Consider the following 144,179-nt stretch of genomic DNA (forward strand, 5'->3'; position numbering starts at 1 on the left):
AATAATAGTAGAGAAAACGATTTCAGCTTTTATTTCTTTCATCACATTCCCAGCGGGTCAGAAGTTTACACACTCAAATGTCACTGGGATGTCACACATTTTCTATAGGATTGAGGCCAGGGCTTTGTGATGGCCACTCCAGTACCTTGACTTTGTTGTCCTTAAGCCATTTTGCCACAACTTAGGAAGTATGCTTGAGGTCATTGTCCATTTGGAAGACCCATTTGCAACCAAGCTTCAACTTCCTGACTGACGTCTTGAGATGTTGCTTCAATATATCCACAATTTTCCGCCTCATGATGCCATCTATTTTGTGAAGTGCACCAGTCCCTCCTGCAGCAAAGCACCCCCACAACATGATGCTGCCAACCCCGTGATTCACGGTTGGGATGGTGTTCTTCGGCTTGCAAGCCTCCCCCTTTTTCCTCCAAACATAACGATGGTCGTTTTGGCCAAACAGTTCTATTTTTGTTTCATCAGACCAGAGGACATTTCTCCAAAAGGTACGATCTTTGTCCCCATGTGCAGTTGCAAACCGTAGTCTGTCTTTTTTATGGCGGTTTTGGAGCAGTGGCCTCTGCCTTGCTGAGCGGCCTTTCAGGATATGTCAATATAGGACTTGTTTTACTGTGGATATAAAGACTTTTGTACCCGTTTCCTCCAGCATCTTCACAGGGGATTGATTTGCACCAAAGTACATTAATCCCTAGGAGACAGAACATGTCTCCTTCCTGAGTGGTGTGACAGCTGCGTGGTCCCACAGTGTTTATACTTGCATACTATTGTTTGTACAGATGAACGTGGTACCTTCAGGCGTTTGGAAATTGCTCCCAAGGATGGACCAGACTTGTGGAGGTCTACAGTTTTTTTTTCCCGAAGCTGATTTCTTTTGATTTTACCATGATGTCAAGCAAAGAGGCACCGAGTTTGAAGGTAGGCCTTGAAATACATCCACAGGTACACTTCCAATTGTCTCAAATGATGTCAATTAGCCTATCAGAAGCTTCTAAAGCCATAACATAATTTTCTGGAATTTTCCAAGCTGTTTAAAAGGCACAGTCAACTTAGTGTATGTAAACACAATCACACTGCACACTGCCCACTGCCCTAACCCATCTGGACAAGAGGAATACCTATGTGAGAATGCTGTTCATCGACTACAGCTCAGCATTTAACACCATAGTACCCTCCAAACTCGTCATCAAGCTCGAGAGCCTGGGTCTCGACGCCGCCCTGTGCAACTGGGTACTGGACTTCCTGACGGGCCGCCCCCAGGTGGTGAGGGTAGGTAACAACATCTCCACCCCGCTGATCCTCAACACTGGGGCCCCACAAGGGTGCGTTCTGAGCCCTCTCCTGTACTCCCTGTTCACCCACGACTGCGTGGCCATGCACGCCTCCAACTCAAATCATCAAGTTTGCGGACGATAGTACAGTGGTAGGCTTGATTACCAACAGCGACGAGACGGCCTACAGGGAGGAGGTGAGGGCCCTCGGAGTGTGGTGTCAGGAAACTAACCTCACACGCAACGTCAACAAAACAAAAGAGATGATCTTGGACTTCAGGAAACAGCAGAGGGAGCACCCTCCTATCCACATCGACGGGACAGTAGTGGAGTTAAGTTCCTCGGCGTACACATCGCGGACAAACTGAATTGGTCCACCCACACAGACAGCGTTGTGAAGAAGGCGCAGCAGCGGCTACATATTCTTTATCCCTTTACACTTGTGTGTATAAGGTAGTAGTTTTGGAATTGTTAGGTTAGATTACTCGTTGGTTATTACTGCATTGTCGGAACTAGAAGCACAAGCATTTCGCTACACTCGCATTAACATGCTAACCATGTGTATGTGACAAATACATTTGATTTGACTTGAACTTCTGACCCACTGGAATTGTAATACAGTAAATTATAAGTTAAAGAATCTGTCTGTAAACAATTGTTGGAAAAATGACTTGTGTCATGCACAAAGTAGATGTCCTAACCAACTTGCCAAAACTATAGTTTGTTAACAATAAATTTGTGGAATGGTTGAAAAAAAAACAGTTTTAATGACTCCAACCTAAGCGTATGTAAACTTCTGACTTCAGCTGTACATCCACGAAGCAGAAACCCTTTACAATTGTGCAAAAACTGCAAAAATGTTCCTACGTTTGGTAGTGGTAGTCGAACGAGCGAGTTGTAGTAGTTTGTCATTTGTAGCTAGTGAGGTAATACCCACAAAGACGACTCATTTGTGGCCCAAAAACGATAAGCTAGCTTTGAAATTGGAATGGTTTGTCTGGTTGAAGTGAGCAGATTGGAGTATGGGAACCATAAGCACGTCTACTGTACAAGGTGCTCAAAACCAGGTGCTGTGCCAAGCGTGAATGTGAACCCTGCAACCTATATTTCCTACCGATATACCAGTACAACACGAGTGTAAATTCAATGTGGATTTACTTCACTATATTGCTATTGGATTAGCTAGCAGACTCTCCCTCCCAATGCCTCTCCTCGGCTCTTCTTTCATGTTGGTAGCTAAACTCTGCCATCAAATGGGTAAGTCTCCACTCTCTCTACTTAGCTGGATTTTTTTGTTGTTGTGTTCCATTTGTGTCTTTGTAGAGCCATTTTTTTTGTGAAAGGTACTACGCAGCGTACAGACCCCCCTTGCGCACTCAACGTCGTCAAGTTTCCTTGTAGGCCTATTTGGCGGAGAAACTGAAGCCAGCTGTATAGCTTACTGGCAGTTTCTGTTTATGAGTCTTTTATTAAAGAACGTGAAACAATGTTTGATTCTTTTCATTAAAATAATGCATAGCAATAGCCTATGATTAAAGGGCTATACTGGGCTCTCACCATCATTATTCACATCATTACAATTTAATCTAGTCACAATTATCAGCTTTGGTACTGACATCAGTGAGCAGGATTTCTGAGTGAGGAGAGACATGGGTAGGCCTACTAACAAAAATTATGAAATTAGAGCTACTGAAATCCAATGTTTATATATCCTCCAACATTTTAACAGTCTAATAAATCCATTTAATATAAGACATCACAAAATCATCCCTGAAGACCATGGGCTGACAGAGATCCTATTTGCGGGTCTGAAAAATGTTTACGTTTTCTAAAATAATTTCCTGCAATTCTACATGTCTTCATTCATGTAAAATTACATTTGTATTTTTTAATACCACAAATTACAAGATAAAACTAAAGACCCATGTCTTAAACACAATCAATAGCATAGGCCAATGAAAAGCTGCCAGGTCACCAATGACACAAGTCAGTATTCAGCCAGCAAAGAGTGGATACACTGAGTGTAGGCTTACAACATGAAGAGGAAATTATAGTCCACCAAATTTCCAGTGGCACTCACTTATCCAAGGTCCCAGTGACATCCCTGACAAGTAATGGAACCCGAATTTAAAACTCTGTGCTTCAAAAAAATATTCTGCCGCACGAAGGCTACACCTACAGACAGGAACGACAGACCACAAATAAGTCCTTCTGGAAGTGCACCGAATGACGCTTTCAAACGCAGAGGTCGCGAAACCCCGTCAATGAGTTTTGCTGGATACCCGGTTCTTTCAGCGTCCGGAACATCAACTGGAGGAGCACCGAACATACTTTCAGGCAACATGGGTAGGTGAGAAGGTCGAACGCATTGGAAGAAAGCCAATGTTACCAAAAGGTATATCTTGTTTACCATAACAATGGCTTTATTATTCTTAATGACAGCATGCCCAAGGCCAATAACACAGTTGATAATCTGCTTCTCTATTTTATATTTTCAGAATTATAGAACTGCTATGATGCTGGCTGCAAGACTTGGCGAAGACCAACAACGGCGAGGAGGACTGGCATAACATTTACTTGGCGCTATCCACCCCACCATTTGAAAGTTCATCGAGGCATTGCAACGACAGCATCAGAAATGAAATGAGAATGGAGCAGCAACTTTCCACCGCAAGCAACAGAATTAAAAAATAATAAATCAAATCAAATGTATTTGTCACATACACATGGTTAGCAGATGTTAACGCGAGTGTAGCGAAATGCTTGTGCTTCTAGTTCCGACAAAGCAGTAATAACCAACGAGTAATCTAACCTAACAATTCCAAAACTACTACCTTATACACACACACAAGTGTAAAGGGATAAAGAATATGTACATAAAGATATATGAATGAGTGATGGTACAGAACGGCATAGGCAAGATGCAGTAGATGATATCGAGTACAGTATATACATATGAGATGAGTAATGTAGGGTATGTAAAATTATATTAAGCAGCATTGTTTAAAGTGGCTAGTGATATATCTTTACATCAATTTCCATCAATTCACATTATTAAAGTGGCTGGAGTTGAGTCAGTGTGTTGGCAGCAGCCACTCAATGTTAGTGATGGCTGTTTAACAGTCTGATGGCCTTGAGATAGAAGCTACTTTTCTGTCTCTCGGTCCCTGTACTGACCTCGCCTTCTGGATGATAGCGGGGTGAACAGGCAGTGGCTCGGGTGGTTGTTGTCCTTGATGATCTTTATGGCCTTCCTGTGACATCGGGTGGTGTAGGTGTCCTGGAGGGCAGGCAGTTTGCCCCCGGTGATGCGTTGTGCAGACCTCACTACCCTCTGGAGAGCCTTACGGTTGTGGGTGGAGCAGTTGCCGTACCAGGCGGTGATACAGCCTGACAGGATGCTCTCGATTGTGCATCTGTAGAAGTTTGAGTGCTTTTGGTGACAAGACACATTTCCTCAGCCTCCTGAGGTTGAAGACGCGCTGCTGCGCCTTCTTCACGACGCTGTCTGTGTGGGTGGACCAATTCAGTTTGTCCGTGATGTGTACGCCGAGGAACTTAAAACTTACTACCCTCTCCACTACTGTCCCATCAATGTGGATAGGGGGTGCTCCCTCTGCTGTTTCCTGAAGTCCACAATCATGTCCTATGTTTTGTTGACGTTGAGTGTGAGGTTATTTTCCTGACACCACACTCCGAGGGCCCTCACCTTCTCCCTGTAGGCCGTCTCGTTGAACAGCATTCTCACATAGGTATTCCTCTTGTACAGATGGGTTAGGGCAGTGTGCAGTGTGGTTGAGACTGCATCGTCTGTGGACCTATTTGGGTGGTAAGCAAACTGGAGTGGGTCTAGGGTGTCAGGCAGGGTGGAGGTGATATGGTCCTTGACTAGTCTCAAAGCACTTCATGATGACGGAAGTGAGTGCTACGGGGCGGTAGTCGTTTAGCTCAGTTACCTTAGCTTTCTTGGGAACAGGGACAATGGTGGGCCTCTTGAAGCATGTGGGAACAGCAGACTGGGATAAGGATTGATTGAATACAGTATGTCCGTAAACACACCAGCCAGCTGGTCTGCGCATGCTCTGAGGACGCGGCTGGGGATGCCGTCTGGGCCGGCAGCCTTGTGAAGGTTAACACGTTTAAATGTTTTACTCACGTCAGCTGCAGTGAAGGAGAGTCCGCAGGTTTTGGTTGTGGGTCGTGTCAGTGGCACTGTATTGTCCTCAAAGCGGGCAAAAAAGTTATTTAGTCTGCCTGGGAGCAAGACATCCTGGTCCGTGACAGGGCTGGTTTTCTTTTTGAAATCCGTGATTGACTGTCGACCCTGCCACATACCTCTTGTGTCAGAGCCGTTAAATTGTGACTCTACTGTCTCCATACTGACGCTTAGCTTGTTTGATTGCCTTGCGGAGTGAATAGCTACACGGTTTGTATTCGGTCATCTTTCCCTGGTTAAAAGCAGTGGTTCGCGCTTTCAGTTTCACACGAATGCTGCCATCAATCCACAGTTTCTGGTTTGTGAATGTTTTAATCATTGCTATGGGAATGACATTGTCAATGCACTTTCTAATGAACTCACTTACCGAATCAGCGTATTCGTCAATGTTGTTGTTGGAAGCAATGCGGAACATATCCCAGTCCACGTGACCGAAGCAGTCTTGAAGCGTGCAATCAGATTGGTCGGACCAGCGTTGGTCGGACCAGCGTTGAACAGACCTGAGCGCGGGAGCTTCTTGTTTTAGTTTCTGTCTGTAGGCAGGGAGCAACAAAATGGAGTCGTGGTCAGCTTTTCCGAAAGGAGGGCGGGGGAGGGCCTTATATGCGTCTCGGAAGTTAGAATAGCAATGATCCAAGGTTTTACCAGCCCTGGTTGCGCAATCGATATGCTGATACAATTTAGGGAGTCTTGTTTTCAGATTAGCCTTGTTAAAATCCCCAGCTACAATGAATGCAGCCTCAGGATATGTGGTTTCCAGTTTGAAAAGAGTCAAATAAAGTTTGTTCAGGGCCATCGATGTGTCTGTTTGGGGGGCAATATATACGGCTGTGATTATAATCGAAGGGAATTCCCTTGGTAGATAATGCGGTCGACATTTGATTGTGAGGAATTCTAAGTCAGGTGAACAGAAGGGCTTGAGTTCCTGTATGTTGTTGTGATCACACCACGTCTCGTTAATCATAAGGCATACGCCCCCGCCCCTCTTCTTACCAGAAAGATGTTTGTTTCTGTCGGCACGATGAGTGAAGAAACCAGCTGGCTGCACCGATTCCGTTAGCGTCTCTCGAGTGAGCCATGTTTCCGTGAAGCAAAACATTTTTACAGTCTCTGATGTCTCTCTGGAATGCTACCCTTGCTCAGATTTCATCAACCTTGTTGTCAAGAGACTGGACATTGGCGAGTACTATGCTAGGGAGTGGTGCGCGATGTGCCCGTCTCCGGAGCCTGATCAGAAGACCGCTTCGTTTGCCTCTTTTACGACGTTGTTGTTTTGGGTCGCCGGCTGGGATCCGATCCATTGTCCTGGGTGGAAGGCAGAACACAGGATCCGCTTCGGGAAAGTCATATTCCTGGTCGTACTGATGGTGAGTTGACGTTGCTCTTATATTTAGTAGTTCTTCCCGACTGTATGTAATGAAACCTAAGATTACCTGGTACCAATGTAAGAAATAACACGTAAAAAAAATAAAAATAAAAAAAACTGCATAGTTTCCTAGGAATGCGAAGCGAGGCGGCCATCTCTGTTGGTGCCGGAAGAAGGATCTGAAGTCACTGGTTCAGAAGTACACCACAACTAAACAGCTGGAGTCTTACCTGAAGAGCGTTGCCTACACTTTCAAGTTGCAGTTGTGAATTCTCCAAAATTTATCTGAGAAATCTTTGCACCAAGCCTACTTGGACAATTCTTCAATTTCAACCCTTTCAATAACTCCAATATCCTTATAAGAACATCCAGAACATTCAGCATATTCTTGGACAATTTATTCTGAATTTGTTTTTATGGCGCTGCATTGTCATGTAGCCTACTCTTATTTGTTCGTATTTTTTTGTTATTTTAAATAAATGTTTTAGGCATACTTATTTTTTCCCCATAATTTGGGGTATTGTGCTAAGCTTTTTTGTTGATAAAGGTTTTATAGTGAATGGTTGGTGTTAATGGGTGATGTACACATTTGATAAAAGCGGAAAATACATTATTCCAAACTAAAACACACTGTAGAAACAAGATACTGTCTATTTTTAGCCTTCAGCCATATGAACAAATTTATCGGACACATTATTTGAAAATGTGTTAGATGGCAGTTATGCATTTCCAAAATGTTGGTTTACTTTAATGTAGCTGTAAGCTTGGTGTTGATAGCAATTAGTTAACTCACTCAGTGCTAATGTAACATTAACAGGTTGGTAGGGCTAACGTTAGCAGGCTAGCAACCATGCAAGGTGATTTGTAAATGTAAATTCCTAAAGTATTTGCTTGTAAGTTGGCAGAACATTGTATTGAAACCAATAGTCATGAGTACCTACGATTTGGTTTAATTTAAAGTTATACATTTTACGTTATTTCTGTTGGAGTTTACATTGTGGGGAATAGGCTGGCTTGCAAGGTCCTCCATATTGCGTCACACCCTGCAAATGTTATTTCAGGCATGACGTCAGCATTCTTTGGTATTCTGATCAGTTTTATGTAATAACTCGAAAAAATAATTGGAGGTGTAACTTTACATTGGGACTTTGATACGGATTGTGATGAAAATCCATATGTTATGTTTATGCTAACTACCGTTTAAGACAAACCACACTGCAGATGTGCAAAGTATGAGATGGAAAGATTGAGAGCATGCCACAGAGAGAGAATGTGAGGGGCTCACAACTGTCTCTGACATGTTTAAACATATCAGCTACTGCAAAGCAAGTTAGTTACTGAACTCTAGAAGAAAAGACAACACAGTAATAAACAGAATACACCATCTTGTCGTGTGAACAGTATGTTTAAAAATAAGTCTTAACCTGAACCAGTTCCACAACATAGCGAAGTGTTGAACAACTTCACTCTGAATGTTACACATCCAACATTATGCTTTCAGCTAACTGGCTTCATGAAATGCAGATTCACATTTTCAATGTGTCAAGATCATCTCCTCCATACTTTGGGTGTGGAACAGACTGTCGAAAGTCAAGGAAAACCTATTTGACACAATATTTGCAAGAAAGCGATCCAAGGGCAAACCTAGCTTGGAATGCTGTACAAAAATAACAAGCAGGAGGGAAATGTTGCTTCTTAGCGAACGTTACTTAAGTCTCAACGCACAACCCTTGTAGCTAAGTAAACAAACAAGTACAAAGACGAAGGTGGAGAAGATGGCATCCCAATTGCTTTTCCACTGGAGCTATTAAAACAGTGAAATTATTAGATGGTGCTAGCTAACTACTGTACAGCAGCCATTACTCCTGGCGCAAAAACATGGCCATTGAATTGCCTGTTTAGCGCCAGCTATGTAGTTAGATAATTGAGTTAACTTGTTGGCAAGATGCAGCTAATGACAGCATGGAAGCTATGGATTTAGCTAGCTAGCTGACATTATCACGTCTTGATGGTAGCTAACTTATTGTAACTAGCTAGCTAACTTAACGTTTGTGGATTGATCCATCTCACAAGGAGCATAACTTTACTCCAAATCCAGTCACGATTGATGATGTCAATGTATCCCTCTTATTGGTTAAAGCAAGGCAATTTGAAGCGGGGAACATCGGATAAGCATAACGATAAACAAAAACCACACAACGAAAATACTCACCCATACTGTCCTTCAATGTGGCCAGGACCGTCTCGCTATATGAGATGTTTGGAATCTGCTATCCGGTTGCTTGAGTTATATAGCAGCTTGAATGCTAGCTACTGTATGTGTATTTAATTCAATACCGATAATCAAGTTTAGCACACCGTTACTTAAGCCATTCGTCTTTGCTTGAATAGCCAACCAAACCTATCTTTGTAGCTAACGATATCAAGATTACTGTACAGGAAGTTATCCCGAAAGTCTCCACCTTTCTTAGACTTGCCCGAAACTACGCCTGCCACACACATACAAAACAGAAGGAAACTCCGCGATATTTAGAAAGGAGAGTCCCGCGAGAGGAAGTTGGACTGCCATTCGTTCATTAGCCGAGAGCATGAACAGTGTAATGGTTTGGGGATCAAAGAAGTCCATCTCTTGAATCAGTGTTGAGCGTCAACGGTGGCCATTAGTTTCCTGGTGAACATTCGTTTTGACATTTGCATCATCAGACGACAATCGGTCCATGGGGGCGACATGGGACCATGGAGCCTATCTTGATCATATTGTAGGGAATTCGGGGGTAGCCCTGACCGGACCAGAGTCCAGCGAATATAATGGTCATTCCACGCTTTCATTGTATTACATAGGTAACTAAGATATTTTATTGTATAATATTTGTTTCTTATAAATACATAGTTGAGCTTGTGAATGGCACTGTGTGATAAACCTAAATATCCACGTAGTGTCCCATACCACGTTTTGAGTGAGAGAGAGGTGTGTGTTGTGGGGGGTACACACCTTGGTGCTCTGGCCAAAAAGCCAAATGTCCCATTTCATAATTCCCCTGTTTAATTGACCAAATAATGGCATGTGAGGCTTATGATGAGTTATTTTAGGGGCCAATTCGCAGACTGACTCTCTCTGTGTGTATGTGCATCCTACATGCCATGAATCATTGTTAGTGTGTGTTTGTTCTACATCAAACTCAGTAGGGTTCTCCCCAGCTGTTCTGACAAAATGTAATTTTCACATTAAATGCACAACATCTTTGCATCATATACTGTGCAGGGGAGCAGATGTATCAGCCTACTATCAATGTACTGAGACATGCAGAGTTTATGCTTTTCAAACATCTATTTTGTTGATATCATTTGAACTGCTAAAGCTCACAGTTTTCCTCTATAAGTGTAACGGATGTGAAACGGCTAGCTAGTTAGCGGTGGTGCGTGCTAAATTGCGTTTCAATCGCTGACGTCACTTGCTCTGAGACCTTGAAGTAGTGGTGCCCCTTGCTCTGCAAGGGCCGCCGCTTTTGTGGAGCGAGGGGTAACGATGCTTCGTGGGTTACTGTTGTTGATGTGTGCAGAGTCCCTGGTTTGCGCCCGGGTATGGGCGATGGGACGGTCTAAAGTTATACTGTTGCATAGGCTGCATTATGATTAGGGCTTGGTTTTTTTCCTGAACACATTACTTGACGAGGAAAAAGTTGGGGACCTATACTATAGCAAATTGTTATAATAACTATATAAATTGTATACCTCTGCTGATAGGCTATGACTAGGGCCCAGGTTTCTCCTTGTCAGTTCATATGCCCAGGAAAAATTGCTGGTCCTAAATTCCGATGAAGAGTTGGTCCAGTGAGTCCCATCTGTCTCCCTTGTCCACTCTTAGCAGAGAAATCCATGTTTGGCCTATCTGTACTACATGCAGTGTCACTTTAAAAGGAAGTACAGAGTGCAAATTCGCTTGAGTGGGTCCATTTGAGAAGAGTATCAATATCCTATAGAAAGCAGCGTAAACACAAATTGTATTCAAATGAATCTAACCACAGAAATGCTAAACATGGAGGGACACCAGGGCCGGCTCAGACTGGGGAATAGAGATCTAGTTTATAGTAGAGTAGAGAATGAAGATTCAGTACCGTCACTTTGATCTCTTATTGGTATGTTTTATGGTTCATTCAGTCAAATAAATACACACACTAAACATTTACAGTAATACTGCAATGGCAAGCAAAGTACCAACTATTTTCAGTTACTGTATATTGAAACTGTATACTGGGAATATATGTTATATTATTAATGCAACCACTGTCAGAAAACAATGGACTTTAATTTGCTGGTTGCTGGCTTTTATACTATAGCCTATGTCTCTGATCAGTGAACATTGACACTTAGTGAGATGTGCTGCCACCTTGTGTTGAAAATCCTAGCATTGACACAGAGTGTAATACAGTATAAACGCAACATGTAATGTGTTGGTCCAATGTTTCATGAGCTGAAATAAAAGATTCCAGAAAGGTTCCATATGAATAAAAAGCTTATTTCTCTCAAATGTTGTACACAAATTTGTTTAAATCCCTGTTAGTGAGCATGTATCCTTTGCCAAGATAATCCATCCACCTGACAGGTGTGGCATATCAAGAAGCTGATTAAACAGCATGAACATTACACAGGTGTACCTTGTGCTGGGGACAATAAAAGGCCACCATAAAATGTGCAATTTCGTCACACAACACAATGCCACAGATGTCTCAAGTTTTGAGGGAGCATGCAATTGGCATGCTGACTGCAGCATTGTCCACCAGAGTTGTTGCCAGAGAATGTAATGTTAATTTCTCTACCATAAGTCGCCTCCGTTGTTTTACATAATTTTGCAGTATGTCCAACCGGCCTCACAACCGGAGACCACGTGTAACCACGCCAGCCCAGGACCTCCACATCTGGAGAAGTGTGCTCTTCACGGATTAATCCTGGTTTCAACTGTACCGGGAAGTTGGCAGACAGTGTGCATGGCGTTGTGTCAGCGAGTGGTTTTCTGATGTCAACGTTGTGAACAGAGTGCCCCATGGTGGTAGTGGGGTTATGGTATGGGCAGGCAGGCATAAGCTACGGACAACAAACAAAATCGCATTTTATTCGATGGCAATTTTAATGCAGATACCATGATGAGATCCTGAGGCCCATTGACTTGCCATTCATCCGCCGGCATGACCTCATGTTTCAGCATGATAATGCAGAGCCCCATGTCACAAGGATCTGTACACAATTCCCAGAAGCTGAAAATGTCCTGGTTCTTCCATGGCCTGCATACTCATTTCACCCATTGAACATGTTTGGGATGCTCTAGAATGACGTGTATGGCAGCGTGTTCCAATTCCCGTCAATATCCAGCAACTTCGCACAGTCATTGAAGAGGAGTGGGACAACAGTCCACAGGCCACAATCAACAGCCTGATCAACTCTATGCAAAGGAGATGTGTTACGCTGCATGAGGAAAATGGTGGTCACACCAGATACTGACAGGTTTTCTGATCCACACCCCTACCTTATTTTTGTAAGGTATCTGTGACCAACAGATGCATATCTGTATTCCTAATCATGTGAAATCCATAGATTTTTGTTTTTTCGCAGAGGCTAGTGGAATTAATGCATTTATTTCAAATGACTGATTTCTTTATTTGAACTGTAACCTAGTAAAATCTTTGAAATTGTTACAAGTTGTGTTTATATTTTTGTTCAGTGTATTTAAGCTAATAGTAAAATAGTCAATCCTACTGTCTTGTCAGGTAGGTGCAAAGCATCAGGAGTCAAGCAGGATTCAGGTGCAAAACTGAGGTGAATAAAACTAGATAAAACAAATGTATAGACTATTGGATGTTGCCAAACCTTGACATAGAGGTATACTTACAAAATAACAAACAATAATCTAAATTGCCAAATCATAACTGTGAAACTACAACCAGTTAGAAAGTCAGATATTGCAGTTTCCTAGGTCCGATTAGCACGTGAATGCGGCATCTAGAGTGTGGAGTTTGGTGCCAAGTGAGGCAAATGTCACACTAATTTTAGACGTAGCTTAAGCTACTCTCCCTTGCCTTTAGTAGGCCTATTTATCACAAATTCATAAAGGCCTATAATCCATTTATTTTAGAAACATATCACACAAGCTAATACAATAGCCAACAATAGACTACTTAAATAAACATAGAATACACAGAGCTTGATTATAGATGATAGAGCAGTTACAGTAGGCTAAATAAAGTTTTTTTAAACTTCAGAAGACAGTCAAGACACATCCACTCGTCCGGTTGTAACAGACCAAGATGACCAGCAGAGGTCCAACTTAACGTTCCTATTGCAGCAGTTGGCTTGTGGAACAGAGTCTGAGAAAGATAGACACAAACAGCGGAGTAGACCTATGCTGAATAGAACTGCCTCTAAGTTTAGTAGGCAATTTATATTAGATATCTATAAGGCATTTCAAAATGTCTAACTGTATTGTAGCTAGTGGATGGTCAAATACTTTAATGGTCAAATACTTTAATATATTATGTTATCAATATCAAGAAGGTTGATGAAGATCAGCCTATCATTTCAATTCCTAAAATTGTCATGCATTCTCTCCCAAAACATCTCAAGGCCGCACGTTCATTTAATTCTAAAACATCAGTAACAAATATAAAAACAATATATTTAAAAGTCTCGGACTGCAATATATTATTAATGTAAAGTACCCACTGGGCACAGACGTCAATTCAAAGTCGATTCCACATTCCATGTCATTTCATTGAAATTATGTGGAAACAACGTAGATTCAACCAGTTGATTCAACCACATCCCATGCCCTTCTGGTGTAGCCTAAATCCCCAGTGAATGTCAAACATATTTTTTATCCCACATGTACCAGATGAGTGAATTAAGCGGACTCTGTTAAAACGTGCCAACTAGCATTTTTCACTAGATATTTGCCCTACTTCCTGGTCACATCTCAACAGATACTGAACACCCAGCAGTCCCCATAACATTATTTTATACTTGATTAAAACATTTGATTTGAGCGAGACACTTCTCACCTTCCTATATCTGGTTATATTTAAAACAATCTAGTGACATTTCATCTGAGGGCAACAGAGATGCCCCTAAGGCGAAGGGAAGGAAATCCATGTTGAATGTCACGTCACAGCTTGATTGCACAGGAATGTTGGCCAGGCAGGCGAATCCCCAGACAGTCTCTGGAACTATATCTGCCTTTTCTATCCATCTGCTGAGTCACTATCCCACTTACATAGTGGCATGTGAGGGCTTTTTCCCATTTCATCCCTTTGTCTCCCCCTCCACGCACACATCAGATATAGTGTTGTGCTCCTCGATCCGCTGGCTCTATTCGGAGTCACTGTCTGAAGGCAAAGCACAATATCCTGCATCACTGATGCTGGACCATTGCTTTTCCACTGACACACATGAATTGAATGGCTCATTCAGCTGTGTAGTAGTCTCATGGTAATAATGGTTTGGGGATTAAACAGAGAATTCCCATTCTTAAAATGTGCAGAGTCCGCATGACTGTGCCAATATGAACCCAATCCCACTGTTTGTGTGATATGCAAAAATATGTGCAAATCCCCTATCACAAAACAGAAAGTATGGGTTAAGGCTACCATTCGGTAGTGGATCTTTTAGCTTTTTAAAAATCACAGAACAGCATGCCAAAATAGGGTAACATCCCATCCCTGTGCTCGACAATGGACTAATTGTCCATTAATTGACATTGTGAGCAAGGAGTAAAACATAGGGAAATTGTATGTGATTTGCCCTAGTTTAAATAGGGCTTGGGGTGGCAGAGTTAAAGGTCCAATGCAGCTCTTTTTATCTCAATTTAAAATAATGTATGGGTAACAATTAAGCACCTTACTGTGTTTTCAATTAAAATGGTAAAAATAACATAACATATTAGCAAAGAGCAATTTCTCAAGCAACAGAGTGGTCTGTGTAGGGAGGGGAAAACTGAAAACTAGCTGTTATTGGCAGAGAGGTTTGGAACTCTTTCTTATTGGTCTATTAACTAATTTTCCGCCTGGTGATGTCATCAGGCAAGCCAAAACTCCATCCCATCAAAACAGGCTGAAATTTCAGGCGGTCTTTTCAAACAGCTCTTACACTAAAAGGGCATTATCATAATTTTCACAAATTCACAGCATTATTCCAACCTCACAGTGTGGAAATATATATAAAACACAGAAAATATCACGTTTTTGACTGCACTGGGCCTTTAAAGCCCACTGGACATATTTAAAGGTATACCTCGGGATTTTGGCAATTTACCCTTTATTTACTTCCCCAGAGTCAGATGAACTTGTGGATACCATTTGTATGTCTCTTCCTGCAGTTTGAAGTTGCTAACTAGTGTTAGCTCAATTGCTAACTATCGTTAGCACAATGACTTGCTAACTATGACTTGCTAACTCTATACTTCAACAGCTGTTACCATTGACATCCAGTCATTGTGCTAACGTTAGATACATTCAGATTTGTCTATTGTATTACCTATAATCTACATAGCTTCATCAACATGAAATGTAACCTCAGTTTGAGCCTCAGAGTTATTTTTTATGCTGGTGTATTTGAAAGTAAAGGACACCAGACATATGAAGCCGACATACTGTATTTCCATTTGTCTCCCAATGTAAATGCAATTTCTTCCTGGAAACCGAGTCAACTGCGTTTGGTTTGGGCGAGCGGAGCGCCAGTACCGAGTTTCGTTGGTGACGTCTGTCGCCAGTACCCGCCCTATTCAGTCATCGCCCTGGCTTTGCTGCATAGACCGCACAGGAACCTGGACCAAAGGAGGCAGAATTTCAGTTTCTTATCCATTATCGCTATGGGAATTATACAATTCTTTCAGAACCAATCTCTCATCTCATACTATCTGAAGCTAGTCCACCCTCGCCATACAGACTATAAAAAACTGCCGGTTGAAGGAACACCAGCAGTAGATTGTTGGTATTGCTTCATAGCCAGTAGTGTTTCTAGAATATGTGTCCTGCTCATGCAGGAATGATGTACCACCCTGTGCGATGAGAAGTAGCCAAACATTTGCTCAGAACTGGAAAATGTCAGTGCTCTGTATGTCTGTGGCGGTAAGTACAAGGCACCTTTGTCTATTATTTTATTCTTATTATAGGAGTAACGTTACTCCCCGGCAGGTTCTCGATTTAAAGAGACATCGCCTATTTTTGCGTTTGTCCCGATTTAAACTTGCCGGTATGTGCAATTAGTCAAGTTAATATATTGTTAACTTTGATTATTCATGTATTGTACAGGTAATCTTATATAATAGGCTACTATATATATATATATATATAAAAACATATCTATTGTCAGAACAGAATGGAAGGATGGAGAACAATAGCACAAATATGACTATTGTTTGCCCAATGAGAATGGCACAAATATGCATCATATTGCAGGTTACCTGTAAATGGTAATAATTTCTTGTTATTAGCTAGCATGAATTCATTGTACACTAATTTACTGTAAAATATTTATGATATATAATATCATCTTAAGAAGCCCTGTATTCAAACAGCTATCATGGGACTCTACCCCTATGAGATCATATATGTACTGAAAACATCCCATACAAAGACTTCAGGTTCACATACAAAGACTTCAGGCTTTGTTTCTCCATGCTGGAGAAAAACATAGGGAAAACATTGACTACATTTGAAATACTGTAGTGGATGTTGACCCACCCTGCCTCCATCCAATTTAACATGTATATTTAAGTAATGTTTTCATTTATACATAGATCCATGTATTTTGGCCTTATTGACATTTCGGAATGGACTCAGAACTTACAGTGCAGGGCAATGTTTATATGAGCATTATACCAACATATCAGCCAGAGAGAACATACCAAATATAAATCTATGCATGTTTACTTACCAATTTATAAAAAATATATATTTATTTGTATTATCTGGCCAAATCCTGATAGTAGGGTGGTATCTAACCTTCTTTACAGATAATGTAGTCCATCATCCACTACAATCAATGATTAACATTTAAGCAGTAAATGGGGTGTCCTTATCTCCTAGCATCACCATGGAACAGATATTTTAACAAAATTATATTTTCCATTCAAATATTACAATGCATGTCAGTCAGTTCTGTGTTTGGGCCCCTCTGTGCATCTTCTCTCAGGCGAAGTCCACTGGTTGTTTGTGATGCGTTGTTGGCAGTACATTGTGACATTAGGAAGAATATTCTTCACTGGCCCATGAAGGAGGAGGCTCCACTGGCTTTTGTCAGTGATAAATGAGGCATGATTGCATCCTAACAGACTCACTTTTCCTCTAAGTTTAGTTGCATGATGATGTTGCAACAGGTGCTGGTTTGGTTGTGTGTTATCTGTTATTGTAATGGCTTATGGAAATCTCAATGATGTTCAAGATACACACATAGTTACTTTTGCACTGTTGTGGCAAACATCCATATCTTCCATGTACAACAGCACAGTTAGGCTGTGAGCTAGATGTTGTGGATGATACTAGAGGCTCTGACAACAACACTGGAATGCAGCATGTTGCGGCACATGTATGTACTGTATATGCGGTTATTTTAAGATAATGTCAGGAAATTTAACATAAAATAAATACACCTGCCAAATGGCAGTGTGTCTGTCCATTTCCCATTTCTCAGTGAAAGATTTCTGATGAATGCTTTCACATTCCCTTTGTGTGTGCTCAGAGATATGCTTGCCTATGCAGTATGGCAAAATGTTGAGGTGTTACCTAACACGTGGACAGGCATATACACACACACAATCACAGGGGTTGTCATCATGTGCACTCGACCCCTAGAACTTAGGCACATAACTGACAGTATACTTATGGATCTGGGTGTGCCATCTTGTCACAGATGTCTCATGCAGAAAATGTGAAGATGGATCACATCATCCTCTCACAGTAAGGATGAGAAATTGTTGAAACCGATAGATGGTTCGTTCTGGTTCAATATGTCACTGAACCATGCTGATTGAAAACCATTGCCCAAACGCCTAAGCATTTTCTTTGTGTTACTGTTGGGTGCATGATGTGCAAAGAGGCCCTGTACAAAGGGGTTGTGTGCGTCTTGGGGCAGGCGTGTTGTTGTTGGAGGTTGAATTACAGAGTGTTCAGGCAGGCAGTGCAGATTTTGCTGAGTCTGGCTGTCTCCAGGAACCAGCCCTGCAACCAGCAGCAGCACTGCAGTGACACGGCATAAACGGGCTGGCCCATCCTTTCCTCTGTCCTCCAGCCAGGGAGGTAGCATCCTGATATCACTATCACTAACCTCCTGGGGTTCAGCTCGAAACATATGAGTCACAGAACTAGTGATGCTATGGTTTTAGCTTTTCTTTTCAGTATTAATAATGTCCTATCAACAGCTGTGTAGCCTATCCATCATGTATCAAATGTATTAGATTTAGAGGATACGATTGAATAGATATCTACAAACAAGATTATACTACAGTATGTATCCTCCTTCTTTTTGTATCCTGCATGGCAGGTATGAAATGCTGAAGAGGCTTGAGGTAGATTCAGAGTGATAGAGGTAGTTATCAGTGATTCATGGCCACTCACAGGCGGTGAGGTGTGGTGTTGATGGGCAGTCTCTCTCCGACAGCAGCAGTCTCCTGACAGGATGCCAGCAGTGCGTTTTTTCAAACAGGAGATGCAGGGACACGAGCCTGCTCTCTTATCTGAGCTAGAAGGGAGGGACATTCACTCGCTTTCCTCGCACGCTCTCCCTCTCGCACACGCACACACACACACACCGCTGTTCAGGCCACCAAACCAATGTACCTTCATTGTGTCACATGTTGAATATTACCAGTTGCACACTTGCTTTTTATTGGGTAAATATGTGATGTGGCTGGAGCTGGAACATTTTGTTCCTCATGATCATCATCAACAGGCAGAGTGTGTCGGCTAAAAATGAGATGGTTTGAGTAATGATGTTGCCCTTAATTACCCCTAATCTTCAAATGTGCTTTCCTTCTCAAGGGGTCGATTTTCACATGATGATTTTACATAACCGAATGAAACTCAGAAGATTCTACAAAAAATGTAGTCCTGAGACCACTGTTACTGATTAGTAATGAGTCCTGGGAAGTGGACAGACTCCTTAGGGCCCCTGGTCTGTAAAGGGGAATTTGTCCAGTCATCAGCAGAATTTGATGACTGTCTCCTCCAGTGCCTGACTTCAAATATGCATGGCATTGTTTTAGAAATGCAATTAAGACCAGGGTTTGTAGAGGTGGTTGCGTATCGCAGCACAGACGTTGCATGCATCAAATCAAATTTTATTTGTCACATACACATGGTTAGCAGATTTTAATGTGAGTGTAGCGAAATGCTTGTGCTTCTAGTTCCGACAATTCAGTAATAACCAACGAGTAATCCAACCTAACAATTCCACAACTACTACCTTATACACACAAGTGTAAAGGGATAAAGAATATGTACATAAAGATATATGAATGAGTGATGGTACAGAATGGCATAGGCAAGATGCAGTAGATGTTATCAAGTACAGTACAGTGGGGGACAAAAGTATTTAGTCAGCCACCAATTGTGCAAGTTCTCCCACTTAAAAAGATGAGAGAGGCCTGTAATGTTCATCATAGGTACACTTCAACTATGACAGACAATATTTGATGTGGTTAGCAGCTATCTGATAGTAAAATAAGTAAAAATATAAGTAAAATACCTAAAAAATAAGTAAAATACCTATCCAGGCGTTTTAAGATCTGGCCTGCGTCAGCAATGCCTGGGCAGAGCAACACGCCCCATGTGTTATAGCAATCTGGTGTCTGATGGCACAGTCAATGATGTGGCATGCAACCATTGGTTGCATCCTGTCGGGCTGTATCACCGCCTGGTACAGCAACTGCTCAACCCACAACCGTAAGGCTCTCCAGAGGGTAGTGAGGTCTGCACAACGCATCACCGGGGGCAGACTACCTGCCCTCCAGGACACCTAGACCACCCGATGTCACAGGAAGGCCATAAAGATCATCAAGGACAACAACCACCCGAGCCACTGCCTGTTCACCCCGCTATCATCCAGAAGGCGAGGTCAGTACAGGTGCATCAAAGCAGGGACCGAGAGATTGAAAAACAGCTTTTATCTCAAGGCCATCAGACTGTTAAAACAGCCACCACTAACATTGAGTGGCTGCTTCCAACATACTGACTCAACTCCAGCTCACTTTAATAATGGAAATTGATGTCAAAAATGTACCACTAGCCACATTAAACAATGCTACTTAATATAATGTTTACATACCCTACATTACACATCTCATATGTACATGTATATACTGTACTCTATATCACTGCATCTACTGCATCTTGCCATCTTTATGTAATACATGTATCACTAGCCACTTTAAACTATGCTACTTTTATGTTTACATACCCTACATTACTCATCTCATATGTATATACAGTGGGGCAAAAAACTATTTAGTCAGCCACCAATTGTGCAAGTTCTCCCACTTAAAAAGATGAGAGTCATGTAATTTTCATCATAGGTACACTTCAACTATGACAGACAAAATGAGAAAAACAATTCCGGAAAATCACATTGTAGGATTTTTAATGAATATATTTGCAAATTATGGTGGAAAATAAGTATTTGGTCACCTACAAACAAGCAAGATTTCTGGCTCTCACAGACCTGTAACTTCTTCTTTAAGAGGCTCCTCTGTCCTTATCAGTATAAAAGACACCTGTCCACAACCTCAAACAGTCACACTCCAAACTCCACTATGGCCAAGACCAAAGAGCTTTCAAAGGACACCAGAAACAAAATTGTAGACCTGCACCAGGCTGGGAAGACTGAAATAGGTAAGCAGCTTGGTTTGAAGAAATCAACTGTGGGAGCAATTATTAGGAAATGGAAGACATACAAGACCACTGATAATCTCCCTCCATCTGGGGCTCCACGCAAGATCTCACCTCGTGGGGTCAAAATGATCACAAGAACGGTGAGCAAAAATCCCAGAACCACACGGGGGGACCTAGTGAATGACCTGCAGAGAGCTGGGACCAAATAACAAAGCCTACCATCAGTAACTACGCCGCCAGGGACTCAAATCCTGCAGTGCCAGACGTGTCCCCCTGCTTAAGCCAGTACATGTCCAGGCCCGTCTGAAGTTTGCTAGAGAGCATTTGGATGATCCAGAAGACGATTGGGAGAATGTCATATGGTCAGATGAAACCAAAATATAACTTTTTGGTAAAAACTCAACTCGTCGTGTTTGGAGGACAAAGAATGCTGAGTTGCATCCAAAGAACACCATACCTACTGTGAAGCATGGGGGTGGAAAGATCATGCTTTGGGGCTGTTTTTCTGCAGAGGGACCAGGACGACTGATCCGTGTAAAGGAAAGAATGAATGGGGCCATGTATTGTGAGATTTTGAGTGAAAACCTCCTTCCATCAGCAAGGGCATTGAAGATGAAACGTGGCTGGGTTTTTCAGCATGACAATGATCCCAAACACACCGCCCGGGCAATGAAGGAGTGGCTTCGTAAGAAGCATTTCAAGGTCCTGGAGTGGCCTAGCCAGTCTCCAGATTTCAACCCCATAGAACATCTTTGGAGGGAGTTGAAAGTCCATGTTGCCCAGCAACAGCCCCAAAACATCACTGCTCTAGAGGAGATCTGCATGGAGGAATGGGCCAAAATACCAGCAACAGTGTGTGAAAACCTTGTGAAGACGTACAGAAAACGTTTGACCTCTGTTATTGCCAACAAAGGGTATATAGCAAAGTATTGAGATACACTTTTGTTATTGACCAAATACTTATTTTCCTCCATAATTTGCAAATAAATTCATTAAAAATCCTACAATGTGATTTTATGGATTTTTTTTTCTCATTTTGTCTGTCATAGTTGAAGTGTATCTATGATGAAAATTACAGGCCTCATCTTTTTAAGTGGGAGAACTTGCACAATTGGTGGCTGACTAAATAGTTTTTTGCCCCACTGTATATACATATGAGATGAGTAATGTAGGGTATGTAAACATAAAAGTGGCATAGTTTAAAGTGGCTAGTGATACATGTATTACATAAAGATGGCAAGATGCAGTAGATGCAGTGATATAGAGTACAGTATATACATGTACATATGAGATGTGTAATGTAGGGTATGTAAACATTATATTAAGTAGCATTGTTTAATGTGGCTAGTGGTACATTTTTGACATCAATTTCCATTATTAAAGTGAGCTGGAGTTGAGTCAGTATGTTGGAAGCAGCCACTCAATGTTAGTGGTGGCTGTTTAACAGTCTGATGGCCTTGAGATAAAAGCTGTTTTTCAATCTCTCGGTCCCTGCTTTGATGCACCTGTACTGACCTCGCCTTCTGGATGATAGCGGGGTGAACAGGCAGTGGCTCGGGTGGTTGTTGTCCTTGATGATCTTTATGGCCTTCCTGTGACATCGGGTGGTCTAGGTGTCCTGGAGGGCAGGTAGTCTGCCCCCGGTGATGCGTTGTGCAGACCTCACTACCCTCTGGAGAGCCTTACGGTTGTGGGTTGAGCAGTTGCTGTACCAGGCGGTGATACAGCCCGACAGGATGCAACCAATGGTTGCATGCCACATCATTGACTGTGCCATCAGACACCAGATTGCTATAACACATGGGGCGTGTTGCTCTGCCCAGGCATTGCTGACGCAGGCCAGATCTTAAAACGCCTGGATAGGTATTTTACTTATTTTTTAGGTATTTTACTTATATTTTTACTTATTTTACTATCAGATAGCTGCTAACCACATCAAATATTGTCTGTCATAGTTGAAGTGTACCTATGATGAACATTACAGGCCTCTCTCATCTTTTTAAGTGGGAGAACTTGCACAATTGGTGGCTGACTAAATACTTTTGTCCCCCACTGTACTGTACTTGATACCATCTACTGCATCTTGCCTATGCCATTCTGTACCATCACTCATTCATATATCTTTATGTACATATTCTTTATCCCTTTACACTTGTGTGTATAAGGTATTAGTTGTGGAATTGTTAGGTTGGATTACTCGTTGGTTATTACTGAATTGTCGGAACTAGAAGCACAAGCATTTCGCTACACTCACATTAAAATCTGCTAACCATGTGTATGTGACAAATAAAATTTGATTTGATGCATGCAACGTCTGTGCTGCGATACGCAACCACCTCTACAAACCCTGGTCTTAATTGCATTTCTAAAACAATGCCATGCATATTTGAAGTCAGGCACTGGAGGAGACAGTCATCAAATTATGCTGATGACTGGACAAATTCCCCTTTACAGACCAGGGGCCCTAAGGAGTCTGTCCACTTCGGCACAGTAGACGGCACAGTAGATTGTGTGGCATTGGTCAATTCATGCGACGTCTGAGCAAGGAAACGCAACCTTGATGTGGTTAGCTGATACATAAATGACCTATCCAGGCATGGTAAGATCTGCCATGCGTCAGCAACGCCTGGGTAAAGGAATGTGCCCATGATTAGGTGCAATTGCGCAACAAATGGTTGTTTCTGAAGGGAGGCCCAGACTTTGAAAACGCCTGAATTAGGGCATTCTCATTTCTCTGTGAGGTCTACTGCAGTGTGTAAACCATTAAAAGCACTCTGGATTTGCCTCCCAACTTTTAACAGGGCATGTACAGAAAGTGATGATGCAGCTTCCCTTGCTCTCCCTGCCTATCAGCGGTTATTGCCTCCAACATCATATTTCTGTGACAAATTGGCACCCTGGCCAAAGAATTTAGAAAAAAAATTGTCACATCCCAGCCAGCTCCACATTTAAGAGGAAATAAAACATGCATTAGGGCTAGACTGGATGTACTGTAAATGCAGTGAAAGGATTGTAGGAGGGCTGTTGTGGATGCGGATGGCATTTCACTGGCATGGAACACATTCAAGCCATAATCACTTCAGAATGGCAGCGTTTACTGGTCTTGAAAGAATTCCCTTCAGCGAAAGTCAAACAGAAGGTCATCACACATCAACAGAACATTGGATACTCTGTTTTTTCACCAGATAACAAGTTGAGGAAGTTCCTCAATGTGCTGTTTAGAACATCAGCCAAGTTGTGGTACCGGTAATTTGAATGGATTTTCAAGTGCTTGCTATTGAGAATCTAACATATCTTCATGTCCCTTGGATGGATGTCCTTACCATACGGTGAATTCAGAAAGTATTCAGACTCCTTGACTTTCTCCACATTTTCTTATGTTACAGTCTTATTCTAAAATTGATTATATCGTTTTCCCCCCTCATCAATCTACACACAATACCCCATAATGACAAAGCAAAAACTGTTTTTTCAAAATGTTTGCCAAAAAATGAAAATATTACATTTACATAAGTATTCAGACCCTTTACTCAGTACTTTGTTGAAGCACCTTTGGCAGCGATTACAACCTTGAGTCTTCTTGGGTATGGCCCTACAAGCTTGGAACACCTGTATTTGAGGAGTTTCTCCCATTCTTCTCTGCAGATCCTCTCAAACTCTGTCAGGTTGGATGGGAAGCGTCTCTGCACAGCTATTTTTAGGTCTCTCCATAGATGTTAGATCGGGTTCAAATCCGGGCTCTGGCTGGGCAACTCAAGGACATTCAGAGACTTGTCCCAAAGCCACTCCTGCGTTGTCTTGGCTGTGTGCTTAGGGTGGTTGTCCTATTGGAAGGTCAAACTTCACCCCAGTCTGAGGTCCTGAGCGCTCTGCAGTCAGGCCAAAGAGTTCAATATTGGTTTCATCAGACCAGAGAATCTTGTTTCTCATGGTCTGAGAGTCTTTAGGTGCCTTTTGGCAAACTCCAAGCAGGCTGTCATGTACCTTTTACCGAGGAGTGGCTTCCATCTGGCCACTCTAGCATAAAGGCCTGATTGATAGAGTGCTGCAGAGATGGTTGTCCTTCTGGAAGGTTCTCCCATTTCCAAAGAGGAACTCTGGAGCTCTGTCAGAGTGACCGTCGGGTTCTTGGTCACCTCACTGACCAAGGCCCTTCTCATCCGATTGCTCAGTTTGGCCAGGCAGCCTGCTCTAGGGGGAGTATTGGTGTTTCCCAACTTTTTCTATTTAAGAATGATGGAGGCCACTGTGTTCTTGGGGACCTTCAATGATGCAGACATTTTTTGGCACCCTTCTCCAGATCTGTGCCTCGACACAATCCTGTCTCGGAGCTCTATGGACAATTCCTTTGACCCCATTGCTTGGTTTTTGCTCTGACATGCACTGTCAACTGTGGGACCTTTTATAGACAGGTTTTTGCCTTTCCAAATCATGTCCAATCAATTGAATTTAACATAGGTGGATCAATGGAAACAGGATGCACCTGAACTCAATTTCGTGTCTCATAGTAAAGGGTCTGAAAACTTATGTAAATAATGTATTTCTTGTTTTTATTTTTAATACATTTGGAAACATTTCTAAGAACATGTTTTCACTTTGTCATAATGTGGTATTGTGTGTAGATTGTTGAGGAAAAAACAATTTAATCCATGTTCGAATAATGCTGTAACGTAACAAAATGTGGAAAAAGTCAAGGTGTCTGAATACTTTCCGAATGCACTGTAAATATTAAAATAACTAAATACAACCATGTTGAGCTCGACTTGATTAAAAATAGACTGATATATATTTAGTCTCTTTACAAAGTTATTTCAAATTCATTTTTTGGGACTATTATAGGTTGTAGCAACAACACCAAAAGACTGATGACAACAGAAAAACTTAACATTCTATTAGTACTAATGGAATTATATTGATTGTAGACATAATATACTTATCCATAGTCCCAGTCGGTATTAGATAGAACATCGCGTACCTGCCCGCCTCTGGGAAAAACAATCTGTGGTTACATAGGTTAACCCACAGTAAAAACTTGACATTTTTCAAACCCAATTTTCTTGTTGTCTACTTGTTTTAGTGTATTACAAAACTATATTTAAGAAAAGTACAAGATGTTTAAAGATTACTTTTCAACATTGCCTTCTCCAGAGCATTCTCACTGCATAGAAAACGTAATATTGTAGGGCTTACCTCACTCATGGCCCTTTTTATGACGGTGCTAGCAGTTACGTGAGTGCTAGCTAGCTACGGACCGGAACATTAATTAAGCTAGTCAAGACCAACAACACAAACAAACGGACTATACAGCTACAAGTGGTGAGTGGAGGTACAAATGGACTATACTAGTATAACAAGTTAAATGTCTTACCTGTGACGAAATGTTTTCCAAACACATAGCTACGTGTAGCCTCCTTCAACACCAGGTCCCCACATTTCCCACGCCAAATATCCTAAAGCCACAGGGCTCTTCTTGCAGTCTGTATTCCCCTACATGGGAGAATTACGAACCATAGGGTTGGGATTTTTGACCTGGTTACATGTACATTGACCACAACAGCAGCTTTTTTGCATTTTTTGTTATTTCTGTATAACAAAAAATCGACAATGAAGTTGTAGTCGTAGGAGAATTTCTTATTATTACGTGAATATTGACTCGGAGTACTCCATAGTGGTGGCATCGTTAGAGCATGACACATGACCTATCCTCTGTCACATTGCAGTAAGTGAGAAAGCCTGTAGGTGGCTTAGCATTACACAGAACTCAAACTGGCTGCGCAGATGCGCTATCGTGCATACATTTATTTTGTCCCCCTACACCAAACGCGATCACGACACGCAGGTTAAAATATCAAAACAAACTCTGAACCAGTTACATTAATTTGGGGACAGTTTGAAAAGCATTAAACATGTATGGTAATTTAGCTAGTTAGCTTGCACTTGCTAGCTAATTTTGTCCTATTTAGCTAGCTTGCTGTTGCTAGCTAATTTGTCCTGGGATATAAACATTGAGTTGTTATTTTACCTGAAATGCACAAGGTCCTCTACTCTGACAATTAATCCACACATAAAACGTCCAACCGGATCGTTTCTAGTCATCTCTCCTCCTTCCAGACTTTTTCATCATTGAACTTATACGGTGATCGGCATCTAAACTTTCATATTATTACCACCAAGACCGGCAACAGTTCGTCTTTCAACCACCCACGTGGGTATAACCAATGAGGAGGTGGCACGTGGGTACCTGCTTCTATGAACCAATGAGGAGATGGGAGAGGCAGGACTTTCAACGTGATCTGCGTCAGAAATAGAAAGGAGTTATATTTTAGCCCTGCATCGCAGACACTCGTTGGCGAGCGTGAGCAGTGTGGGTGCAATACTTGAATAACATGGATTTCTACATTTATTTTGCGACGCTTGTGCACGCGACGTATCCGGCCTGGTCAGCATGTTAGGGTTGAGAATGTGTTGACTCACTGCAAATGTTTCTGACTCACTGTCCTTTAACTACAGAGAGTTTGGGGGTTTCTAGGGGTGACTTCACACATCCATTTATTTGGTAAATGAGCTGCGGCCTGGGTCTCTACCTGCGACTCTATGTGTTGCCATCTTTTCGGCAGTACAGTGTCTAAGCTCAACACTGTCTCTGTTGTCATTTCTTTCTGTTCTCAGCTACTGTACAGTGTGGTTGGTGAGGCCTCTAGCCAGCCTCTGACACCCAGCCCTGGCACTGAGATAGTGGCCCTGTCTGCCCGCCACTACTACCACACAGACCAAAGCACGGGCAGTCAACTGGTCTGTGACAAGTGCCCCGCAGGAACTTTCGTGTCCAGGCACTGCAACCAGACCAACGTGAGGGAGTGCAGCCGCTGTGGCGAGGGCACATTCACGCGCGGAGAGAACGGGGTTCAGCAATGCCACCGCTGCAGGAGGCCCTGCCGCGCCCCCCTCATTGAGAAGTTCCCCTGCACGGCCACCATGGACCGGGTCTGCAACTGCCCCCCGGACACCTTCGCCAAGGGGGACACCTGCACTCCCCACTTCCTGTGCCCTGTGGGCTCAGGGGTGAAGAAAAGGGGCAGCGAGGTGGAGGATGTGAGCTGTAAGGTGTGCGCGCGAGGGAGCTTCTCGGATGTGGTTTCCAGTGTATTGAGGTGCAGGACACACACAGACTGTCTGGCCCAGGGTCTGCCCCTACTGACAATAGGCACCAGAGAGACAGACAACATCTGTGGACCTGCTTCTCCCAACTCCCCCACCCTCCCGGGACCTGCACAGTCTGCCTTCATCCAGGAGCCCTCCTATTCCTCAGCTGGCCCAGTACACAAAGGTAAGGAATTTGAGTATCACTCTAGACATCGCCTCAAGTGGGTTGTTTCATGTAGAAACTCAAGGGGAAGCCCAGACTGTAGAACAGGCTTGTGTTCCTCAACAAAATGTCCCCACATGGTTGTTATTCTCCCTATGTAGTCAGTCATATCAAACATTGACCTGGCCAACAGGTACTGTACAGTGATAAAGTGACATGTTTGATCTTGTCACAGACAACACTGCTTTGGTGGAAAACATGTTGTTGTTTCCATTCAATCCCAAACTCTTCACTTGCTTGTTCTCACTCTTGTCCACAAAGGTCATGTCTGTACATTTGTTCTGTAATTGCTTATCGAGGGGAAAGTGGAATAAACTGGGTAAACGGCTGCCCTTTTACTTAGACACATCACACGCTTAGGAAGACCAGGGGAAGCCATTAAGGCTATACATTCAACAGAGAGATAGGTTCCTTTGTAGTGGCTGTTGTTTTTTCTTCCCAACAGCCAAGTGTTATGTAGCCTAAAAGGTCATGTTGAAAAATATCACAAAGGTTTCTCATCGGAAACACATATAAGCATTGAAGTGAAACGTTACTCTTTTTTTCTACTAACCAAATATTAGGTTGTCTATAATATAGACTACAGTGGGGCAAAAAAGTATTTAGTCAGCCACCAATTGTGCAAGTTCTCCCACTTAAAAAGATGAGAGAGGTCTGTAATTTTCATCATAGGTACACTTCAACTATGACAGACAAAATGAGAAAAAAAATCCAGAAAATCACATTGTAGGATTTTTAATGAATTTATTTGCAAATTAAGGTGGAAAATAAGTATTTGGTCAATAACAAAAGTTTATCTCAATACTTTGTTATATACACTTTGTATTAATGGCACCTGTTTGAACTTATCAGTATAAAAGACACCTGTCCACAACCTCAAACAGTCACACTCAAAACTCCACTATGGCCAAGACCAAAGAGCTGTCAAATGACACCAGAAACAAAATTGTAGACCTGCACCAGGCTGGGAAGACTGAATCTGCAATAGGTAAGCAGCTTGGTTTGAAGAAATCAACTGTGGGAGCAATTATTAGAAAATGGAAGATACAAGACCACTGATAATCTTCCTCGATCTGGGGCTCCACGCAAGATCTCACCCCGTGGGGTCAAAATGATCACAAGAACGGTGAGCAAAAATCCCAGAACCACACGGGGGGACCTAGTGAATGACCTGCAGAGAGCTGGGACCAAAGTAACAAAGCCTACCATCAGTAACACACTACGCCGCCAGGGACTCAAATCCTGCAGTGCCAGACGTGTCCCCCTGCTTAAGCCAGTACATGTCCAGGCCCATCTGAAGTTTGCTAGAGAGCATTTGGATGATCCAGAAGAAGATTGGGAGAATGTCATATGGTCAGATGAAACCAAAATATAACTTTTTGGTAAAAACTCAACTTGTCGTGTTTGGAGGATAAAGAATGCTGAGTTGCATCCAAAGAACACCATACCTACTGTGAAGCATGGGGGTGGAAACATCATGCTTTGGGGCTGTTTTTCTGCAGAGGGACCAGGACGACTGATCCGTGTAAAGGAAAGAATGAATGGGGCCATGTATTGTGAGATTTTGAGTGAAAACCTCCTTCCATCAGCAAGGGCATTGAAGATGAAACGTGGCTGGGTCTCTCAGCATGACAATGATCCCAAAAACACCGCCCGGGCAACGAAGGAGTGGCTTCGTAAGAAGCATTTCAATGTCCTGGAGTGGCCTAGCCAGTCTCCAGATCTCAACCCCATAGAAAATCTTTGGAGGGAGTTGAAAGTCCGTGTTGCCCAGCAACAGCCCCAAAACATCACTGCTCTAGAGGAGATCTGCATGGAGGAATGGGCCAAAATACCAGCAACAGTGTGTGAAAACCTTGTGAAGACTTACAGAATACGTTTGACCTCTGTCATTGCCAACAAAATGTATATAACAAAGTATTGAGATAAACTTTTGTTATTGACCAAATACTTATTTTCCACCATAATTTGCAAATAAAATCATTAAAAATCCTACAATGTGATTTTCTGGATTTTTTTTCTCATTTTGTCTGTCATAGTTGAAGTGTACCTATGATGAAAATTACAGGCCTCTCTCATCTTTTTAAGTGAGAGGTCTTGCACAATTGGTGGTTGACTAATCTTTTTTTTGCCCCACTGTATATGTCTTAGCTAGCTAGCTAACATTAGTGTTAGCTAGCTGGCTAACTTTAGCTGGCTCGCTCCCTAGCTGACATAATTATTTGTATTCCAGAGCTGTTTCTCGTTTGCTTTTCTAGTTAAAGCCTATTGTTAGCTAGCTAACATTGAACCTTGTTGGTTAGCTCCCAGCACTGTGGCATTGTTGGAACTGTTCATTGTTGTTTAACTAGCTAACGTTAGCTGGCTGGTTCGTTAGCTAACTTTACGTGATGTGTGTACAACACACGTTGAATATGGCCAGTGTCAGGAAAAGTCTGCCAAAAAGTGTAATGAAATTCTTGCCAGCAGAGCTGGTTAGGCTGTTTTCATGTTATCCAGAGGTAAACAAATCATCGGCCAGAGCGTCAAGTGTGTGCTCCGAGAGCGAAGCGAGATGGGTGGGGCTAAAGCTTAAGAAGGTGTGAACGATGCTGAATGGGTGTAGACAAAGAAGAGCTCTTCACTAGATACCAAAACACTCAAAGGCCATTTTCTCAAAAGTGAGTTTACAAGTTGATCAACTTTCAATGCAGAATTACTTTCCCATTGTCCCTTTGTAGCTCTGAGTCTCTACTTTTATCCAATGTAAAAAACAACATTTCAGATTTTGCTACACACTGTAAGACCGAATCCAGGTGGTGAGTCACATACTATGTGAAAAATGTTAAACAGTTTTTTGGGGGTCAGAGAAGACACTACTCATTCCCAAAAGTAGTTACTCATTGAAAATGTTACTATGGAAACATACACTACGGTTCAAAAGTTTGGGGTCACTTGGAAATGTCCTTGTTTTTGAAAGAAAAGCACATTTTTTGTCCATTAAAATAACATCAAATTGATCAGAAATACAGTGTAGACATTGTTAATGTTGTAAATGACTATTGTAGCTGGGTACGGCTGATTTGTAATGGAATATCTACATAGGGGGCCAGAGTCCCATTTATCAGAAACCATCACTCCTGTGTTCCAATGGCACGTTGTGCTAGCAAATCCAAATCTATCATTTTAAATGGCTAATTGATCATTAGAAAATCCTTTTGCAGTTATGTTAGCACAGCTGAAAACTATTGTAATGATTAAAGAAGTAATACAACTGGCCTTCTTTGGACTAGTTGAGTATCTAGAGCATCAGCATTTGTGTGTTTGATTACAGGTTGAAAATTGCCAGAAACAAAGACTTTCTTCTGAAATTCATCTATCTATTCTTGTTCTGAGAAATGAAGGCTATTCCATGTGAGAAACTGCCAAGAAACTGAAGATATCGTACAACGCTGTGTACCACTCCCTTCACAGAACAGCGCAAACTGTCTCTAACCAGAATAGAAAGAGGAGTGGGAGGCCCCGGTGCACAAATGAGCAAGAGGACAAGCACATTAGAGTGTCTAGTTTGAGAAACCGATGCCTCACAAGTCCTCAACTGTCAGCTTGATTAAATAGTACCCGCAAAACACCAGTCTCAACGTCATTAGTGAAGAGGCGACTCCAGAGTTGCAAAGAAAAAGCCATATCTCAGACTGACCAATAAAAATAAAAGATTAAGATGGGCAAAATAACATAGACACTGGACACAGGAAGATTGGAAAAAAGTGTTATGGACAGACTAATCTACGTTGGAGGTGTTCAGATGACAAACAAGAACATCGTGAGACGCAGAAAAAATGTAAATATGGTGGAGGGAGGGCTTGACGCCATCTGTCAAGCATAGTGGAGGCAATGTGTTGGTCTGGGGGTGCTTTGGTGGTGGTAAAGTGGGAGATTTGTACAGGGTAGAAAGCATCTTGAAGAATGAATGCTATCACTCCATGTTGCAACGCCATGCCATACCTAGCTTAATTGGAGCCAATTTCCTCCTACAACAGGACAATGACCCAAAGCACAGCTCCAAACTATGCAATAACTATTTAGGGAAGAAGCTGTCAGCTGGTATTCTGTCTATAATGGAGTGGCCAGCACAGTCACTGGATCTCAACCCTATTGAGCTGTTGTGGGAGCAGCTTGACCATATGGTACGTAAGAAGTGCCCATCAAGCCAATCCAACTTGTGGGAGGTGCTTCAGGAAGCATGGGGTGAAATCTCTTCAGATTACCTCAACAAATTGACAACTAGAATGCCAAAGGTCTGCAAGGCTTTAATTGCTGCAAATGGAGGATTCTTTGACGAAAGCAAAGTTTGAAGGACATTATTATTATTTCAATTAAAAATCATCATTTATAACCTTGTCAACATCTTGACTATATTTCCTATTCATTTTGCAACTCATGTCATGTATGTTTTCTTTGAAAACAAGGACATTTCTATGTGACCACAAACTTTTGAATAGTAGTGTAGTTCTCAGAGACTAACTAACTATTTAGTTGTTGTTGCTGATGGTTTACAAGTTGATAGACATTTGAGACTGTCAAAATAAACCTATGGCGTCTGGAACTTAAGGAAGCAGCTACAGTATTTCCAGCCACAGGACTGTATAAGTCTCTCTTACATGTTTTCTTCTGCTGGTGCTTTAGTCCACAGTTTAGTCAGTAGTTTTTCACCCTTTCAACCTACCGTAACAGACCATTAATGCCACTGCTGTTTGTCTTGTGTGTAGATAAATAGCCTCTCACCTAAGTTGCACCTTCGTCCAGTGAGAATAGCTGAAGGTGGTGTTCCACTTCCACACGTATTACAGAGATCGCAATGCCTCAGTCTCAACTGTGTCTGTATCAATGAGAGGGGAAGGGGAAGGAGGTTGTTGCACAAAATTCGCAAAGACAGGACAGTGTGTCCCCATGCAGTGAAGAACTGAAATCAGTGTAGTTGAGATGGTGATGCTGGTAACACAGCTTGCTTCTGAATTACCTGTGCACAGTGATAACCTGTGATCCAGGTGCCAATCCCAAATGCATCCCCCTATAGGATGCCATAATGAAATGCTAATCTGTTTAATACTGTAGTCGTAGACAGGGGTATTCCAGCTCAGGGTAAGGGAATTTTTACAGTATATTGATTCTGGTTCAGTGGCAGTTAACACAACTCCCCTATTTATTGGTTGTTTTGGTTTTAACACTAGCCTATAGAGGCAGTGTAGCTTCAACGTTTGTACCTGCAATAGTAATTTATCATGGTCAATCTAGTTCAATGTCAATTGACTAACAGTGACGTGAATGTGTTCAGGCATATTTTGTTGACCTCTATTCAACTCAAAATCAATTTCCCATTCATCCCCTGCTGAGACTGGAGCTGTAATGGAATTCACTCGATCTTTAGTAGAGTACTGTATAAATGCGGTGGCTGTAGAAGTATCAATCTAGTGCTCTTCTTGTGTCACATTAGATTGGAGAGCACTGCTGGGGTCTGGCCAGGGCGTGGCCCTCCCCCTCCTCGGCTGTCCAGCAGATTGCCTGTGGGATTAAAGTTGTACAATTTTGACTAAATTTTATTATCTTCCTCCGCATCTCCCTCCCCCTATATGTCGCTCTTTCTCCTCTCCCTTTCTCTCTCTCCCTTTCTATTTGTGGTCGTGTGTCTGTGGGTTAGATGCCTTCATCCTGACAGCAGGTTCTGAGGTCTTAGAGCTCTTACTGAGTACCACGGGGACTCTACCCAGCTCCGGCAACAGCCAGGACTCCACCGCAGCAGGCTCCTACGAGGCCAGCCCCAAAGATGGAGAGGTGCTGAACCTGGCCACTACTGCCGGAGCCCAGGACCCCACACAGACTCCACCACACCTCAAGCACTCTGTGCCCAGTGAGCACCACCGCACCCACCCAGCAGCCAACAAGCGGGCCATGGACGGCATAGAGGACGGATCGGAGGTAGGGGTAGGTCAGGGTGTGCAAAGATCAGGGTACAGGCCCACGCGAAGGGGCTCCCCCAGGCCCAGCACTCATACACACTTTGACATCAACGAGCACTTGCCCTGGATGATTGTGCTGCTGCTGCTGCTGGTGCTGGTGGTGATCGTGGTGTGCAGCGTGAAGAGGAGCTCCAGAGTGCTGAAGAAGGGACCGGTTCAGGACCCCAGCAGCATCATTGAGAAAGCTATCCAGAAGAAGACCTGCCCCCCGACACAGACCAAGGAGAAGTGGATCTACTACTCCAACGGACAGGGTGAGTGGATGCTTTATTTTACCTCTCAAAGGTTTATAGAAAGAAATGCAACTTTGTTATTAAGTCTTTTTTATATACAGTATAGCCACATACTTTATAAAGACAGATAACAGAAAACATACAAACAAATACATTTTTGGTACAACGATATATTGGCGAGACTTTCAGCCGAGAAGACCGACCATCTGTTATAGCACCGGTGGGGAAATCTAAATCCAATCCATTCTGCCCAAGAGAACATGACACATAGCAGAACAGTATAGCTGTTACACAAGCAAGGGCATGGCCTGCAACAGACTGTAGCTGCCACCTCCCCACACGCATCTCCCTTTATCTTTCTCTACCTCTCCCTTCCTCTGTTGTCTCGCTTTCTTTCTCTACTTCTCTCTTTACCCCCTCCCCTCCTGCCTTACTCCCTCTATCTTTACACCCCCCACCCCTCAGTCCTCCTCCTTCTCTTCCTCTTTTCATTCTCACTCTGTCTTTATCTCTGTCTCGCTCGCTCTCTGTCTGTATCTCACTGTCTCTATCTCTCTCGCTCTCTGTCTGCATATCTCTCTCGCTCTGTGTCTGTCTCTTTCTCTGTCTGTGTCTGTATCTCTCTCGCTCTGTGACTGTATCTCTCTCTCTCTGTGTATCTCTCTCTCTCTCTAACTGTCTCTCTGATGTGTCTGGTTGTCTGTAGTCATGGGAGCCGAGGAGGCCACATGGGGCTGCTAGGTTACAGTAGTGAAACCCCAGTACCGCAGCAGGCGGGTAGGAGGAAGATACCGCCAGCCGCAGCCTGATGTCAGCCTCAGATATCCATCCGCTTGTAAGCGAGAGAGAGGGAAAGCTCTAACCCAGTGCAGTTCAGTTCAAACCAGATTATTCCAGTTCTCTGTGGTTGGAGAGAAGCTCAACTTTATCATTGCACAGACACATGCCCCCGGGAAAGGGTGGAGTGAGGGCTGGGGAACGCTGGGTGGGCCGCGGCTTTCAAAGTTATGTGTCGCTGAAAGTGTCGGTGGTCAGAGCTCCCACCGTGTGAATTGAAGATCTAAGCACATTGTACCGGTCTGCTCACACCACGTGAGAATGTTCTAGGAATGTATAGTAGGGATGTAGACATTGCGAAGATAGAAAAGTACAACTGAAACATGATCAATAGTCTAATCTTCACATTGTCTTACTACATTAAACTTCCCTTTTTTGTTACTCATGAAAATACCCTTTGAAAGTATACCAGTTAGCAATCTGACTGTTCTTTTTTCTTTAACAATTGACTCCTCAAAGAAAGTCCTCAATGATAAACTGCTTTTGCATTCACATGGATTCAGGCTGCTATGTTAGTAGTTTCAGCATTTAGGAATGCTTCCCATACTTTTCTTGACTGTTATAAATAGTAGAGTAGTAATATTTTTATATACATGTCCAGATCAGATACACAAATGATCTTCACTTTTACTGCGTTGTTTATCTACATGCAGTTCCAAAAAAGAGAATTTAATTGTATTTGAAACTTCAAAAAACAAGAGAATTTAGGGCATGTTCTAAAAAGGATTACAGAATGTTTATCAAGTAGATGCAGAGTTTTACATTCAGACCGTGTGTGTGTGTGATTACACAGCTATTTACTCTCTCCAGCACAAAACAAAACAGTTTCTTAATTCTTCCAAGGTGTGTAATTGGCTACCCTGAAGGCTTTAATGTCTATTTACTGGAGTAGTTAAAAGGCACACTAAACAGTGGAATGGGAAACATATATATATATATAAGAAAAAGGCAAGATCATACAAATAGCTCATTATTTCATACGAGTCCAGAAAGTGGCGTGAAGGGCAAGCAGGGTGAAAAGAATCCCCCCTGTGGGCCTGCTGTTTACGAACGCCAAACAGGCGGGGAAGTACCCAGGTGGCCGTGCTGCTCAGCTCCAGGGTGGGCCACATGGACCTGGGCTTTGGCTAGGACTGGGTCGGTTGGGCCTGCTGTGTGGGCTCTGTTGCATTCACGTGCCTCGGAGATCAGGGCAATTTGATAGGGAAATCTGTCAATCTATCATTGTGTACTCTGTGATCTGACAAAGTCATTTCCTTCCTGGATTTGAACAGGCTTTCATATTATAACTTTTTCAATGCAGATTGATTTGAATATGATACCTTACATTCATTCTGTGTTGTTTAGTGGTATTTGAATGGCAGCAACATTTTCTACAAAATGATCAAAACTGAGCAAGACACCACAGCACTAGGCAATCAAGAGATTGAAACAATAAAAATGACTAAGCAGCAAGCTTGTCTTATGTGACCACTTTGTCTCTTCTATTACAATGACAAGCTTACTTTGTCACCAGCGACAATCCCCAGAGAGGCTCAGCGCAAACGGGACTGGAGGAGAAAAACTGCATGGCTGCCATTGTGGGCTGTTTGTGTCCTCGTTGTCATCCAGCCCACTCAGCTCAGACCTGCTGTGGCTGGTTTGCTGTCTCAAAGGAGTTTTCTAATGGAAATATTACAGCACCACCACTTCCCATAATAGTCTGTGGTACTGGATAATCGTCAGGTCCTCTACTTGAAATGGATGGAGACTATGTGACAATATGTTTGTATTGTGCAGTAGCGATGCTTGGGTAAAATCTGTATGTGTTGTAATAATTGCGTTGTTTGCTGTTAATTGATATGCCTTGCGACCGTGACAGGCCAAGACAATAAGAAGACAGTGGCAGAATAAATTCAATCACAAAACTGGACAGCAACCTCTGTCCACAACGCATGTTGCATGTAACAAACAGTTACATGACCATCAACATGGTTAAGCAAGTTAATGTTTCTGACATTTTCGGACCGCTAAACAACTATTGATTTAGAACCACAGAGATTTACCGCAAGTCGCAAAGAAAACAGGAGCTGCCTCCACTATTCCAGCACCATTTCAACTTCAACATTTCAACATCCTCAAATCTCCTCTGCTTAGTCTAATACAGTGACAACTAAAAGATACCAAAAACAATTTAGTCCAATCAACATCAGCTAGATATGACTTGGCTGTCCATGGTTCTGATCTCTGATTGTGTGTGTGTGTGTGTGCGTGCGTGCGTGCAAGTAGAAAAATATGCTGACTCACCCTACTCGTAGAGAAACGCCAATAGCATCCTCCTCTCATGTTGATGAAACAGTCTATCACACTGTCATACAGTATACACTTATTTTTTGTTGTCCTAGACTGGCTAAAATGCTTGCTCGCTAGCCCAACTTCCATTCATGAGCAATGTTAGCTAGTTAACATTAGCCTTCTACATCTAGCTACTGTAAATATTGAACTTCCATCCTCTCAGGCCACGGTCATAACAATGTGGTTGGATCAAAATTGCCGTTATAATTATTGGCCAGTATGGATAATTAAGTAAAACCACAAGTCCAAATCCCTAACTCCATCCATCGCTAATTTAGGAATGGGCCGATTTTCTCTTAATGCCCTCCAAGCGATTTGATAGGAGAGACGCCAAATCCAAGCTTTTTTTGTTGTTGTTGCCAGGACCATTCACAGTTGAGCTCACTCAGTTTAGCTCAAAGCTGATTGTCAAATTTGTTATCATTTTTTTTTGTCAAGGGAGGCCAAATGCTCGCTGGCTTCACTTGCATTCAATGTTACAGGTATGGGGGATTTTCCGGTGCATGTGTTGTGTGTCTCAGAGTGGTGAGCACAATCAATGTGGGCTTGGAGGGAGGCGTGTGTGTGTGTGTGTGTGTGTGTGTGTGTGTTTGTGTGTGTGTGTGTGTGTGTGTGTGTGTCAGGGTCAGGGTCAGTGTGGGATTGAGGGAGGCAGTTGCATAGTCCTGTGGATGCCCTTGGACATGCACCTGCAATATTTGTACGTCTGTATACTTTTTTGTATCATTTACGCCACCAATATAATCTATTCCCTGGAATATGTGCCAAGAAGGGGAGGAGAAACCAAGGAAAGATGGACGTAGACAGACTAGAAGTAAGAATAGGGAACAATAGTGTAGAATACCAAAAGATGTGGATGATATACATGAAGATGAGTGACTATGTATGTTGTGTCATACCGAAACTGTATGTAAAGAGATCTCTGATTCTGGGACCGGCAGTTTGCTCCATGGACAGGCTTGGCTTGTTACTTTGTAATAAAGTCTAAATTGAATTCACATGCTCCGGTGTCTAAGAGATATTTTTAAGAAGTATTTCCACGACACACGCGGCAACAAAGTCATACTCGTTTGGACCGTACAGTATCAGATAGATGGCTTACACGTAGAGAGACAGAGGGGTGGTGTTTCACTCGCTCAGTTGCTTTCTCCTGCGAGATACATTCAGCCTCTTGTGAATTGAAGGAATATTATGAAACACAGAGAGACGAAAGATAAAATAATTGATGTTATTATTGTTATTTTGGGGAAGCCTGACTTCCCTTGGCGTCCATGAATAGACACCACTGGTATTGTGTGACTCTCTGAATTACCCATTGAATAAAGGCGCCAGCGTGCTTCAGTTTGGCTGAACGAGTGTGGTCGCATACACCCTTCAAAAAACCTTTGCTTGAAAAATTAGCAATAGTACTGTTTTTATAGTTTGAGATGCCATAGCCAGTATCCTCAAAATAGTCCGATTTTGATATCTCAAGAAATCTGTCATTCAATTTGACATCTAACTAAGATGTTTGGTGCATTATTTCTCAGTGAATAAATGCGCATGAAAACGAGCCATCTCTCATTGAATGACTAGACTTTTATTGAAGAATCCCAACTGTTGACCAATCACCAACGAAGGGGCATAGACTTCGTCTACCAACTTCGGCTTGCCTCAAGAAAAAATGTGTGTGCCCGAACAGCCAAAAAAAAAACTTACCGAAGTCCAAAACAAACAAAAACGTAGCAAAATGTCATCATAATATATCCACCAACTCGCCCGTTTCGGCTGGGAAGCATGCGGACACCTTTACCTTACACATCTGACATGCAGTAGCTAGCTTTCTCTGCCCTGCAGGCAACGTTATATTGTTGCTTCATATCATATCTATGTACCATCGTCACTGTGAGAACTCAAACTATTTTACATCTAACTAACAGATTACATTTGGAGTATTTTTTACTTTTAAGCGTTTTAAAATAAATCAACCCTGCCCCTCTATTTACTTACTAGCAGTCATTTTAGGTCAGGCATTCTGTAGTTTGAATATAAACAATCTGCCACCGCTGCGTTCATATGCCTGGAGGTTTAGGAAGCTGACATAGCACTGCTGAACACATCCACTAACATACTGAATCATCAGGATTAGATTTATGTAGGTCATCTATTATATCCCACTAAAACAGAGAGGGAATTTCTCCCTAACCAAGCTCTGTCACTTTAAAAAATAAATGTTTCCCCTAAAGCTGATGACAGTAGGCAGGCTTGGTAGGAACTGAAAGTGACTGTCACGCGAGTTGAAGTCGGAAGTTTACATACACCTTAGCCAAATACATTTAAACTCAGTTTTTCACAATTCCTGACATTTAATCCTAGTAAAAAATTCCCTGTTTTAGGTCAGTTAGGATCACCACTTTATTTTAAGAATGTGAAATGTTAGAATGATAGTTGAGAGAATTATTTATTTAAGCTTTTATTACTTTCATTACATTCCCAGTGGGTCAGAAGTTTACATACACTCAATTAGTATTTGGTAGCATTGCCTTTAAATTGTTTAACTTGGGTCAAACGCTGGGTGAATTTTGGCCCATTCCTCCTGACAGAGCTGGTGTAACTGAGTCAGGTTTGTAGGCCTCCTTGCTCACACGCTTTTTCAGTTCTGCCCACACATTTTCGATGGGATTGAGGTCAGGGCTTTGATGGCCACTCCAATACTTGACTTTGTTGTCCTTAAGCCATTTTGCCGTTGGAAGTATGCTTTGGAAGTATGCTTGGGGTCATTGTCCATTTGGAAGACCCGTTTGCGACCAAGCTTCAACTTCCTGACTGATGTCTTGATGTTGCTTCAAAATATCCACATAATTTTCCTTCCTCATGAAGCCATCTACTTTGTGAAGTGCACCAGTCCCTCCTGCAGCAAAGCACCCCGACAACATGATGCTGCCACCCCCGTGCTTCACGGTTGGGATGGTGTTCTTCGGCGATGGTCATTATTGCCAAACAGTTCAGACCAGACCAGCCTTTCAGGTTATGTCGATATAGGACTCGTTTTACTGTGGATATAGATACTTTTGTACCTGTTTCCTCTAGCATCTTCACAAGGTCCTTTACTGTTGTTCTGGGATTGATTTGCACTTTTCGCACCAAAGTACGTTCATCTCTAGGAGACAGAACGCGTCTCCTTCCTGAGCGGTATGCCGGATGTGTGGTCCCATGGTGTTTATACTTGCGTACTATTGTTTGTACAGATGAACGGGGTACCTTCAGGCGTTTGGAAATTGCTTGTGGAGGTCTACAATTTTTTTTCTGAGGTCTTGGCTGATTTCTTTTGATTTTCCCATGATGTCAAGCAAAGAGGCACTGAGTTTGAAGGTAGGCCTTGAAATACATCCACAGGTACACCTCCAATTGACTCAAATTATGTCAATTGACTCAAATTATGTCAATTAGCCTATCAGAAGCTTCTGAAGAAATTACATCCTTACCTGGAACTTTCCAAGCTGTTTAAAGGCACAGTCAACTTAGTGTATGTAAACTTCTGACCCACTGGAATTGTGATGCAGTGAATTATAAGTGAAATAATCTGTCTGTAAACAATTGTTGGAAAAATGACTTGTGTCATGCACAAAGTAGATGTCCTAACCGACTTGCCAAAACTATAGTTTGTTAACATGAAGTGGTTGAAAAACGAGTTTTAATGACTCCGACCTAAGCATATGTAAACCTCCGACTTCAACTGTATATAGGGTCTGTCGGTCTCATCGTTCAACACAAAGTCATTTCGTGGCATGACAACTGTAGTGAAGCCTTGCCCTCTTCCAGATCATAGGCCAACCACCGCTGGCTTACAGTCAATCTCCCAGCTACAACTGCTCCAAACCGACCTCGTATTATGCACTTTGCATATTTGGGCTTTGATAGTAGACATTAATCAGAGATCACTGTGATCCTTATCTAATTGAAACATGTATTATGTTTCTTTACACTTTATAATTATTTCTGCATAATGTGTCTTTTGTGTGTGGAGCGAAGTTTAGACCAATTCAATTTCACCTCTCTCAATTCAATAATGAATTTGAATAAATGTTATATTCAGTCAATACATTGGAAATCCCCCTGTGTATCAGGTTTAAGGTAAGACCCAGGCGCAGACAGTGTAGAAGTAACAACGTTTATTACTCAAACAGGGGCAGGCAAAAGGACAGGTCAAGGGCAGGCAGAGGTCAGAATCCAGAAAGGTGGGGCAAAGGTACAGGACCGCAGGCAGGCTCAGGGTCAGGTCAGGCAGAGGTCAGAATCCAGAAAGGTGGGGTAAAGGTACAGGACCGCAGGCACGCTCAGGGTCAGGTCAGGCAGAGGTCAGAAACCAGAAAGGTGGGGCAAAGGTACAGGACCGCAGGCAGGCTCAGGGTCAGGTCAGGCAGAGGTCAGAATCCAGAAAGGTGGGGTAAAGGTACAGGACCGCAGGCAGGCTCAGGGTCAGGTCAGGCAGAGGTCAGAATCCAGAAAGGTGGGGTAAAGGTACAGGACCGCAGGCAGGCTCAGGGTCAGGGTCAGGTCAGGCAGAGGTCAGTAATCCAGAAAGGTGAGGCAAAGGTACAGGACGGCAGGCAGGCTCAGGGTCAGGCAGAGGTCAGAATCCAGAAAGGTGGGGTAAAGGTACAGGACCGCAGGCAGGCTCAGGGTCAGGTCAGGCAGAGGTCAGTAATCCAGAAAGGTGAGGCAAAGGTACAGGACGGCAGGCAGGCTCAGGGTCAGGTCAGGCAGAGGTCAGTAATCCAGAAAGGTGAGGCAAAGGTACAGGACGGGCAGGCAGGGTCAGGTCAGGCAGGAATGGTCAAAACCGGGAAACTAGGAAACAAGAACTATAGCAAAGACAGGAGCAAGGGGGAAAACGGTGGTAGGTTTGAACAAACAAAACGAACTTGCAACAAACAGAGAACACAGGTATAACTACACAGTGGATAATAGTGAAGATGGGCGACACCTGGAGGGGTTGGAGACAATCACAAAGACAGGTGAAACAGATCAGGGTGTGACACTTTTAATTATGCTTTTGTTTCATTTAAGTTTAATTATGATGCACAGACTTGTCTTTCAATTGAATATGGTTATGCCTGCAGGGATGGCACAGACGTGGTTTTTTTCTACACCTGTTTTGAAGCGATCATGTTATGTTTTGACTGAGTGAAGTTATAACACCTAGTAACGTTATATGTCTGCCTGGCAGTCTGAATATAAATTAGAGTATTCACGCCTGGTAAATTTCCTGTAGTGACAGTTTTTTCCCCAGACATATTTCTATTATTGTATATGCAAGGCAACATGTTCTGCTGCGTCCCTCAGAAGTGAGACAGCTAGGCAGGGCGCGGTGTATGATATCTTTCAGATAAGATCCATCAGCTTCAGCAAGGCTGTGGTGAGGAGGAGAACCCCATGTTCCCTTTTTCCACTCACATCGTTTCACACTAAACAAGTTGAGGTCGCTTAGTACTATTTTTACATGAAAACCAGCGAGTCAGCATTTTCTCAATTCTGTCACATAGCCTACATAACACAATCATCAGTAAAAATGCATTGTATGTCATCTAGCTGCCATGAACAGAAGAGAGAGAGAGGCCTTTGTGTCAGCACCAGCCACTCTCACACACGCCTACACTCATATAAAAAAAGGGTTCAAAAGGGTTCTTCAGCTGTCCCAATAGGAGAAGCCTTTTTGGTTCCAGGTAGAATGCTCTGTGGAAAGGGTTCTACATGGAACCCAAAAAGGTTCTACCTGAAACCAAAAAGGGTTCTTCAATTTAAAGCACAAAAGGCTGGACAGGAGGACAGGCAGGCGATTCCTCAAGGGTCATTGAACCCAGCAGGAGGTTGTCTTCACATACTGAAAATAACACTTCCTCCATCTGATTGAGACCAATTCAGCTTTATGAGCTGCCAATGTCTTAGGACGGAGTCACGTTTGGTCTGTCTGGACAGGGTGTCCAGATCTACATATCTTGCATTACTCATCTCATATGTACTGTATATACTGTATTTTCTATTGCATCTTGCCTATGCCGCTCTGTCATTGCTCATCCGTATATTGATATGTGTATATATTCCATTCCTTACTTATATTTGTGTATTAGGTCGTTGTGGAATTGTTAGATTACATGTTAGATATTGCTGCACTGTCGGAACTAGAAGCACAAGCATTTCGCTACACTTGCATTCACATCTGCTAACCATGTGTATGTGACCAATACCATTTGATTTGATCTGGGTTGTGAAGAGGTGGAGGGTAGTGGTGAACTTCCGATGCATCTGCTGAGGTAACGTTCTGTGACAGATCACTTTCAGAGAGTGAATTCCTGGATTCCACTAGCTCATTCCTCATGAGTGCTAACCAGCTAAAACAGTTCTGTTTACCTTCTGAGACCTCAGGCTCATGGTAACTGAGAGGTCATAACCCCTTATGTAACACACTCGCATGTGAGCACAAGTGCAAGCACGCACACGCATGTGCACACTCACATACACACTCACTCTCTACATCTCTACAACTCAAATGTTAGATCATTTTTTACATTTCATTTTATAAGAAAGGAACAAGGGCTTAGTGTGGTTGAAGATGACCCAATTATTTTGTTGTTGTATCTTATTAGCAATGTAGGTTGTTTAGTTGGATGTTGCGTTGAACTGTTCTGACCTTAAAATTAAGTAGAAATCATGTAATCTAATTGCATGCTTTTTTAATGTGACTTCTAAGTAGTTAATGGGCATAATTACTGTAAATAAATAAACAGGGTTGCAAAGGCAAAATGGGTTAAATGATCATATGATGTCACATGATCAACAATGGATCCATGTGACTTAATAGACAAGAGGGACTTCCATTGTTCATCCATGGCTCCAGTCCGTTCCACACAATGCATAACAATAACCTGTCGTCTCCTCTCTTTACCCAGGTGTGGACATCCTGAAGTTGGTGGCAGCTCAGATTGGCAGCCAGTGGATCGACATGTACCAGTCCCTGGCCAATGCCACAGAGCGCGAGGTGGCAGCCTTCTCCAATGGCTACCAGTCGGACCACGACCGGGCATACGCTGCCCTGCAACACTGGACCATCCGCGACGGGGACGCTAACCTGGCCAAGCTCATCAACGCCCTGCACCGCCACCGCCGCATCGACGTGGTGGAGAAAATACGGGGCGTCATGGAAGACAATCCTCAGGTATGCTCTACTACAGTACCTTGAATCTCTGGCATAAATAATATGTTATGTATCCCAGTGTACTCACCCATCTTGAATCACAGGTGGGCTCTTTGGACTAAATGACACTCCTCACTTATGAGTCTTCAGGCTCTCATATTATCTCATTAAATCTCCAGTGTACCAAGTCACTTCACATGCACACAAACATAGAAATCACATATGGGATGCCAACGTTAGTTTTAAAGAAGTCGCAAGCGGGGTGGCCAACCCTCCTGCCTTAAGTGCCCTTTTGACTGTCCTGGCTTGGCCTCCTAGCGCTATAGAGGTCAGAGGGAACAGTGGATCGTTCATCGCCGTCCACTTTTCTTCTTCTCTTTCTCCCCTCTGTCAGATACATTTCATATTATCCCCATGTCCAGTGTCCTTGTCTGCTCAAGGTTAGATTCTTACAGTTAAGGGCTTGTCATAGTCCTCTTAGGAAATATATTGAGACCCGTAGATATCTTACAGGCTGCCTTTTGTAATTCTGCTTGTCATCACCACTTAATAATGTTGGTAATATATGGTGTGGTTTATCTCAATCCATGGTGGATGAGATGGCAGGTAATACATCATTTGGTGAGGGAGGGGATAGGGAAGCAGAAACACAGGAGTGGGGAGCATAGTGTGCTGGAGGCTCCTCCCTCACTCGTCTCCCATGTTCCCTCAGTAAAGTTTTGGCCATTACTACAGGTTTTCTCCTCATTCCATTAAATTAGCACTGGGTCATGTGGTGTAAGTGACGTGAGAGTAAAAAACCACCAGGACATGATCATACATCCGTCATGTGCCTCATTGGTACCAGACAGAGTGTACTGTAGGTCTACACGTATGGTATTCCTCCTTAGAGAGCTATAACGTTCAACTGTGTGGTTCCATTGACATAAGACTTCCCCAGCCATGTGAGTCATAAAGGAGGTCTGTGTGTGGTGATTCCGCCAGAGTGGGCTGGCTGTCTTATGTGTGGGAGGAATGTAGCCAAGGAAGGAGGGAGAGGGAGGAAAGTAGGGAGGGAGAGGATGCATTTTCCTGCTGCCACCCCAGTCTTGTTTATTCATTAAGACACAGTTTGGAGCTAAGCTCCGTGACTGGGTTATTTTTACACAAACCACAGGTGGTGAGCCCCAAACATTGCTAATCTCACTGCCTCCCCAGTTGATACTCTCTCATTCCAATAGAGTGATTTCATAATAGCTGTAAGGCAAGGAGTCTGAAGAGGAAAGGACAGAGGCTGATCCAGGTTGTGTGTGTGTCAGCATGTACATGCAATACTGCATTTAAAAAAAATTAAAACATGTATTTCACCTTTATTTCACCAGGTAAGCTAGTTGAGAACAAGTTCTCATTTACAACTGCGACCTGGCCAAGATGAAGCAAAGCAGTGCAACAGAAACAACACAGAGTTAAACATGGAATAAACAACCATACAGTCAATAACACAATAGAAACAAGAAAAAAGTCTATATAAATCAAATCAAATCAAATCAAATTTTTATTTGTCACATACACATGGTTAGCAGATGTTAATGCGAGTGTAGCGAAATGCTTGTGCTTCTAGTTCCGACAATGCAGTAATAACAAGTAATCTAACTAACAATTCCAAAACTACTGTCTTGTACACAGTGTAAGGGGATAAAGAATATGTACATAAGGATATATGAATGAGTGATGGTACAGAGCAGCATAGGCAAGATACAGTAGATGGTATCGAGTACAGTATGTACAAATGAGATGAGTATGTAAACAAAGTGGCATAGTTTAAAGTCACTAGTGATACATGTATTACATAAGGATACAGTCGATGATATAGAGTACAGTATATACGTATGCATATGAGATGAATAATGTAGGGTAAGTAACATTATATAAGGTAGCATTGTTTAAAGTGGCTAGTGATATATTTACATCATTTCCCATCAATTCCCATTATTAAAGTGGCTGGAGTTGAGTCAGTGTCAGTGTGTTGGCAGCAGCCACTCAGTGTTAGTGGTGGCTGTTTAACAGTCTGATGGCCTTGAGATAGAAGCTGTTTTTCAGTCTCTCGGTCCCAGCTTTGATGCACCTGTACTGACCTCGCCTTCTGGATGATAGCGGGGTGAACAGGCAGTGGCTCGGGTGGTTGATGTCCTTGATGATCTTTATGGCCTTCCTGTGACATCGGGTGGTGTAGGTGTCCTGGAGGGCAGGTAGTTTGCCCCCGGTGATGCGTTGTGCAGACTACCCTCTGGAGAGCCTTACGGTTGAGGGCGGTGCAGTTGCCATACCAGGCGGTGATACATATATGCAAATGGCATGAGGTAAGGCAATAAATAGGCCATAGTATCAAAGTAATTACAATTTAGCAGATTAACACTGGAGTGATAGATGAGCAGATGATGGTGTGTAAGTCGTGATACTGGTGTGCAAAAGAGCAGCAAAGTAAATAAAAACAATATGGGGATGAGGTAGGTAGATTGGGTGGGCTATTTACAGATGGAATATGTACAGCTGCAGCGATCAGTTAGCTGCTCAGATATCTGATTTTTAAAGTTAGTGAGGGAAAGGTGAGTCTCCAGCTTCAGTGATTTTTGCAATTCGTTCCAGTCACTGACAGCAGAGAACTGGAAGGAAAGGCGGCCAAAGGAGGTGTTGGCTTTGGGGATGACCAGTGAGATATACCTGCTGGAGCGCGTGCTACGGGTGGGAGTTGTTATCGTGACCAGTGAGCTGAGATAAGGCAGAGCTTTACCTAGCATAGACTTATAGATGACCTGGAGCCAGTGGGTCTGGCGACGAATATGTAGCGAGAGCCAGCCGACTAGAGCATACAGGTCGCAGTGGTGGGTGGTATAAGGCGCAAAACTGATGGCACTGTGATAGACTGCATCCAATTTGCTGAGTGGAGTATTGGAAGCTATTTTGTAGATGACATCGCCGAAGTCGAGGATCGGTAGGATAGTCAGTTTTACTAGGGTAAGTTTGTCGGCGTGAGTGAAGGAGGCTTTGTTGCGAAATAGAAAGCCCATTCTAGATTTGATTTTGGATTGGAGGTGTTTGATATGAGTCTGGAAGGAGAGTTTACAGTCTAGCCAGACACCTATGTATTTGTAGTTGTCCACGTATTCTAGGTCAGAACCGCCCAGAGTAGTGATGCTAGTCGGACGGGCGGGTGCGGGCAGCGAATGGTTGAAGAGCATGCATTTGGTTTTACTAGCTTTTAAGAGCAGTTGGAGGCCACGGAAGGAGTGTTGTATGGCATTGAAGCTCGTTTGGAGGTTAGTTAACACAGTGTCCAAAGAAGGGCCAGATGTATACAGAATGGTGTCGTCTGCATAGACGTGGATCAGGGAATCACCTGCAGGAAGAGCGACATCGTTGATGTATACAGAGAAAAGAGCCGAGAATTTAACCCTGTGGTACCCCCATAGAGACTGCCAGAGGTCCGGACAACAGGCTCTCCGATTTGACACACTGAACTCTGTCTGAGAAGTAGTTGGTGAACCTGGCAAGGCAGTCATTTGAGAAACCAAGGCTATTGCGTCTGCAATAACAAACTGTTATAGACCTATATCCATCCTGCCCTGCCTTTCTAAAGTCTTTGAAAGCCAAGTTAATAAACAGATCACTGACCATTTCGAATCCCACCGTACCTTCTCCGCAATCCCTTTGAAGAGGGGGATGACCGCGGCAGCTTTCCAATCTTTAGGGATCTCAGACAATACGAAAGAGAGGTTGAACAGACTGGTAATAGGGTTTGCAACAATGGCGGCAGATAATTTTAGAAAGAGAGGGTCCAGATTGTCTAGCACAGCTGATTTGTAGGGGTCCAGGTTTTGCAGCTCTTTCAGAACATGCAGCTCTTGCATGTGTCAGCGTGTGTTGGTATGAGTGTGGAGCATGATGTCCTCATGTTTCAGTTTGCAGATGACCCACTCCTCCAAGTCATGGTCCCAGGGAGAGGTGAGCCATAGCTGCTGAGTGAGTCTCTCCTCCAGCCCTCTGTCTCAGCTGGTTACAGCCTGACTGATGTCACTGCATTGTTAGTGTTAAATGAGGCCTACATATAAACCACTCACGCTGAAGGGCCTTAGCACAATGTAGCACTACACACCAGGACACAGAGATCATTTTACTGATAATGCCACTGAAAAAACAGTTTTGCCCAACCATATGTTCAAAATACCAAATAATGTGTTTTTTCTTTCCACTGTCTGTTTCATTGCCACTGATAAGGTCTAGGGCACGTGTTACGATGATTTAGACAGCAAGGAACCTGACTTACAGTACATGTACTTGTTGTGATTTTAAAAGAGCCTGCAGACAAAACACCTTCCTCGCAACCGCAGCTAGAAGTGAAATGAGAACCAATCTGCAGAAGTTGGAGCATCAATCTGCTCAGCATGTTATGTTGCAGTAGGGTATGTGTTTTCTATGGGAGGTGTTTCTGGGGCTGTCTCCCTCTTTCCTCTGTGCCCCAGATAGACATGTTTAAACCTGCTATAAAAGCACTCAGTCATCTGAATGAGGCATATAGACGCAGAGATGAAACAAACGTTGGCCCTCTGTGGCATGGAAGACCTCAGGTCAACTTCCCATAAACTGCTTTAACAGAATGAGTTTAGAGTTGTATTAGTCGTAAGTACAGGATACATATGGTATATACTTTCCAACGAAATGCTTATTTGCAGGTTCCTTCTCGACAATGCAACGTGTGTCTGTGGGGATGATTGTATGTCTGTGTGGGAGTGTGCGTGAATGAGTGTATGTGTGCTAAGGTGCAGAGAGTCAGTCCAGTTCAAGTGTTCAGCAGTCTGAAGGCTTGTAGATTGAAACTGTCTCTGAGCCTGTTGGTGTCAGACCTCATGCTCCAATACGTCTGCCCGATGGTAAGGGAGTGAACAGCTCGTGACTGGGGTGTGTGGGACCCTTGATGATGCTGCGGGACTTCCTCAGGCATCGTTTCGAGTAAATGTCCTGGATGGATAGGAGCACAGTCCCAGTGATGTACTGGACCATCTTCACCACCTGCTGGAGTGCCTTGCGGTCGCAGATCGATTGAGTAATTCCTGTACCAGGCCATGATGCAACTAGTTAGGACGCTTTCAATGATGTAGTAGTATTTGGAGAGGACCCAGGGTAGCATGCCTAATTTCTTCATCCGCCTTAGAAAGTAGAGGTGCTGTTGCACCCCCTTGACAAGGTTGGTGGTGCTGGTCCATGTCAAGTCCTCAGTGACGGCGAGGAACTAAAAACTACTGACTCTATCTACTGCAGTCCCGTTGATGTGTATCGGGACATGTTCCCTCCTCTGCTTCCTGAAGTCAACAGTCAACTCCTTTGTTTTGCTGACGTTGAGGGAGAGGTGGTTGTACTGGCACCACAATGCCAGTTCACATACCTCCTCCCTTATAGGCTGACTTGTCCTTGGTAGTTATCAGGCCTACAACCGTGGTGTCATCAGCAAACCTGATGATGGAGTTGGTGTCGTGCAAAGCCACACAGTCGTGGGTGAACAGGGAGTACAGCAGAGGACTCAGGACACACCCCTGTGGGCCCCTTTGTTAAGAGTCAGAGTGAAGGAGGTATTGTTGCCAATCATCACAGCCTGTGGTCTGGTCTTCAGGAAGTCCCGGATCCAGTTGCAGAGGGTGGTGTCCAGATCCCAGGGCCCTGAGCTTGGTGTTGAGCTTGGAAGGAACAATAACGTTGAATGCTGAACTTTAGCCAATGAACAGCATTCTCACATAGGGGTTCCTCTTGTCCAGAAGTGTTAGGGCTGTGTGAATAGCAATAGAAATTGTTTAGTGCTTCATTGGTTGTTGGGTTTATCCCCAGTTAGGACAAAGGTCCCTACTACTTTGAACACCAGAAAGACAGTGTGGTTTCTCTCAATAGCATCTATCTGACTAATTGGTTTCAGGACAGCCAGTAAATATGTTATGTGAGCAGGGGGAGGAGGAGGAGAAGTAGGAGGAAACCCCTTCATCACTTCTGTTGGGGAAGATGTTAAGTGTCAGCTGTAACATCAGTGATTGCAGTGTCCCATGGCTCCTGTCTATGACAGAGAGGCAGAGATAAGAGATGCCTTTTTTATATTGTTATTTTATTTCACCTTTATTTAACCAAGTAAGCCAGTTGAGAACAAGTTCTCATTTACAACTGGGACCTGGCCAAGATAAATCAAAGCAGTGCGACAAAACCAACAACAGAGTTACACCTAAACAAACGTACAGTCAATAACACAATAGAGACAAATGTATGTACAGTGTGTGCAAATATAGAAGAGTAGGGAGGTAAGGCAATAAATATGCCATAGAGGCAAAATAATTACAATAAAGCATTAACACTATAGTGACAGATGTGCAGATGATGATGTGCAAGTAGAGATACTGGGATGCAAAAGAGCAAGAAGATAAATAACAATATGGGGATGAGGTAGTTGGGTGTGCTATTTACAGATTGGCTGTGTACAGGTACAGTGATCGGTAACTGCTCTGTGAGCTAATGCTTGAAGTTAGAGAGGGGGATATAAGTCTGCAGCTTCAGTGATTTTTGCAGTTCGTTCCAGTCATTGGCAGCAGAGAACTGTAAGGAAAGGCAGCCAAAGGAAGTGTTGGCTTTGGGGATGACCAGTGAAATATACCTGCTGGAGCACGTGCTACATGTGGGTGTTGCTATGGTGCTACGGGGCTTTACCTAGCATAGACTTATAGATGACCTGGTTCCAGTGGGTTTGGCGACGAATATGTAGCGAGGGCCAGCCAACGAGTGCATACAGGTCGCAGTGGTGGGTAGTATATGGGGCTTGGTGACAAAATGGATGGCACTGTGATAGACTACATCCAGTTTGCTGAGTAGAGTGTTGGAGGCTATTTTGTAAATTACATCGCCGAAGTCAAGGATCGGCAGGATGGTCAGTTTTATGAGGGTATGTTTGGCAGCATGAGTGAAGGAGGCTTTGTTGCGAAATAGGAAGCCGATTCTAGATTTAATTTTGGATTGGAGATGCTTAATGTGAGTCTGGAAGGAGAGATTGCAGTCTAACATGACACCTACAGTGGGGCAAAAAAGTATTTTGTCAGCCACCAATTGTGCAAGTTCTCCCACTTAAAAAGATGAGAGGCCTGTAATTTTCATCATAGGTACACTTCAACTATGACAGACAAAATGAGAAATAAAAATCCAGAAAATCACATTGTATGATTTTTTTATTAATTTATTTGCAAATTATGGTGGAAAATAAGTATTTGGTCAATAACAACAGTTTATCTCAATACTTTGCTATATACCCTTTGTTGGCAATGACAGAGGTCAAACGTTTTCTGTAAGTTTTCACGCACTGTTGCTGGTATTTTGGCCCATTCCTCCATGCAGATCTCCTCTAGAGCAGTGATGTTTTGGGGCTGTTGCTGGGCAACACAGACTTTCAACTCCCTCCAAAGATTTTCTATGGGGTTGAGATCTGGAGACTGGCTAGGCCACTCCAGGACATTGAAATGCTTCTTACGAAGCCACTCCTTCGTTGCCCGGGTGGTGTGTTTGGAATCCTTGTCATGCTGAAAAACCCAGCCACGTTTCATCTTCAATGCCCTTGCTGATGGAAGGAGGTTTTCACTCAAAATCTCACGATACATGGCCCCATTCATTCTTTCCTTTACACGGATCAGTCGTCCTGGTCCCTTTGCAGAAAAACAGCCCCAAAGCATGATGTTTCCACCCCCATGCTTCACAGTAGGTATGGTGTTCTTTGGATGCAACTCAGCATTCTTTGTCCTCCAAACACGACGAGTTGAGTTTTTACCAAAAAGTTATATTTTGGTTTCCTCTGACCATTTGACATTCTCCCAATCTTCTTCTGGATCATCCAAATGCTCTCTAGCAAACTTCAGATAGGCCTGGACATGTACTGGCTTAAGCAGGGGGACACGTCTGGCACTGGCGGCGTAGTGTGTTACTGATGGTAGGCTTTGTTACTTTGGTCCCTGCTCTCTGCAGGTCATTCACTAGGTCCCCCCATGTGGTTCTGTGATTTTTGCTCACCGTTCTTGTGATCATTTTGACCCCACGAGGTGAGATCTTGCGTGGAGCCCCAGATCGAGGGAGATTATCAGTGGTCTTGTATGTCTTCCATTTCCTAATAATTGCTCCCACAGTTGATTTCTTCAAACCAAGCTGCTTACCTATTGCAGATTCAGTCTTCCCAGCCTGGTGCAGGTCTACAATTTTGTTTCTGGTGTCCTTTGACAGCTCTTTGGTCTTGGCCATAGTGGAGTTTTGAGTGTGACTGTTTGAGGTTGTGGACAGGTGTCTTTTATATTGATAACAAGTTCACATAGGTGCCATTTAATACAGGTAACGAGTGGAGGACAGAGGAGCCTCTTAAAGAAGAAGTTACAAGTCTGTGAGAGCCAGACATCTTGCTTGTTTGTAGGTGACCAAATACTTATTTTCCACGATAATTTGCAAATAAATTCATAAAAAATCCTACAATGTGATTTTCTGGATTTTTTTTCAAATTTTGTCTGTCATACTTGAAGTGTACCTATGATGAAAATTACAGGTCTCTCTCATCTTTTTAAGTGGGAGAACTTGCACAATTGGTGGCTGACTAAATACTTTTTTGCCCCACTGTATGTATTTGTAATTTTCCACATATTCTAAGTCAGAACCGTCCAGAATAGTGATGCTAGTCAGGCAGGCGGGCGGGTTCAGGCAGAAATCGGTTGAAGAGCGTGCATTTAGTTTTACTAGCATTTAAAAGCAGTTGGAGGCCACGGAAGGAGTGTTTTATGGCATTGAAGCTCGTTTGGGGGTTTGTTAACACAGTGTCCAAAGAAGGGCCAGATGTATACAGAATGGTGTTGTCTGCATAGAGGTGGATCAGAGAATCACCAACAGCAAGAACGACATCATTGATATATACATTGAAAAGAGTCTGCCCTAGAATTGAACCTTGTGGCACCGCCGTAGAGACTGCCAGAGGGCCGTACAACAGGCCCTTCGATTTGACACACTGAACTCTGTCAGAGAAGTTGTTGGTGAACCAGGCGAGGCAGTCATTTGAGAAACCAAGGCTATTGAGTTTGCCGATAAGAATGCAGTGATTGACAGTCGAAAGCCTTGGCCAGGTCGATGAGGAACGGCTGCACAGTACTGTCTTTTATCGATGGCGGCTGTGATATCGCTTAGGACCTTGAGCGTGACTGAGGTGCACCCATGACCAGCTCGGAAACCAGATTGCATAGTGGAGAATGTACGGTGGGATTCGAAATGGTCGGTGATCTGTTTGTTAACTTGGCGAAGATTTTTAGAAAGGCAGGGCAGGATGGATATAGGTCTATAACAGTTTGGGTCAAGAGTGTCTACCCTTTGAAGAGGGGGATGACCGCGGCAGCTTTCCAATCTTTGGGGACCTCAGACGATACGAAAGAGAGGTTGAACAGGCTGGTAATAGGGGTTGCAACAAATAAACAACACACCCAGTGTCCTACATAACCAAAGTGATGCTAGGGTGTCTCAGTATTAGCACTTATGTCTTGAAACCGCAACATATGAAGATTCACTTCAATGGTAAAGGCTCTCTTTACTCACAATGTCTTACGGCATTGCAGTTTTTTCCGACCCTACTGTATTTTTCTGCTGAATAGGGTTTATGAATAGACATGCAACACATCTCTCCACAATTAGTAATTACTCACTTGAATTATTCACAGCTACTCTGCAGGGAAAGATTATTAAGCCGATTCACTAAAGTGTTGTTTTTGATCTAATTAAAACGTAGATGTTCTCTGTGTCTCCGATGCCTCAGTAGTTCCTCCCTACACAGGGCCTGACCCTCTAGCGTGTTTATTGTGTGTTTGAGTGTGTGTATGTGTGTGCGTGCGTGCATGCACCTGTATGTTGGTGTGATGAATGTCACTGTCCCTAACCTGGGATTTTATCAGGGCTGAGTGGTTCTGTGTTACATGCTATGTCAGTGACTCGGCCAGATCACGCTCTCTCATCTAATGACTCAGTCACTGGCTACTAACTGACAACTCAGAGAAGCTTCTGGAACAGTGACACCATTTCCCCTGTTTTCTCCTAACTCTCCACGATGAGTCTTTTCTTTATAGCCTCTAGGGGTTTCTCTTGAGGGTTAGTTGGTAGGTTTTGTAACATTTGTTTGTAACATAATTTGGCCACATCTGTTCTCTGTGGGAGGCGGGAGGGAGCAGTGCTCTTATCACAGTAGATGTGTGTCATCCACCGCCAAACTGACCTAGTGCACAGACTAACGTGTTATTGAATAGGGGAGATAGCAGGGGCTGCATATGGGTCATACATACACACAGATGTACAGTAAGGGAAGTCTGTCTGATGCCACATCGAGCTGTTTTATATCAGATTTTATGTTAGCATCAGAAGTTTTCCACTGCGTTCCTGTGAAGCCATATTGAACTGTGTTTTATTGGATTTTTAACACTGAAGGTTTTCTATTGCATTTCCATCACCTGTATGAAATGCCCTCTACCATGTCCTTTGTGCTTCACATCACAGAGCAAAGCCTTTCTTTCTACAGTACCGAAGACAAATATTATTCTACCATGAGCTCATCCGGTCTGGTCACAACCAGTTCACACCATTACCATACCAAATAAGACTGTTATTTATGTCTTCCCTGTGCCCCAGGGCAGACACAGTGGTGTACTATGCCTGTTAGTGTGTGACTGGGCACATGTGGTCCGTGGGCAGTACATTCCGGTCTGTGCAAGTCCACAGAATCCCTTTCATGGCTGGCTGGTTGTGTACGCTCCCTGAGGCAAGGAAGAGAGAGGCGCGCGGGTGCGAGTGTGGGTGGTCTGGGGGCTGGGAGGTTGGCCCCGCTGTGTCACTCGACCTGGGCTGCATGGGGCTGGGGCTTGGCACACAGGAGCTCCCTGTCCTGTGCTCTGTCCGGACACCAGAGTGACTCAGGACACTGCTTTCTCAGCCATTGTTTCCCGACAGTGACTCTGACCCGCTCTTTCTCTCTGTCTCTCTCTCGGTCTCTCTGTCTCTCTCTCGCCCCCCCCCCCTCTCTATATATCTCTCTTCCTCCTTTCTCTCTCTCTGCAGTTTGATCTGAACCAGCTGATGACCGCTGTGAATGTAACCCCGAGCCACAGTCCTGTCCACAAGCCTTTGGATTCTCCTAGGGTGCTGGTGGAGCAGTCTCCTGTGCACCGGGCCAAGGGTTTCTTCCCCGATGAATCAGAGCCCCTTCTCCGCTGTGACTCCACCTCCAGCAAAGACTCCGCCCTCAGCAGGACTGGCTCGTTCATTACCAAAGGTGAGCACAAATGACGCAGTCCTGTTTCAGGAACTATGCTAGACAACGTCTCTTACAGAGGTGATGTATTTGCATTTACTGCCCCCTTCTGGTTACCAATTGCACCTGATTCTATACTCCATTATAGGAAGTCATCAACTATGAAAACTTTGAGAAATAAAGGGAAAGGGGGAAACCTAGTGTCGTGTCTTTGGCCAGATTAAGTGATATGACATGCTATTCTATAAAATAATTTCTCCGTAATTAATATTACCTGATTGAGCTAATCATGTAAATGTAATTAACTAGAGAGTCGGAGCACCACAAAATAATATTTATAGAGCTGTTATCTTCCGAATAAACTCTTAAAGACCTAGTAATATTTGACATCAATAGCAGTCAATATTAATCGTCATCTTAATTCAGTCTCTTCTGAAAGTTGTAAATTCTCGGTTATCTGCACGAACCCTGGCTAACAAGTTGAATCAGCAATACAAAATTGGGTTTAATTATTTATTTACTAAATACCTAACTAATCACACAGAATTACACATACACATAATTAATCATAACTTGATTACAAATGACGTCATAAAGGAAAACGTCCCTAGCGGGCGGAACAGATATGACAGCTTGTTACACAAAAGAAAATGGTCTGGGTTTGAGTGAAAGAGCGGGAAGATTGAGGAACAAAGGGCGAAGCTGTGCTATCGTAAATACAATATCTTATGCATTCTAAATTACCGCCCATTTGGAAAAGGAAAATGCAATAAATATTTACTCTGAGCTGCGCTTCAGTAGGTGGTGGTAGATGGAAGGCCGTGTTGCCAAACCGAGTCCTTTGTCCTTTGAAGAATGTCTCTGCAGGTAAATTGGATACGTTGTAGTAATGTCGTTGGTAGACGGGATACTCTGTCTGTTCCTTCCTAACCTGCGTTTGCAGCTGCTGTTGCTAACTCAATGGCTAGGAGGTATCACTTCTGTAGTGAATAAGAGTTCAAAGTTCATACCATTTGCAACCAAAGCTCACGCTGATGTTGGCTTCGTTCTGTAGTTATTATCTGAACCATTCTGACATCGGACCGTCGTCCTCACATCCTCGGAACAGGAGGTTATATTGTCGTCAAGGCTTTATATAGGAAGGGAGAGGAGGGTGTGTTTGAAAAGTTTTATAGCCTATGTCCCTTCACAGGGGCGGGCCACTGATTGAGCAGAGCCCTATCTTATGAAAACCCAAATCTCACATTTTAGAAGCTAAAATCACATTTCATCCCATCACAAATAATTTCATTTTCAAACATTTAAATTGAACTATAATTCCATGTGAATCCGATAACTCTGATGTGTAGACTTTCCACTGTAGAGTTTATGTCATCTTATCATTGATGAGAATGTCAATTGGTCGGATTACCAGAATATAGTTAATTTCCCCCCACCTTCTGATGTTCCCAGAATCTCTATGTTAACCAAGGGTTTTGCAAATGTAACATCAGTAGGGTAGAGAGAGGAAAAAGGGGGGAAGAGGTATTTATGACGGTCATAAACCTACCCCCAGGCCAACGTCATGACCCTAGTCAGTTGCGCAACTGAATGTATTCAACTGAAATGTGTCTTCCACAGTTAACCAAACCCTTCTGAATCAGATGCATCTTAGTCAACATAAGGATGACAGGGATTTTATTCCCAGTTAGTCATTCCCAATTTCATATTATATGGACAACAACAAGCTGTAGCTAACATCAACACTATGTTGTAGTCTGTCCTCCTCCTCATTCTGACATTGTTTTCTTTCCCCTCATCTCTTCCTCTGTGACATCCAGAGAAGAAAGACACGGTGCTACGTCAGGTCCGGCTGGACCGGTGCGACCTGCAACCCATCTTCGACGACATGCTGCACATCCTAAACCCTGACGAGCTGCACATCATCGAGGAGATCCCCATGGCCGAGGACAAACTGGACCGCCTCTTTGAGATTGCCGGGGTCAAGAGCCAGGAGGCCAGCCAGACCCTGCTGGACTCGGTCTACAGCCACTTGCCTGACCTACTATAGACTGCTGCTGTGGTGCTATAGACCTCTACTGTGGTCAGGGGACGCCCCACTTCCTTCTACTGCAAACCCTTCCTTCCCGGGTGTGGCTACCTGGGTGTGGCTTCCTCTCTTGCCCCCCCCCCCCCAAGTAGTGAGAGACAACTTGATTCTGGCTACAGTAACCTACTCGCCTTCGAGACCCCCGATGGGTTCCCCTTGGCTATGCTCCATTCCTAGTAGCCTGACTGAGTCTCCCACTCCTACAATAATTAGGGAGCCTCCCTCCCCTCTCTGGAAGTCTCCTTCCATCACTCCCCCCATATTGAGGGAAGGGGACCAGGCTGTCTCCATCTCTCACCAGGTGGCAAGCCTGCCTGCCTGGAGGAAGGGCATGACAGAGGGGCCAGGCTCTGTACCCCAGCCTGGAGTTCTGGACAGACAGACACCTCGATACCACCACCACCACCACCATCACCACTATGCTCATTAAACCCCTGCTATTGCACTCGTGTCAATGTAACGTTAAAACAGTGTTCTCTTGACATTTTGGGGCTTATTGTGGGTGTATCAGCCAGTGCTATAAACCAATATTCACTCATTCATGTAAGCAAACTTCAACAACACACACTCATGCACAATGTCTAACAATGTAAAACATACTATGACGCACACTCATGGTGCGCAATGTCTAACACTAATAGTATGTAATATGATTGATGCACTAATTCTTGTTCTTTGAGTAACATAACCATTTAATTGGTATGCATTCTGCCACATGTGCTTCAATGTCTCTTTGAAATGCTGTTTACTAACATTTCACAATGTATTATCATTTTTAGATTTGAGATTTCTTAGCAACTATGTTTGTTTCCCAGCTTCGTGTAATGAGACCATCTTACTGGATGTAAGACATGCATAGTTATTCTACTTGAATCTGACTGTCACCTGGATTGTGGAACTTGATTAAAACAGAAGATAATGTACAACTATAGTTCCTTCCAGATCTTAAAAAAGCACCACCAAAAAACATGTTGCTGTAAAAGGGTCAGTATTCAACTCACAAATGCTATGAAAGGAACACAGACTGTCTTTTTGCCAAGCCAGTCATATCAAGCTACTCTGGTGCTAGACTTGAAATTCTCTGGTTGTGCATAATACTAGGATGATATTGGGGAGGCTTGCTGGACATTGGCTACTGAAGTATTCTGGACATTGCGGAGGGTAAAGAAGATGCGGCTGCTGTGGACTTTGCTGGACTGAATTGAAAAGTGCTGTTTGAGCTATCCACTTCTTTGTTGGGTCTAATGTAAGAGTGCGACTGTGAGCGTATAGTACGTGTCTGAAACGTTGAAGCTGAGGTTTGAATACATGTACTCTGGTGGCTGTTTTAAAACTTAACACGTGTAACGTTTACTATTATGTAACCTCTTAAATCAAACCAATTAAAGTTCCAGAATTTGTCATAATGTGGAGTGTGCGTCTTACTTTTATGCCATATTTACTGCATTACTCTTTCAGCAATAATTTTTTACAGTAACTTGTTTTATACTGTTGCTCATGATATAGCACAAACCCTAGTGTGTGATTTTGATATTCATTATGTCTGTTTTCTGAAGGTAGTGTTGGTTACAATTTCTCTTCCTGATAAGAAAATACTCCTGTTCTGAAATTCTTCTCGTGTTATTGTGGGGCTGGTACTTTTCCAAATTGAAGGAGGTGAGGAGCTAAATGTTGATATTGTAGCCGCACAGTCTTTCCTGTAATGTGACACGGATATAATGGGGTGGCGTTTTACTGCAAAGGCTGTTATTGTATTTAGTCTCCATAAAATCTGTATTTAGTAGATGTATTTAGTCTCCATAAAAGACTGGCTGGTGTTGTCTGTGTGTATGATAATAGGTAAGGGAGATGGAACTGGGGCTGGAGAGGGGTAGGCTTCTTTCATCTCCACCCAGTCACTAGCGTATTGGAGAGAGGACAAAACATCCCTGCTCTATTTGATCCTGTAGGTGTCTCCGTGCTTCAAAATGTGCACAGTATGACAGCACAAAAGGGAAAGAAGATTCAGTAACAACATACTAGTTTAATGTTCAGTCATAACCACTACATATCTGTCTTGGACAATATCTCCATAGATCGTGGTATAAATTACTTAAGTAAAAATACTTTAAAGTACTACTTAAGTAGTTTTTTGTGGTATCTGTACTCTACTGTTTATATTTTTGCCAACTTTTACTTCACTACATTCCTAAAGAAAATAATGTAATTTTTACTCCATACATTTTTGCTGACACCCAAAAGTACTTCTTACATTTTAACAGGAAAATGGTCCAATTCACACACTTATCAAGACAACATCCCTGGTCATCCCTACTGCCCCTGATCTGGCGGACTCACTAAACACAAATGCTTCATTTGTAAATTATGTCTGAGTGTTGGAGTGTGCCCCTGGTTATCCTTTTACTAAAAAAAAGAATGGTTCCGTCTGGTTTGCTTATAAGGAATTTGAAATGATTTAAACTTTTACTTTTCCTACTTAAGTACATTTTAGCAATCCCATTTACTTTTGATACTTAGCTATATTTAAAACCAAATACTTTTAGACTTTTACTCAAGTAGTATTTTACTGGGTGACTTTCACTTTTACTTCAGTCATTTTCTATTAAGGTATCATCACTTTTACTCAAGTATGACAATTGAGTACTTTTTCCACCACTGCCATAGATTATGTTATGCATCTGTGGCATCACACTTCACATAACAAGAACACTTATTCTTAATTATTCTTACACACAATATTGCTATATCTAATAATGTCTTTGTATTTATTCAATAATGTTGTTACATGGCAGAGGATAAGATAACACTGATTTCTGGTGACTCCTTGGCAGACTGGCTGATCTGGTATTTCAGTAAAAAATGTTATGTTGAAGCGATGTCAATGTCTTCCAAAGGAATGTCGTTCATCAAGTCACATCACTGTTGTCTCAGCTAATGCCATCACAAACTGTCATGTTCTGATCTTAGTTCCTTTGTTTTGTCGTCGTTTTAGTTGGTCAGGGCGTGAGTTGGGGTGGGCAGTCTATGTTTGTTTTTCTATGTTGGTTTTTGAGTTTGGCCTGGTATGGTTCTCAGAGGCAGGTGTCGTTAGTTGTCTCTGATTGAGAATCATACTTAGGTAGCCTTTTTCCACCTGGGTTTCGTGGGTGTTTATTTTCTGTTCTGTGTTTTGTTGCACCGTTCAGGACTGTTTGTTTGTCGTGTATTGTTTTTGTTTCAGTATTCATTCTTTATTAAACTACAATGAATACTTACCACACTGCACCTTGGTCCTCTCTTCCTCCCGACGACAACCGTTACAAACACCCACCACCAAAGGACCAAGCAGCGTGGTGACGAGAGGCAGCGATACTTGGAGAATTGGACTTGGGAGGAGATTCTGGACGGCAAGGGACCCTGTGGCCAGGCTGGAGAATATCGCCGCCCCAAGGCTGAGCTGGAGGCAGCGAAAGCTGAGAGGCAGTGGTATGAGGAGGTAGCACAGCAGCGCAGCTGGAAGCCCGAGAGGCAGACCCAAACATTTCTTGGGGGGTGCACACGGGGAGTGTGGCTAAATCAGTTAGGAGACCTGAGCCAACTCCCCGTGCTTACCGTGGCGGGCGTCGTACTGGTCAGGCACCGTATTATGCCGTGGAGCGCATGGTGTCCCCAGTACGCATGCTTAGCCCGGTGCGCTACATCCCAGCTCCCCGTATCGGCCGGGCTAGAGTGGGCATTGAGCCAGGTGTCATGAAGCTGGCCCTGCGCATCTGGTCTCCAGTGCGTCTCCTCGGGCCGGGGTACATGGCACCAGCCTTACGCATGGTGTCCCCGGTTCGCCAGCACAGCCCAGGCCAGTGCGAGCTCCCGCCTGTCCACCTCGCCGCACTGGCCTGGCTACGGGGAGCATTTAACCAGGTAAGGTTGGGCAGGCTCGGTGCTCGAGAGCTCCAGTGCGCCTTCATGGTCCGGTCTATCCGGTGCCACCTCCACACACCAGCCCTCCGGTGGCAGCCCCCTCACCAGGCTGTCTCTCCGTCTCCTCCCTACAGGTGCTCCCGCCTGTCCAGCGCTGCCAGAGCCCTCCTCCTGCCCAGCGCTGCCAGAGTCTCCCATCTGTCCTGATCTGCCAGAGTCTCCCGTCTGTCCTGAGCTGCCAGAGTCTCCCGTCTGTCCTGAGCTGCCAGAGTCTCCCGTCTGTCCTGAGCTGCCAGAGTCTCCCGTCTGTCCTGAGCTGCCAGAGTCTCCCGTCTGTCCTGAGCTGCCAGAGTCTCCCGTCTGTCCTGAGCTGCCAGAGTCTCCCGCCTGTCCTGAGCTGCCAGAGCCGCCCGCCAGTCCTGAGCTGCCAGAGCCGCCCGCCAGTCCTGAGCTGCCAGAGCCGCCCGCCAGTCCTGAGCTGCCAGAGCCGCCCTCCAGTCCTGAGCTGCCAGAGCCACCCTCCAGTCCTGAGCTGCCTTTATTTTGTTGTTGTTTTAGTTGGTCAGGGCGTGAGTTGGGGTGGGCAGTCTATGTTTGTTTTTCTATGTTGGTTTTTGAGTTTGGCCTGGTATGGTTCTCAATCAGAGGCAGGTGTCGTTAGTTGTCTCTGATTGAGAATCATACTTAGGTAGCCTTTTTCCACCTGGGTTTCGTGGGTGTTTATTTTCTGTTCTGTGTTTTGTTGCACCGTTCAGGACTGTTTGTTTGTCGTGTATTGTTTTTGTTTCAGTATTCATTCTTTATTAAATTACAATGAATACTTACGACAACCATTTATACGACAACCATTTATACCATTTATACGTATACTTACGACAACCATTACACAAACAATTGGGCACAATTAACTTGTACACTTTAACTCAATACTCAAATTCTCCTACTTATTCAGCAGTTGGCTTATCCAACAATTGGCCTAGCGTCGCCCGGGTTAGGGAGGGCTTGGTCGGTAGGGGTGTCCTTGTCTCATCGCGCACCAGCGACTCCTGTGGCGGGCTGGGCGCAGTGTGCGCTAACCAAGGTGGCCAGGTGCACGGTGTTTCCTCCGGCGCATTGGTGCAGCTGGCTTCCGGGTTGGATGCGTGCTGTGTTAAGAAGCAGTGCGGCTTGGTTGGGTTGTGTATCGGAGGACGCATGACTTTCAACCTTCGTCTCTCCCGAGCCCGTACGGGAGTTGTAGCGATGAGACAAGATAGTAGCTACTACAACAATTGGATACCACGAAATTGGGGAGAAAAAGGGGTAAAATTCAAAAAATATATATAAATAAATAAAAATGTGGTCATAAAGTGAGCAAAACTAGTACTTACTAATAATGACCAATGTTGGTTACAGGGTGACAGTTTCCTGATGTCAGGGATAAACATAAAATACTCTGTAGCTGCGAGACCTTCCCTCCTACATCGATAGCTGCTATCTGACATTTGACACGGTGCAGGAAACAAATCAAATCAAATGTATTTATATAGCCCTTCGTACATCAGCTGATATCTCAAAGTGCTGTACAGAAACCCAGCCTAAAACCCCAAACAGCAGGCAATGCAGGTGTTGAAGCACGTTGGCTAGGAAAAACTCCCTAGAAAGGCCAAAACCTAGGAAGAAACCTAGAGAGGAACCAGTCTATGAGGGGTGGCCAGTCCTCTTCTAGCTATGCCGGGTGGAGATTATAACAGAACATGGCCAAGATGTTCAAATGTTCATAAATGACCAGCATGGTCAAATAATAGGTCTGGGACAGGTAGCACGTCCGGTGAACAGCTCAGGATTCCATAGCCGCAGGCAGAACAGTTGAAACTGGAGCAGCAGAACGGCCAGGTGGACTGGGGACAGCGAGGAGTCATCATGTCAGGTAGTCCTGAGGCATGGTCCTAGGGCTCAGGTCCTCCGAGAGAGAGAAAGAAAGAGAAAATTAGAGAGAGCATACTTACAGGAGAAGTACTCCAGATATAACAAACTGACACTAGCCCCCCGACACATAAACTACTGCAGCATAAATACTGGAGGCTGAGACAGGAGGGGTCAGGAGACACTGTGGCCCCATCCGATGATACCCCCAGACAGGGACAAACAGGAAGGAGATAACCCCACCCACTTTTCCAAAGCACAGCCCCCACACCACTAGAGGGATATCTTCAACCACCAACCAGACAAGGCCGAGTATAGCACACAAAGATCTCCGCCACGGCACAACCCAAGGGGGGGGCGCCAACCCAGACAGGAAGATCACATCAGTGACTCAACCCACTCGAGTGACGCACCCCTCCTAGGGACGGCATGAAAGAGCACCAGTAAGCTAGTGACTCAGCCCCTGTAATAGGGTTAGAGGCAGAGAATCCCAGTGGAAAGAGGGGAACCGGCCAGGCAGAGACAGCAAGAGCGGTTCGTTGCTCCAGAGACTTTCCGTTCACCTTCACACTCCTGGGCCAGACTACACTCAATCATATGACCCACTGAAGAGATGAGTCTTCAGTAAAGCCTTAAAGGTTGAGACCGAGTTTGCGTCTCTCACATGGGTAGGCAGACCATTCCATAAAAATGGAGCTCTATAGGAGAAAGACCTGCCTCCAGCTGTTTGCTTAGAAATTCTGGGTACAATTAGGAGGCCTGCATCTTGTGAGCGTACGTGTAGGTATGTAGCGTACGTGTAGGTATGTACGGCAGGACCAAATCAGAGAGATAGGTAGGAGCAAGCCCATGTTATGCTTTGTAGGTTAGCAGTAAAACCTTGAAATCAGCCCTTGCCTTGATAGGAAGCCAGTGTAGGGAGGCTAGCACTGGAGAAATATGATCAAATTTTTGGGTTCTAGTCAGGATTCTAGCAGCCGTATTTAGCACTAACTGAAGTTTATTTAGTGCTTTATCCAGGTAGCCGGAAAGTAGAGCATTGCAGTAGTCTAACCTAGAAGTAACAAAAGCATGGATACATTTTTCTGCATCATTTTTGGACAGAAAGTTTCCCCAATGAACCAGCTTTACCAGTAAGTCAAAATTGAACTATGTTCAACATTGCGTTGCTGGGAGAGCCACTGTAAAAAGTCCTGACTCAGATACTGTAGAAGCTAGGCTACGGATCTTGAGAGGGTCTCCTGGCTGCTCTTCCACTGTAAATGATTGAACAGCCTGGGGACTGTATGTGCAGAGGTGTGAAGTGTCATGCACTCAGGGCACTGTGTGTGAAGAAAGGCTCTCATAGGGGGAAAGGGTTCTCCCATATTAAACCTGAGCCTCTGACACAAAATACCAATTTAATCAATTTTAAGTTCAAGTTGTTATCAGGGTTTAATCCTAGACACATGAAAAGAGATGGGGAAAGGGTCGATTGAAACGGGCATATTCCACCCACACGAGTTGCTGACTCCTGGTGGTGGGGTTGGCAGTCCTGATTGGCTCGCTCCAACTGGCCATTAGATTGGGGGTGAAAACCAGAGGACAGGCTGGCCGACGATCAAATGAGAGTGGAGAACGCCTTCCAGAACCGGGACGAGAACCCCAATCAGAGACAATGTCGACCGGAAGTCCATGGAGCCGGAAGACGTGTTTCACCATGAGCTGAGCCGTCTCCTTGGCTGAGGGTAACTTGGGAAGGGGAATAAAATGGGCAGCTTTATAAAACCTATCCACCACCGTCAGGATCATGGTGTTGCCATCTGACGGAGGAAGACCAGTAACAAAGTCCAGGGATATATGGGAACAGGGGCAGTGAGGAACAGGGAGTGGTTGAAGAAGGCCAGCCGGAGCTTCTTATTTTGTGCACACACAATGCAGGCGGCGATGAATGTGGAGACATCAGGAACCATGGAAGGCCACAAAAAGCATTAACAGAGGAAAGCCAGTGTCCGACGGGAGCCTGGTTGGCAGGTCAATCTTGAGAAATGTGCCCATTCCAGGACCGGGGAACGGGCCGAGTCCGGGACAAACCACTGGTTAGCCGGACCCCCCCACGGGTGGTGCGGAGATATTCCAGGTTCTTATGGTCAGTCCACAGTAAGAATAGGTGTTCCGCCCCATCTTGACGGTGAGGAGTTCTTGATGGGACGGGTCCGGATGGATTAAGATGAATCGATGTTTGATGTATGAGAACGCCCGGTCAGCTGCTGGAGACCACGTGAATGGAACCTTAGGAGAGGTGAGCTGAGAGGGGGGAAGCCAGGTAGAAGTTAACAAATCCCAGGAAATGTTGCAGCTATACTCTGGATGGGTTGAGGCCAATCCACAATCCTCCACAAAGAAGAACCCTGCGCCATCGGGAGAGGCAGATCGACGAATACTCCCTGCAGCAAGAGAGTCCTCAATGTACTCCTCCATAGCCTTGGTCTCCGGACCCGAAAGGAAGTAAAGCCGCCCCTGAGGTGGTGTTGTGCCCGGGAGAAGTTCAATGGCGCAGTCGTAGGGTCGATGAGGAGGGAGAGACATAGCGCGGGCCTTGTTGAAGATCTCCCGGTAGTCTAGGTACTCCGCGGGAATGGCGGAGAGATCCGAGACTTCTCCTCCGATAATCAGTGAAGGAACGTGTCGAAAAGAGATTCCGGGTTCCAGGCACGATCAGCAAACGTGTGAAAATCTACAGCATAGTCTGCCATACTACGGGAGTTTTTAAAACTTTTATCCCTTTTTCTCCCCAATTTTGTGATATCCAATTGGTAATTACAGTCTTGTCTCATCGCTGCAACTCTCGTACGGACTCGGGAGAGGCAAATGTCGAGAGCCGTGTGCCCCCGAAACACAATGCCCACTTAACCTGGAAGCCAGCCGCACCAATGTGTCGGAGGAAACACCATACACCTGGTGACCACGTCAGTGCGCATTGCGCCCGGCCCGCCACAGAAGTCGCTAGAGCACGATGGGACAAGAACATCCCTGCTGGCCAAACCCTCCCCTAACCCGAACAACGCTGAGCCAATTGTGAGCCGCCCCATGGGTCTCCAAGTCATGGCCGACGTCGACAGAACCTGGACTCAAACCATGATCTCTAGTGGCTCAGCTAGCACTGTGATGCAGTACCTTAGACCCCTTCGGGAGGCCTCTCACTACAGGAGTTTTGACGCAGAGTAGCTTCCGAGCAGCCTCTCTCCTGGACAACAGAGAATCTAACACCTTCCTAACCTCCTCGATGAACTCCTCCAGACTGAGGAAAACGGTGGATTGTTGCTTCCTCACCACTGTCACCCAGGCGAGAGCCCTTCGAGCGATCAGAGGGAAACGAAGAGGGCTGCAGCTTGAAGATGAGGGAGCACTGGGAGAGAAACACTTGGAAGGTTCTTGGATCTCTGGCGTAGCGGTGTTCTCAGGAAGCCAGGATAGGCTGGGGAGAAGCGCCACTGGTAGCTGTGTTACTGAGAGTCTGGGGGGTTACCGTAGAGGCTTGCTGCCTAGTAGAATATCCATTGAATTGCTCCAGCAATACATTGAAAGCACAGTTATGGCACATTCTGCCAAGTTCTGGAGTCCTTCCATAAGGTTATGAAGTGATTCCTCATGTCTTCCAATAGTGGCTCCTTGGGAGGAGACAGCGTTGCAGAGCTGGTCCGAGTCTGCTGGGTCAGTCATGGCCAGTTCGTACTATCAAGGCTCAGGCTAAGCCCCAGATGCAGACACAGGAGCCGGATAGGGAAGCACAGCCGAGAGCTGCCCAGTGACACGAGCCTACCAGACAAGCTAAACTACTTCTATGCTTGCTTCGAGGCAAATAACACTGAAACATGCATGAGAGCACCAGCTGTTCCGGAAGACTGTGTGACCACGCTCTCCGCAGCCGATGTGAGTAAGACCTTTAAACAGGTCAGCATTCACAAGACCGCAGGTAATCAGACGGATTACCATGACGTGTAATGCGAGCATGCGCTGACCAACTGGCAAGTGTCTTCACTGACATTTTCAACCTTTCCCTGTCCAAATGCGTAATACAAACATGTTTTAAGCAAACCACCACAGTCCCTGTGCCCAAGAACACTAAGGTAACATGCCTAAATGACTACCGACCCATAGAACTCAAGTCTGTAGCCATGAAGTGCTTTGAAAGGCTGGTCATGGCTCACATGAACATCCCAGAAACCCCAGACCCACTCCAATTTGAGTACCGCCCAAACAGATCCACAGATGATGCAATCTCTATTGCACTCCACACTGCCTTTTCCCACCTGGACAAAAGGAACACCTATGTGAGAATGCTACTCATTGACTACAGCTCAGCGTTTAACACCATAGTGCCCTCAAAGCTCATCAAACTCACCAATAAGCTAAGGACCGTGGGACTAAACACCTCCCTCTGCAACTGGATCCTGGACTTCCTGACGGGCCACCCCCAGGTGGTAAGGGTAGGTAATAACACATCCGCCACACTGATCCTCAACACAGGGGCCCCTCAGGGGTGCATTTTCAGTCCCCTCCTGTACTCCCTGTTCACTCATGACTGCACGGCCAGGCATGACTCCAACACTATCATTAACTTTGCTGATAACACAACAGTGGTCACCGACAACGACGAGACAGCCTATAGGGAGGAGGTCAGAGATGGCCATGTGATGCCAGGACAACAACCTCTCCCTCAATGTGATCAAGACAAAGGAGATGATTGTGGACTACAAGAAAAAGAGGACCGAGCATGCCCCCATTCACATCAACGGGGCTGTAGTGGAGCAGGATGAGAGCTTCAAGTTCCTTGGTGTCCACATCACCAACAAACTAACATGGTCCAAACACACCAAGACAGTTGTGAAGAGGGCACGACAAAACCTATTCCCCCTCAGGAGACTGAAAAGATTTGGCATGGGTCCTCAGATCCTCAAAAGGTTCTACAGCTGCACCACCGAAAGCATCCTGATTGGTTGCATCGCTTGGTGTGGTAACTGCTCGGCCTCCGACCGCAAGGCATTTACAGAGGGTAGTGCGTACAGCCCAGTGCATCAATGGGGCAAAGCTTCCTGCCATCCATGATCTCTATACCAGGCGGTATCAGAGGAAGGCACTAAAAATTGTCAAAGACTCCAGGCACCCAAGTCATAGACTGTTCTCCCTGCTACCGAACGGCATGCGGGACCGGAGCGCCAAGTCCAAGAGTCTTCTAAACAGCTTCTACCCCCAAGCCATAAGACTCCTGAACATCTAATCAAATGGCTACCCAGACTATTTGCATTGCCCCCCTCCTTTTACACCACTTCTACTCTCTGTTGTTATCATCTATGCATAGTCACTTTAATAACTCTACCTACATGTACATATTACCTCAATTACCTCGACTAACCGGTGCCCCCGCACATTGACTCTCCGCACATTGACTCTTTACCTGTACAGAAAATGCAGGTATAAATACATAGGTGATAATGATGGGAGATGGGAGACACCTGGTTGGGGGTGGAGACAAGCACAAAGACAGGTGAAAAAGATCAGGGTGTGACAGTTGTTACAAAACAAAATGGGTGAAAAGTCAAGGGGTGTGAATACTTCCTGAAGGAACTGTATATGTACATAGCTACCTCAATTACCTTGCACCCCTGCACATTGACTCGGTACTGGTACTCCCAGTATCTAGCCATGTTATTTTTACATGTTGTTGCTATTCGTTATTCACTGTGTATTTATTCCATTTGTCACTATTTCTATATGTATTTTATCTTTATCTTTAACTCTGTATTGCTGGAAAATGACTCACAAGTAAGTAAGCATTCAGTGTTAATCTACACCAAAGCACATGACAAAAAAAACGTGATTTGATTGTATGCAACATTTAACTTTTTTCACAACTGCCATGGGCTTGGTGCCAAATCATTTACAAAAAATACATACTGACATAGTAAAATAAATAAAAGTGTGTAAAAAAGAATTATCATGGATCCCATGCTGAACTTCAATGGCATTAAATTAAACTAAATGTATGGTTTTATTTAGGATAATGTTTTACAGCTTTGTTGGTCCATTTCTTTTTATTTTAAAATCTTCTTACTTGATGATTGTATATATTTTACATGTGATAATGCCACACTGAGGGCCAGAGATAATTACAGACACCTGTGATTATCTGAAGTACTGTACCCACATTTATTTTTAAACCAACATTCCAGTAATATACACTCCCCTTGCAACCGTAGGTAAAAGACAACTAAAACATATAAAATGTTCAGTTTCAATAACAATACCAATGTTAGCAGAGCACAGCACAGCAATTGCTATACCTCTAAGAGAAACCTACTGCATTCTTTAGATTCTTATTGAAATACCATGTGACTTCTCTACCCATCCTGATGATTGGGTTTCATGAAAAGCAGTCTGCCCTGGTTGTGATGTCACAAGTAGCCTACTTAACCCATTTGTTCCCAATTGTTTTCCGACATACCACTATGAAAGTCTTATACCATTAGTAACCCTTACATGTAATCCATATTGCTTTTTGAAAAAGTATAGCCCTGTTACCCACTTTGCCAAGGCCTGTGTTCCCCCAGGTCACCAAAAGGTACAGTATACGCAGCTATCCGCTCCACACCCCAACCCTGTTTGCATATCTTAGTATTGTGTCCACTAACCTGTTATACCCTAACCATTTCCTATATAAACTCAAAGTACATTACATTAGCCTCTTTCACTTTTTGTCTAACACAAACGTGTTACCAAAAAGGATGTTAAAGGGCAGTAGACTTAAATTCAGACTCATTACCTGTAGGAGTTACCTGTATATTTTTTATTTATTTTTTATTTCACCTTTATTTAACCAGGTAGGCTAGTTGAGAATAAGTTCTCATTTGCAACTGTGACCTGGCCAAGATAAAGCACAGCAGTTCGACACATACAACAACACAGAGTTACACATGTAATATATATAATTGTAAACCAGGTCAAATCATGGTCATAAAGCTCGATATTCATATAAAACAGGTCTACCCCAGTGCCCAAGCCTCAATATTCATAGAAAAACAGATGTGGTGGGGTGAAAAACCAGACTGGCGCGAGGCAACAAACACAAAACAAAACAATTCCACACAAAGACATGGGTGGGAACAGAGGAATATACATATATATATATATATATATATATATATATATATATATATATATATATATATATATATATATATATATATATATATATATGCAGTGTGATTAGGGAGTGTGATTAGGGAATGTAAACCAGGTGTGCGGGGAACAAGACAAAACAAATGGAACAATGAAAAATGGAGCGGCGATGGCTAGAAGGCCGGTGACGTCGAACGCCGAACGCCACCCGAACAAGGAGGGGAGCCGACTTCGGCGGAAGTCGTTGACAACCCTATTTACCAAAACTCACATAAACCAGGTATACCCGTGTGAGAGACAATGAACAAAACTATTAACATGATATATTTGTAATATTAACACACTAATTGTGCTTAAGGGTCTATTCATCGCCAATCTCCCCTGAAATAACAAAATTATACATTTTACAGTCAGAATCACTAATTTAAGCATATGTAAAGGCTAATGGATACTGGTAAAACCTTTTACCTTTTACTTCTAATTTATAACGATGGCTGTACTGATGGCTCAAGTGTGTCTGTGCTCTGCTCTTCAATTCTAACTCAGTTTCATTTAGTGACACAAGGAAACAGAATAAATAATGAAACCTGTTGAGCAGGTGCTCTGTCACAGTCAGTCAGTCCCTTACCATATTTCAGGAATTGTTCCCGGTAGTTCACGGTATTAAGGGCGTGACAGTCAGTAAACGGTGTTGGATGTGGGTTTTGAGTCTCCCTGCAACGTACAATACTACACTTGTCAACCAGAACAGTAAGGAGAAGCAAGGTAAGGTATTTTTGTTAGTTTGTTTTTCAGTGAAATGATAGATGAGGATGATAGTGAAGAACTGAATAATAATTTAGGTCAATGTTAAAAGGAGGGGGGGGAAAGAGACAGAAATTGGCCTACATGGGATCTTCACTTGGATGGTAATGAGACTGACCTCCTTTCTGAGTTGAGGCTTAAATACAAATCTAAATGTTTCTGTTGTGTCTGTAACTCATTATTACTTAGGGTCTGACATGATATAAGCAACATCAAATAACAGTGCATATCAGGAGCACAGATTGAATATCTGAGTTTCCATGTTTTCAACTGGCCCAACAATACGCTATCTGTAGTCACATTGATTTCCTTAGTTGGTTTATTAGTTAAAGATATTTTGTGCTGTCAAGTTTTACACGTACGACTTTCTGGTAGTGGTAGCAGTAGCTCCATTAAGTTTTCTCTGCTACCTATTGGTGTTTATATAAATATTCTGTAGCCTGTTGGTGCCTATATTTTTCTGGTGTCTTTCAATTCCCTCTTCTGTTGCATGCTGGTGCCTATCTTTTTCTGGTGCCTGTTGTTGGTGCCTATTAGATCCTTTCCTGTCTGAAAAGCTTAATAATTAGATTTAAGTTTTTTAAACATCAAGCTTGTTTTTCTTGTGTTCCTTTTGTTATTTGTGTGGTAGACATGACATGATTGATGACTGATGTCAACTGCTTTTGAACAAACTAGCAACAATTTGGACATCAGCACTACAGTGATCAACGTGCTAATGATCATAGGAAGAGCAGTGTGGCCAATAAAGGTAAAGTTAAATATTTATGAAAATCTAATTGTACCTGAACAATAATATGGCACATAAAATACATTTTTCCCACACTGCACTTTCAGAAGTGTGTTTCATTTGCATAGCAACGTGTCCAAGGATGGAGTTGACACTTGATTTAGACAGTTCAGTAGGATCCCCCATTCAGAACTGACAGTGAAGCTGGCTAAGAAGTCATCAGACTGACACAGACAAAGGGACTGGAAATGTCTAAATCAAATGTCAACTACCTTCACGCAGAGAAGGCTACTAATCTAAATCAGAAGAGCAGGCCTACAAAAGGACAACAGAGCCCTAGTCTGTTACACCAGGGCTTGGGGCCCGGCCCACGACGTAGATGTGACCAATATGGCCATACAAGAACTGAGATTATGCCAGTAAAGCATGTTGTCATTACATATAAGATGAATCTGTTTGACATGGTACAGTGGTTGTCAAGTACATTTCTTTGACTATAGACCTACCATGCTATTTGTAACCCATTTCCATGTTTATGATTGTACTTTTGTCATAATATGGGTATCAATAATGTTCGATGAGATATACAGAATCTGTTTTTCATTCAGTGAATGTCGACTTCCATATGCAGCAGAATTGATTTATTTTTTCAGAAATCCAGTAACATTTTCACTTTGAAATAATATTTATGTTATATGAATTTCCTACAGTACGTCCGTCCGCACATCCTTCAGAAATGTATTTTGACACTTTTTTGGAGGAATACTCTGTAGCGGTTAGAGAGTTGGGCCAGTAACCGAAAGGTTGCTGGATCGAATCCCCGAGCTGACAAAAAAAAATCCCTGAGCTGTAAAAATCTGTCGTTCTGCCCCTGAGCAAGGCAGTTAACCCACTGTTCCCCGGGCGCCGAAGACGTGGATGTCGTTTAAGGCAGCCCTCCGCACCTCTCTGATTCAGAGGGGTCGGGTTAAATGCGGGAGACACGTTTCAGTTGAAGGCATTCAGTTGTACAACTGACTAGGTCTCCCCCTTTCCCTTTCCCTTTATTATATGTTGTTTACAATTAATTGTCTTAGATAATGTATTTCAACATGACATTGGAACATGTGGGGAATTGTCCACTCACCAGGGACAGGGACATTCTAGGCAATGGCATTCTAGGAATGAGGAATGAACTTCAGCTATTATACTTAACATAACATAAATGTTTTGTAAAAATAGCAGATCACATTTCAGTGTCTTTCCTACTTACAAATAAATGGCTGCACACTAAGTGTGTTTGTACAATAAGCCCAGATGAGATTCATTATTTCAATTAGCACATTACATAAGGTTATGGTGAAGATATCACAAATCCCTTGATTCAGCTTAATCAGATTTTTTTTTTAATCTCAGAATTACAAATCATGAAATGAAACAATAGATACTTCTATGGACATTTTTTAAATGAAGCGTGCATGATATAAGTGCTTCAGAAAAGTTACCTGTGGGGTTTTATTGTGTACTTTAAACATTATAGTGAATGTAGGTTTTTACAGTTCTTCCTGGTTTTTTTCTCAACTCCTTTGCCTTGTTTCCCCATAACAGGAATGGCAATAACAAAGAATGGGCTGAGTGTCCTTGTTCTCCTGGTGACATGCTCTGTTTTGGAAACACGGGAATTCATTGAGATTTCAAGCCTTTTTTCACAGGTATTATGTTAACAGTACCTCATGCTGTCCAATAGAAACCTTCCGACAATATTTAGGAACAAATGTAACAGAATATGAGAAACTTAGCGTCTTGGTGATCTTAGTAAGAGTCAGGCGGTCTACTGTTAAGTTCTTGCACCATAACTATCATGATTTTTTTGGACATATTAATGGTTGAACTGGTTAGTGTGGAGTCTCGTGATTTGATGATCATACAGTATTGAACCACCCTTGAAACCCCCAAGACCAATCAAACAGGACATTCTAAATGTGGAAAATATTCTAAGATGATATGGACTCTCTGAAGCAAATGTAAATGTGGATACTGACTTTCATTCTCTTGGTAAAGGGATTCAACACAGAGTACAACCCTCATCTGTCACATGTCAGGGAAAAAAGAGCAGGTGAGTTTAGTCAACGGATCACCTTTAAATGATCTTGCAAAGCCAAACATCATCCTCTTGAATGACAATTCAAACCATGTATTTAAAAAGAGCATAGGGACTCTTCTCCTGAACGTCACCCTTCCCTCTGTTTCGATCCTTTACAGTGTTATCCAATCGATGGAACTACATAATTGATGTTGAAGTGAACGTGTCAGACATCAAAACAATAGAGCAAATTAAGTCAGCTGTGAATTCAACAAGTCTTCCCCTCACTATCAACAACTCCACTGAAATCTCTGCTGTAGACATCACTACTGGTAGTTATACTGTTGGGCTTGCTAGTGCTAGGCATTGCTTTTCTAATTATGTAGGAGAAAAATAATTTATTGAATACATTTTTTACATGCACATGTCCTGAAACACATTTCCATTTCAGTGTGCTACCCATATGGTACTGGATTCCAGTGCAGATGTGAGGACCAGTATCGTTGGTCATATAACAACTGTGTCACATATGGATCCTGTGATGACATCACTGGTGACACATGTGGATGTATCAATGCCAATCCAGCAGATGGACAGTACTGCCAGCCATACACAAGTAACTTATTATTTGTTTATAAAATACTTGAATCTGTATTAATGAATAAACTTGATATAAAAACTGAATAAACTTGATATTCTAATTGCAATTTAATAACACAAATAATTGCTCTGGTTTGATATAACAATGCAAATGCATGTTCCATATATTTGATTCAACAGAACCTGTAACTCTTCTGGAGTACTTTGTGGAAGTTGAGGTCAATGTCAATGACTTAAAAGCCATAGACGAACCGAAGAACCTTCTGAAAAACCTCAGTTTACCATTCGCACTTAGTAGCATGATCAACATCACTGATATCAACATTACTACAGGTAAGAAATATTTAAGCTCTTGATGAATTATTTTATTTAAATCGTAGAAAATTATGATTTATACTGATATTTTGTTTTTCAGTGTGCTACCCAAATGGAACTGGATTCCAGTGCAGATGTGAGGACCAGTATCGTTGGTCGTGTAACAATTGCGCCATCTATGGGGCATGTGAAGAAAATACAGATAAACCCTGTAGCTGTATTAATGCAATTCCTTCTGATGGAGAGTACTGCCAGTCGGTTCAAAACCCAAGTAAACGCCAAAGTCCTGTATTTTATAGATTTAATTGTCATGATATTTTTCCTATTTCTGTTGAACCAATGAAGCAATGTTATATTTTCGTCACATTACAGATTTTACAGCATGTCCAACCACAACAGCCTCTCCTTCAACAGGTAAAGTAGGACCAAAATATATCTGATGAATTACCTGAAAAACAAACGCATGACAATTGTTTTGGGATATTGATGGATCTAAATCTATTTAATATTAGCAAGTTAATGAGTGACATTGTTCATTTTCAGTTCCAACAGTACCACCAACTCTCTATGAGTACATGATTGAAATTGAACTGAACACCACAGACGTTACAGTGATAGATCAACTGAGAGCCATTCTGAGAAATGCTATTTACCCTGTCAGAATCAATAATCTGACACAAATCACTGGTGTTAACATGTCTACAGGTAAGACTTCAATGTGCAAGTTATTATTTTTAATTGCTTACACACGGATTAAGTGTCATTTTGATTTCTTAATCTACTCTCATGTCCTCAGTTTGCTTCCCAAATGGTACTGGATTCCAGTGCAGATGTGAGGACCAGTATCGTTGGTCATGTGACCAGTGTGTCTTTTACGGGAAATGTGATGACATCACATCTGACACGTGTGGATGTATCAATGCCATTCCTACAGATGGACAGTACTGCCAGTCTGTTCTCCACCAAAGTAAGAACCAACATCCTCACACATTTGACATTTGTTAACATTTTCTAATATGTGTAACTAAACAATATCCTATTTTCGTAACCTCAAAGACTTTACAGCATGTCCAACAACAACAGCCTCTCCTACAACAGGTAATAATGGAGAAAGATATATCTGATGAATTGTATTAAGAGCCATAGCATTTCTATTGTTATGTCATGTTTTGTCATCTTGATGGATCTAAATCTATTTAATATTAGCAAGTTAATGACTGACATTGTTCATTTTCAGTTCCAACAGTACCACCAACTCTCTATGAGTACATGATTGAAATTGAACTGAACACCACAGACGTCACAGTGATAGATCAACTGAGAGCCATTCTGAGAAATGCTATTTACCCTGTCAGAATCAATAATCTGAATCAAATCACTGGTGTTAACATGTCTACAGGTAAGACTTCAATGTGCAAGTTATTATTTTTAATTGCTTACACACTGATTAAGTGTCATTTTGATTTCTTAATCTACTCTCATGTCCTCAGTTTGCTTCCCAAATGGTACTGGATTCCAGTGCAGATGTGAGGACCAGTATCGTTGGTCATGTGACCAGTGTGTCTCTTTTGGGAATTGTGATGACATCACATCTGACACGTGTGGATGTATTAATGCCATTCCTCCAGATGGACAGTACTGCCAGTCTGTTCTCCACCAAAGTAAGAACCAACATCCTCACACATTTGACATTTGTTAACATTTTCTAATATGTGTAAGTAACCAATATTCTATTTTCTTCACCTTAAAGACTTTACAGCATGTCCAACCACAACAGCCTCTCCGACAACAGGTATTGTAGGACCAAAATATATCTGATGAATTACTTGAAAAACAAACGCATGACAATTGTTTTGGGATATTGATGGATCTAAATCTATTTAATATTAGCAAGTTAATGAGTGACATTGTTCATTTTCAGTTCCAACAGTACCACCAACTCTCTATGAGTACATGATTGAAATTGAAGTGAACACCACAGACGTTACAGTGATAGATCAACTGAGAGCCATTCTGAGAAATGCTATTTACCCTGTCAGAATCAATAATCTGAATCAAATCACTGGTGTTAACATGTCTACAGGTAAGACTTCAATGTGCAAGTTATTATTTTTAATTGCTTACACACTGATTAAGTATCATTTTGATTTCTTAATCTACTCTCATGTCCTCAGTTTGCTTCCCAAATGGTACTGGATTCCAGTGCAGATGTGAGGACCAGTATCGTTGGTCATGTGACCAGTGTGTCTCTTACGGGAATTGTGATGACATCACATCTGACACGTGTGGATGTATCAATGCCATTCCTACAGATGGACAGTACTGCCAGTCTGTTCTCCACCAAAGTAAGAACCAACATCCTCACACATTTGACATTTGTTAACATTTTCTAATATGTGTAACTAAACAATATCCTATTTTCGTAACCTCAAAGACTTCACAGCATGTCCAACAACAACAGCCTCTCCTACAACAGGTAATAATGGAGAAAGATATATCTGATGAATTGTATTAAGAGCCATAACATTTCTATTGTTATGTCATGTTTTGTCATCTTGATGGATCTAAATCTATTTAATATTAGCAAGTTAATGACTGACATTGTTCATTTTCAGTTCCAACAGTACCACCAACTCTCTATGAGTACATGATTGAAATTGAACTGAACACCACAGACGTTACAGTGATAGATCAACTGAGAGCCATTCTGAGAAATGCTATTTACCCTGTCAGAATCAATAATCTGATACAAATCACTGGTGTTAACATGTCTACAGGTAAGACTTCAATGTGCAAGTTATTATTTTTAATTGCTTACACACTGATTAAGTGTCATTTTGATTTCTTAATCTACTCTCATGTCCTCAGTTTGCTTCCCAAATGGTACTGGATTCCAGTGCAGATGTGAGGACCAGTATCGTTGGTCATGTGACCAGTGTGTCTCTTACGGGAAATGTGATGACATCACATCTGACACGTGTGGATGTATCAATGCCATTCCTACAGATGGACAGTACTGCCAGTCTGTTCTCCACCAAAGTAAGAACCAACATCCTCACACATTTGACATTTGTTAACATTTTCTAATATGTGTAACTAAACAATATCCTATTTTCGTAACCTCAAAGACTTCACAGCATGTCCAACAACAACAGCCTCTCCGACAACAGGTAATAATGGAGAAAGATATATCTGATTAATTACTTGAAAAACAAACGCATGACAATTGTTTTGGGATATTGATGGATCTAAATCTATTTAATATTAGCAAGTTAATGACTGACATTGTTCATTTTCAGTTCCAACAGTACCACCAACTCTCTATGAGTACATGATTGAAATTGAACTGAACACCACAGACGTTACAGTGATAGATCAACTGAGAGCCATTCTGAGAAATGCTATTTACCCTGTCAGAATCAATAATCTGACACAAATCACTGGTGTTAACATGTCTACAGGTAAGACTTCAATGTGCAAGTTATTCTTTTTAGTTGCTTACACACTGATTAAGTGTCATTTTGATTTCTTAATCTACTCTCATGTCCTCAGTTTGCTTCCCAAATGGTACTGGATTCCAGTGCAGATGTGAGGACCAGTATCGTTGGTCATGTGACCAGTGTGTCTCTTTTGGGAATTGTGATGACATCACATCTGACACGTGTGGATGTATCAATGCCATTCCTCCAGATGGACAGTACTGCCAGTCTGTTCTCCAACAAAGTAAGAACCAACATCCTCACACATTTGACTTTTGTTAACATTTTCTAATATGTGTAACTAACCAATATCCTATTTTCTTCACCTTAAAGACTTTACAGCATGTCCAACAACAACAGCCTCTCCGACAACAGGTAATAATGGAGAAAGATATATCTGATTAATTACTTGAAAAACAAACGCATGACAATTGTTTTGGGATATTGATGGATCTAAATCTATTTAATATTGGCAAGTTAATGAGTGACATTGTTCATTTTCAGTTCCAACAGTACCACCAACTCTCTATGAGTACATGATTGAAATTGAACTGAACACCACAGACGTTACAGTGATAGATCAACTGAGAGCCATTCTGAGAAATGCTATTTACCCTGTCAGAATCAATAATCTGACACAAATCACTGGTGTTAACATGTCTACAGGTAAGACTTCAATGTGCAAGTTATTCTTTTTAATTGCTTACATACCGATTAAGTGTCATTTTGATTTCTTAATCTACTCTCATGTCCTCAGTTTGCTTCCCAAATGGTACTGGATTCCAGTGCAGATGTGAGGACCAGTATCGTTGGTCATGTGACCAGTGTGTCTCTTACGGGAAATGTGATGACATCACATCTGACACGTGTGGATGTATCAATGCCATTCCTACAGATGGACAGTACTGCCAGTCTGTTCTCCACCAAAGTAAGAACCAACATCCTCACACATTTGACATTTGTTAACATTTTCTAATATGTGTAACTAAACAATATCCTATTTTCGTAACCTCAAAGACTTCACAGCATGTCCAACAACAACAGCCTCTCCTACAACAGGTAATAATGGAGAAAGATATATCTGATGAATTGTATTAAGAGCCATAGCATTTCTATATTTATGTCATGTTTTGTCATCTTGATGGATCTAAATCTATTTAATATTAGCAAGTTAATGACTGACATTGTTCATTTTCAGTTCCAACAGTACCACCAACTCTCTATGAGTACATGATTGAAATTGAACTGAACACCACAGACGTTACAGTGATAGATCAACTGAGAGCCATTCTGAGAAATGCTATTTACCCTGTCAGAATCAATAATCTGAATCAAATCACTGGTGTTAACATGTCTACAGGTAAGACTTCAATGTGCAAGTTATTCTTTTTAGTTGCTTACACACTGATTAAGTGTCATTTTGATTTCTTAATCTACTCTCATGTCCTCAGTTTGCTTCCCAAATGGTACTGGATTCCAGTGCAGATGTGAGGACCAGTATCGTTGGTCATGTGACCAGTGTGTCTCTTTTGGGAATTGTGATGACATCACATCTGACACGTGTGGATGTATCAATGCCATTCCTCCAGATGGACAGTACTGCCAGTCTGTTCTCCAACAAAGTAAGAACCAACATCCTCACACATTTGACTTTTGTTAACATTTTCTAATATGTGTAACTAACCAATATCCTATTTTCTTCACCTTAAAGACTTTACAGCATGTCCAACAACAACAGCCTCTCCGACAACAGGTAATAATGGAGAAAGATATATCTGATTAATTACTTGAAAAACAAACGCATGACAATTGTTTTGGGATATTGATGGATCTAAATCTATTTAATATTGGCAAGTTAATGAGTGACATTGTTCATTTTCAGTTCCAACAGTACCACCAACTCTCTATGAGTACATGATTGAAATTGAACTGAACACCACAGACGTCACAGTGATAGATCAACTGAGAGCCATTCTGAGAAATGCTATTTACCCTGTCAGAATCAATAATCTGACACAAATCACTGGTGTTAACATGTCTACAGGTAAGACTTCAATGTGCAAGTTATTCTTTTTAATTGCTTACATACCGATTAAGTGTCATTTTGATTTCTTAATCTACTCTCATGTCCTCAGTTTGCTTCCCAAATGCTACTGGATTCCAGTGCAGATGTGAGGACCAGTATCGTTGGTCATGTGACCAGTGTGTCTCTTTTGGGAATTGTGATGACATCACATCTGACACGTGTGGATGTATCAATGCCATTCCTCCAGATGGACAGTACTGCCAGTCTGTTCTCCACCAAAGTAAGAACCAACATCCTCACACATTTGACATTTGTTAACATTTTCTAATATGTGTAACTAAACAATATCCTATTTTCGTAACCTCAAAGACTTCACAGCATGTCCAACAACAACAGCCTCTCCTACAACAGGTAATAATGGAGAAAGATATATCTGATGAATTGTATTAAGAGCCATAGCACCTTTATTGTTGTGTCATGTTTTGTCATCTTGATGGATCTAAATCTATTTAATATTAGCAAGTTAATGACTGACATTGTTCATTTTCAGTTCCAACAGTACCACCAACTCTCTATGAGTACATGATTGAAATTGAACTGAACACCACAGACGTTACAGTGATAGATCAACTGAGAGCCATTCTGAGAAATGCTATTTACCCTGTCAGAATCAATAATCTGAATCAAATCACTGGTGTTAACATGTCTACAGGTAAGACTTCAATGTGCAAGTTATTCTTTTTAGTTGCTTACACACTGATTAAGTGTCATTTTGATTTCTTAATCTACTCTCATGTCCTCAGTTTGCTTCCCAAATGGTACTGGATTCCAGTGCAGATGTGAGGACCAGTATCGTTGGTCATGTGACCAGTGTGTCTCTTTTGGGAATTGTGATGACATCACATCTGACACGTGTGGATGTATCAATGCCATTCCTCCAGATGGACAGTACTGCCAGTCTGTTCTCCAACAAAGTAAGAACCAACATCCTCACACATTTGACTTTTGTTAACATTTTCTAATATGTGTAACTAACCAATATCCTATTTTCTTCACCTTAAAGACTTTACAGCATGTCCAACAACAACAGCCTCTCCGACAACAGGTAATAATGGAGAAAGATATATCTGATTAATTACTTGAAAAACAAACGCATGACAATTGTTTTGGGATATTGATGGATCTAAATCTATTTAATATTAGCAAGTTAATGACTGACATTGTTCATTTTCAGTTCCAACAGTACCACCGACTCTCTATGAGTACATGATTGAAATTGAACTGAACACCACAGACGTTACAGTGATAGATCAACTGAGAGCCATTCTGAGAAATGCTATTTACCCTGTCAGAATCAATAATCTGACACAAATCACTGGTGTTAACATGTCTACAGGTAAGACTTCAATGTGCAAGTTATTATTTTTAATTGCTTACATACCGATTAAGTGTCATTTTGATTTCTTAATCTACTCTCATGTCCTCAGTTTGCTTCCCAAATGCTACTGGATTCCAGTGCAGATGTGAGGACCAGTATCGTTGGTCATGTGACCAGTGTGTCTCTTTTGGGAATTGTGATGACATCACATCTGACACGTGTGGATGTATCAATGCCATTCCTACAGATGGACAGTACTGCCAGTCTGTTCTCCACCAAAGTAAGAACCAACATCCTCACACATTTGACATTTGTTAACATTTTCTAATATGTGTAACTAAACAATATCCTATTTTCGTAACCTCAAAGACTTCACAGCATGTCCAACAACAACAGCCTCTCCTACAACAGGTAATAATGGAGAAAGATATATCTGATGAATTGTATTAAGAGCCATAGCATTTCTATATTTATGTCATGTTTTGTCATCTTGATGGATCTAAATCTATTTAATATTAGCAAGTTAATGACTGACATTGTTCATTTTCAGTTCCAACAGTACCACCAACTCTCTATGAGTACATGATTGAAATTGAACTGAACACCACAGACGTTACAGTGATAGATCAACTGAGAGCCATTCTGAGAAATGCTATTTACCCTGTCAGAATCAATAATCTGAATCAAATCACTGGTGTTAACATGTCTACAGGTAAGACTTCAATGTGCAAGTTATTCTTTTTAGTTGCTTACACACTGATTAAGTGTCATTTTGATTTCTTAATCTACTCTCATGTCCTCAGTTTGCTTCCCAAATGGTACTGGATTCCAGTGCAGATGTGAGGACCAGTATCGTTGGTCATGTGACCAGTGTGTCTCTTTTGGGAATTGTGATGACATCACATCTGACACGTGTGGATGTATCAATGCCATTCCTCCAGATGGACAGTACTGCCAGTCTGTTCTCCAACAAAGTAAGAACCAACATCCTCACACATTTGACTTTTGTTAACATTTTCTAATATGTGTAACTAACCAATATCCTATTTTCTTCACCTTAAAGACTTTACAGCATGTCCAACAACAACAGCCTCTCCGACAACAGGTAATAATGGAGAAAGATATATCTGATTAATTACTTGAAAAACAAACGCATGACAATTGTTTTGGGATATTGATGGATCTAAATCTATTTAATATTAGCAAGTTAATGACTGACATTGTTCATTTTCAGTTCCAACAGTACCACCGACTCTCTATGAGTACATGATTGAAATTGAACTGAACACCACAGACGTTACAGTGATAGATCAACTGAGAGCCATTCTGAGAAATGCTATTTACCCTGTCAGAATCAATAATCTGACACAAATCACTGGTGTTAACATGTCTACAGGTAAGACTTCAATGTGCAAGTTATTATTTTTAATTGCTTACATACCGATTAAGTGTCATTTTGATTTCTTAATCTACTCTCATGTCCTCAGTTTGCTTCCCAAATGCTACTGGATTCCAGTGCAGATGTGAGGACCAGTATCGTTGGTCATGTGACCAGTGTGTCTCTTTTGGGAATTGTGATGACATCACATCTGACACGTGTGGATGTATCAATGCCATTCCTACAGATGGACAGTACTGCCAGTCTGTTCTCCACCAAAGTAAGAACCAACATCCTCACACATTTGACATTTGTTAACATTTTCTAATATGTGTAACTAAACAATATCCTATTTTCGTAACCTCAAAGACTTCACAGCATGTCCAACAACAACAGCCTCTCCTACAACAGGTAATAATGGAGAAAGATATATCTGATGAATTGTATTAAGAGCCATAGCATTTCTATATTTATGTCATGTTTTGTCATCTTGATGGATCTAAATCTATTTAATATTAGCAAGTTAATGACTGACATTGTTCATTTTCAGTTCCAACAGTACCACCAACTCTCTATGAGTACATGATTGAAATTGAACTGAACACCACAGACGTTACAGTGATAGATCAACTGAGAGCCATTCTGAGAAATGCTATTTACCCTGTCAGAATCAATAATCTGAATCAAATCACTGGTGTTAACATGTCTACAGGTAAGACTTCAATGTGCAAGTTATTCTTTTTAGTTGCTTACACACTGATTAAGTGTCATTTTGATTTCTTAATCTACTCTCATGTCCTCAGTTTGCTTCCCAAATGGTACTGGATTCCAGTGCAGATGTGAGGACCAGTATCGTTGGTCATGTGACCAGTGTGTCTCTTTTGGGAATTGTGATGACATCACATCTGACACGTGTGGATGTATCAATGCCATTCCTCCAGATGGACAGTACTGCCAGTCTGTTCTCCAACAAAGTAAGAACCAACATCCTCACACATTTGACTTTTGTTAACATTTTCTAATATGTGTAACTAACCAATATCCTATTTTCTTCACCTTAAAGACTTTACAGCATGTCCAACAACAACAGCCTCTCCGACAACAGGTAATAATGGAGAAAGATATATCTGATTAATTACTTGAAAAACAAACGCATGACAATTGTTTTGGGATATTGATGGATCTAAATCTATTTAATATTGGCAAGTTAATGAGTGACATTGTTCATTTTCAGTTCCAACAGTACCACCAACTCTCTATGAGTACATGATTGAAATTGAACTGAACACCACAGACGTCACAGTGATAGATCAACTGAGAGCCATTCTGAGAAATGCTATTTACCCTGTCAGAATCAATAATCTGACACAAATCACTGGTGTTAACATGTCTACAGGTAAGACTTCAATGTGCAAGTTATTCTTTTTAATTGCTTACATACCGATTAAGTGTCATTTTGATTTCTTAATCTACTCTCATGTCCTCAGTTTGCTTCCCAAATGGTACTGGATTCCAGTGCAGATGTGAGGACCAGTATCGTTGGTCATGTGACCAGTGTGTCTCTTTTGGGAATTGTGATGACATCACATCTGACACGTGTGGATGTATCAATGCCATTCCTACAGATGGACAGTACTGCCAGTCTGTTCTCCACCAAAGTAAGAACCAACATCCTCACACATTTGACATTTGTTAACATTTTCTAATATGTGTAACTAAACAATATCCTATTTTCGTAACCTCAAAGACTTCACAGCATGTCCAACAACAACAGCCTCTCCTACAACAGGTAATAATGGAGAAAGATATATCTGATGAATTGTATTAAGAGCCATAGCACCTTTATTGTTGTGTCATGTTTTGTCATCTTGATGGATCTAAATCTATTTAATATTAGCAAGTTAATGACTGACATTGTTCATTTTCAGTTCCAACAGTACCACCAACTCTCTATGAGTACATGATTGAAATTGAACTGAACACCACAGACGTTACAGTGATAGATCAACTGAGAGCCATTCTGAGAAATGCTATTTACCCTGTCAGAATCAATAATCTGAATCAAATCACTGGTGTTAACATGTCTACAGGTAAGACTTCAATGTGCAAGTTATTCTTTTTAGTTGCTTACACACTGATTAAGTGTCATTTTGATTTCTTAATCTACTCTCATGTCCTCAGTTTGCTTCCCAAATGGTACTGGATTCCAGTGCAGATGTGAGGACCAGTATCGTTGGTCATGTGACCAGTGTGTCTCTTTTGGGAATTGTGATGACATCACATCTGACACGTGTGGATGTATCAATGCCATTCCTCCAGATGGACAGTACTGCCAGTCTGTTCTCCAACAAAGTAAGAACCAACATCCTCACACATTTGACTTTTGTTAACATTTTCTAATATGTGTAACTAACCAATATCCTATTTTCTTCACCTTAAAGACTTTACAGCATGTCCAACAACAACAGCCTCTCCGACAACAGGTAATAATGGAGAAAGATATATCTGATTAATTACTTGAAAAACAAACGCATGACAATTGTTTTGGGATATTGATGGATCTAAATCTATTTAATATTGGCAAGTTAATGAGTGACATTGTTCATTTTCAGTTCCAACAGTACCACCAACTCTCTATGAGTACATGATTGAAATTGAACTGAACACCACAGACGTCACAGTGATAGATCAACTGAGAGCCATTCTGAGAAATGCTATTTACCCTGTCAGAATCAATAATCTGACACAAATCACTGGTGTTAACATGTCTACAGGTAAGACTTCAATGTGCAAGTTATTCTTTTTAATTGCTTACATACCGATTAAGTGTCATTTTGATTTCTTAATCTACTCTCATGTCCTCAGTTTGCTTCCCAAATGCTACTGGATTCCAGTGCAGATGTGAGGACCAGTATCGTTGGTCATGTGACCAGTGTGTCTCTTTTGGGAATTGTGATGACATCACATCTGACACGTGTGGATGTATCAATGCCATTCCTCCAGATGGACAGTACTGCCAGTCTGTTCTCCACCAAAGTAAGAACCAACATCCTCACACATTTGACATTTGTTAACATTTTCTAATATGTGTAACTAAACAATATCCTATTTTCGTAACCTCAAAGACTTCACAGCATGTCCAACAACAACAGCCTCTCCTACAACAGGTAATAATGGAGAAAGATATATCTGATGAATTGTATTAAGAGCCATAGCACCTTTATTGTTGTGTCATGTTTTGTCATCTTGATGGATCTAAATCTATTTAATATTAGCAAGTTAATGACTGACATTGTTCATTTTCAGTTCCAACAGTACCACCAACTCTCTATGAGTACATGATTGAAATTGAACTGAACACCACAGACGTTACAGTGATAGATCAACTGAGAGCCATTCTGAGAAATGCTATTTACCCTGTCAGAATCAATAATCTGACACAAATCACTGGTGTTAACATGTCTACAGGTAAGACTTCAATGTGCAAGTTATTCTTTTTAATTGCTTACATACCGATTAAGTGTCATTTTGATTTCTTAATCTACTCTCATGTCCTCAGTTTGCTTCCCAAATGCTACTGGATTCCAGTGCAGATGTGAGGACCAGTATCGTTGGTCATGTGACCAGTGTGTCTCTTTTGGGAATTGTGATGACATCACATCTGACACGTGTGGATGTATCAATGCCATTCCTACAGATGGACAGTACTGCCAGTCTGTTCTCCACCAAAGTAAGAACCAACATCCTCACACATTTGACATTTGTTAACATTTTCTAATATGTGTAACTAAACAATATCCTATTTTCGTAACCTCAAAGACTTCACAGCATGTCCAACAACAACAGCCTCTCCTACAACAGGTAATAATGGAGAAAGATATATCTGATGAATTGTATTAAGAGCCATAGCATTTCTATATTTATGTCATGTTTTGTCATCTTGATGGATCTAAATCTATTTAATATTAGCAAGTTAATGACTGACATTGTTCATTTTCAGTTCCAACAGTACCACCAACTCTCTATGAGTACATGATTGAAATTGAACTGAACACCACAGACGTTACAGTGATAGATCAACTGAGAGCCATTCTGAGAAATGCTATTTACCCTGTCAGAATCAATAATCTGAATCAAATCACTGGTGTTAACATGTCTACAGGTAAGACTTCAATGTGCAAGTTATTCTTTTTAGTTGCTTACACACTGATTAAGTGTCATTTTGATTTCTTAATCTACTCTCATGTCCTCAGTTTGCTTCCCAAATGGTACTGGATTCCAGTGCAGATGTGAGGACCAGTATCGTTGGTCATGTGACCAGTGTGTCTCTTTTGGGAATTGTGATGACATCACATCTGACACGTGTGGATGTATCAATGCCATTCCTCCAGATGGACAGTACTGCCAGTCTGTTCTCCAACAAAGTAAGAACCAACATCCTCACACATTTGACTTTTGTTAACATTTTCTAATATGTGTAACTAACCAATATCCTATTTTCTTCACCTTAAAGACTTTACAGCATGTCCAACAACAACAGCCTCTCCGACAACAGGTAATAATGGAGAAAGATATATCTGATTAATTACTTGAAAAACAAACGCATGACAATTGTTTTGGGATATTGATGGATCTAAATCTATTTAATATTAGCAAGTTAATGAGTGACATTGTTCATTTTCAGTTCCAACAGTACCACCAACTCTCTATGAGTACATGATTGAAATTGAACTGAACACCACAGACGTTACAGTGATAGATCAACTGAGAGCCATTCTGAGAAATGCTATTTACCCTGTCAGAATCAATAATCTGACACAAATCACTGGTGTTAACATGTCTACAGGTAAGACTTCAATGTGCAAGTTATTATTTTGAATTGCTTACACACTGATTAAGTGTCATTTTGATTTCTTAATCTACTCTCATGTCCTCAGTTTGCTTCCCAAATGGTACTGGATTCCAGTGCAGATGTGAGGACCAGTATCGTTGGTCATGTGACCAGTGTGTCTCTTACGGGAAATGTGATGACATCACATCTGACACGTGTGGATGTATCAATGCCATTCCTACAGATGGACAGTACTGCCAGTCTGTTCTCCACCAAAGTAAGAACCAACATCCTCACACATTTGACATTTGTTAACATTTTCTAATATGTGTAACTAAACAATATCCTATTTTCATAACCTCAAAGACTTCACAGCATGTCCAACAACAACAGCCTCTCCTACAACAGGTAATAATGGAGAAAGATATATCTGATGAATTGTATTAAGAGCCATAGCACCTTTATTGTTGTGTCATGTTTTGTCATCTTGATGGATCTAAATCTATTTAATATTAGCAAGTTAATGACTGACATTGTTCATTTTCAGTTCCAACAGTACCACCGACTCTCTATGAGTACATGATTGAAATTGAACTGAACACCACAGACGTTACAGTGATAGATCAACTGAGAGCCATTCTGAGAAATGCTATTTACCCTGTCAGAATCAATAATCTGACACAAATCACTGGTGTTAACATGTCTACAGGTAAGACTTCAATGTGCAAGTTATTCTTTTTAATTGCTTACATACCGATTAAGTGTCATTTTGATTTCTTAATCTACTCTCATGTCCTCAGTTTGCTTCCCAAATGCTACTGGATTCCAGTGCAGATGTGAGGACCAGTATCGTTGGTCATGTGACCAGTGTGTCTCTTTTGGGAATTGTGATGACATCACATCTGACACGTGTGGATGTATCAATGCCATTCCTACAGATGGACAGTACTGCCAGTCTGTTCTCCACCAAAGTAAGAACCAACATCCTCACACATTTGACATTTGTTAACATTTTCTAATATGTGTAACTAAACAATATCCTATTTTCGTAACCTCAAAGACTTCACAGCATGTCCAACAACAACAGCCTCTCCTACAACAGGTAATAATGGAGAAAGATATATCTGATGAATTGTATTAAGAGCCATAGCATTTCTATATTTATGTCATGTTTTGTCATCTTGATGGATCTAAATCTATTTAATATTAGCAAGTTAATGACTGACATTGTTCATTTTCAGTTCCAACAGTACCACCAACTCTCTATGAGTACATGATTGAAATTGAACTGAACACCACAGACGTTACAGTGATAGATCAACTGAGAGCCATTCTGAGAAATGCTATTTACCCTGTCAGAATCAATAATCTGAATCAAATCACTGGTGTTAACATGTCTACAGGTAAGACTTCAATGTGCAAGTTATTCTTTTTAGTTGCTTACACACTGATTAAGTGTCATTTTGATTTCTTAATCTACTCTCATGTCCTCAGTTTGCTTCCCAAATGGTACTGGATTCCAGTGCAGATGTGAGGACCAGTATCGTTGGTCATGTGACCAGTGTGTCTCTTTTGGGAATTGTGATGACATCACATCTGACACGTGTGGATGTATCAATGCCATTCCTCCAGATGGACAGTACTGCCAGTCTGTTCTCCAACAAAGTAAGAACCAACATCCTCACACATTTGACTTTTGTTAACATTTTCTAATATGTGTAACTAACCAATATCCTATTTTCTTCACCTTAAAGACTTTACAGCATGTCCAACAACAACAGCCTCTCCGACAACAGGTAATAATGGAGAAAGATATATCTGATTAATTACTTGAAAAACAAACGCATGACAATTGTTTTGGGATATTGATGGATCTAAATCTATTTAATATTAGCAAGTTAATGACTGACATTGTTCATTTTCAGTTCCAACAGTACCACCAACTCTCTATGAGTACATGATTGAAATTGAACTGAACACCACAGACGTTACAGTGATAGATCAACTGAGAGCCATTCTGAGAAATGCTATTTACCCTGTCAGAATCAATAATCTGAATCAAATCACTGGTGTTAACATGTCTACAGGTAAGACTTCAATGTGCAAGTTATTATTTTGAATTGCTTACACACTGATTAAGTGTCATTTTGATTTCTTAATCTACTCTCATGTCCTCAGTTTGCTTCCCAAATGGTACTGGATTCCAGTGCAGATGTGAGGACCAGTATCGTTGGTCATGTGACCAGTGTGTCTCTTACGGGAAATGTGATGACATCACATCTGACACGTGTGGATGTATCAATGCCATTCCTACAGATGGACAGTACTGCCAGTCTGTTCTCCACCAAAGTAAGAACCAACATCCTCACACATTTGACATTTGTTAACATTTTCTAATATGTGTAACTAAACAATATCCTATTTTCATAACCTCAAAGACTTCACAGCATGTCCAACAACAACAGCCTCTCCTACAACAGGTAATAATGGAGAAAGATATATCTGATGAATTGTATTAAGAGCCATAGCACCTTTATTGTTGTGTCATGTTTTGTCATCTTGATGGATCTAAATCTATTTAATATTAGCAAGTTAATGACTGACATTGTTCATTTTCAGTTCCAACAGTACCACCGACTCTCTATGAGTACATGATTGAAATTGAACTGAACACCACAGACGTTACAGTGATAGATCAACTGAGAGCCATTCTGAGAAATGCTATTTACCCTGTCAGAATCAATAATCTGAATCAAATCACTGGTGTTAACATGTCTACAGGTAAGACTTCAATGTGCAAGTTATTCTTTTTAATTGCTTACATACCGATTAAGTGTCATTTTGATTTCTTAATCTACTCTCATGTCCTCAGTTTGCTTCCCAAATGCTACTGGATTCCAGTGCAGATGTGAGGACCAGTATCGTTGGTCATGTGACCAGTGTGTCTCTTTTGGGAATTGTGATGACATCACATCTGACACGTGTGGATGTATCAATGCCATTCCTACAGATGGACAGTACTGCCAGTCTGTTCTCCACCAAAGTAAGAACCAACATCCTCACACATTTGACATTTGTTAACATTTTCTAATATGTGTAAATAACCAGTATTCTATTTTCTTCACCTTAAAGACTTTACAGCATGTCCAACAACAACAGCCTCTCCGACAACAGGTACCTTAAGAAATACCTACTGAAAAACATGACATAGTTTTTGCAATCCTTAGAATATTACTGTTGTCATGTCTATCGATAACCTACAGTAGGCTACATTTCATGCTATTCAAGTCATAGTTTTATCATTTACAGTTGACCCCACAACAGCACTAATCACAGTAACCAGTGAGGGCTGTCCAATGAGATACAGAAGTTCATCCCACAACACAGCTCATCACAATAACCAGCAAATGCAATCAAGTACCTGTGAATAGAGTTTGTTCTGAACTCACCACACATTTGTCACAATCTTTCTGTCTCTCTGTCACTCTCTCACTCTGCTTTAGACTCTACAACACCTGAGGCCAGCACTACAGAACAAATAACCACAGTTGATAACACAACACAACTGACCACAGTTACCAGTAAATACAATCAAGTACTAGTGAAAATAATTTGTTCTGAAATTCAGGTCTTCACACGTTTGTCACAATATCTCTCTCTCTCCCTCGCTTTCTCGTTGTCTGTCTGTCTGTCTGTCTGTCTGTCTGTCTGTCTGTCTGTCTCTCTCTCTCTCTCTCTCTCTATCACTCTCTCTCTCTCTCTCTCTCTCTCTCTCTCTCTCTCTCTCTCTCTCTCTCTCTCTCTCTCTCTCTCTCTCTGTCTGTCTGTCTGTCTGTCTCTCTCTATCTCTCTCTCTGTCTCTCTCTCTCTCTAATTTAGACTCTACAACACCTGAGGCCAGCACTACAGAACAAATAACCACAGTTGATAACACAACACAACTGATCACAGTTACCAGTAAGTATCATCAAGTTCTGGAGAACAAAATGTGTGTTTCTCCCCTAATGTAGACTCTACAACATCTACACCCACAACAGAACAAATTACTACAGCTGACCCCACAATACATCTGACCACAGTTGTCAGTAAATACAATCAAGTACTAGTTAAAATAATTTGTTCTTAAAATTCAGGTCTTCACATGTTTGTCACATCCCTCCCTCCCTCCCCCCCTCCCTCCCTCCCTCCCTCCCTCCCTCCCTCCCTCCCTCCCTCCCTCCCTCCCTCCCTCCCTCCCTCCCCGTCTGTCTGTCTGTCTGTCTGTCTGTCTGTCTGTCTGTCTCTCTCTCTCTCTCTCTCTCTCTCTCTCTCTCTCTCTGCTTTAGACTCTACAACACCTGAGGCCAGCACTACAGAACAAATAACTACAGTTGATAACACAACACAACTGATCACAGTTACCAGTAAGTATCATCAAGTTCTGGAGAACAAAATGTGTGTTTCACCCCTAATGTAGACTCTACAACATCTACACCCACAACAGAACAAAGTACTACAGCTGACCCCACAACACAACTGATCACAGTTACCAGTAAATACAATCAAGTACTAGTTAAAATAATTTGTTCTTAAATTCAGGTCTTCACATGTTTGTCACATCCCTCCCTCCCTCCCTCCCTCCCTCCCTCCCTCCCTCCCTCCCTCCCTCCCTCCCTCCCTCCCTCCCTCCCTCACTCCCTCCCTGTCTGTCTGTCTGTCTGTCTGTCTGTCTGTCTGTCTGTCTCTCTCTCTCTCTCTCTCTCTCTCTCTCTCTCTCTCGCTCTCTAATTTAGACTCTACAACACCTGAGGCCAGCACTACAGAACAAATAACCACAGTTGATAACACAACACAACTGATCACAGTTACCAGTAAGTATCATCAAGTTCTGGAGAACAAAATGTGTGTTTCACCCCTAATGTAGACTCTACAACATCTTTACCCACAACAGAACAAAGTACTACAGCTGACCCCACAACACAACTGATCACAGTTACCAGTAAATACAATCAAGTACTAGTTAAAATAATTTGTTCTTAAATTCAGGTCTTCACATGTTTGTCACATCCCTCCCTCCCTCCCTCCCTCTCTCCCTCCCTCCCTCCCTCCCTCCCTCCCTCCCTCCCTCCCTCCCTCCCTCCCTCCCTCCCTCCCTCCCTCCCTCCCTCCCTCCCTCCCTCCCTCCCTCCCTCCCTCCCTCCCTCCCTCTCTGTCTGTCTGTCTGTCTGTCTGTCTGTCTGTCTGTCTGTCTGTCTGTCTGTCTGTCTGTCTGTCTGTCTGTCTGTCTGTCTGTCTCTCTCTATCTCTCTCTCTGTCTCTCTCTCTCTCTAATTTAGACTCTACAACACCTGAGGCCAGCACTACAGAACAAATAACCACAGTTGATAACACAACACAATTGATCACAGTTACCAGTAAGTATCATCAAGTTCTGGAGAACAAAATGTGTGTTTCACCCCTAATGTAGACTCTACAACATCTTTATCCACAACAGAACAAATTACTACAGCTGACCCCACAACACAACTGATCACAGTTACCAGTAAATACAATCAAGTACTAGTTAAAATAATTTGTTCTTAAATTCAGGTCTTCACATGTTTGTCACATCCCTCCCTCCCTCTCTCCCTCCCTCCCTCCCTCCCTCCCTCCCTCCCTCCCTCCCTCCCTCCCTCCCTCCCTCCCTCCCTCCCTCCCTCCCTCCCTCCCTCCCTCCCTCCCTCCCTCCCTCCCTCCCTCCCTCCCTCTCTGTCTGTCTGTCTGTCTCTCTCTATCTCTCTCTCTGTCTCTCTCTCTCTCTAATTTAGACTCTACAACACCTGAGGCCAGCACTACAGAACAAATAACCACAGTTGATAACACAACACAATTGATCACAGTTACCAGTAAGTATCATCAAGTTCTGGAGAACAAAATGTGTGTTTCACCCCTAATGTAGACTCTACAACATCTTTATCCACAACAGAACAAATTACTACAGCTGACCCCACAACACAACTGATCACAGTTACCAGTAAATACAATCAAGTACTAGTTAAAATAATTTGTTCTTAAATTCAGGTCTTCACATGTTTGTCACATCCCTCCCTCCCTCCCTCCCTCCCTCCCTCCCTCCCTCCCTCCCTCCCTCCCTCCCTCCCTCCCTCACTCTCTGTCTGTCTGTCTGTCTCTCTCTATCTCTCTCTCTGTCTCTCTCTCTCTCTAATTTAGACTCTACAACACCTGAGGCCAGCACTACAGAACAAATAACCACAGTTGATAACACAACACAACTGATCACAGTTACCAGTAAGTATCATCAAGTTCTGGAGAACAAAATGTGTGTTTCTCCCCTAATGTAGACTCTACAACATCTACACCCACAACAGAACAAATAACTACAGCTGAGCCCACAATACATCTGACCACAGTTGTCAGTAAATACAATCAAGTACTAGTTAAAATAATTTGTTCTTAAAATTCAGGTCTTCACATGTTTGTCACATCCCCCCCCCCCTCCCTCCCCCCTCCCTCCCTCCCTCCCTCCCTCCCCGTCTGTCTGTCTGTCTGTCTGTCTCTCTCTCTCTCTCTCTCTCTCTGCTTTAGACTCTACAACACCTGAGGCCAGCACTACAGAACAAATAACTACAGTTGATAACACAACACAACTGATCACAGTTACCAGTAAGTATCATCAAGTTCTGGAGAACAAAATGTGTGTTTCACCCCTAATGTAGACTCTACAACATCTGCACCCACAACAGAACAAAGTACTACAGCTGACCCCACAACACAACTGATCACAGTTACCAGTAAATACAATCAAGTACTAGTTAAAATAATTTGTTCTTAAATTCAGGTCTTCACATGTTTGTCACATCCCTCCCTCCCTCCCTCCCTCCCTCCCTCCCTCCCTCCCTCCCTGTCTGTCTGTCTGTCTGTCTGTCTGTCTGTCTGTCTGTCTGTCTGTCTCTCTCTCTCTCTCTCTCTCTCTCTCTCTCTCTCTCTCTCTCTCTCTGCTTTAGACTCTACAACACCTGAGGCCAGCACTACAGAACAAATAACTACAGTTGATAACACAACACAACTGATCACAGTTACCAGTAAGTATCATCAAGTTCTGGAGAACAAAATGTGTGTTTCACCCCTAATGTAGACTCTACAACATCTTTACCCACAACAGAACAAAGTACTACAGCTGACCCCACAACACAATTGATCACAGTTACTAGTAAATACAATCAAGTACTAGTTACAATAATTTGTTCTTAAATTCAGGTCTTCACATGTTTGTCACATCCCTCCCTCCCTCCCTCCCTCCCTCCCTCCCTCCCTCCCTCCCTCCCTCCCTCCCTCCCTCCCTCTCTCTCCCACTCCCTCCCTCCCTCCCTCCCTCCCTCCCTCCCTCCCTCCCTCCCTGTCTGTCTGTCTGTCTGTCTGTCTCTCTCTCTCTCTCTCTCTCTCTCTCTCTCTCTCTCTCTCTCTAATTTAGACTCTACAACACCTGAGGCCAGCACTACAGAACAAATAACCACTGTTGATAACACAACACAACTGATCACAGTTACCAGTAAGTATCATCAAGTTCTGGATAACAAAATGTGTGTTTCTCCCCTAATCTAGACTCTACAACATCTGCACCCACAACAGAACAAATTACTACAGCTGACCCCACAACACAACTGACCACAGTTGTCAGTAAATACAATCAAGTACTAGTTAAAATAATTTGTTCTTAAATTCAGGACTTCACATGTTTGTCACATCCCTCCCTCCCTCCCTCCCTCCCTCCCTCCCTCCCTCCCTCCCTCCCTCCCTCCCTCCCTCCCTCCCTCCCTCCCTCCCTGTCTGTCTGTCTGTCTGTCTGTCTGTCTGTCTGTCTGTCTGTCTCTCTCTCTCTCTCTCTCTCTCTCTCTCTCTCTCTCTCTCTCTCTCTCTCTCTGCTTTAGACTCTACAACACCTGAGGCCAGCACTACAGAACAAATAACTACAGTTGATAACACAACACAACTGATCACAGTTACCAGTAAGTATCATCAAGTACTAGTGAAAATAATTTGTTCTGAAATTCAGGTCTTCACATGTTTGTCATCTCTCTCTCTCTCTCTCTCTCTCTCTCTCTCTCTCTCTCTCCCTCCCTCCCTCACTGTCTGTCTGTCTGTCTGTCTGTCTGTCTGTCTGTCTGTCTGTCTGTCTGTCTGTCTGTCTGTCTGTCTGTCTGTCTGTATGTCTGTCTGTCTCTCTGTCTCTCTGTCTCTCTCTGTCTCTCTGTCTCTCTCTCTCTCTCTCTCTCTCTCTCTCTCTCTCTCTCTCTCTCTCTCTCTCTCTCTCTCTCTAATTTAGACTCTACGACACCTGAGGCCAGCACTACAGAACAAATTACCAAAGTTACCAGTAAGTTCCATCAAGTTCTGGAGAACAAAACTTGTCTGAAGCAGAGTTCACTACCAAACGATCTGACATTCAATCACCATGTTTCTTCCCTTCTGTAGACTCTACAACAACTCCACCCACAACAGGACAAAGTACTACAGCTGACCCCACAACACAACTGACCACAGTTACCAGTATGACTGCAAACATATTTTAGTTCAGAACAAAATGGCATTTTTGTTGTCACTATCTGTCACAACAGAACTGACCACAGTGACAAGTGCTTTTAAAGGCCATCAAATACTACTGAGTCATTATGAGTTTCTGTTAATCTACTTCTTTAGTTTATCACTATGTTTCTCCTCTCTTGGTAGACTTTACTACACCTGCAGCTACAACAAATCAGACCACTACAGTTGACCCCACAACACAACCGACCACAGACACGAGTAAGTGTCATCAACTTCTGTATAACAAAACCTGTCTGAAGCAGACTTCACCAAACAGACCTAACAACCTGTTACTTCTCTGCTGTAGACTCTACTGCACCCACAAATACATTAACTACTGAATCAACACCAGCATTAAGTACAAAAACAACACCACCAACTGTGATAATACCACCACCAACCACAATTGCAAAACCTGCTGGTGTGTGTAAGAATAGAGGATGTTTCTGAAGACTTCTAAATGAATCCTGACCACATTCACCAGTAGGTGAACCATAGTTCACCAAACAGATCTAACAATGTAACAGTCTGTCACTACTGTATATAACCGCTTTGCTGTAGCCTCTGCAACACTTTAGCCCACAACAGAACAGAGAACAACCACCACAGGTAGCACAGGTGTTGTTCTGTGATCCCACCTCCAGTTTTGTACTGTAGCTTTCACTTACTACTAAGCCATGTGTCTCTCCCAACAGGAACTACAGTAACTACTGAACCACCACCAGCAACTACAAAAACGACACCACCAACAACAATACCACCACCAACAACAATACCACCAACAACACCACCAACAACAGTACCACCACCAACAACAATACCACCACCAACACCACCAACACCACCAACAACAACACCACCATCAACTACAAAACCAGCTGGTATGTGTAAGAATAGAAGATGTTTCTGAACACTGCTGAATGAATCCTGATTATGCCATGAAAAATCATGAATCAATCATGAACCTTGATGGGTGAGAAGGTTACAGAGGCTACAACAAAACATGTTAACCTCTCACCATTAGCAATAGCATTTTTGGGGTGTATGATGTGCCTCTGTTAATTTCTCAGTCATTATTATTCACGATTCATTCACATTTATCCATAATCATGGTAGCATCCACATTCATGTAGAAGTGTTCAGAGACATCTTCTATTCTTACTTACAATAAAAGGGTCTCCAAAATGACACAATGCATTATTCACCATTCAGTTCCTATAGGGAAAAATATCATCTGATCATCATTATGCAAATGCATTCAATGAGTTTGTTGAGTCACAAGCTTGATTTAGTCGTTGAGTGCAAGGAATATGAGAACAAATACTACACTTGTGACTACTTTACTAAACCATAAGTACATGTTTCTTATGACTTTCTCAAATGTGGGGACAAGATACATAAAGTGCTTTAATTTCTTTATTTTTTAATATTTTTTAATTTTTCATTTTTATAAAAAACAAAAATGGTATTTCATGGTATCAGTCAGTTCAGTTGAGTCAGACTCATCACTGCAACTCCCGTACGGACTCGTTCGAGGCGAAGGTCAAGAGCTGTGCGTCCTCCGAAACACAACCCAACCAAGCCGTACTGCCTCTGGACACAATGCCCACTTAACCCGGAAGCCAGCCGCACCAATGTGTTGGAGGAAACACTGTACACCTGGCGACCGTGTCAGCGTGCATTGTGCCCGGCCAGCCACAGGAGTCTCTAGTACGCGATGGGACAAGGACATCCCTGCCGGCCAAACCTTCCCCTAACCCGGAAGACGCTGGGACAATTGTGCGCCGCCCCATGGGTCTTCCGGTCGCGGCCGGCTGTGACAGAGCCTGGACTCGAACCCAAAATCTCTAATCTCAGGGCCACTCGGGAGGCCCTGTGCTTTAATTTCTAAACAGTAAAACAGACATGTATGAAAATACCCTCAAATAACAGGACACATTCTGTACTGTTGCCTCATATGAAACATTTGATCTCAATTCCAAAAGGCTGGAGTATAAAACCAAATGTAACACTTTATCTCCACTGTCCAAATCCATATGGAGGGGAGTGAATAATAGGATACACAGTATAGGTAGCAACAATGCCATTCCATTTAAGCACGCTTGTCATTCTTCTTCTTTTGTTTCAGATATTCTGTTGCTGGCGATGTCCTTCAAAATGAATGAAGAGTTCACCAACGACCTAAATGATAAAAATAGTGTCAAATACAAAAAGTACAAAGACGATATTGAACCAGTTGTAAGTACATGACTCAAGCTATTGTTGGCCCAAGTAAATAATCAAATGCATTAAATAACTATTCCTCCAATTATCTAGCCAGGGTACATTTTCAGTGTAATGATTATGAACGCTTCGGATGTACACTATATATACAAAAGTATGTGGAAACCCCTTCAAATGATTGGATTCGGCTATTTCAATCACACCCGTTACTGACAGGTGTATAAAACCAAGCCATGCGCAATGCTAAGCATCGGCTGGAGTGGCGTAAAGCTCACCGCCATTGGACTCTGGAGCAGTGGAAATGCGTTCTCTGGAGTGATGGAGCACGCTTCACCATCTGGCAGTCTGGCAAACTAATCAGGAGAACGCTACCTGCCCAAATGCATAGTTCCAACTGTAAAGTTTGGTGGAGGGGGAATAATGTCTGGGGCTGTTTTTCATGGTTCAGGCTCCTTAGCTCCAGTGAAGGGAAATCTTAACGCTACAGCGTACAATGACATTCTAGATGATTCTGTGCTTCCAACATTGTGGAAACAGTTTGGGGAAGGCCCTGACCTCAACCCCATCGAACACCTTTGGGATGAATTGGAACGCCAACTGTGAGCCAGGCCTAATTGCTCAACATCACCTCACTATTGCTCTTGTGGCTGAAAGGAATCAAGTCCCCACAGCAATGTTCCAACATCTAGTGTAAAGCCTTCCAGAAGAGTGGCTGTTATAGCAGCAAAGGGGGGACCAACTCTATAGTTCGACGAGCAGGTTTACACATACTTTTGGTCATGTAGTGCATTGGAAATATTGCCAAAAAATTTTTTTACATGATCAATGTCATTATCTCACACAGATCCAGGCCCAGTATAGGAAGAACATGCCAGGGTTTATTTCAGCAGCATTGACAAGTTTCAGGTAGGTATCTACTGTTGTTATGGAAGTAAGCTGTTTCCATTCAACATGTATTTATTTCTGTATTCTCTCTTTGGTTCCTGTTAACAGCCGTGGAAGTGTTATAGCCAACTTTGATGTTAAGACCACAGCTGCAGACCCCACTGCAATTAACAAAGCTAATGCTGGACTTGCAACATCACTTCCAGCTGTTTATCAAGTTGACATTAGCTCTTTCAATATCATTTATAGCAGTAAGTCCTTAAAAACGTTCTCAAATCACATTATTGCAAATTCTTATGACCAAATAAAAGATGCTTTAAATATCGGTCTAAAAAACTGTTGACCACGAATGTCTCAATCTTTTCCAAGGTAGCACAGTATTACGTTATAAACCAACTACCATTTACACTGATGGCACCATGACTCTGGAGTGTGGACCACCTCCTGATACTGTAAAGATGGGAACCATTAAAAGCGTTGAGTGGAAACGAAAGGGAAGAGTTTTAACATCGACTGGAAGGTTCACCATCAATACAGATGATTTTGCATCAAAAAAGACAACACTTGGTATCAAAAATGTAATTGCTGATGATAAAGGTAAGTTAAAGAGTGTATTTTTTACGCTTTTTTAAAATACAATTAAACTACCCTGGCTGGAAAGCAGGAGTCTATAATCTAAATATTATCAATTGTGTCATGACAATTTTATTATATTTTTTTAATCACTGTTACATTTTGGTTTCTATAACATTGAAATCTCAAAACCCAGAGCATACCCACCCAAAGTTAAAGATATTGTCCAGATATTGTTTCTTGACTCAACAATGTCAATATTGTTTCATCCCAGGGGAATATGAATGCACTCTGAAGAGTGACGAAATCTATTTCTACCAAATGGGTCAAATTGACATCAAAGATGCTCCCATTATTCAAACGAAGACAGAAATCAATACCAAATGTGTGCCGGGGAATAATCAGCCATTGGAGTGTTGTGTGCAGACTCCCTATAAACTAATGTGGAAAGAAGGCAATGTAGTATTGCTCACAAGTAAGTGTTTGTTGAAAATCAGACTTCCTTTTCAATATGACAAGAGACCAAATAAATAAACGCATAAACCATGTTATCTATATTATAACCATCTGACCTTTTTTTTACATGTATCATTTATAGATGAGACTTCTGACAATTGCATTCAATATAAATATCAAATTCAAAACTGTGATGTATCATCCAAAGTTGTCAAATTAACATGCCAAGTGAAAGACCCAACAGGATATGAAAAGACTACAAAATTGACTATTTTCGTAGGAGGTAAGTACCGTATTTTCTGTCTTTGAATACAGTATTTGCTGTTTCAAATTTCTAAAAAAATAAATAATGTTTTCTAGTTGAAATTTGCAACAATCTGGAATATGGTAGTGGCCAAGAGAAAGACACATCAGTGGCACCATGTAAGAAAGGTGAGGATGGAATAAAGACAGCGATTTGTAAAAGTGGACTTTGGATACCTCAGACTGACACTTGTGTCTTGACTGCAATCAATGAGCTACTGACCTCATCTCAGGTAATACTTTTTAATAACACCTACCATGACTGGTAAACCCTAGCAATCGTTGTCTTAACTGTATTTATAATTTGGAGCATGATTTTCTGTTGTTGTTATCCATTTGAAGGAAAACTCATTTGTATGATTTGAGAGTTTTGTAAGCAATTGTGATATTTATTTATTTTCAAACATGTTTCTCTTAGATGTCCTAAATGTAAGTGTATGACATTCAGGATATTTGCTAAGTATAATCATATCTTCCTCTGCAGGACTTGAAAGAGGCAACAGTTGAAGAATTTTTAACAAAACTGAATAATACCGCTGTTGATCTAAAAGAGAAAATCGTCAGTTCAAGTGCAACTATTTCGACCATTGTTGATATTCTGAGAATTGTTGCAAGCGTTTCAAAGAATATCAGCCAGTCTGAGATAAAGGTATGTTGAAAACAAACAAAACAAGCACAGATAAACTGTAGAGATCAGTGCAAGAGAAACAAAAATATACAGTATATCAGTTCACTTGGTTTTAGTATACTTTGAATGCATGAAGTTTGGAAATAAGTTAATGCTTTAAATAAAGTAAAACTAATGAAATAGACTTAAGATTATTGATAGTGGTGAGATGAGCATGTTTTGCTTTGAAAAAGAATAACGAAAGTATTAACATTAAGTTTGGACCTAACTCAGATTTCTCATTGACTCCCAGAACATTCTAGAAACAGTGAATGTCCTAGTTTCTGATGAAGCAAAAGAATCCTGGGTCTTTCTCAATGCCGACCAAAATAAGAACACCAGCTCTAGTTTACTGGGCTCCATGGAATTTTTTGCAGGTTCTCTCCCAACGACGTCCTTTAATGTGACAACAAAACTAATTCAGTTAAACCAAGACACATTTGACAACTCATTCAGCACAAACTTAAATTCAAGTGTGTTAATAGAGATTCCAGAGACTAATTCCAAACACCTCACCATCACCACTCTAACGTTCCACACCCTCAGAAATGTGTTACCTGCCAGGAACGGCAGCAACCAAAGTGCCAATGACAACACCATCAATGGTGTTGTAGTGATGGTGAAGTTGAATGGAACGACTAAAAATGTCTCATTGAGCTTCGACAAGTTTAACAAGTCGCTCACATTCAATCCTCAGTGTGTTTTCTGGAACTTCAGCCTTTTTAACAGCCTTGGAGGATGGGATGACACAGGATGTAAACTGAAGTCTAATGAGAAGGGCAAGGTCACCTGTCACTGTAACCATCTGACCTCCTTCTCCATTTTGATGTCAACTTCCATTCCGAAAGAGATTCAAGATGCTTTGGATATAATCACTTATGTTGGAGTTGGCATATCGATGGGTAGCTTAGTAATTTGTCTCATCATTGAGGCTTGTGTATGGAAGGCCATGACCAGAAACAACACCTCTTACATGCGCCATGTCTCCATTGTGAACATCGCTGTGTCTCTCCTGATTGCCGACATTTGGTTCATTATTGGTGCATCAATATCAAAAAATACCCTTGAAAACCCAGGCGAAGACACCAGAACACCTATACCGGCATGTACTGCAGCTACGTTTTTCATTCACTTTTTCTACCTTGCTCTGTTCTTTTGGATGCTGATCTCAGGCCTTCTCCTTTTCTACCGGACCATCTTGGTTTTCTCCCATATGTCAAAATCAACTATGCTGGCGATTGGCTTCTCAGTAGGCTATGGGGCACCTCTTATCATTGCTGTTGTTACTGTGGCAGCAACAGCTCCTAGTGGTGGATACATCAAGGAAAACCAGGCATGTTGGCTCAACTGGGACAAGACAATGGCTCTCCTTGCTTTTGTGATCCCTGCCCTGACCATAGTGGTCATCAACTTTTTGATCCTGATTGTGGTTCTGTACAAAATGCTGAGGAGAGGGGTGGGGGATGCTACCCAGCCAGATGAGAGAAATGCTGTTGTGGTCATTGCCAGGTGTCTGGCCATTCTGACTCCATTCTTTGGCCTTACCTGGGGACTGGGAGTAGGAACCATGATTGATCCAACAAATAAGGGAATCCATGTTGTATTTGCCCTCTTCAATTCACTACAGGTAACTAAATACATTGGTGCATTATTTTCCATAATAGTGCCATACACTGAAATCTTCATTTCATTTTTATTTTCCAACTGAAAGTTGCAAGTAATGAGTTCTGATGTAAAATGTCAACATGTTTACAACTACATTTGTTTTCATGATGTCGGACAACATTGGCAACATTGTATGATGTACATTAATCTTTCATCTTTCTTGAAAAGGGTTTCTTTGTTTTGGTGTTTGGAACACTTTTAGACGGCAAGGTATGTGTCTGAAAAGTCATACATTTTTTGTTTATACCCTTTTTAAGAGCATTTAAGAGTGTTGTGATTTTTTTATGAAATGGTCCTGTGCTTTCAGATCCGGTCAGCTATAGTAGGAACGTTCTCTTCCATCCTCCCAGGCTCTGACCGTACGAGGGTAAGTACATCTCTTCCCACCGTTTCTTCTATATTTACCTCAAATGATTCATGTTAATTACATGTGTACTATGTGCACTGATGATCCTTGTATTTAGACATGTTTTGCAATTTCAGAATGCTCAAGGTAAACCATGAGTTTAATGGGCTGCTTGTGGCCTTCCTCGTAGATTCAGTTCTCTCTGATAAGACTTACTACTGTATCAGCGAACATTGATTGCCCAATGAGTGTATATCATTTCTTTTGTCCATTCCAGAGTACCAGTGGTGGCGCGGCAACATCATCAACCAGTGCATTAAACTTCATCCGAAGAAGGATAAGGAGGAGTAAGCTCACCATTTTTTTTTTTTTTTTGAATTTTGAAATGATCACAGTTCTTTAAATATTTGGTTTCTTAAATAATCACCCTGCCTTGCTTTCTATAACAAACCAACTGTTTGACTTCTCTTGCTTTGACAGATGTCTACAATGTTTCGGAAGTTGCAAATTCTTCCAACAGCACTGGTGCTACAGAGTCTTTCATCAACACCTAAAAGTACCCAATGGTCATACTTGAGTTAAAGTATAGATACCTTACTATGAAGTTACTCAGGTAAAAGTCACTCAGTGAAAAACTACTTGAGTAAATTGATTTGTTTTTAAATATACTTAAGTATCAAAAGTAAATGTAATTGATAAAAATATACGTAAGTATCAAAAGTAAAAGTATAAATAATTTAAAATTCTTTCTTTTAAGCAAAGCAGATGGCACCATTTTATTGTTTTTAAAATGTATGTTTAGCCAAGAATTATAGCCTTTGACCTGGACCTGCCATAAAACATGGCTTGGTCCAACACACAATGAATCTATTGATGTGAAGATTTGTGGACTTTTCTGGAATAATGTTGTGAGTTCTACAGTGCCTTGCAAAATGATTCATCCTCATTTCCTATTTTGTTGCATTAAAACCTGTAATTTAAATAGATTTTTATTTGGATTTCATGCAATGGACATACAAAATAATCAAAATTGGTGAAATGAAATTTAAAAAATAACTTGTTTAAAAAAATTAAAAATATTATAACACGGAAAAGTGGTGTGTGCATATGTATTCACCCCCTTTGCTGTGAAGTCCCCAAATAAGATCTTGTGCAACCAATTACCTTCATAACTCACATAATTTGTTAAATGAAGTCCACCTGTGTGCAATCTAAGTGTCACATGATCTGTCACATGACCTCAGTATATATACACCTGTTCTGAATGGTCCCAAAGTCTGCAACACCACTAAGCAAGGGGCACCACCAAGCAAGCGGAACCATGAAGACCAAGGAGCTCTCCAAACAGGTCAGGGACAAAGTTGTGGAGAAGTACAAATCATGGTTGGGTTATACAAAATATCAGAACATTTGAACATCCCACAGAGCACCATTAAATCCATTATTAAAAAATTTAAAGAATATGGCACCATAACAAACCTATCTAGAAGAAAAAGAAACGCACACCTATTTAGGCAAGGTGCTGGTTAGCGGAGTAGAAAACTTAAAAATAAAAGAGAGCCGCACACTCTAGGAGCTCAGATGCAAAAATTTAATTACCAACGTTTCGACAGCCAAGCTGTCTTCATCAGGGTATAATCACAAACACTGCGGGATGACTCGTTTATATAGTGTCAAAAGACACAGGTGTCTGTAATCATGGCCAAGAGTGGCCTAATATAATTGGTTAATTATCAAATATTAAAATGGCATACAAAGAACAGCATACAAACCTGCCAAGAGAGGGCCTCCCATCAAAACTCACAGACCAGGCAAGGAGGGCATTAATCAGAGAGGCAACAAAGAGACCAAAGATAACCCTGAAGGAGCTGCAAAGCTCCACAGCGGAGATTGGAGTATCTGTCCATAGGACCACTTCAAGCCGTACACTCCACAGAGCTGGGCTTTACGGAAGAGTGGCCATAAAAAGCCATTGCTTAAAGAACAATATAAGCAAACACGTTGGGTGTTCGCCAAAAGGCATGTGGGAGACTCCCCAAACATATGGAACAAGGTACTCTGGTCAGATGAGTCTAAAAGTTTGCTTTTTGGCCATCAAGGAAAATGCTATGTCTGGCGCAAACCCAACACCTCTCATCATCCCGAGAACATCATCCACACAGTGAAGCATGGGGGTGGCAGCATCATGCTGTGGGGATGTTTTTCATCAACAGGGACTAGGAAACTGGTCAGAATTAAAGGAATGATGGGTGGCGCTAAATACAGGGAAATTCTTGAGGGAAACCTGTTTCAGTCTTCCAGAGATTTGAGACTGGGACGGAGGTTCACCTTCCAGCAGGGCAATGACCCTAAGCATACTGCTAAAGCAACACTTGAGTGGTTTAAGGGGAAACATTTAAATGTCTAGTCTGGCCTAGTCAAAGCCCAGACCTCAATCCAATTGAGAATCTGTGGCATGACTTAAAGATCGCTGTACACCAGCGGAACCCAACCAACTTGAAGGAGCTGGAGAAGTTTTGCCTTGAAGAATGGGCAAAAATCCCAGTGGTTAGATGTGCCAAGCTTATAGAGACATACCCCAAGAGACTTGCAGCTGTAATTGCTGAAAAAGGTGGCTCTACAAAGTATTGACCTTGGGGGGATGAGTAGTTATGCACGCTCAAGTTTTCTTTTTTTGTGTGTCTTATTTCTTGTTAGTTTCACAATAAAACATATTCAAAGTGGTAGGCATGTTGAGAAAATCAGATGACACAAACCCCCCAAAAATCTATTTTAATTCCAGGTTGTAAGGCAACAAAATAGGAAAATGCCCTGGGTGAATACTTTCGCAAGCCACTGTATAAGGGTTCTGTCTGAGAGACTTGCCTCTTTTTTGTTGTACACGTTTATGAGTCTAGACGCTACAGTAAATGATGGACCAGCTTGAACCAGCTTCTGAACAAGACATAGCACTTTAAATTATGTATGGTATTGAAGTACTTTTTCTTTTTTGCGATTCAGATTTCCAAAGAAACCGTAGCAATATTCAAATATAATAGATGACCAGACAATTGCAGGAACTTATGAAGGTCAATTAGCTGCATTGGTACAGACAAGTGCTAACTGTATGACAGAGAGTTCGCCTTTTTTTAAATACATTTTTACTTAATTTCTGTGCGTTGTATTAAGACATGTTATACAGCTGCTATTGACTTTTCTTATGTAATGGGCATATTTTAAATGTGTATAATATATTGTTGAAGATGCTTCTACAGTAGATCATGTTGGATACACAAGTAGTAACAAAGAGTTTTGTCTCGTTGATCCTGTCTCACAGACGGTGTTGCTGCAACTCGATTAAAAAAGTCTTGGTTCAACCATCTACCCAATAAAGATGCCGTGTTTGCCATATTCACGGTGCGATTTCTGCTTTCCCAATGACTTGGCACCACACTGATCAAAATAAATGAAAGTGTATGTGTCACGTGCCCCGAATACAACAGGTGTAGAGACCTTACGGCTAAACGCTTACTTATAGGCCCTTACCAAAGGTGCAATTTTTAAGTAAAAAATAGGTATTAGCAACCCTCTCACAAACCCAGGACCTGCATTTTGCTCTGATGTTTCCTTTCTTTTTGTTTTCTCCTTTTCGTTAATGCTAAAAAAAAAAGGTAATGCTAAAATAGACTAAAAGTCAAGTCATGAGTGAGATCAGTTGAACAGAATAGACGTTTTGTTTTGTATGTATATTATGTATTTTCTTCTACTGCTTAAGTCACTTCTTTTCATGACCAACCTGACTTTGCATCAGTTGAAGCTTGTGTGTATGTTCTTATATTTCCTTGAGTTTCTTTTTCCTGTTGGCCTTTTTCTCTCTTTCTCTTTCTTTGGGTAAATGGACAAAGGCAGGTTCCTCTAAATTTAGTTTGGTGGGTGCTATCTGGAATCCTTGGGACGCCCCCATGTTGCGAATGCGTTGGATATCATCCAATCACAATCCAACAGCCGTCTCTCAAGCTTTGTAGGCGTTACCAAGTTTAGATGGCCAGAGATACAGTACTTAGACAAAGGAGCGGCTGGCTACTAAGAATTTATGTTTCGATCCTGTCAGGCAGACTCAAAAATCCTGACAGAATTATTATGATGATGATAGCTAGCTAATGTTACTCCATCTTGTCATGGGCTAGCCTGCTAGATAGCTAGCTAGTTAGCAGAGCAATGCAGCCGATTATACCACAGACAGAAGGGGTAACCCAGACAAGTCACAGGGGCTATAAAGCTGAAGCGTCTGTTTAGAACATTTTCTCCGCCGTTTGGTGTGACGCAGACCCGGTGGTGAACATGGTCAAACGGAGAAGACATTGTCTGTCCTGCTGAGTTTTGATGCAGAGTTTTGCCCAACAAGGTCAAGCTAGGATGTTTCAGTTATCCCGTGAGAGCTTTAATTCGGAAAATACTACAGTGTTTAGGAGGGAGATTCTTAGATTTGAGAAGTGTGCAGGAGGGCATGAGATGAAGGAATGTGTAGTATCAGTGGAGAAAGTTGTGTGTGTTAGCTGTGGGGGTGCCCATCCCAGCTAGCAATGAGGAATTGGCCCAGAAACGGCCCACTTCCAGGGTGGCCGGAACTGATTGAATCGGCCCGGAATCGGGTGTCGGACTCGGCCCGGAATCAAAATGAACGACTGTCCGGAATCGTCCCAAGTACATCGGCCCGTTTCCGTCTACCGGAATCAGCCGACTTTGCCGGCATCTTAACAGAATCCCCCAGAAGCGTCCCGATACAAATTTAAATAAGTGTATACAAAATGACCCGATTTAGTGATTTTAAATATTACTATTATGCATTTTATGCATTTTATACATTTAAAAAAATATATATATATATTTCACCTTTATTTAACCAGGTAGGCTAGTTGAGAACAAGTTCTCATTTGCAACTGCGACCTGGCCAAGATAAGGCATAGCAGTGTGAACAGACAACACAGAGTTACACATGGAGTAAACAATTAACAAGTCAATAACACAGTAGAAAAAAGGGGAGTCTATATATACATTGTGTGCAAAAGGCATGAGAAGGTTGCCTACCTTCTCATGCCTTTTGCACACAATGTATAATAATTACAATTATGCAGATTAACACTGGAGTGATAAATGATCAGATGGTTATGTACAGGTAGAGATATTGGTGTGCAAAAGAGCAGAAAAATAAATAAATAAAAACAGTATGGGGATGAGGTAGGTGAAAATGGGTGGGCTATTTACCAATAGACTATGTACAGCTGCAGCAATCGGTTAGCTGCTCAGATAGCAGATGTTTGAAGTTGGTGAGGGAGATAAAAGTCTCCAACTTCAGCGATTTTTGCAATTCGTTCCAGTCACAGGCAGCAGAGAACTGGAACGAAAGGCGGCCAAATGAGGTGTTGGCTTTAGGGATGATCAGTGAGATACACCTGCTGGAGCGCGTGCTACGGATGGGTGTTGCCATCGTAACCAGTGAACTGAGATAAGGCGGAGCTTTACCTAGCATGGACTTGTAGATGACCTGGAGCCAGTGGGTCTGGCGACGAATATGTAGCGAGGGCCAGCCGACTAGAGCATACAAGTCGCAGTGGTGGGTGGTATAAGGTGCTTTAGTGACAAAACGGATGGCACTGTGATAAACTGCATCCAGTTTGCTGAGTAGAGTGTTGGAAGCAATTTTGTAGATGACATCGCCGAAGTCGAGGATCGGTAGGATAGTCAGTTTTACTAGGGTAAGTTTGGCGGCGTGAGTGAAGGAGGCTTTGTTGCGGAATAGAAAGCCGACTCTTGATTTGATTTTCGATTGGAGATGTTTGATATGGGTCTGGAAGGAGAGTTTAGAGTCTAGCCAGACACCTAGGTACTTATAGATGTCCACATATTCAAGGTCGGAACCATCCAGGGTGGTGATGCTGGTCAGGCGTGCGGGTGCAGGCAGCGAACGGTTGAACAGCATGCATTTGGTTTTACTAGCGTTTAAGAGCAGTTGGAGGCCACGGAAGGAGTGCTGTATGGCATTGAAGCTCGTTTGGAGGTTAGATAGCACAGTGTCCAAGGACGGGCCGGAAGTATATAGAATGGTGTCGTCTGCGTAGAGGTGGATCAGGGAATCGCCCGCAGCATGAGAAACATCATTGATATATACAGAGAAAAGAGTCGGCCCGAGAATTGAACCCTGTGGCACCCCCATAGAGACTGCCAGAGGACCGGACAGCATGCCCTCCGATTTGACACACTGAACTCTGTCTGCAAAGTAATTGGTGAACCAGGCAAGGCAGTCATCCGAAAAACCGAGGCTACTGAGTCTGCCGATAAGAATACGGTGATTGACAGAGTCGAAAGCCTTGGCAAGGTCTATGAAGACGGCTGCACAGTACTGTCTTTTATCGATGGCGGTTATGATATCGTTTAGTACCTTGAGCGTGGCTGAGGTACACCCGTGACCGGCTCGGAAACCAGATTGCACAGCGGAGAAGGTACGGTGGGATTCAAGATGGTCAGTGACCTGTTTGTTGACTTGGCTTTCGAAGACCTTAGATAGGCAGGGCAGGATGGATATAGGTCTGTAACAGTTTGGGTCCAGGGTGTCGCCCCCTTTGAAGAGGGGGATGACTGCGGCAGCTTCAAATTATACCCATCCACAACGTTTTTAAAGCTGATCATTTGCCTTGCACATCGTATCAAAATACTAAAAAACTACTTAAACAGGAAAGAATTTAATTGAATTCTTTTTTGATCACAGAACCAATGAGAGGTAATTTGATTTTGTCTATTTAAGCTTTCTTTCTATTTAAGCTCTGGTAGGCATTCCATTTTCTCCATCACCCCTCCAAGGTCTGGTCACTTCTCACTCGCTCTCTCCTTTTTCTCCCTCCAGCTCTGTCAGGGGCTAGCTGCATCCATCGTTTTATGTATTTTTCTATATCCACATCCGGAACTTCAGAACGGCTGCGACGCACAGCACCTTTGTGCCTTAATCCTGGACCCATGATTAAGGCACAGCTTCGGTCTCCTTCTTCTCCACGGATATAAAGTCCATAATGTGAAACATGCTGTGTATATTGAGAATGAATATCATTCATAGTATTGAAAGTAAGACTCTCATAAGAGGACTAGCTCTGCTGACCATCCAAATGCAGGCTGTGGTGTTGATTGTAACCGCTGACCCTCACTGATTCTGATTGACCCACATTTATTGTGTATTTGTGTCATGGTTATTTTTTTAGACATATTTCACTTTTCCATGCTAGTTGGTGATTTATGTATGATCACAGGTTTGTAGTGTATATGCATATTACTATTCTCATTAGTTTTGACACAAATTCATACACTTTAAAAGATGCATTTGTATTTAGAATAGTTCAAATGCTTATATATATTTCACACTTTTTATACAACCATTTACATACTGATGCTACAAAAAAAAACATTTCTCAGCTCTGGCATCCAACTAAAATGCAGCAGTTTTATAAATGATGTTCGTAAAATACAATCAAGTATTTGGCAGTATCTGTTAAATTGCCTACCGTCTGTAAGCTGTTTCTGTCTTAACAACCGTTCCACAGGTGCATGTTCATTAGTTGTTTATGGGTCATTGAACAAGCATGGGAAACAGTGTTTAAATGCTTTGCAATGAAGATCTGTGAAGTTATTTGGATTTTTACTAATTATCTTTGAAAGACGGGGTCCTGAAAAAGGGACATTTCTTTAGTTCAGTTGTTCTATCCATGCTGCGTGAACTTTCTAGTACATGTAGGTCTTAGAAAGAGGCAGGTCTGGATTTCAATAAGCATTGCATAAATAATGTCACCTAGGGGTCATGATTGGGGCTGTTCCAAATGATTGATGTATTAAAACAATTGATTATGCTTATGTTGTATTAATAGTTATATGACCCCTCCCTCTTTACATTTATAGGGTCCTAGACTACAGATTAACAATATGTATATATATTGAGGTTTTAATATTGTTCCACAGTTTGTTGATGTGCTATACTCGTGCATCTTTAGGGCTTTGTTTCCAACCTTTGCATGATTGTGGCTTTGGCTCAGGCGTTGTTTTAGTTCCTAAAAGTGAGTGGAACAACATAACGTGATGCTTCTTCAAAGATTACAGTAAGCATAACTTTATGATAGTAAGTGGTGTCATGACAACAGCCTCTCCCACTCCCCTCAGCAAAACAAAGGAGTTGATTGTCGATTTCAGGAAGCAGACGGGACTGCAGTAGAGAGTCACGAGTTTTAAGTTCCTCGGCATCCACACTACCAAGGACTTGTCATGGATCAACAACACCACCACTCTGATACCAACAGGTTCAGAGAATATTTATATCTACAAGCCATCAGACTGCTGAACACTTGAACTGGACTGACCCCCTGCTCTGATTCTCTGCATCTTATCACACATGCATTCACTCATGCACACACCCACACGAACATACACACACATACACTGAGTGTACAAAACATTACAACACCTGCTGTTTCCATGACATAGATTGACCAGGTGAATCCAGGTGAAAGCTATGATCCCTTATTGATGTCACATGTTAAATCCACTTATATCAGTGTAGATGAAGGGAAGGAGACAGGTTAACAAACCATTTTTAAGCCTTGAGACAATTGAGACATGGATTATGTATGTGTGCCATTCAGAGGGGGAAGGGGCAAGACAAAAGATTGAAGTGGCCTTGAACAGGGTATGGTAGTAGGTGCCAGGAGCACCGGTTTGTGTCAAGAACTGCAACGCTGCTGGGTTATTCACGATCCACAGTTTCCCGTGTGTATCAAGAATGGTCCACCACCCAAAGGACATCCAGCCAACTTGACACAACTGTGGGAAGAATTGGAGTCAACATGGGCCAGCATCCCTATGGAACGCTTTAGACACCTTGTGGAGTCCATGCCCCGACAAATTGAGGCTCCTCTGAGGGCAAAAGGGCAACTCAATATTAGGAAGGTGTTCCTAATGTTTTGTACACTCAGTCTCTATACATCCATGCTACACCACATCACAACAGATGCTACCAGACTCTTATTATACGGCTCAGTTTGAACACTTCCCTCCATGTATTGGACTATAAAGTGTGCTTTCTTGTGTTATGCTTATGCTAAATTGTTTATTCTATTCTATTGAGCCATTTACTTTATGTTCATATTCTTAATGTTTTATTGTTTATTATTATTGTTGCGTTGTCGAGATGGAACCTGCAAGTAAGCATTTCGTTGGACGATATATATCCCTGCGTGTCCCATACATACAACTAAGAAAACCTGAAACTATGATAACCTTCAGTTTACAGTGCATTCGGAAAGCCTTATTCTAAAATGGATTCAATTCATTTTTCCCTCATCAATCTTTTCTATGAGAAATTGAGCTCAGGTGCATCCTGTTTCCATTGATCATCCTTGAGATGTTTCTACAACTTGATTGGAGTCTGTCAGGAGTTCACCTAGGGGTCATGATTGGGGCTGTTCCAAATGATTGATGTATTAAAACAATTGATTATGCTTATGTTGTATTAATAGTTATATGACCCCTCCCTCTTTACATTTATAGGGTCCTAGACTACAGATTAACAATATATATATATATATATATATATATATATATATATATATATTATGAGGTTTTAATATTGTTCCACAGTTGTTTTCTAGTTATATCTCTCTCTGCCTCTTATAAAGAGATGTGTGACTGAGACAGAAGAGGAGTAGGAGATAGACTAGTCAGACATTCCACTATAAATCAACTTGGACATTTACTGCTAAGCTTTTAGATACCACACTAAAATCCTTGTTTATATAGCTGTGTAGGCATGGTTTTGGTTTCATGAGTAAAAGATAATGACGCAGGCAGTGACATCACACACGGGTTTGATTAAATAATATGGGACCTTTTCTTTGTTGCAGAACTTACTCGGAAACATGCATGCTATGTTCCTGATTGTCAACTTCTGTCTGCAATTGCATTAATAAAGGTTTTTGAATGATTTCATTAAAGATATTGTCATAATGCTAATTTCACCAATGAGCCAGGAACGGACCAAGGAACGAACCCTAACATTTGGCGAGCTAGCCAGGAGTGAGTGTCACCCCGTTTGGCGGAGATTCCACACCACGGTGCCACAGCTCAAAATTAAATAAGGTAAGCAGACACCCGTTTAATCTAAGTCTGTAATTAAATGGCATTCACTGGTGTGGTTTCCCTCTAACAAGTAAGTGGCACCTCACTCAATCTAAAATATAGACATATACTTTGAATATGACATAGTCGGATCCTAGTTTGGTAAACTTACGTAACAGGCTATTGGTGAAATGCATGTCAATACAGGATGAATGAAATGAAGGCTTGATGATTTTTATTTTTATTTGTTTACTAGTTATTTATTGTGCAGAGGTGGTTTGACGAGGCCATCTAAGCCTTGCCCTATCCTACGGGGGTTGCCGATATTATTTGATTGAGAGTTATTTTGCAGAGGTGGTTTGACGAAGCTATCTGAGGCTTGCCCTATCCTACGGGGGTTGGCCGGTTATGAGTTAAATACTAGTTCGTTTTGCAGAGGTGATTCAGCGTTAATCACCTCATTTTATTTGACGTAATTACCCAGATACTAGTTCTTTTTTTATTATTTTGTAGAGGTACCCAGTGAATGAGTTGAGTTGTTTATGAATAGTCGTAATTTTGTGTGAGATTTACCAAGTGAATGAGTTGAGTTGTTTATGTATAGTGCGTTGTATGTTTCATTGTTTGTTTGTCTGTGCATTATGGCAGGGGTTATTGGGTAAAGGCCCAATAGTGGAATAAAAAGTTAGAAGTAGGACAGAAATTATTTGAATAAAAGGTTGAATGTATTTGTTCATAGAAAGTTACTTTGTATCACCACCAGGGGGCACTGGTATAACATCTATATCCAACATCTATATAAGGTACCACAGTTGACAGTGTATGTCAGCACAAAAACCAAGCCATCAGGTCGAAGGAATTGTTCGTATAGCTCCGAGACAGGAATGTGTCGAGGCACAGATCTGGGGAAGGGTACCAAAAATATCTGCAGCATAGAAGATCCCCAAGACCACAGTGGCCTCCATCATTCTTAAATGGAAGATGTTTGGAACCACCAAGACTCTTCCTAAATCTGGCTGCCCAGCCAAACTGAGCAATCGGTGGAGAGAGCCATTGTCAGGGAGGTGACCAAGAACCCGATGGTGGGGGTTGAGGCCAATACCGTTCCACCCTTCCAGGGAGAGCGGTCACGCGTCATCAGAGTGCACAACAGGACGATGTACTGTCTACACTCGGTTTGTTGTTTACATTAAAACTTTTTCATTAAATCGATTTTAATCCAAACTAAAGTTTTGTTATTAAGAATTCCACAACGCGGTTAGCCTTTAAGGCTTGGACTGCAAGTTTGTGCTCCTTTTTTTTGCGTGGATTCCACGAGTGCTAGCTGGCTGTACTACAGACACCTGTCGTCGTCGTGGGAAAGACTCGTTGTTATCTTTTCGTAAAACAACTGGTTTCAGTATAGAGCCAATCTGGATACCAAGGAGATCCTGAGGGAAATCGACGAGTACCAACAGCTCTTTACGCTATGGAGGAACAACATACTCCTTCGTGGAAAGATCAGACCACCTCACAAAATAACTTTAATCCGACAAAAATAAGAATAACGAATTCATCTACAGACACGGACAATTTACTTACCATTGAGGTAGAGGCTAATGCTCTGGCTGGAATCCATGCAACAATGGAAAAGTTGTGTGAGGAGGTAGCAGGGCTGAAGGGGAGTTTGAAGTTCAGCCAGAGTGAAATTCTCAAGCTCCAAAGAGAAAACAAGACACTCACAGCCAAGGTAAAAATACACGATTCCAACACGGATTGTATACTCAGGTAAAACAGGGTGATGAAGGAGACGCTACTAGACATACAAAGTCGTAGCATGAGTGAAAATATATTTTTTTCTGGTATTCCTGAGGACGCATTCAATCATCCAGAGGGCGCAATCGGAGAATTCATGAAATCCGCATTGAAACTTCCTATAGAGACTGTAAACAAGGTGGCTTGCCACCGAGTACACAGACTTGGAGCTCGGAGCGACAAGACCAAGGGTCCCCAACCGATCATCGCAAAATTTGAACACTACCAACAAAAGGAGCTGATCAAAAGCAGAGGAAGGGAGCTTAAAGGGACCAAATTCGGTCTCAATTACCAATTTTCCAAGGAGATAAACGAACGTCGTAAGAGACTGTATCCGGTACAAAGACAACAAAGGGAGAAGGGTAAGCGTGCCTTTATCATTGTGGACAAACTCTTTATAGATGGACAGCTATTCCGAGACAGCTCCATAACACCGTGGCCCTACTAAATTCTACAGGGACTTCAGGTTACGAAAAAAAAAGTACAGGAGCTGTTTAAAATATCTGAACATTATGAAGTGGATATGAACACACGTACTCAATTACATGTTTGCTTACACGTACAGACTTATACACACACACACACACACACACCTGATCTCGCTCTCTTCTCTCACTCTCTTTCCTCTTCTCTTCTCTCCCTCTCTCTTTTGTCAAGAACTGTTTTATAATTGAATGTGTTTATTGTTTGTCTATCTATTTAATGTATTTGTCTACAAGTTTATATATATTTACAACACGCAAGGGGAAGATATCAAAATAGGGGCATTGGGGAATAATAACATATTGTACGGAATACATTTGTACTGTAGTAAAGCCGTCTCTAGAGTAATGCAAGGTCTCTTTCATGATCATGTGAAACGTCAATTGCTGTGGAAATGCTGGGGTGTGTTTTTCAATTATGTTAAAGGTAATTATGATGCAACTATGATGGTGATACAATATGGATTACAATTATGAATATTAAGGCTATACTCACTACATGTTACACACAGACACTCAAACATGCAAATTGGCAGAGTTATTATTTATTTGGACATCACACATTATAGTCTTACTCTTATACAGACATCATACACACTTTCATATTATATCCAATATCATACACATCAACCTACTCAGATTTGTTACACTCATAATTTTTCTCAATTTTCTAACATCTGGCTCACAGGCAATGGAATAAATAAAAAAATTGCTAGAACCTATGTCTTGAATTCTAAATATCAGACATTTGAAAGCTCTAGTTTTGACCTTCATAATACCTCTGATGGCAGTAACTTTACAAGCACTAATTATGGTCAATTTAGCCTGAGAATAGTATCCAGATATGGTTATGGGTGAAGTAAGTATATTTTAGTTAACCTTTATTTAACTAGGCCTGTCAGTTAAAAACAAATCCTTATTTTCAATGACCACCCAGGAACAGTGGGTTAACTGCCTGTTCAGGGGGAGAATGACAGATATGTACCTTGTCAGCTCAGGGGTTTGAACTTGCAACCTGCTGGTTACTAGTCCAACACTCTAACTGCTAGGCTACCCTGCCGCCCCATTATAGCTATTTATAATTGTAACGATTTGGCAGATTATGAAAAAGAAGATCAGTCTTTACATGGCTAAAAGAAAGGGAATATAACATATACTGTTTACATTAAACTCACTCTACATCCTTAGATGAAGTTGCGTGGAAAAAGGAATGGGGTGGTGAAATAATTTTCTGTCATGGACAAAGGAACTCAAAGGGTGTGATGATATTAATGAACAAAAATGTCGATATGTACAAATGATCAGGAATGATTCGCAAGGAAGGTTGATCCTTTTGAATATGAAAGTGGACCAAAAAGAGATTTGGCTCATTAATCTATATGGTCCGAATCAGGATGATCCACACTTCTTCGAAAACATCTCTACCAATTTATTGAACTTACAGGTGTGGCAGTATAACTTTCGTCCGTCCCCTCGCCCCTACCGGGCTCGAACCAGGGACCCTCTGCACACATCAACAACTGACAGCCACAAAGCATCATTACCCATCGCTCCACAAAAGCCACGACCCTTGCAGGGCAAGGGGAACAACTACTTCAGGTCTCAGAGCGAGTGACATCACCGATTGAAGCGCTATTAGCGCACACCACCGCTAACTAGCTAGTAATTTCACATCGGTTACACTCACCCCCCTTTTGACCTCCTCCTTTTCCGCAGCAACCAGTGATCCGGGTCACGGCACCAATGTAACAGTATAACTTTCGTCCGTCCCCTCGCCGATTTAAACGCTATTAGCCCGCACCACCGCTAACTAACTAGCAATTTCACATTGGTTACACAGGCAACAAATTATCTAACCATTATGGTAGGAGACTATAACACAGTGTTAAGTACCTCAATGGACAGTTAAGGTAATCACTCTACAAACTATCATCACTTAAGGAAATCCCAAATATTATGGACACATTAGAATTAGTGGATATTTGGAGACTAAAAAACCCCGACCTAGTGAGATATACATGGAGGAGACTTAATCAAGCTAATCGTCTTGACTTAAGGTTAAAAAATAGGAGACAGAATGCGATCGGATCATCATCAAATTGGCATTCACATAACTCTTATAGATTTTCCGTGTGGACGGGGATATTGGAAATGTAATCAAAGTTTACTGGAGGACAACTTATTTTTAACTAAGACAAAATCATTTAAAACTGAATTTTTCCAGTATACTATAGGTTCTGCAAATCCCCTTATTGTTTGGGATACCTTTAAATGTACCTTCAGGGGTCATTCAATTCAATATTCATCAATAATAAAAAAGCAGTTTCTGGCTAAAGAGACAAGACTGACAAGGGAAATCCATGAACTAATAGTACAGGTAGATAGCAATAAAAACAATACTACAGAGAAACAAAATAAGTTATAAGAAATTATTCAAGAATGATTTAATGTAATCTATTACAAAAATAATGCAAACTGGATGGAATATGGAGAAAAATGCACAAAATTCTTCCTAAATCTCTAATACAGGAACGCTAACAAAAATAATTTTGATTTTTTTTGTTGATTTTTTTTATTTTTATTTTTTTTGATAAATGGCCTCCTCCACGTCTCCTGATGTACTGGCCTGTCTCCTGGTAGCGCCTCCATGCTCTGGACACTACGCTGACAGACACAGCAAACCTTCTTGCCACAGCTCGCATTGATGTGCCATCCTGGATGAGCTGCACTACCTGAGCCACTTGTGTGGGTTGTAGACTCCGTCTCATGCTACCACTAGAGTGAAAGCACCGCCAGCATTCAAAAGTGACCAAAACATCAGCCAGGAAGCATAGGAACTGAGAAGTGGTCTGTGGTTATCACCTGCAGAACCGCTCCTTTATTGGGGGTGTCTTGCTAATTGCCTATAATTTCCACCTGTTGTCTATTCCATTTGCACAACAGCATGTGAAATTTATTGTCAATCAGTGTTGCTTCCTGAGTGGACAGTTTGATTTCACAGAAGTGTGATTGACTTGGAGTTACATTGAGTTGTTTAAGTGTTGCCTTAATTGTTTTGAGTAGTGTATGATCCCCAATCAGAGACAACAATAGACAGCTGCCTCTGATTGGGAACCATACCAGGCCAACATAGAAATACAAATCTAGAGTACCCTCCCTAGTCACACCCGGACCTAACCAAAAAAGAGAATAAAAGGATCTCTAAGGTCAGGGCGTGACACTATTTATGGAACTATTTCCCTGATTAACTCCTTAGTCAAATCTCAGTGTACTCACTTACTTATGGCTTCAAATATCTATTCAATAATATATCCATCGGGACAATTAGTTTTTCAGTAGGACCGATTGGAGTAATGGCTATCTCTGTATTTTACGTGAGAATCTCTCTGGGAGCATCAGGTGACCACTTGCGCAATGTAGCCGCCTACGGGTATTTTTCAGTAAAACTATGTCACAATGCTGTAGACACCTTCGGGAATACGGAGAAAGAGGTTGATAGCCCATTCACTGCTCAATAGGGACCCATTGGAATGCAGCGCTTTCAAAACATGAGGCACTTCCGGATTGGATTTTTCTCAGGCTTTCGCCTGCAACATCAGTGCTGTTATACTCACAGACAATATTTTTACAGTTTTGGAAACTTTAGAGTGTTTTCTATCCTATTCTATGCATATTCTAGCATCTTGTCCTGACAAAATATCCTGTTTACCAAACGGGAGTCACAAAAGGTTATGGCGCTGCCTACTCCTGATGATTTGTTTTCAAATCATATGAGCAAAAAATATTTTGCTTTATCTGGGACGCGAAACCAGACAAAACAAAACAAGCCTATCTATATAATGAATATGAATAGGGTGGGTTGAGATGATTAAATATAAAAGCACTAAACCTCTCTCTAAAAGCTTCACTCATTCAAAAGTATTATTTGAACCCTACATGGTTCTCAAGTAGATTAATAAGAAAAGCTCATCCATTGTTTAAAAATTGCATTTTTGCCTTTGTGCAGATTGCCATGTCTCATTTTCGATTAATTGAAAATGATATTACTTTTATATATTACTTTTTTCAAAGTATCTCTCTTTTTCAAACAAGCATTGCAGAGCTGGCGACCATTTACATTTCATCCCCCTGAAAAGATAGAACAAATATTACAACAAATATTATGGCTGAACTCAAATGTGCTGGTTGATAAAATACCTGTATTTATGGGAAAGATGTTTGAAAGGGGTATTTTGTTCTTAAATTATATTGTAAATTGTAATGGTAGAGTTGTGTCCTTCATGGAGTTATCAGAATTGTACGGGAAGGTCTGCTCAATCCAAGAATACAACCAATTGATTACAGCATTGTCCCAAAAATGGAGGAGGCAGGTGGCAGCCGGCGGAGGTACGGAACTGGTCTGTCTGCCCAATATCAAGGATCAAAACTGGCGGAGGAATAAAAATAGCATAAATAAGAAAGTATACCAGTTTCATTTGAGGACCACAACTGTGCCATACAGATGGCAAAATAGTTGGGAAGAGATGTACTGATTCCATGGTACAGGGTGTATGAGTTGATATATGAAACAACGCAAGATGCAAGACTTTTCAGCTAAAATTATTATATCGAATTCTTGCCACCAACAAAATGTTTAATATTTGGGGAATAAAATCACGGAAGCTCTGCAGATTTTGTTGTGAGGATACAGAATCAATAGACCATGTATTTTGGTATTGCCCTCAGGTAGCCTGTTTCTGGTCTCAGGTTCAGGAATGGCTGAAAATGCATAGCATTGATCTAAAATTGACCCTAGTAATAGTACTGTTAGAAGATCTGGAGAGACCGGGTCAGTCAATTACTAATAATCTAATACTCTTAGTAGAATAATTTATCTTCAACACGCAATCTGTAGATTATTTTTGATTAGATAGATTGAAATTGGACATTGAACTTCACAGCATAGTTGAAAGATATGTGTTGCGTAGAAACACGAAGTGGGTGGCCAGCAGAGATAGATGGGATGTGCTGAGGGAAGCTGAGGGTTGGTAAATTGTAAACCTGCACCAAGCTGGGAAGACTGAATCTGCAATAGGTAAGCAGCTTGGTTTGAAGAAATCAACTGTGGGAGCAATTATTAGGAAATGGAAGACATACAAGACCACTGATAATCTCCCTCGATCTGGGGCTCCACGCAAGATCTCACCCCGTGGGGTCAAATTGATCACAAGAACGGTGAGCAAAAATCCCAGAACCCCACGGGGGGACCTAGTGAATGACCTGCAGAGAGCTGGGACAAAATTAACAAAGCCTACCATCAGTAACACACTACGCCGCCAGGGACTCAAATCCTGCAGTGCCAGACGTGTCCCCCTGCTTAAGCCAGTACATGTCCAGGCCCGTCTGAAGTTTGCTAGAGAGCATTTGGATGATCCAGAAGAAGATTGGGAGAATGTTATATGGTCAGATGAAACCAAAATATAACTTTTTGGTAAAAACTCAACTCGTCGTGTTTGGAGGACAAAGAATGCTGAGTTGCATCCAAAGAACACCATACCTACTGTGAAGCATGGGGGTGGAAACATCATGCTTTGGGGCTGTTTTTCTGCAAAGGGACCAGGACGACTGATCCGTGTAAAGGAAAGAATGAATCGGGTCATGTATCGTGAGATTTTGAGTGAAAACCTCCTTCCATCAGCAAGGGCATTGAAAATGAAACGTGGCTGGGTCTTTCAGCATGACAATGATCCCAAACACACCACCCGGGCCACGAAGGAGTGGCTCCTTAAGAAGCATTTCAAGGTCCTGGAGTGGCCTAGCCAGTCTCCAGATCTCAACCCCATAGAAAATCTTTGGAGGGAGTTGAAAGTCCGTGTTGCACAGCAACAGCCCCAAAACATCACTGCTCTAGAGGAGATCTGCATGGAGGAATGGGCCAAAATACCAGCAACAGTGTGTGAAAACCTTGTGAAGACTTACAGAAAATGTTTGACCTCTGTCATTGCCAACAAAGGATATATAACAAAGTATTGAGATAAACTTTTGTTATTGACCAAATACTTATTTTCCACCATAATTTGCAAATAAATTCATTAAAAATCCTACAATGTGATTTTCTGGATTTTTTTTCTTCTCATTTTGTCTGTCATAGTTGAAGTGTACCTATGATGAAAATTACAGGCCTCTCTCATCTTTAAGGTGGAGAACTTGCACAATTGGTTCCTGACTAAATACTTTTTAGCCCCACTGTAAATCTGATATTTCATTTTTTTTATTTTTCTTTATACATTTGCAAAAAAAAAAAAAATTTGTTTTGCCTTTATGGGGTATTGATGAGGGGGGAAAAACATTTTCATCCATTTTAGATTAAGGCTGTGACGTAACAAAATGTAGATAAAGACAAGGGCTCTGAATACTCTCCAAATGCACTGTAGTTATGCAAATTTGTGAGGTCAGGAAAACACATAGGCCTACCCATAGACAGTATAACCACATTTATGGTTGACATTACAGTAAAGTGGTAACTGAATACAAAGCAAAAGTTAATGCTAAAATAAGACTACAAGTCGTGTCATGAGTGAGATCAGTAAATTAGTCTAGCATGATAGATTTTCATGTTCAACCTGCCTTTTCATCAGTTGAAGATTGTGGAGGTATGAGGTATGAAAGTCAACTTATTTCAGTTTCAAGTTTTACTGTCACATACATAAGTACAGTGAAATACCTTTCTTGCAAACTCTAAACCCAAAAATGCAGTAATCAATATAAATGTAGTAGCAAAAAAGGTAAGCCTTTACTTGACAACCAGAGTCATAACACCTTATTACACGGTCATAATCACGTCATATAATATGTCATAACAGCTGACGTAACGTGTCATAACCTGTCATTATATGGTCATAACACTGTCATGACCCATATATTTACACCTGTTGTGACGTACACTATATTGTATTATTTTATGGCTGGTTATGACACCTACATAATATGTGTTTTTTCCCTGCCACCAAGTTTCCTTTCGTTTTAAAGTTTGTGTCTTAAGTCCTTTGTTGTTGTTGTTGCAATGCATTCTTTACAGTCATCTGTCTTTTGATCTCATGTTGTACATCTCTTACAGCCTGTCTATCACCTTCAGCATATACTGCCTTCTTCCTATTAAGTTGTCATTTCAGATTTTTTGATACCGAAGGCTTATTGTTAGGGAAGATTTTACAGGTTTTAGTAGGCACAACTGTAAAATCTTACTTAATCTACCCGGCCTTTGAAATACTCCCCTCTGGGTGCAGGAATGCTCCTGCATTCATCCCAGTCATCAGAAACAGAGCATTGGGGTAGGTGCAAATCAAATCAAAAATCAAATCAAATTTTATTTGTCACATACACATGGTTAGCAGATGTTAATGTGAGTGTAGCGAAATGCTTGTGCTTCTAGTTCCGACCATGCAGTAATAATCAACAAATAATCTAGCTAACAATTCCAAAACTACTACCTTATAGACACAAGTGTAAGGGGATAAAGAATATGTACATAAAGATATATGAATGAGTTATGGTACACAGCGGCATAGGCAAGATACAGTAGATGGTATTGAGTGCATAGTTGGCGGAGGTCTTTGTGAGCTATACTCAGCCTTGTCTCAGGATGGTAAGTTGGTGGTTGAAGATATCCCTCTAGTGGTGTGGGGGCTGTGCTTTGGCAAAGTGGGTGGGGTTATATCCTTCCTGTTTGGCCCTGTCCGGGGGTGTCCTCGGATGGGGCCACAGTGTCTCCTGACCCATCCTGTCTCAGCCTCTAGTATTTATGCTGCAGTAGTTTATGTGTCGGGGGGCTAGGGTCAGTTTGTTATATCTGGAGTACTTCTCCTGTCCTATTCAGTGTCCTGTGTGAATCTAAGTGTGCGTTCTCTAATTCTCTCCTTCTCTCTTTCTCTCTCTCGGAGGACCTGAGCCCTAGGACCATGCCCCAGGACTACCTGACATGATGACTCCTTGCTGTCCCCAGTCCACCTGGCCGTGCTGCTGCTCCAGTTTCAACTGTTCTGCCTTATTATTATTCGACCATGCTGGTCATTTATGAACATTTGAACATCTTGGCCATGTTCTGTTATAATCTCCACCCAGCACAGCCAGAAGAGGACTGGCCACCCCACATAGCCTGGTTCCTCTCTAGGTTTCTTCCTAGGTTTTGGCCTTTCTAGGGAGTTTTTCCTAGCCACCGTGCTTCTACACCTGCATTGCTTGCTGTTTGGGGTTTTAGGCTGGGTTTCTGTACAGCACTTTGAGATATCAGCTGATGTACGAAGGGCTATATAAATACATTTGATTTGATTTGATTTGATTCATAGTTAAAGTGGCTAGTGATACATGTATTACATAAAGATGCAGTAGATGATATAGAGTACAGTATATACATATACATATGGGATGAATAATGTAGGGTATGTAAACATTATATTAGGTAGCATTGTTTAAAGTGGCTAGTGATATATTTTACATCATTTCCCATCAATTCCCATTATTAAAGTGGCTGGAGTTGAGTCAGTGTGTTGGCAGCAGCCACTCAATGTTAGTGGTGGCTGTTTAACAGTCTGATGGCCTTGAGATAGAAGCTGTTTTTCAGTCTCTCCGTCCCAGCTTTGATGCACCTGTACTGACCTCGCCTTCTGGATGATAGCGAGGTGAACAGGCAGTGGCTCGGGTGGTTGTTGTCCTTGATGATCTTTATGGCCTTCCTGTGACATCGGGTGGTGTAGGTGTCCTGGAGGGCAGGTAGTTTGCCCCCGGTGATGCGTTGTGCAGACCTAACTACCCTCTGGAGAGCCTTACGGTTGTGGGCGGAGCAGTTGCCGTACCAGGCGGTGATACAGCCTGACAGGATGCTCTCGATTGTGCATCTGTAGAAGTTTGTGAGTGCTTTTGGTGACAAGCCAAATTTCTTCAGCCTCCTGAGGTTGAAGAGGCGCTGCTGCGCCTTCTTCACGATGCTGTCTGTGTGGGTGGACCAATTCAGTTTGTCTGTGATGTGTAAGCCGAGAAACTTAAAACTTACTACCCTCTCCACTACTGTTTCATCGATGTGGATAGGGGGGTGTTCCCTCTGCTGTTTCCTGAAGTCCACAAGCATGTCTGACATCAATGTGTGACCAATTATAATGATACTTTTACATGGTCAATTTCAGAAAATGATATATAACATTAACATACTGTTGGTTTTGGTGTAATGGGATGTTTTGCCTTGTGTGGTAGATTTTGTGGGTTTTGTGGGCTTTGTGTCATGACAGTGTTTTTAGCCCAAACGGTTCAGACGCTACAGACAGAAGTTGGCACATCAGCTTTACCTACTTCAGATGAGTCACGTTCAGACATTACAGACGTTTTCATTTGATTTTCTGGATGTTTCATGGTCTGACAAACACCGGTGTAGCTTGACCACCTTCCACCGCAGATGCGGAAGTCTGACAGGCAGATGTGGTGGGTATTTTTGTATTACGTTGCTAAGACTGACACATGGGTGCGTCAAAAGACTCTTAATTAACCAGTGTTGAAGTAGCTATGAGGTAACTGTGGCTCAATACAGTCAGGCCTCATCAAGTACTGTGTTCTGTAATGTCTAGCTGGTAAATATTTGCAATAAAAGAACTAACCACATTGGGCCTCTCACTGTTCCACCTGTCTTTCCTCAATTGAGTGTATAATATTTAAATGTATAAGAATTACATGTAATGTCCAGGCAAAATTTCCTATTGATATAGTTTGTAACCTCCTGAAAGGAAAAGCTGGATTTGGTAGCCAAATGTGGATGGAAAGTTGAAGGCCTGAAGGCCCGTGTTGACCAGTCCAGATGGCATTGGGAGATACCAGCCATGCAAATGGCAGGGAACACTTTTTCAAAGCAGCTTCTTATCGTCATCTGACGCATCTCTTGTGCTGCTTTCAAGCTTTTTTCACTGTGAGTGTTCAGTCTACCCTGAAGGCCTCCTGGTGATCATGGATTACAAACTGCATCCCACCTGTTGATCACTGGTTTCACAAGTAAAATCCAGGTTTATGAGCAGATTTCTTAAATCAAGGTCAGTATCTCCTCTTCCTGAAAATATATTATCTTTCATAATTTCTACGAAGGACTGCATTTACAAATGGTTCATACTGCTAAATACTTGGTGGTTGCCCTGTATATTCTTATTCAAACGTATGCCAATATTGTCACGACTCCCGCCGAGGGTGGCTCCCCTGCCTGTTCAGACGGCGGTCGTCGTCACCGGCCTACTAGCCGCCACCGATCCCTTTTCCCTTGTCTGTTGGTTTAGTCTTATTAGTTGCACCTGTTTCTTTTCTGTTTCTTGATTTCTGGTCTATGTAAGCCTGTTTGGCCCGCATCGTTTTGCCCTGTGTGCTTGGGCGGGTCAGTGTATCTGCGCCCTGTGTTTGGCGTGACCGTTTTTGTGCCGGAGAGACGTCTGTTATTGAAGCCTCTGCTCTCTGCGCCTGACTCCTACCTTCCACAGCTAGTAACCCGTGACAAATACGTAGTTTGAAAATAACTTTAAACAGAACATTTTATTGTGTGAGTGAAACATTTTGAATATTGTGACATTTTTAAAAATGTAGTTACCAATAATTAGTTAGGCTAGCAGACTGGCTGTATTGTATTGATGTTGAAAATTTGTTTACTTTTAGGGGAGATTTCCAAGACCCAAGACCTGAAAAGTGCTTTCAATTGAGACACTTCAGTTTATTTCTGCTCAAGTTCTTTTTAAATAAAGTGAGCTTCAATAGACCGAAAAGAGGTGTGTCTGGAATAATGTTGCCTGTTTATACAGGCTGCTTCTGCATAGTATTCTGTTCTATTCACACTGCCTGGTGTACCATCTCATTAATGCTCAAATTAATGTCATATTGAGAGGCCATACATTACTTTATAAAAGTGGCTTAATGACTTTTTCTGTGCTGTGATAACCTCTAAACGCACCAGGAGGTTTTGTACACACTAAAACAAGTAGGGTTCCACAAGGGTTCTCTGGGAAGGGTGATGGTTCTTAATACAAATCAAATTTTATTGGTCACATACACATGGTTAGCAGATAGTAATGCGAGTGTAGCGAAATGCGAGTGTAGCGAAATGCCTGTGCTTCTAGTTCCGACAATGCAGTAATATCTATATCTGCGGTGATAAAAAATGTGGAACCACACTGACTCAATGGTTAATTGCCGTTCAAAAAAAGGGTTCTATCCTCTTTCAGTGATTATAAAAATGAAGGGGTGGCTTATTAGAATATTAGAGGCGTGGTTTTTCACGGCTCTTTTTGTCCAACCGTGAGTGAGACTGTCATTCCAGTTTATCTGATCTGTTGTGTTATGCTATTACATTTTGTACAGTATATGTCCAGTGATGGTGTCTTGTGAAAAACGAATGTATAGACTTGTGTCAATTGAGAATGTTTGACTAAGTCAGTAGTTCTCAGCTCTCTCCTCAGCCATTCCAGAGCTAACACACCTGATGCAATTTGTTAATAAACACAATAATACAATGTACACAATAATGAAACATATGGTGTTTTAACAATATAATATGGCTATTAAACCAGAATAAAAAATGTTATAGTTCTAAAAATAACCTTTGAGATAGAGAACCTCCATAAAGGTTCTATAACCCCTATAACCTACATAAAGGTTCTATAAAGAACCATAAAAAAAATGTTAAAAAGGGGAACCATCCCTTTAAACAGAACACCTTTTTTGGTGCTATGTAGAATTTTATTTTTAAGAAAAGGATTCTATATAGCACCATACAAGTTTCATTTAGAACCTTATGAGCATGGTTCTTTATATACAAGGGTTCTGCTATGGTTACAAGCCAAATAACCGCTGTATGGCACTATATAGAACAATTTGTTTTTATTGTGTAATTGTGATAGCCTATAGGTTTAAGTATCATGTAAGATTGTGTAAGATCCAGCTGAATGTGTAGGCCAACCCTTTTCACTGTTAAATTACCTCAAGTAAAATGTTGAGGATTTTTAGTTAATAACCAGAACTCTTATGCGATAAAGAACCTTTGAGTTAAGTGTGAGGTACTTGACGTGGCATCTACGGTTCTTCAGAATTCTAAAGGTTTCTTGAAATATATGGAAGCCTGCAAATGTGTCCCTTTCATATCAGTTAAAGAAGTACAATAACCCCAGGTGTAGGTGTCAATAACCAGAGTTGAACCAAAACGACACCCATCCCTATATTTCCCAGCATGCTCTATTGCAGTTACATTTTTTGAATCGTTTTTATCAATATCGACATTGCCTTCAGAAAGTATTCAAACCCCTTGACTTTTTCTACATTTTGTTGAGTATTAAATTTAGATTTTATGTCACTGGCCTACACACAATACTCCATAATGTCAAAGCTTGTTATGGCAAGCCTAAATAAGTTCATGAGTAAAAATGTGCTTAACCATAGTGATAGGCATTCCGGCTCTTTTCAGTGAGCCGGCTTGTTCGGCTCAGAGGGAAGGGATGTGGCCACTATTTGAAGGGGCTCCTCCAAATAGGATCGGACCTCCATTATGGCATCTGCTGAGGGATTCCTTCGTGCAGCATCCCCAGTTGCTCTCTCGTCAAACAACATCCAAACAGCAGACATTTGTGGCACTACTGCTGGTGCTTCTGCTCCATCTGCTCCCTCTTCTTCCTGTTGCCCTGGTGCTTGAGCCAGCTGACTGTTGGGGCTGTCCCTCACTGCTGCAGAGGTTATTCTTTGAAGAGCCTCATCAATCACTCTGGCATCACTGAAGGCTAACTTCTTAAACCTGGGGTCAAGTGCAGAGGTTTCTGATAGTGCATGATTATATTCCATTCTGTGGAACTTTCTGTCCATTGATGAACATAGGGTGTCAATCAACTATGTCACATGTCCTGTGGTTACATTTGCTTCTCTCTGGCGACTGGCGGTGATTCGCTGCAGACCCTTACACAGAAGTATAATTTTTGAGGCTGTCACATAGCTGAAAAGAGAGAACAGTAACTTATTAGTTCAGGTTCATGTTTTGTCTACTGATACTACATTCTCATCTACTGCTCATATACATATATAATTACTGGATTAAATAATGATGTAGTAATAACTGCTTACTGTACCTCTCTCCACTGATCTCCACCGTGACCTGCTCAAAGGGCTCCAGGACTCTGCACACCACCTTCAATTCCTCTTGGGTCAGAGCATCAACAGGTGCATTGACAATGACCAGGGTAGAGATGATGGCATCCTTTGACTCAAGAAACCGCTTCATAAAACATGTTGAATTCCACTTTGTAGTGCAGTCTTGTTTAGGCCTCAGCTCAGCCATCCCCATCTGGCGCACCTACTGTTCTCCTGTGGAAATATTCCACAGCTGCTTCATCACCTTCAGAGCATCTCTTACAATCAGGTTGATTGTCTGGGCAAGACATGGATGATGGGTCCATTTAAACATTTTCATGGCTTTGGTTATGTTAGCTGCATTGTTGCTAACACAACAGACCACTTTTCCATCTACTTGCCATTCTCTGGCCACTCTCATCAGTTCCTCTGTCAAGTTCCCTGAGGTGTGTCTGTCGCTGAACTCAAAGCAGTCCAGAAGACATCGAAAAATATTCAATGAAGTGACATGTAACCGACATGTAAGAAGTGGTTACCCTTGATGTCCAGCAGTCAGTGGTAAGGCAAACTGTAGTAGCTTTTTGGACTCTTTCCCGCATTGAAGCCTGTGTGCTCTCGTACAGCTGTAGAATAAGTGATTTTGTCTCTGTCCTCCACGAGGACAGAGACAAAGTGATAAGTGATAAGTGACTCTGTCCTCCACGATCGAAAATGTCTGGAAATCGGTGGCAGTCATTTTAGCCAATGCAATATAAATTTGGCCTTGTTTTGCTACAGACATAGACTTTGGCATAAACTGGTCCATAGAAGACTGTGTTGCTGTGGGTCGCGGAGTAGACCTACTTGACTGAGTGGATACATCTCCATGTGTGGAATGGCTGGCTCCACCATTATCACTAGCAGGCCCGCTAGTGTCTCGAAGCTCCGCTACAGCTAGCTTCACAGTTGGGTGCACAGTTCGCATATGCCGCTGTAGATTGTGCATAGAACTGGCTTTATATGAGATTTTGTTTTGGCAAATTCTACACTGTGCTCTAACATTGTCTACATTATTAAAATGCATCCAAATTCTAAATTCTACTGTGCTTCTACTGTGCAGAGAGAGAGAGAGAGAGAGAGAGAGAGAGAGAGAGAGAGAGAGAGAGAGAGAGAGAGAGAGAGAGAGAGAGAGAGAGAGAGAGAGAGAGAGAGAGAGAGAGAGAGAGAGAGAGAGAGAGAGAGAGAGAGAGAGAGAGAGAGAGAGAGAGAGAGAGAGAGAGAGAGAGAGAGAGAGAGAGAGAGAGAGAGAGAAAATACTTAAATTCACACAGGACACCGGATGAGACAGGAGATACTTATCCAGATATAGCAAACTGACCCTAGCCCCCCGACACATAAACTACTGCAGCATAAATACTGGAGGCTGAGACAGGAGGAGTCAGGAGACACTGTGGCCCCATCTGATTATACCTCTGGACAGGGTCAAACAGGAAAGATATAACCCCACCCACTTTGCCAAAGCACAGCCCCCACACCACTAGAGGGATATCTTCAACCACCAACTTACCATCCTGAGACAAGACCGAGTATAGCCCACAAAGATCTCCGCCACGGCACAACCCAAGGGGGGGGGCGCCAACCCAGACAGAAAGATCACGTCAGTGACTCAACCCACTCAAGTGACGCACCCCTCCTAGGGACGGCAAAGAGCACCAGTAAGCCAGTGACTCAGCCCCTGTAATAGGGTTAGAGGCAGAGAATCCCAGTGGAGAGAGGGGTACCGGCCAGTCAGAGACAGCAAGGGTGGTTCGTTGCTCCAGAGTCTTTCCGTTCACCTTCACACTCCTGGGCCAGACAACACTCAATCATATGACCCACTAAAGAGATGAGTCTTCAGTAGAGGTTGAGACCGAGTCTGCATCTCTCACATGGGTAGGCAGACAATTCCATAAAAATGGAGCTCTATAGGAGAAAGCCCTGCCTCCAACTGTTTGCTTAGAAATTCTAGGGACAATTAGGAGGACTGCGTCTTGCGACCCTAGCGTACGTGTAGGTATGTACGGCAGGACCAAATCAGAGAGATAGGTAGGAGCAAGCCCATGTAATGCTTTGTAGGTTAGCAGTAAAACCTTGAAATCAGCCCTTGCCTTAACAGGAAGCCAGTGTAGGGAGGCTAGTACTGGACTAATATGATCAAATGTTTTGGTTCTAGTCAGGATTTTAACAGACGTATTTAGCACTACCTGAAGTTTATTTAGTGCTTTAACCGGGTAGCCGGTAAGTAGAGCATTGCAGTAGTCAAACCTAGAAGTAACTAAAGCATGGATACATTTTTCTGCATCATTTTTGGACAGAAAGTTTCTGATTTTTGCAATGTTACGTAGATGGAAAAAGCTGTCCTTGAAACAGTCTTGATATGTTCGTCAAAAGAGAGATCAGGGTCCAGAGTAACGCCGAGGTCCTTCACAGTTTTATTTTAGACGACTGTACAACCATTAAGATTAATTGTCAGATTCAACAGAAGATCGCTTTGTTTCTTGGGACCTAGAACAAGCATCTCTGTTTTGTCCGAGTTTAAAAGTAGAAGGTTTGCAGCCATCCACTTCCTTATGTCTGAAATACAGGCTTCTAGCAAGGGACATTTTGGGGTTTCACCATGTTTCATTGAAATGTACAGCTGTGTGTCATCCGCATAGCAGTGAAAGTTAACATTATGTTTTCGAATGACATCCCCAAGAGGTAAAATATATACCTTAAGGAACACCAAAATTTACAGTTGATTTGTTAGAGGACAAACCACAGAGACAAACTGATTTCTTTCCGACAGATAAGATCTGAACCAGGCCAGAACTTGTCCGTGTAGACCAATTTGGGTTTCCAATCTCTCCAAAAGAATGTGGTGATCGATGGTATCAAAAGCAGCACTACGGTCTAGGAGCACGAGGACAGATGCAGAGCCTCTGTCTGACGCATTAAAGGTAATTTACCACCTTCACAAGTGCAGTCTCAGTGCTATGATGTGGTCTAAAACCAGACTGAAGCATTTCGTATACATTTTTTGTCTTCTGGAAGGCAGTGAGTTTCTGCGCAACAGCTTTTTCTAAAAAAATTGAGAGGAATGGAAGATTCGATATAGGCCGATAGTTTTTTACATTTTCTGGGTCAAGGTTTGGCTTTTTCAAGAGAGGCTTTATTACTCCCACTTTTAGTGAGTTTGGTACACATCCGGTGGATAGAGAGACGTTTATTATGTTCAACATAGGAGGGCCAAGCACAGGAAGCATCTCTTTCAGTAGTTTAGTTGGAATAGGGTCCAGTATGCAGCTTGAAGGTTTAGAAGCCATGATTATTTTCATCATTGTGTCAAGAGATATAGTACTAAAATGTTTGAGTGTATCTCTTGATCCTAGGTCCTGGCAGAGTTGTGCAGACTCAGGACAACTGAGCTTTGGAGGAATACGCAGGTTTAAAGAGGAGTCCGTAATTTGCTTTCTAATAATCATGATCTTTTCCTCAAAGAAGTTCATGAATTTATTACTGCTGAAGTGAAAGCCATCCTCACTTGGGGGAATGCTGCTTTTTAGTTAGCTTTGCGACAGTATCAAAAAGAAATGCTTCCGACTCATTTTCCAGCTGTTGTTTTCACAGCTGTCCTTCCTCTCTCTCCTAGGCTGCTAAGTGTGTGACTGTGAGTGAGTTGGCTCGGCCCTCCCTCATGCATCTTTGGTTTTGGTTGACACTGCGTGTCTGATTGACAGGAACAACAGGTGAGGCTGTTAGTCTGAGCAGACAGTCAAAACGAATGTCTGCGCTTGAGAATTTAGGCCTATATTATTTTTTTTATTTTTTCGTTCTTTGAATTAGTTAATGCTATTCATTCAAATCTTTTGATTATTCATATCTTAATTTTATTATATTTTTATAAATAGATTTGGCTCTTCTGATATGCGAGCCGGCTCCCAACGTTCACACTTACAAGAGCCGGCTCTTAGAGCCGACTCGTTCACGAACGACCCATCACTACTTAACAAGTCACATAATAAGTTGCATGGACTCACTGTGTGCGCAAACATAGTGTTTAAAACATGATTTTTGAATGACTACCTCATCTCTCTACCCCACACATAAACTTATCTACAAGGTCCCTCAGTTGAGCATTGTATTTCAAACACAAAATCAACCACAAACACCAGGGAGGTTTTCCAAAGCCTCGCAAATAAGGGCACCTATTGGTAGATGTGTAACAGAAAAGGGAGGGAAAGCAGACATTGAATATCTCTTTGAGCATGGTGAAGTTATTAAGTTATTACACTTTGGATGGTGTATCAATACACCCGGTCACTACAAAGATGCAGACGTCCTTCCTAACTCCGTTGCCAGAGACAAAGGAAACCTTTCAGGGATTTCACCATGAGGCCAACGGGTGACTTTAAAACCGTTGTAGAGTTTAATGGCTGTGAAGGGAGAAAACTGAGGATGGATCAACAACATTGTAGTTTCCACAAAACAAACCTAAATGTTACGGTGAGTGAATGAGGACCCAAAAGCGAACTAACTTAAACAGAGCTTCTTTAATAACCAAACATAGGTAGGCTCAGATAGACCGGCAGATTCCGACAGGACAGGACAAGGTTACAGCAAACATGACGATAGTCTGGTTCAGGCATGAAACACAACAAACAAGAATCCGACAAGGACAGGAACAAAAACAGAGAGAGATATAGGGGACTAATCAGAGGGAAAAGGGGAACAGGTGGGAGAAGGGGTGACGAGGTAGTCAAGAGGAGACAAGGAACAGCTGGGGGAAAGCGGGGGAGAAAAGGTAACCTAATACGACCAGCAGAGGGAGACAGGGTGAAAGGACAGGACAGAAAGACACAACATGACAATACATGACAGTACCCCCCCACTCACCGAGCGCCTCCTGGCGCACTCGAGGAGGAAACCTGGCGGCAACGGAGGAAATCCTCGATCAGCGCACGGTCCAGCACGTCCCGAGAGGGAACCCAACTCCTCTCCTCAGGACCGTACCCCTCCCAATCAACGAGGTACTGGTGACCACGGCCCCGAGGACGCATGTCCAAAATCCTGCGGACCCTGTAGATGGGTGCGCCCTCGACAAGGATGGGGGGGGGGGGGGGGGAGACGAGCGGGGGCGCGAAGAACGGGCTTAATACAGGAGACATGGAAGACCGGGTGGACGCGACGAAGGTATCGCGGAAGAAGAAGTCGAACTGCGACAGGATTAATGACCCGAGAAATACGGAACGGACCAATGAACCGCGGGGTCAACTTGCGAGAAGCCGTCTTAAGGGGAAGGTTCTGAGTGGAGAGCCAAACTCTCTGACCGCGACAATATCTAGGACTCTTAGTTCTACGCTTATTAGCAGCCCTCACAGTCTGCGTCCTATAACGGCAAAGTGCAGACCTGACCCTCTTCCAGGTGCGCTCGCAACGTTGGACAAAAGCCTGAGCGGAGGGGACGCTGGACTCGGCGAACTGAGATGAGAACAGCGGAGGCTGGTACCCGAGGCTACTCTGAAAAGGAGATAGCCCGGTCGCAGACGAAGGAAGCGAGTTGTGGGCGTATTCTGCCCAGGGGAGCTGTTCTGACCAAGACGCAGGGTTGCGAAAAGAAAGACGTAAGATGCGTAAGATGCGACCAATAGTCTGATTGGCCCGTTCTGCTTGACCGTTAGACTGGGGGTGAAAGCCGGAAGAGAGACTGACGGAAGCCCCAATCAAACGGCAAAACTCCCTCCAAAATTGAGACGTGAATTGCGGACCTCTGTCCGAAACGACGTCTGACGGAAGGCCATGAATTCTGAAAACATTCTCGATGATGATTTGTGCCGTCTCTTTAGCAGAAGGAAGCTTAGCAAGGGGAATGAAATGAGCCGCCTTAGAGAACCTATCGACAACCGTAAGAATAACAGTCTTCCCCGCTGACGAAGGCAGTCCGGTGACAAAATCTAAGGCGATGTGAGACCACGGTCGAGAGGGAATGGGAAGCGGCCTGAGACGGCCGGCAGGAGGGGAGTTACCGGACTTAGTCTGCGCGCAGACCGAACAAGCAGCCACGAAACGACGCGTGTCATGCTCCCGGGTGGGCCACCAAAAACGCTGGCGAATGGAAGCAAGCGTACCCCGAACGCCAGGGTGGCCGGCTAACTTGGCAGAGTGAGCCCACTGAAGAACGGCCAGACGAGTAGGAACGGGAACGAAAAGAAGGTTCCTAGGACAAGCGCGCGGCGACGGAGTGTGAGTGAGCGCTTGCTTTACCTGCCTCTCAATTCCCCAGACAGTCAACCCGACAACACGCCCCTCAGGGAGAATCCCCTCGGGGTCAGTGGAGGCTACTGAAGAACTGAAGAGACGAGATAAAGCATCAGGCTTGGTGTTCTTAGAGCCCGGACGATAAGAAATCACGAACTCGAAACGAGCGAAAAACAGCGCCCAACGCGCCTGACGCGCATTAAGTCGTTTGGCAGAACGGATGTACTCAAGGTTCCTATGGTCAGTCCAAACGACAAAAGGAACGGTCGCCCCCTCCAACCACTGTCGCCATTCGCCTAGGGCTAACCGGATGGCGAGCAGTTCGCGGTTTCCCACATCATAGTTACGTTCCGACGGCGACAGGCGATGAGAAAAATACGCGCATGGGTGGACCTTGTCGTCAGAGAGGGAGCGCTGAGAAAGAATGGCTCCCACGCCCACCTCTGACGCGTCAACCTCGACAACGAACTGTCTAGAGACGTCAGGTGTAACAAGGATAGGAGCGGATGTAAAACGATTCTTGAGGAGATCAAAAGCTCCCTGGGCGGAAACGGACCACTTAAAGCACGTCTTGACAGAAGTAAGGGCTGTGAGAGGAGCTGCCACCTGACCGAAATTACGGATGAAACGACGATAGAAGTTCGCGAAGCCGAGAAAGCGCTGCAGCTCGACGCGTGACTTAGGGGCGGGCCAATCAATGACAGCTTGGACCTTAGCGGGATCCATCTTAATGCCTTCAGCGGAAATAACAGAACCGAGAAATGTGACGGAGGAGGCATGAAAAGTGCACTTCTCAGCCTTCACAAAAAGACAATTCTCCAAAAGGCGCTGGAGGACACGTCGAACGTGCTGAAGATGAATCTGGAGTGACGGTGAAAAAATCAGGATATCGTCAAGGTAAACGAAAACAAAGATGTTCAGCATGTCTCTCAGGACATCATTGACTAATGCCTGAAAGACAGCTGGAGCGTTAGCGAGGCCGAAAGGAAGAACCCGGTATTCAAAGTGCCCTAACGGAGTGTTAAACGCCGTCTTCCACTCGTCCCCCTCCCTGATGCGCACGAGATGGTAAGCGTTACGAAGGTCCAACTTAGTGAAAAACCTGGCTCCCTGCAGGATCTCGAAGGCTGAAGACATAAGAGGAAGCGGATAACGATTCTTAACTGTTATGTCATTCAGCCCTCGATAATCTATGCAGGGGCGCAGAGACCCGTCCTTCTTCTTGACAAAAAAAAACCCCGCTCCGGCGGGAGAGGAGGAGGGGACTATGGTACCGGCGTCAAGAGCTACAGACAAATAATCCTCGAGAGCCTTACGTTCGGGAGCCGACAGAGAGTATAGTCTACCCCGGGGGGGAGTGGTTCCCGGAAGGAGATCAATACTACAATCATACGACCGGTGTGGAGGAAGAGAGGTGGCCCTGGACCGACTGAACACCGTGCGCAGATCGTGATATTCCTCCGGCACCCCTGTCAAATCACCAGGCTCCTCCTGTGAAGAAGAGACAGAGGAAACAGGAGGGATAGCAGACATTAAACATTTCACATGACAAGAGACGTTCCAGGAGAGGATAGAATTACTAGACCAATTAATGGAAGGATTATGACAAACTAGCCAGGGATGGCCCAAAACAACAGGTGTAAAAGGTGAACGAAAAATTAAAAAAGAAATGGTTTCGCTATGATTACCAGAAACAGTGAGGGTTAAAGGTAGCGTCTCACGCTGAATCCTGGGGAGAGGACTACCATCCAGGGCGAACAAGGCCGTGGACTCCCTTAACTGTCTGAGAGGAATGTCATGTTCCCGAGCCCAGGTCTCGTCCATAAAACAGCCCTCCGCCCCAGAGTCTATTAAGGCACTGCAGGAAGCTGACGAACCGGTCCAGCGTAGATGGACCGACAAGGTAGTGCAGGATCTTGAAGGAGAGACAGGAGTAGTAGCGCTCACCAGTAGCCCTCCGCTTACTGATGAGCTCTGGCTTTTACTGGACATGAAGTGACAAAATGACCAGCAGAACCGCAATAGAGACAGAGGCGGTTGGTGATTCTCCGTTCCCTCTCCTTAGTCGAGACGCGGATACCTCCCAGCTGCATAGGCTCAGCTCCCGAGCCGGCAGAGGAAGATGGTAGTGATGCGGAGAGGGGGGCAACGGAGAACGCGAGCTCCTTTCCACGAGCTCGGTGACGAAGATCAACCCGTCGCTCAATGCGAATAGCGAGTTCAATCAAGGAATCCACGCTGGAAGGAACCTCCCGGGAGAGAATCTCATCCTTTACCTCTGCGCGGAGACCCTCCAGAAGACGAGCGAGCAAAGCCGGCTCGTTCCAGCCACTGGAGGCAGCAAGAGTGCGAAACTCAATAGAGTAGTCTGTTATGGATCGATTGCCTTGACATAGGGAAGACAGGGCCCTGGAAGCCAGATCGATCAAAAACCCGTATCATCTCCTCCTTAAAGTCCTGATACTGGTTAGTACACTCAGCCCTTGCCTCCCAGATTGCCGTGCCCCACTCACGAGCCCGTCCAGTAAGGAGAGATATGACGTAGGCGACACGAGCAGTGCTCCTGGCGTAAGTGTTGGGCTGGAGAGAAAACACAATATCACACTGGGTGAGGAACGAGCGGCATTCAGTGGGCTCCCCAGAGTAACACGGCGGGTTATTGATTCTGGGCTCCGGAGATTCGAAAGCCCCGGAAGTGGCCGGTGGATCGAGGCGGAGATGGTGAACCTGTTCTGTGAGGTTGGAGACTTGGGTGGCCAGGGTCTCAACGGCATGTCGAGCAGCAGACAATTCCTGCTCGTGTCTGCCTAGCATCGCTCCCTGGATCTCGACGGCTGAGTGGAGAGGATCCGAAGTCGCTGGGTCCATTCTTGGTCGGATTCTTCTGTTACGGTGAGTGAATGAGGACCCAAAAGCGAACTAACTTAAACAGAGCTTCTTTAATAACCAAACATAGGTAGGCTCAGATAGACCGGCAGATTCCGACAGGACAGGACAAGGTTACAGCAAACATGACGATAGTCTGGTTCAGGCATGAAACACAACAAACAAGAATCCGACAAGGACAGGAACAAAAACAGAGAGAGATATAGGGGACTAATCAGAGGGAAAAGGGGAACAGGTGGGAGAAGGGGTGACGAGGTAGTCAAGAGGAGACAAGGAACAGCTGGGGGAAAGCGGGGGAGAAAAGGTAACCTAATACGACCAGCAGAGGGAGACAGGGTGAAAGGACAGGACAGAAAGACACAACATGACAATACATGACACTAAATTATAGAGTGAAAAGAAGGAAGCCTGTACAGAATAAAACCATTTCAAAACATGCATCCTGTTTGCAATAACGCATTAAAGTAAAAACGGCAAAGAATGTGGCAAAGAAATTAACTTCATGTCCTGAATACAACGTGTTATGTTGGGGCAAATCCAACACAACACTTCACTGAGTACCACTCTTCATATTTTCAAACAATGTGGTGGCTGCATTATGTTATGTGTATGCTTGTGATCGTCAAAGACTAGGGAGTTTTTTAGGGATACAAATAAACGGAATAAAGATAATCACATGCAAAATCCTATTCAATCTGCTTTCCAACAGACATTGAGAGACAAATTCACCTTTCAGCAGGACAATAACCTAAAAGACAAGGCCAAATGTACACTTGAGTTGCTTACCAATACAACATTGTATTGTGGCCTAGTTAGAGTGGCCTAGTTAGAGTTTTGACTGAAATCGGCTTGAAACTCTATGGCAAGAATTAAAAATGTCTGTCAAAGCTATTTTTTTAATAATAATGTATGATCCAGGTGTGCAAGACTCTTAGAGACTTATCCAGAAAGATATGTATTGACTCAGAGGTGTGAATACTTATGTACATTTGATATTTCTGTATTTCATTTTCAACACATTTGCAAAATGTTATAAAAACATGTTTCACTTTGTCATTATGGGATATTGTGTGTAGATGGGTGAGAAAAAAATATTTATTCCAGTTTGAATTCAGACTGTAACACATCAAAATGTGGAAAAAGTTAAGGGGTTGGAATACTTTCTGAAGGGACTCTTCCGACATGTAAATGATTGAGAGGACATACAGAAAAGTGTACATAGTACGTGCATTGTTCTGGGTTTTGTTTATTGATCAGAGAGATTGACAAGAGCCATTCAGTGCACCATCAGCAGTTCAGCAGGACAAGCTCACTGCCTGCTGTGTTTGTGTTACGGGGAAAATGCAAAGTAATGCAAAGGAATGTTTGTCTAGTTAAATTCTGAGTTTGTGTCCTTCAGGGAACGGAGCACATGAGATAAGAGGTTAGTAATGGTTCTGAAGTGTATTCGTTATTTAAGTAGCTACCTCACAGGGAAATATTAAAAAATAAAATAAAAAACATTCCCAGAGATGGATAATAACGTCTGAATAGAAGAATAAAAGCAACAAATAGACACAGACTCAAATGAGACAAATATAACAACAATGGGAATGGACTATCAGAAAAGTGATGTTATGTCTTCACTTTTTGTTTCACTCGACGAGCCAAACATTGTAATTAAGTAATGTGTCCAAATGATTGAAGCAGTGTCCATCTTCTTTACTTCCATCAGACAAACGATGTGGGCCAGAGCTGTAATACTTTTCATTGGTGTGGTATTCCATTACCAGCAGGTAAGCAGTACATTGTAATTGTATTTGAAATGAGCCGGTAAGACAATTTGAGCCATGGATGTTAGCCAAGTAAATCAAGTATAGCACAGATAAAAACAAAACATGTTATAGAGAAATGGAAGTAACCTAATTAATGCATACTATCTCACAGATGAATTCTAGTGGTCAGAGAGGGTGTGGTATATGGCCAATATACCACGGTTAAGGGCTGTTCTTATGCACAACGCAATGCAGAGTGCCTGGATACAGCCCTTAGCTGTATTGGCCATATATTGCTATTATAAACTGGTTACCAATGTAATTAGTAGTAAAAATAAATGTTTTGTCATACCCGTGGTATACAGTCTGATATACTATGGCTGGCAGCCAATCAGCATTCAGGGCTCAAATCAGCCAGTTTATAATGTCCCTTTAGTGATGAAATATAATGTGTCTCTCTCTTCATTGACACAGGCCTTAGCAGTGGGTGAGTTATTTATGCATTTATGTCTGAATACATAACAAACCAAGCAGCTTACTCTCTATGAAAATAACCATAAAGGGAATACATGAGGAAAGGTGAAATTACTAAGTAACTCACACAAGCAGATGCACACGTGGAGACCCTCTCCTCTTATCATTTCAATCAGAAGTCGAACAGGCTCTCATGCCTATTTGCCAAAATGTTTCCTTTATGTCACTGATTGTTTTAGATACCTACATGGCTGAGTTCATGATAGAAAGCAATGCTACGTTGTACGTCTCTGGTGCTCTATCAGCAATCAAGCAAAAAGCAACACCTAATACAACAATGACTATTGAACTGCTTGAACTAACAGCAGGTACAGTATCACTATTTCTACCAAATATGGTTTCATAGAGAAAAATGTGTTTAAAATGATTCTCTGTCAGTGTTTCGTCCATAGCCCGATTGATAATGTGTGTTTCTTTGTAGAATGTAATATTGTCGGGAACGCTTCTACGTGTAACTGTTCATCAGCGTACATCTGGAGTAACGACGTGTGTGGCAATTTCCAGTGTTGCGATGACTCATATTGTAAAGCAAATATTTCTCACTACCCAGCCCTCTGCATACCCAAAGTGAAAGGTACTATTGCTGATACTGTTATTTCTGCTATCGTTCTTCTATATGATCAATAGCCTAGCCCTAGTTGATACTATTAAACAAGTATTGTTATGATTCCTTCTTCATTGTATCATTGTTGCTGTTGTTTCTACTATTTGTCATCCACTGCTATTATTAATGTGGTTATTGTTATTGTTGCAGTGTTACTGTATATTTTACACTGTTGTAATTGTTTGTTTTTGTTGACATAGTTCGCTTTAATGGAACAGTCCAAGTGAGAATAACAATTCATCAAACTGATACTATCAAAATACAGGTACATTTGTATTTTTATTCAAATTCGCTGAAATAGTAGTTTTGGTTGTGATAAAAATGATTAACATCTATAGTGAGTTAAAGTGACACACACTATATGTAATATTGATGATAAAATATCCTTTCCCTCTCAGCTTACAGATGGTTTTAAACAATTACATGGGTTTGAGTGCCTCAATGTGTCTGGACCGAGGTAAGGAAATCTAAATGTATTGGATGTATTTTCTCATTGCTTAATTTTTGGCAGAGTGCTTGTTTTTCTCCCCAAAGGTGCAACATACATTTCTGATTTTGTCTCCCTTTCACCCATTGGCAACTCAATATGGACACATAAGGGATGATGGACAAATTGTTGATTTCAAAGTGGATCTCAGTGTCATATTTCTGACTGATAGACTTGCAAAAATAATAGCTGACCTGGAACCTACTGTTGGCAAAATAGCTGTTGAAACATCAGGTAAATGCCCTGCCCCTTCCAATACAGTACAGTCACTTCACGTAGTGATATTAAGACCATGAGTAGATCTGCCAAAAACACCCGGGCATTAGGCTCAGATAAGTCACACGAGAAAATATTATATACAGAATATATATATTTTTTAAAATGGAGTCTCTGCACACTCTAATCAGTTGTAGTTTCAGAGTTTAACTTGCTAAGCTTTCAATACTAATGATGACCTTCGCCGGACCATACAAACAAGTGCAGAGACAGTTTCATACTGAGAAATGTGGCAAGGATTATGGTATGAAATAGATTATGTTATGTTGGAAATTATTATGTAAAGCGTGTAAGGATGTATTGTATTATTTATTGCATTGATACTGTATGTTTTTGCTTTTCCACAGGACTCGTGAGCATTCAGTATCCAAGGGACACAGTGAAATTCTCCTCAACACCGACGCTAAACTGCAGATTTGAAGAGAAAACAAACGGCTCTTGGAACTGGAACCTGTTAAAAGGAAATAAGACATTTGATCTGAACACTGGAAGCAGCATAACCGTCTCATTACCCAATGAAACGCCACACAATTGTACCACAGTCCAAATTATAAGGTTGTCAGGGAACTGGGCAGGTGAGTCTGAGAGACCTATGATGCTTGCCAACATAAGTTGAGGGTGTAGGATTCTATTTCATGTTTATGAAGCCATTATACATATAGCATATCATTTTGTTCGATGCTGAAATAGGCCCACTGTTGGTAATGATTCTTGCTTTTTGAGTGATGATTAACTATTTTATCCCTCTCTTAATGCTTCTGAAGGGATTTATAAGTGTGGATTTTCCAAAGGGTCCATTGTGCACGCAGCCACTGCAGAGTTGAAGGTAGCCCTGCTACCAGATAAGATCACCATGACGATTGACCCACTGACTGTAGAATGCCAAGATGGAGTGCCTCCTGTGACAGTCACCGCAACCATCGATAACAGCACAGAGCAATACACGGTCACTTGGTCATACCAAAATAATCTCCAAACTCCAAATCTCCAAACTCAACCAGGTACCAGGAACTCTTAGTCTTGTGTCTTGAACTACGTATCACCTTTTTATTTTTGTGCTCAAAATGATTAAAGTTGCAGTAACTTGATAATAAATAAGCAGTTGCTTATCAACAGATAGTTTGTTGATAGTATGACCATCTGTAGAGCATCTACAGATGGAAAATCTTCACTATCCAAATAAAGTGTGACCACATTCTATTCTAGTACCACCAGCGGGGATAGCCTACACCACAGAGATAATTATAAATTGCAGTCCATCAAGCTCACCCCATGTTGTCATCGTCAGCTTTACAAACCAGATGGATGAGATCAAGAAAGCAAGCATAACTATCCCAGTGATATATGGTATGTTCAGATTGTATGAGTCCATAAAAGAAAAGGGAAAAAAGAAAAAGACATTCCAGTTAATTACTATCCCTCAAATGTGTTTCTTATGTGATTGGTTAAAGTCCCCTTACATCCAGAAGGGATGAAGAAGATGAGGCTTAATTCCCATTAATACTCTTTACTGCTGTTTATATTCAGCTCACGACAAGAACCAGGCTTGT

At 42.2% G+C, this 144,179-nt stretch overlaps 5 protein-coding genes and 1 long non-coding RNA gene across 9 annotated transcripts in view; 5 read left to right on the top strand and 1 right to left on the bottom strand.

Moving 5' to 3' along the window:
• cd2ap (CD2 associated protein) overlaps nucleotides 1–9,561 on the bottom strand; it is a 74,448-nt gene extending 64,887 nt beyond the window's left edge. For 2 of the 3 annotated variants that reach the window (XM_036985112.2, XM_021612084.3), the window contains exon 1: nucleotides 9,081–9,561. In XM_036985112.2, the coding sequence (XP_036841007.2) occupies nucleotides 9,081–9,084 (4 nt within the window). In that variant the 5' untranslated portion in view covers nucleotides 9,085–9,561. The remainder of the gene's footprint in view (nucleotides 1–9,080) is intronic. The other variant, XM_021612085.3, reaches the window with a different exon arrangement.
• A 5,849-nt stretch (nucleotides 9,562–15,410) lies between these two features.
• On the top strand, nucleotides 15,411–59,485 carry tnfrsf21 (tumor necrosis factor receptor superfamily, member 21). 2 transcript variants are annotated; one of them, XM_021612101.3, is made up of 6 exons: nucleotides 15,411–15,981; nucleotides 27,409–28,066; nucleotides 33,783–34,355; nucleotides 44,435–44,700; nucleotides 55,798–56,011; nucleotides 57,811–59,485. In XM_021612101.3, the coding sequence occupies exons 1-6, from the start codon at nucleotides 15,919–15,921 to the stop codon at nucleotides 58,038–58,040; spliced, it is 2,004 nt and encodes a 667-aa protein (XP_021467776.1). In that variant the 5' UTR covers nucleotides 15,411–15,918; the 3' UTR covers nucleotides 58,041–59,485. The 2 variants fall into 2 exon arrangements, with proteins under 2 accessions (XP_021467776.1, XP_090099161.1); XM_090243035.1 differs by lacking the exon at nucleotides 33,783–34,355 and having other exon boundaries at nucleotides 15,462–15,981.
• A 12,159-nt stretch (nucleotides 59,486–71,644) lies between these two features.
• On the top strand, nucleotides 71,645–105,416 carry LOC149981470 (uncharacterized). The gene is made up of 62 exons (XM_090183042.1): nucleotides 71,645–71,804; nucleotides 72,475–72,594; nucleotides 74,161–74,264; nucleotides 74,614–74,668; nucleotides 74,815–74,967; nucleotides 75,087–75,251; nucleotides 75,416–75,568; nucleotides 75,651–75,821; nucleotides 75,923–75,964; nucleotides 76,094–76,255; nucleotides 76,347–76,517; nucleotides 76,788–76,900; nucleotides 77,041–77,211; nucleotides 77,725–77,895; nucleotides 79,787–79,957; nucleotides 81,165–81,335; nucleotides 81,418–81,466; nucleotides 82,290–82,451; nucleotides 83,237–83,407; nucleotides 83,497–83,538; nucleotides 84,615–84,785; nucleotides 85,046–85,207; nucleotides 85,993–86,163; nucleotides 86,253–86,294; nucleotides 86,424–86,585; nucleotides 86,677–86,847; nucleotides 88,734–88,919; nucleotides 89,009–89,050; nucleotides 89,190–89,351; nucleotides 90,137–90,307; nucleotides 90,397–90,438; nucleotides 90,821–90,991; nucleotides 91,500–91,685; nucleotides 91,775–91,816; nucleotides 92,146–92,223; nucleotides 92,522–92,599; nucleotides 92,968–93,045; nucleotides 93,415–93,492; nucleotides 93,958–94,035; nucleotides 94,429–94,506; nucleotides 94,832–94,909; nucleotides 95,207–95,284; nucleotides 95,626–95,703; nucleotides 96,093–96,170; nucleotides 96,550–96,627; nucleotides 96,945–96,995; nucleotides 97,094–97,168; nucleotides 97,349–97,423; nucleotides 97,900–98,085; nucleotides 99,333–99,442; nucleotides 100,272–100,333; nucleotides 100,421–100,563; nucleotides 100,682–100,909; nucleotides 101,160–101,360; nucleotides 101,484–101,624; nucleotides 101,702–101,877; nucleotides 102,129–102,293; nucleotides 102,565–103,938; nucleotides 104,145–104,186; nucleotides 104,284–104,343; nucleotides 104,600–104,669; nucleotides 104,803–105,416. Exons 3-62 carry the CDS (start codon nucleotides 74,163–74,165, stop codon nucleotides 104,874–104,876), a joined length of 8,367 nt encoding a protein of 2,788 aa, XP_090039168.1. The 5' UTR covers nucleotides 71,645–71,804; nucleotides 72,475–72,594; nucleotides 74,161–74,162; the 3' UTR covers nucleotides 104,877–105,416.
• On the top strand, nucleotides 77,725–79,695 carry adgrf8 (adhesion G protein-coupled receptor F8). Its single transcript, XM_090243038.1, has 6 exons — nucleotides 77,725–78,327; nucleotides 78,419–78,589; nucleotides 78,679–78,720; nucleotides 78,850–79,011; nucleotides 79,103–79,273; nucleotides 79,363–79,695. Exons 1-6 carry the CDS (start codon nucleotides 78,198–78,200, stop codon nucleotides 79,428–79,430), a joined length of 744 nt encoding a protein of 247 aa, XP_090099164.1. The 5' UTR covers nucleotides 77,725–78,197; the 3' UTR covers nucleotides 79,431–79,695.
• On the top strand, nucleotides 87,360–88,368 carry LOC149981471 (uncharacterized). Its single transcript, XR_016497700.1, has 5 exons — nucleotides 87,360–87,541; nucleotides 87,631–87,672; nucleotides 87,812–87,973; nucleotides 88,065–88,235; nucleotides 88,325–88,368. It is a non-coding gene; the product is annotated as an uncharacterized LOC149981471 (long non-coding RNA).
• Nucleotides 105,417–140,668: 35,252 nt separating the features above from the next.
• Nucleotides 140,669–144,179, top strand: part of adgrf3b (adhesion G protein-coupled receptor F3b) — a 9,967-nt gene continuing 6,456 nt past the window's right edge. Inside the window, exons 1-11 of the mRNA XM_021612099.3 lie at nucleotides 140,669–140,749; nucleotides 141,203–141,215; nucleotides 141,442–141,570; nucleotides 141,684–141,836; nucleotides 142,067–142,131; nucleotides 142,265–142,323; nucleotides 142,466–142,587; nucleotides 142,977–143,204; nucleotides 143,394–143,630; nucleotides 143,836–143,976; nucleotides 144,157–144,179. The exon at nucleotides 144,157–144,179 is cut by the window's right edge and continues 174 nt beyond it. Of these exons, the coding sequence (XP_021467774.3) occupies nucleotides 140,696–140,749; nucleotides 141,203–141,215; nucleotides 141,442–141,570; nucleotides 141,684–141,836; nucleotides 142,067–142,131; nucleotides 142,265–142,323; nucleotides 142,466–142,587; nucleotides 142,977–143,204; nucleotides 143,394–143,630; nucleotides 143,836–143,976; nucleotides 144,157–144,179 (1,224 nt within the window). The 5' untranslated portion in view covers nucleotides 140,669–140,695. The remainder of the gene's footprint in view (nucleotides 140,750–141,202; nucleotides 141,216–141,441; nucleotides 141,571–141,683; nucleotides 141,837–142,066; nucleotides 142,132–142,264; nucleotides 142,324–142,465; nucleotides 142,588–142,976; nucleotides 143,205–143,393; nucleotides 143,631–143,835; nucleotides 143,977–144,156) is intronic.

The sequence above is a fragment of the Oncorhynchus mykiss genome, chromosome 8, assembly GCF_057628025.1.
Source record: "Oncorhynchus mykiss isolate SJ-2025 chromosome 8, ASM5762802v1, whole genome shotgun sequence".
Taxonomy (NCBI): Eukaryota; Metazoa; Chordata; class Actinopteri; order Salmoniformes; family Salmonidae; genus Oncorhynchus; species Oncorhynchus mykiss.

Excerpts from the sequence above, each read along its gene's own strand:
- tnfrsf21 (XM_021612101.3), top strand. The coding sequence starts at position 15,919 with ATGAGAAGTAGCCAAACATTTGCTCAGAACTGGAAAATGTCAGTGCTC. Across the intron at positions 34,356-44,434 it reads CTACTACTCCAACGGACAGG|GTGTGGACATCCTGAAGTTG; the intron begins GTGAGTGGATGC and ends CTCTTTACCCAG. Across the intron at positions 44,701-55,797 it reads TCATGGAAGACAATCCTCAG|TTTGATCTGAACCAGCTGAT; the intron begins GTATGCTCTACT and ends CTCTCTCTGCAG.
- adgrf8 (XM_090243038.1), top strand. The coding sequence starts at position 78,198 with ATGATTGAAATTGAACTGAACACCACAGACGTTACAGTGATAGATCAA. Across the intron at positions 78,721-78,849 it reads AACAGCCTCTCCGACAACAG|TTCCAACAGTACCACCAACT; the intron begins GTAATAATGGAG and ends GTTCATTTTCAG. Across the intron at positions 79,274-79,362 it reads CCAGTCTGTTCTCCAACAAA|ACTTTACAGCATGTCCAACA; the intron begins GTAAGAACCAAC and ends TTCACCTTAAAG.
- LOC149981470 (XM_090183042.1), top strand. The coding sequence starts at position 74,163 with ATGGCAATAACAAAGAATGGGCTGAGTGTCCTTGTTCTCCTGGTGACA. Across the intron at positions 75,569-75,650 it reads TGATATCAACATTACTACAG|TGTGCTACCCAAATGGAACT; the intron begins GTAAGAAATATT and ends TTTGTTTTTCAG. Across the intron at positions 89,352-90,136 it reads TGGTGTTAACATGTCTACAG|TTTGCTTCCCAAATGGTACT; the intron begins GTAAGACTTCAA and ends TCATGTCCTCAG.